Below are 144,179 nucleotides of genomic sequence, written 5' to 3'. Positions count from 1 at the left end.
ACGCATTAAGAAGGAAAGAAATTCCACAAATTAACTTTTAACAAGACACACGTGTTAATTGAAATGCATTCCAGGTGACTACCTCATGAAGCTGGTTGAGAGAATGCCAAGAGTGTGCAAAGTTGTCATCAAGGCAAAGGGTGGCTACTTTGAAGAATCTCAAATATAAAAAATATTTGATCTGTTTTACACTTTTCTGGTTACTGCATGATTCCATATGTGTTATTTCATAGTTTTCATGTCTTCACTATTATTCTACAATGTAGAAAATTGTAAAAATCAAGAAAAACCCTTGAATGAGTAGGTGTGTGAAAACGTTTGACTGATACTGTTTATCTTAAATGGTCCCATTTTCATGAATTTGATGGTAAGCTTGACCCCCATTCAAAAACAATACGGGACTTGCACCAGGAAGTAGGCGGGACTTTCATAGGGTATTGGAAGGCTTGGTGAAGCTGTTACCATGCTTCACCTATCCAAAACCTTCAGATATGCAAATGTTTTCAGTCTGACTATAAATCATATTATTGACAGATGTTATGTTGATTGTCTCTGAATGAAAATATTCCGGAAAGAATCGATCTGCATGTTACCCATGTATCAATTGTTCACCACTCTGTCTTTCGATATCTTCAATGCAAGTAGGAGATATCATGTTCACTTGCCAACACCCAATCAGGAAATTAGACCTTGAGTTCAGAGGCATTGTTTATAGCACTTACCACTGTAGAGAACAACTGTTTTCCTGGAGCTGAGCCCTACTCTTGTGATGCACTGTTCTAAAATTTTATTCATCGACAGAGTGGGTAGGGCAATGACTCACTATGCTATGCCTGGTTTTGGTATGGTGCACATAGTAGGCATAACTCTGTAATTTCATAGTCTATGGCCTTGTGTCCCACCTGGGACGAAGTAGAATCAGTAAGTAAAGTAAATTACAGTATACAGTATGATGATGATGATGTAGTGGAGGGGTTGATGGGTAGAGGTAAGATGCCTGCCATGTACCAACTGTATGGACACACAAACCCCCAAAGTTGAAATAACAAAAATACAAAGACTTTTCATGAAATGAAAGATAATTAATCAACTTTTTGAGAGATCACAATAAAGTTCAAGCCTTTAAAAACAAGAACACCTCACTCCCCCTTCATTACACAGGTCAGTTGGATACAGTAGGAGATGGCAAATACTGATGAATGGTTGATGGTCAGAATCTTTTGATTCCATTCATTTTTCCAGAGCTCTGTGTGTGTGTGTGTGTGTGTGTGTGTGTGTGTGTGTGTGTGTGTGTGTGTGTGTGTGTGTGTGTGTGTGTGTGTGTGTGTGTGTGTGTGTGTGTGTATGTGAGAGCGCATTAATTTGTTGATGAGTGTAAATGCATGTTTTGCAACTATTGCAGGCCTCTGTTTCTTTTCTCTTTGTAAACCTGGTTCAGCCTGTTAAGAAGGAGTGGTGTGTACTTCTCTTATTCATGACCTCTCACTCTCTTCGCAAGTTTCGGTTGTCACCAGCCCCGCAAATGTGTATGACATGTCCCTCTCCCTGTGAAAGGGTTCAGGGTGGGGGTTGGGGTGGCACTGAGGAGCAGGTCTAGGTGCAGCCTAACCTGTTCTCCAGCTCAGGTGGTGGACAGAAAAGGCATTTAACTGACAGATCCTCTTAAATTGACAGAACAGCTGAGGTACAGAGGAGACAACATTGCCTGGGCTTTTGGAGGACTCTAAGACGTTGACAAGGTGAGTCCTTTCCATCCTATGCCCTAATCCGAGCCCAGCGAAGCCCCAGCATACAAAGATGAGCTTGAAAAGCCTTTTGTTGCCATTAGAATGTGATATTTAACATTGTCATTCGTGCTGATGGTACAATGGGAACTTTAATCAGTTTAGTGATCTTGTATGTAGAGTACAGAGGCCTAACAGTTGTTCATCATGCTGTGTTGAAACTAGTCATGGATTTATAGTTTCTGCAATTTTATGAAATTCTTTTAGTTTTATATTTTAAATGTTTTGCTAAACAGATTAAATAGTCCCTCGCGAAATTGCCTTTGACTTAAATGTAAATGAGCAGGTGAAGGTAGTAAATAATTTGATTTGTGTGCCCCTACGACTTGATTTGTGTGATATCGACATTTGTGGGTGGATGTAGGATCATATTTCAGTAATGTATTTTGACACATGGGTTATTGTTGTTGGCTGATTGTTAATGAACTTGGCGTCACCCTGAAAGATAGTTTGTCAACATACCTTGCCCAGAACTGTAGATTGATCAATTATTGGTGAAGTTGATTTTGCTAGTGTGGTACTATTCATCAAACATATAGGGCTGGTTTTCCAGACACACATTAAGCCTAGTCCTGGAATAGAATTCTCCATTGAGATTCTCCAGTTGAGCACGCTTTTTAGTCCAAGCTTAATCTATGTCACGGAAACATGTGTATTGTGTCTTTTATAGTACCCTTGTTACTTAATATCTCTGAGGTGTTGCTGTTGCGTTACGTTCTTCATAGTGGTCAGATGAGAATGAAGCCACCATAACATGATGAAATGGTATACAGCATTTCAATCATTGTCTCATAGAACTCCTTTTACATATTTAATGTGTTGCATACCAAGCCAAGCCATTCGTGCTGTATTTTTGATGGCCTATGACGCCACAATTATAAACCCACAACTATTGACTTGCTTCAACTGCCTTATATCTTCTTTTACTTCTAATATTTATCCTCAGAGATTGAAAAATAACTTTTTTCCATTTCATGAAACAGAGAGACCGGTTAAAGTTGTAACCAAACTTATGTGGCTTCATGTTTCACATTTTCACAGAATGCATTTGTGGTGGTGTAATAATGTATTGTTTTGAAGCCAATATCATGACACTCATAATTCCACTTACATTGTTTCTTCTTTCTGACATGTTGCCCACCCAAACCCTCAGTATCACAATGCAGGTGAATGAATACATTCATTGAGAGTAGTGTGTGTGGCAGTGTGCGGCTGTGATAGTAGGTATGGCATGTAAGCTAGCATGTGTCTCAACCAACTGGTTTGCAATACATTCCCCTGAGCATCCTGGCACGGGGCCATGCCTTGGATTCCTGAGGCGTGAGGCTGTTTGTGGGTGTCGCTGTCAGTCTGGCAGCAGTAAATTAAAGGCAGAGAGCTTTGACAAGCTTTAGCGTGGATATTAAGTATTATTGTCATTATTAACATTAAGAACACCTTCCTAATATTGTGTTACACCTCCCTTGCCCTCAGAACAGCATCAATTTGTCAGGGCATGGACTTTACAAGGTGTCGAAAGCGCTCCATAGGGATGCTGGCCCATGTTCACCCCAATGCTTCTTACAGTTGGTTCAAGTTGTCTGGATGTCCTTTGGGTGGTGTACCATTCTTGATACAAAACCCTGTAAGATGAATTGTTTTATTGTTGTTTATATCTGCTTCTTAAACCACATTATTAACTGCACCTCACTACTTTGTTTTTACAGGTTATAGTGAAAAATTTTCTTGATATGCTGCTGTAAATATACTTCAGAAATCATGGTGAGTGAAATACTTTATTTATACAGTTTCCTGACATTTCATAACCTTTCATGCTTCCCATTAAAGAGGCAATCTGCGATTGGTACATCCATTTTTTTTTTTACTTTTAAATTAATTATACCCATTGATTCATGAAGAATCTAACTTAAAAAGCTTCATTAGCTTAGTTCCACTGTCATACCCCATCGGAACCCAAAATATATACACTTATTTTGCTCCATTGTTAGTAAACAATGGAATTGTAAACCAACACTAGCTTCAAAACATGTTAAAACTATACTTTTTATATCATGGTTAGTCAGTCCTTGCATCTATTGCTCTGTCAATGAATTTGAGAGTGGTCTCATTTCTCCAGCCTCACCTCTCAACTTTGTACAAAAACAGTGTTTGAAATGCAGATTTTCCCTTTAAAAGAACAGAAGCATTGAGGAAGTATGTTTTCCTAAAAACGATCTATCTACCAACATCTATCTTGTTGGAAATCAGATCCTAAAACCATGCAAATATTTTGTCTTACCAGAGTCTTTGAATACTGCTCACATGCTAATTTAACTGTTACAAACAGTTGATGCTTAAACTTCATGATAGTGACTACAATTGATTTGATTTAATTGTATTTCACTGTTGACCTCTTAGAATGGGGAAAGTCAGCAAAGTCGTTATTCCGAAAGCTTGGTCCTGGAGGATTCAGACAGAGGAGGAGTTGTCATCACTGGAATCACAGACCCTAGAGTCACTAATAAGAGTGGCTTGAAAGAAGGTAAAATGTCACAGATCAGTTAATTTTTGCAACAAAAAAAAACATTCTTAATTATAAAATGTAAAGCATATGTACGTTTTGTTATTGGTTGTACATATAAGAAAACGACAGAGAAATTTTTTCAACCCTCCATTTTTTCTACTGTTTTAGGCGATGAGATTGTTGCTGCCACCATACATCTTAACCACCTCAATAAAGATGACCTGATGAAAATACTTAAGATCATGGAGCCTTACGAAGACAACATGAGTTTTGTGACAAAGCCGGATCTGAATGCCAGCGTCAGACTCGGCTCATTGGACAGTGGTCTCAAAAGTCCTGGGGATGTACGTTTCAGAATCAAATTTACTTCATGATTTATGTCAGCAGTCATTACACTATGCTCAAGGTTCTTTTTCATTTCTGAACAATTATATGAATAATGTATTATGGATCAATATGGATCAATACCTTTGAATAAAAACTCCACTTTGTACATGACTGCCAACATTGACTACCACTTAATTGCTATTTGTTTGTCTACAGATGCTCAAAGATACCTACAGCAGAATGCAGCGAGCAGTTGAGGCACCATCTACTGAGGTTAATGGCCTCAATGGACAATTAAATGCAGAAGGCTGGTTGAAGAATGAAATCAATGGTCCCACTTTGAATGGGGAATTGCCCAATGTTACATTGGACACACCTGGACCTGATGGAGGTGCAAAGTTCCCCACCATTGGAATATCTGGGCCAGTAATGAAAGGAGCAGATCAGGAGGGCACCCTCACACACCCTAAAGTCAGTCTATCAACACCAGAGTTCAGCACTCCAGATGCTTCACTTGACTTGGAGAAACCTGAGGTTAAGACGAGTGGATTGAAGTACAAGCATCCAAAATTCAAAATGCCTCACTTCAAACTACCACACGTAAAAGCCAAAGCGCCAAAGGGAGATGTGAATGTATCAGCAGATTTAGAAGGCCCTGGTTTCAGTGGAGAGCTAGAGACACGAGACCTGAACCTCTCAGCCCCTGATGTGGAAATCAAACGCCCAGATTTGAATGGGCCAAATGCTGTCTTGAAAGCTCCAGATGTTGACATAGAGGCTCCTTCTGGCAAATTCAAATGGCTTACTCTCACAAAGCCCACGTTTGGATTATCTGGACCAAAAATGAAGGGACATGAAGTGGACATAGATGCTGACCTGTCTGCACCTGACATGAATCTATCCACTCCAAACATTGATGGAGAGATAAGCGCATCAGATGTAGACTTGAGTATACCAAAAGCTGAGGTAGATCTGCAAGCTCCAGATATCGACATTGAGGCTCCCTCAAGTAAATTCAAATGGCCTCATTTAAATAAACACAAATTTGGTCTTCATGGGCCCAAAGTCAACTCCCCTGGTGTGGATGTTAAGGCAGATCTGGAGAAACCAACCGTTGATCTTTCTGTCCCAAAGATTGAGGCTGAGATGAGCAACCCAGATTTAGAATTGAATTTACCCAAAGCAGAACTCAGCGGCCCTGAGGTAGATGTGAAAGCCCCTGTTGTTGATATTCATCCTCCCAATGGGAAACTTAAGTTCCCAACACTCAAAAAGCCCAATTTCAGGCTCTCTGGACCAAATATAAAAGCTCCAGACATTGATGTTGATGCAGATCTGAAGGCACCTGACCTCAGTCTCTCTGTCCCTGAAGTTGAGGCAGGGATTAACATGCCTGATTTGCACACAAATTTTCCAAATGCAAATATCAAAGGCCCTGAAATAGACCTGAACGCATCAGAAGTGGACATTGAGCCCCTTTCAGGGAAATTAAAATGGCTTACTCTAAAAAAAACAAAGTTTGGTCTCTCTGGACCCAAGGTTAAGGGTCTCGAAGAATTGAATCTCGCCACTCCAAACGTTGATGGAGAAATAAATGCACCAGATGTAGATCTTACTTTACCCAAAGCTGACCTTGAAGGCCCAGAGGTAAATGTTGACACTGATGCTCATTCTGGAAAATTCAAGTGGTTCAACCTAAAGAAGCCCACAGCTGATTTGAAAGGTCCAGATGTAGATCTTCAAGCACCAGAGATAGACATTAAGACACCCTCTGGAAAGCAAAGATTTCCAACTTTAAAAATGCCCACAATTAACTGGACTGGACATAAGGTGAAGGGACCAAAGCTTGATGGTGATCTAAAGAGAGCAGATTTGGACCTATCAGCTCCCAAGGTTGATGTGAATTTACCAGGAGCAGATCTCCAAGGCCTTGATCTTAACCTCTCCACACCATCAATTACAGCAGACATTGCTGTTCCAGATGTAGATCTTCAGGCACCAGCAGTCAACATTGAGGCACCCACTGGAAAGAAACAATTTCCAACTTTAAAAATGCCCAAAATTAACTGGTCTGGACATAAGGTGACGGGACCAAACCTTGATATTGATGCTGATCTAAAGAAAGCAGATTTGGACCTCTCAGCTCCGGAGGTTGATGTGAATTTACCAGAAGCAGATCTCCAAGGCTCTGATCTCAACCTCTCAGCACCAGCAATTGAAGGAAACATCGCTGTTCCAGATATCAATGTCAGTTTGCCTGAAGCTGACCTCAAAGGACCAGATGTAGATTTAGACCTTGATGCTCCCTCTGGAAAATTCAAGTTGCCGAAACTAAAATGGCCAAAAATAAGAAAAGTAAAAGGACCGGAACTTGATGTAGATGCTGATCTTAAGACCCCAGAATTAGCTGTTGATGTTAATTCACCTGAAGCAGATCTGAAAGGGCCCTGTCTCAACTTGAAAACAACAGATCTCAACCTTTCAGCACCAGCAATTGAGGAAGACATTGCTGTTCCAGATTTCAATATCAGTTTGCCTGAAGTTGACCCTGATGCTCCTTCTGGAACATTCAAGTTGTCAAAATACAAACTCCCAAAATTCAGTTTAACAGGGCGAAGAGTTAAAGGACCAAACCTTGATGCTGAGCTAAAGGCCCCAAAATTGGATGTCTCTGTTCCTGATGTGGATGTCAGTTTGCCGACTGCTGAACTCCTAACCCCTGTAGTAGAGCTGAAAACACCAGACCTGGACCTTTCTGCTCCAAAGATTGAGGGAACCATCGCTGCTCCAGATTTGAGTGTCAGTTTGCCTGAAGCGGACATCAAAGGTCCAGAGGTAGATCTTGACACCCCAGAAGTTGACCCTGATGCTCCCTCTGGAACATTCATGTTGCCCAAATTCAAACTCCCCAAATCCAGTTTAACAGGACAAAGAGTTAAAGGACCAAACCTTGATGCTGAGCTAAAGGCCCCTAAATTGGATGTCTCTGTTCCTGATGTGGATGTCAATTTACCGACAGCTGACCTCCAAGCCACTGTAGTAGAGCTGAAAACACCAGACCTTTCCGCCCCCAAAATCAAGGGATCTATGGCTGCTCCAGATTTGAGGACCAATTTGCCTGAAGCTGGCATTAAAGGTCGAGCAATAGATCTTAAAGCCCCAGAAGTTGACCTTGATGCCTCATCTGGAATCTTGAAGTTGCCCAAATTCAAACTCCCCAAATCCAGTTTAACAGGACAAAGAGTTAAAGGACCAAACCTTGATGCTGAGCTAAAGGCCCCTAAATTGGATGTCTCTGTTCCTGATGTGGATGTCAATTTACCGACAGCTGACCTCCAAGCCACTGTAGTAGAGCTGAAAACACCAGACCTTTCTGCCCCCACAATCAAGGGATCTATGGCTGCTCCAGATTTGAGGACCAATTTGCCTGAAGCTGGCATTAAAGGTCGAGCGATAGATCTTAAAGCCCCAGAAGTTGACCTTGATGCCCCATCTGGAATCTTGACGTTGCCCAAATTCAAACTCCCCAAATCCAGTTTAACAGGACAAAGAGTTAAAGGACCAAACCTTGATGCTGAGCTAAAGGCCCCTAAATTGGATGTCTCTGTTCCTGATGTGGATGTCAATTTACCGACAGCTGACCTCCAAGCCACTGTAGTAGAGCTGAAAACACCAGATCTCAACCGTTCTGCCCCCAAACTTGATGAAGTGAATGTACCAGAGATTAGAATTAATGTACCCAAAACTGATCTCAAAGGACCTGGACTAGATCTAAAAGCTCCAGATGTAGACATTGATGCCCCTTCAGGCAAATTCAAATTGCCCCATTTTAAGCTCCCCACATTTGGCCTTTCAGGTTCTGAACTGGAGAGACAAAACCTTGACGTTGAGACACCTGACATTAATGTTTCAGTTCCCAGAGTTGAGAGTCGGCTTGAAGCCCCAAAGGTAGATTTAGCATTCCTCAAGCTATCTGATCCTAATGTTAAAAGTGATATCAGTGCTCCAGATGTAAATCTAAGTTTACCAAAAACGGACCTCTCTGGCCCTGAGGTAGAGTTGAATGGTCCTGATCTAAGTCTCTCTACCCCAGGAATTAAAGTAAGTGTCCCAGACATTAAAGGCCCTGAGGTCAAGTTTAAAGCTCCAGATGTTGACATTGAGGCTCCCTCTGAAAAACTGCCACATTTTAAGATGCCAAAGTTTGGTCTCTCGGGACCTAGAATAAAGGGCACAGAATTTAATGCTAGTGCAGATGTAAATACACCTGATGTGGAAGTTTCAGTCCCAAAAATTGAGGGAGAGATTAGTACCCCTGAACTGAGTCTCTCTGCTCCTGGCGTTGAGGCCAGTGCTGACATGCCATATTTGGATGTAAATGTACCAGAAGCTGACCTCAAAGTAGATGTTGAGGGAGACACTCACAAAAGTACATTCAAATGGCCATTCAAGTGGCCAAGCTTTAACTCATCTGGCTCAAAAGGTAAAGATTCTGACATGGACGATGAGGAAGTACATAGTAGGGATGAATCAAAGCGTGATCAGGTGGAGGTGCCAATGTTTACATTTCACAGACTGCCACAGAACAACAAGATTGAGAGTGAATTCCAAGATGCTGCCGAGGCCCTTGGTGAGGACACGCCAAAGCTTGAAGGAGGCCTTGAAACAACTGGCGTAGAGGTCAGTTTGCCTAAAGTGAATGAAGGACCGAAGGTGACATCACCTTCAGGACTTATTAACATCATGGAGCGGTTGAATAGATTTAAAGCAAAAACACCCACAGCTAATGTCTCCTTACCAGAAGTGAAAGGTGAGCTCCGTACCCCTAGCCTTGATGTCAGCTCCACCTCAGACGTAGATAGTTCCACTAAGCTAAAAAGAGGGACTTTCAAAGTTACAAAACCTGAATCTGGGATAGGCCTGGAATACCCTGTAGTGGACTCAGAGGGAAACGATAGCATGTCAATAAGCCTCTCCAATATGCTTGGTCTGAATATCAAAGAGCCCGATGCATATTACTGATAGTTTCCAGTCATGTGAACCTTACACTTGGGATAAACCAACATGATTGTAACTACTTTGTAAATACATCAATTTGTTCATGAGTTGACTCCATTTTAAGGATGTGGTTTGTCTTTATGTATAAACAAAACAGAAACATGTAATTATTTGTTTGTCGATTCTCTGATAACTTAGTTAATCCATATGCTACATCTATATTCAAACAGTTGACAGCAAAATGAAGGAAAATGTGCTCGTTGGCTTGGCTCTATGTGTACTCAGACGTATTTAAATTATGGTAATGTTTCCCAAATGCTGTTCACTTGGAAGTTTACTTATTTTTTTACAAATGCCTCAGTATTGTATCTGTCACAATTCAGACATGTTTCACCTGTAAAGGACACAATCTTTATGGAAGCTGTCATCTTCACATTTTAAGCTAAAACAATTGTTGAACAGTGAAATGTAATTATACTATTAATTCGTTATTTCCTTCTCCAATAAACTACTATAGCAATGTCTATATGACTCAATAATTTATTGGTGATTGACTATAAATTATACTGTAATTGACTACAACAATATGTAACAGTATTATATTACATGGCAGGTTTGAATTCCTGTTTGATTGGATATTCATCACTGAAATTAAAACAAATAAACATGAACCAAGTTGATATAATCATCACACACACAGAAAGCTCAAACTTTCATGGAAGACTTCCTATAGTAAACCTTTTTTTCGTCACTGTATTTTCAATGCTTCCTTACCTGTAGATTTCCAGTCATTGCGCTAACACTAGTCAGCATTGGTTTGCGAAACTACCGCTAACTTCCTTCATACTGCACGCAGAGACATAAAAATGGTTTCCAAGAGTTCATCTGATGCCAGAATCTCACAGTATCCCTTAAATAGTATTTTAATTGACATGATTAAAGTAAATGATGATATGAGGATATGATTATTTTTTAAACGTGTTATTGAGGGAAAGTTAATAAGATTAGCAAGAATATGTAAAACATCTAGCTTTTATTTGCTTCAAGTGGGTTTGGGGAGAGGAATTGGAACCACATTCAGGATAAAGCTTAAGGGCAAATTCCTAATTAGAATTCAAACTGTAGTGAAATTGAAAAACACAATCTCAGCTTCATCAAACTATCCCAAAATAATCAAGACTCATTAACTATAAATACAAACAATACATTATTTGGAGATTATTCCTATTTTTATGAAACTATAAAGACCAAAACGCAACACTGTCATATTTGCCATATGATGTATACTACATTGATTCTTATTATGGTCACTGTTCTAAAAAGTTACAATTGATGAACAATTCACCCTTTTAATCTCGTTCTCTTTTTCCCACCTCACCTTCTTTACGTGCTATGCTGGTTAATACAGCTCTACTTTTTATGTTCTAGCCGCCTCATTATTTTTGTGGGTACACCAACACTTGAACACACAACAATTCAGAGAATGAGGAACCTTTTGAAAAAGAAAAGAATGTGCCGGTTGAGATAATCAGAACTACAGTATTGGTAACAAGTACAAAACGACAATCAGTCCCATTAAGTCCTCAACTCCGCAGGAGTCATAACATGTGATCCAGTTGTCTTTTGCACACCAAATCATCTAAAATCCAGGAACCACTGGTTGTTAAATAAATAGGCTTCTGATAACAAATGGTCCAAGTTCCTGTTGTCATTGCTAATTCAATAAAGTGGATAGCAAAATGTAAAATGTATAATTTGGGTGGTTGGGGATATGTGATTAATGAGCATTTTGCCAACGTGAGGGCCAGTCGTTCTCCATCCAGCGTTGCAGAAGCCGCAGCACATCAATGCGCTGGTAGACCCGGCAAAGTTCGGTGAGCTCAGTGACGGTCTTGTGGTTGTTACGCAGCAGGAACTCTTGTGTGGGGCTGTGGCACATTGAGCCCTGGGTCCGGTGCTCCAGCAGAGTCAGCTCATCATAGCTCATACCCCAACGGCTCGCAAAGTTCTTCCAGTTCTTGACAGTGCAATGATTTGGGTCCAGTTTAAGACGCAGTAAGTCAAGCAAGTCGTTGTCATCCATTAGGTCACTGATCTTTGGAGGTGGAGCTGAGCAGCAGCACTTCTCACATTGGTTTTTCAAGAACTGCAGCTCCTTGGGGAAGTCTAAGGGGTAGGGATTGGGGCAAGGGAGAATGGAATTACCAACAGCCTTGGAAATATACAGTGCACATAAATGATTAGTCTACTATTTTGGTACATGTACTGTATGCAAATGTAATGCATCTGTCTTGAAAGATGTGTTGCTATAATCTATCTACAACATGTGCTTGGAAATGTTGTTCAGGGGTATAGTATATATCATGATAAAATGAAAATTACCTGGTGAAATGGAGCCTGTGCAGATGCACTCTACACCATCTTCCACTGGCTGTACGAGGTTGGGTAAAACAAAACATTACATTCAGTTCTAATTATAGAGAGGAATTAACTACCGATATGATTCAGAATACCTTACAGCAGTGGTTCCCAAACTTTTTATAGTCCTGTACCCCTTCAAACATTCAACCTCCAGCTGTGTACCCCCTCTAGCACCAGGGTCTGCGCACTCTCAAATGTTGTTTTTTGCCATCATACAAATAATAATAATCAATAATTTAGCTCTTTATTTAATGATCTTACATATTAAACCTTATTTGTTCATCAAAAATTGTGACTAACTTACCACAGGTTAATGAGAAGGGTGTGCTTGAAAGGATACACATAACTCTGCAATGTTGGGTTGTATTGGAGAGAGTCCCAGTCTTAAATCATTTTCCACACACACATGCTAGTGAGGGCCGAGAATCCACTCTCACATAGCTCACTCAGGTGCTTCACAATATCACATTTGACATTGTCCGTAAGCTTGAGATCATTTGCACACAAGAAATCATACAATGATGGAAAGACCTGTGTTGTCCTTGTTAATGCAGACAGAGAAGAGCTCCAACTTCTTAATCATAGCCACAATTTTGTCCCGCACATTGAATAGTTGCGGAGAGTCCCTATAATCCTAGATTCAGATCATTCAGGCGAGAAAAAACATCACCCAGATAGGCCAGTCGTGTGAGAAAATGGTCAGTAAAGAAAACTTTAAGCTCGTCTCTCAATTTAAAAAAATGTGTCAATACTTTGCCCCTTGATAACCAGCGCACTTCTGTATGTTGTAAAAGCATTACATGGTCGCAGCCCATATCATTGCATAGTGCAGAAAATACACGAGAGTTCAGGGGCCTTGCTTTAACAAAGTTAACCATTTTCACTGTAGTGTCCAAAACGTCTTTCAAGCGGTCAGGCATTCCCTTGGCAGCAAGAGCCTCTCGGTGGATGCTACAGTGTACCCAAGTTGCGTCGGGAGAAACTGCTTGCACGCACGTTACCACTCCACTATGTCTCCCTGTCATGGCTTTTGCGCCATCAGTACAGATACCAACATGAGCAGCAGCTACGTTTGGCTACATAATGACCGTTAGTTGAATTCCCGCGAGAGAGTAATGGTTAATGTGATTGGATGTTAATTATTTGACTAGGCTACCTGTATTTGACATTGTGTTGTTATTTCGCTGAACACTAGATGGTTTAATTACATTTTTGGCAGTGAAACAAGGCTACTCAGGCGAGAGAAAAAAACTCACCCAAATGTATAGCATTTTCAAACAGCCCATGTATATTTTCCAACAGGGCTATACATTTGGGTGAGTTTTTTTAAATATAAAAAAAAAACATGTGAATCACATTTTTATTTGGAATACCTGCCTTACAGTATTCTAATTGATAGCATTAAAATAACACAACCTTTTTAAACAAACTCACAAACCTTTTCCTATACGGAAACAAGCGATTATTCTCACTCATTAAAACGGTCTTGTGGTTTTGACACCAACCACTAGTTCCAGTTACAAAGGCTCAAACATTACAGGCCAGGTCATGACATTTTCAGATGCTGGCTTAGCGGTTGGAGTTATCTTTAGTAATCTACAGTTTACAGGAGCATCCTGTCAAGGCTCATCACCACATGTTCACGTTAATATGAAACTAACACAAAGAAACTACACTTTATCTCAGTGTAAGTGAGCCCATCACCCACCTGTCTTATTCTGTCTGAGAGAGGTGTGAGGTAGCCAGGTGGCATGGACCTCAGCTGCAGTGTCACTGTATCTGGAAAGGACAGATCGACAGTATAGATGAATATTGTACTTTCTCATCAGTGGCCCCAGAAAGGCACATCAGTTGTGTGAACAGATGTACTGAGCTTAGAGCACCTACCTTGAGGTTCTGTGACTTGGACTGGATAGTTGGACTTCAAGGACTAAGAGACACAAACACACATGTTCAGCTTTGCTACAAAATGACACTGATGGATTCTGATCTTTATAGTGATAGAAATATTTGAAGACAGAGAGATAGCAATTAAAACACATATAAACTGTGGAGAAATATTATACTCGTGTTGGATAGCAAAAAGTGGCTTGTTGCAACTTGCTTCTATATTAGTCCCTGGGCGTAAGAAATCCCAGCATAATGTACTCAACTATGGTTAAATTACTTTACATGGCTATTTTCTGAAAACATGGCTTTTCTCGGTCTACTCAGACTGCAGAGTTAGCATTCATTTTGTTCTATTCTTTTGAAATTAGATTCAATTAAATTCAGATTGTACATTTAACACGTTTGTTTCTGATGATATTAGACGGCCATACCATTTCTGCCATGAAGCTACTAGTATCTGTGTCCTCCACTGGTTCAGAGATGATTCTATCTGTCGAGACAAGACAGGGATATTACATGAAGAGAACAATGCATAAAGGAACATATTGCAGATGTTATATATAATGATGGCTGATGGAAATGATGGAATGCAGTTTCTCAACAAAGCAAATATCAGAATGAAGAGGATACATTAAATCTGAAATTATTGATTGTCCTGGGTCCTGATATAGTGGACATGGACACACATGGATGAGTTGCAGATGTACAAAGCCCTCAATTTTGGCTCTAAAACATACAGCTAAGTCTAACTGACAAAATACAGGAAACGCCAACATAAAGTGTCTTAATAGGACGTTGGGCACCACGAGCCAGAACAGCTTCAATGCACCTTGGCATAGATTCTACAAGTGTCTGGAACTCTATTGGAGGGATGCAACACCATTCTTCTACTAGTAATTCCCTCATTTGGTGTTTTGTTGATGGTGGTGGAAAACGCTGTATCAGGCGCCGCTCCAGAATCTCTCATCAGTGTTCAATTAGGTTAAGAACTGGTGACTGAGACGGCCATGGTTTACATTGTTTTCATGCTCATTAAACCATCCAGTGACCACTTGTGCCCTGTGGATGGGGGCATAGTCATCCTATGGGGGCATAGCCATGGTAGCCAAAATAATGGCCTGCCCAGCATTTTTATACATGACCCTAAGCATGATTAGATGTTAGTTGCTTAATTAACTCAGGAACAACACCTGTGTGGAAGCACCTGCTTTCAATTTACTTTGTATTCCTCATTTGCTCATCTTTACATTATTTTGGCACTTACCTGTACCTCTACAAGGTCATTCAGGCTTCTATCAGTCTGCATCATTGTAAGGCTATTGTATGAGACCTGAGGGCTTCAAATAAAGAGCTGCTCTGACTTTTCTGGCCTTTCTTAGGTTACATTCCATGAAGCTGACACTCACTTCAGCTTAGATGGGAACCTTGGGTTTGTAAACACATTCAAGTGAACTAAAGACCATTTCCTATAGCCACATTAATTAAGTTAGTGACACAGTTGAAACTGTGCCAGGCAAAGATCTCAAAAGAAAATACGTGGGTGGGCTCACTTCCTCGAACAAGAGACAACATTTTCAGGGTTTTCTCACATTGGTGACGTGAGCAAACATATACACACAAACACACACACTGATGCACCGTATCCAATTTTACCACAGCAAATGTTATTATAATGGAGCTGTAAGGTCACTCGCACCAGGGGCCTGTCAGTCTATGTCATTGATTGAACATATCACCAACAAGAAGGTACATTTTGTCAAGATGTCAAATAACTACTAAAACACCCTCACGAGTTTTGATTGAACAAGATTATTTTCACATATTCTAGTCATAAATCACAGTCCAGAAACCATGTTCATTTCTGTGGAGGCTACAAACAACTCAATTGGCACACACTGGTTCAATTAACGTTGAATTAAATTACATTGAATCAACGTGGAATAGACGTTGAATTGACATCTGTGCCACGTGGGAAAAGAGTACATCTTGCAGTATTTTCTCAACTGTTTCCTACATGATTATGATGACAGTGAGACAAGAGAGGACCTGCCAGTTACCTCTCCATATGCCAAGCTCTCAGTAAGATCAATAACAGCAGAACAGTTACAGTGATGTTTTATGCAGTGTCACTGTAATAACCATGTAATTGCTGTTGCATACATAGAAATAGAGTCTCATTCTAGGCCTGCGGTTGCACAGAGTTATGTACAGATCCCTTGGTAATGAATACTCATTCTACCTTGCTCCTTATTAGTGCATGCAATGCTGAGACACATCAGCCCCACATCCCCTACTCATCAACTATAAGCAGAAACCCAGCTCATCTCAGTATTGTTTCTGCTGCACAGGGAATGCAGAGACATGTACCTACTCGCTCAGGAAAAAGTTCAAGAGATGAAATATAAGCCTCATCATAATAACGTTAGATCCCTCGAGGCCATGATTCCACAGAGATGAACCTAGATTTTCTCCTTTTTGACCACCCATGCCTTTGCTGCTAAGATAAGTCAAGGTTTTTTAAACATTTAATCAGATCGTGTAACGGTGCATTTGCTCGGCAGTGACAAAGGCACACAAATGGCTTGAGATGAATGGCGTGCTGACCTGCTAATACCTAACTCAATCCATGCAGTTTCTATATCTAACACAAAGATGGACAAATGCCTCGTTGCCTCGTCTATGCACGGTGGATGATTGAGGGTTGTGTGTGTGTGTGTCTGTGCTGGAAAACTCAAGTTCCACCATGCTCAGCATGAAAAATAAGTTCTGTGATTTGTTGAGTGAGATGAGGCGTACTTTGCTGGCCTAAAGCCCTCGGCTGCTGTAAAAGCTCCGGCTACTGTAAAGGCCTTGGCTGCTATATTAAAATTGACAACGCAATAGTAAGCAATATTAGAGATATTGTTCTTCAAGACATGCTGATGAGGACAATGTTTCAGTATTAAAAAAGCAGACATTTTTATGAAAGAACCAGAGCATTGTGTAGCAGTGGGGTATTATTGTTCTGCTCATTCAAGTGAAAAGGCATCCTCAAGACCCAACAGGTATCTGTTCAAACAGATCACAGAGTAAATGTCATTCATTTGCATGAGCTCAAGGGGTCAGCTCACATTTTCACACCCACCCACACCAAAACAGCCATTTACATTTGCAAATATTATTGATTAACCATTTAAAATCATTATAGATTCACAGTGAAAACCAAACATTTAAAATGTGGGGTTATATTCTTTACAACATTGACATTTAAAAAACACAGTAGCATAGTTTGCCATTTAGGTTTGATTCATCAGGGTGTCCAATGTCTCAAATTTGAGATAGCATAAAACTGTTATGTTTAATCACGTTAGTACAGTTTGGCATAGGCTAGGCCTACCCTACTCACTTTTATCACTGACAAAATGTTATATTTTCCAACTCCCACACATCTTATACATCCACTGAGAGCAGTGGAGGCTCCTCAGATTAGGAAGGGGAGGACCATCTTCCTCAGTGAATTTCATAAAAATACAAATAGTGAAACATTAAAAAAGTTTGCCTTTTTAGATAAAACTATACTAAATATATTCACGTCACCAAATAATTGATTAAAACACTGTTTTGCAATGAAGGTCTAGAGTAGCCTCAACAGCAGCTAGCTTCCATCCTCCTCTGGGTACATTGACTTCAATACAAAACCTAGGAGGCTCATGGTTCTCACCCCCTTCCATAGAATTACACAGTAATTATGACAACTTCCGGATGACGTCCTCCAACCTATCAGAGCTCTTGCAACATGAACTGACATGTCCACCCAATCAAAATATCAGAGAATGAATCTAGTACTGAAAGCATAAGCTACAGCTAGCTAGCACTGCAGTGCATAAAATGTGGTGAGTAGTTGACTCAAAGAGAGAGAAGGACAATTGTTGAACAGTTTTGAACAAATTCATTTCTTCCAAAATTAAGGAGAAGCGAGAGAAAGAGCTACTTAGCTATATTTGGGTGTATATTGTCTTACTTTCACTTAGCTATAGAATGCAGTGAACTGTGTTTGACTGTTATTAGGGGCATATTCATTCCGCCGACTCTGTTCAAAAACATTTCTTAAACGGAACTGGGATAAAAATACCAGAATTTGTCCAATAGAAATTCACATTTGCAACTGTTGGACTAATGATTACTCCCTAGATCAGCTAGATGCAGGCAAGAGTGTGCAAGGCAGTATTGAATGTGTCACTGTCTGTCACCTTGATGCCTCTAAATTCTCTGTTGTAAACTTTCATTCATAGGCTATGTAGTAGCAACCTCATGATGGGTACAGAGAAAATTAAAGTGTCATGTAGAAGCCTAAACCTATCAATCTTACATTGAGCTGGGTGACAGGGTCTATTGACAATCACGGACTACAAAGGGAAAACCACCCACGTCTTGCTTCCGGACATTTGCTTCAAGATGTCCACCATTGTTCCTGTACCCAAGAAAGCAAAGGTAACTGAACTAAATGACTATCGCCCTGTAGCACTCACTTCTGTCATCATGAAGTGCTTTGAGAGGCTAGTTAAGGATATATATCCCCTCTACCTTACCTGGCACCCTAGACCCATTTCAATTTGCTTACCGCCCCAATAGATCCACAGACGATGCAATCGCCATCGAACTGCACACTGCCCTATCCCATCTGGACAAGAGGAATACCTATGTAAGAATGCTGTGACTATAGCTCGGGAACCTGGGTCTGAACCCCGCCCTGTGCAACTGGCACCTGGACTTCCTGACGGGCCGCCCCCAGGTGGTGAAGGTAGGAAACAACACCTCCACTTCGCTGATCCTCAACACACGGGCCCCACAAGTGTGCGTGGTCAGCCCCCTCCTGTACTTTCTGTTCACCTATGACTGCATGGCCATGCACGCCTCCAACTCAATCATCAAGTTTGCAGACAACACAACAGATTACCAACAACGATGAGACAGCCAACAGGGAGGAGGTGAGGGCCCTGGGAGAGTGGCGCTAGGAAAATAACCTCTCACTCAATGTCAACAAAACAAAGGAGCTGATTGTGGATTTCAGGAAACAGCAGAGGGAGCACGCCCCTATCTATATTGACAGGGCCGCAGTGGAGAAGGTGGAAAGCTTAAGGCCAAAAAGATCATCAAGGAAATCAACCACCCGAGCCACGGCCTGTTCACCCCGCTAACATCCAGAAGGCGAGGTCAGTACAGGTGCATCAAAGCTGGGACATAGAGACTGAAAAACAGCTTCTATGTCAAGGCCATTAGACTGTTAAATAGCCATCACAAGCCAGCTTCCACCCAGTTACGCAACCTTGCACCTTAGAGGCTGCTGCCCTATACACATGGACTTGGAATCACTGGCCACTTTAATAATGGAACACTTGTCACTTTAATAAATGTTTAAATAATGTTTACATACTGCTTTAATCATCTCATATGCATATACTGTATTCTATTCTACTGTATTTTAGTTAATGCCATTCCAACATTGCTCAATCTAATATTTATATATTTTTTAACTCCATTATTTTACTTTTAGATTTGTTTGTATTGTTAGATACTACTGCACTGTTGGGGCTAGGAACACAAGCATTTTGCTACACCCGCAATAACATCTGCTAAATATGTGATTTGATTTGAATGGAATATGAATGACAGCCATCCAATATGCTGTAATAGAAATAAGGCCATACTCATAATTATTTTTATCATCCTCCCTCATCTTAAACTGCACCGACCGCCACTGACTGAGAATAAGGTGCAAGTCCCTTACTGTCATCGATACAGGAAGGGGATTTTTATGTTTGGGGAAATGCCAGTTGTGAGAAGAGGTCATTGAAATAGAACCAATAAAATGCAGGTTCTCTGTTATGTCAATACATTCTTACAACTAAGATGTGGAAATATGTATTAATAAAAAAAGTTCTGATAGCCTACATTAAAAAAATAAATAAATCAAAAGGACATTCCAATATTACAGTTAGACTGTCCGTTTGTAAATTAGTAGGTTGTTCAAAAAGCACACAACCCACTGGGCACAGACGTCATTCAACGTATATTTTTTTTAACCCACAGTTCCCCGGTAGGCGGTCATTGTAAATATGAATTTGTCCTTAACTGACTTGCCTAATAAAGTAATATGTTGGGTAAAAAACTACGTTTATGTCTTTATACAAATTAAATCAGTTTTCCACGTTGAATTGTTTGTTGTTGAAATGACGTGAAAACAACGTTGATTCAAACAGTTTTCGCCCAGTGGGAAGATGTGTATTCAAACATGCGTTAATAAGGATGACCTTCATCCATAACCAGTAAGTAGCCTATAGATAACATACAAGAGGGCCATAAACGACATATCTATATCATTTAAACATTTTAAATAAAAGTGCAGACTTACCGAATGGCTCCTTAAACGCCTTCAAGCTATTCATCTTGACACAAATAGACGTACACATAAGAAGAGAAAAGTCCGTTGCACCTAATAGTAAAATGACAACGTCTGATAACAAAAGTGATGCGGAGTGGCGATACCACTTCGGCGACTGAGTACCCGAGACTGAGCTGAGGGGGTGGGAGGTTAAGATGATGTAATGATGATGATGCTCAATAGTAGAAAAAGTTCAGACTTCAATCATATATGCCTCTTCTCTGATCACAAGTGTCTCATGTCGAGCAACTTCCCGTACACAATGGAAGACATGTCATGGAGGCCGACAGACTTGTCTGGAGATTAACCATTTAAGTCCCGCCATTACTACATGACCCAATAACTTTCCTTAGCCTAGGCGATGCTATTGCATACTACATAGCCAAGGAATTATATACAGTCGTGGCCAAAAGTTGAGAATGACACAAATATTAATTTTCACAAAGTTTGCTGCTTCAGTGTCTTTAGAATTTTTTGTCAGATGTTACTATGAAATACTGAAGTATAATTACAAGCATTTCATAAGTGTCAAAGGCTTGAAGTTGATGCAAAGAGTCAATATTTGCAGTGTTGACCCTTCTTTTTCAAGACCTCTGCAATCTGCCCTGGCATGCTGTCAATTAACTTCTGGGCCACATCCTGACTGATGGCAGCCCAGTCATGCATAATCAATGCTTGGACTTTGTCAGAATTTGTGGGTTTTTGTTTGTCCACCCGCAAGTTCTCAATGGGATTAAAGTCTGGGGAGTTTCCTGGCCATGGACCCAAAATATCGATGTTTTGTTCCCCGAGCCACTTAGTTGTCACTTTTGCCTTATGGCAAGGTGCTCCATCATGCTGGAAAAGGCATTGTTTGTCACCAAACTGTTCCTGGATGTTTGGGAGAAGTTGCTCTCGGAGGATGTGTTGGTACCATTCTTTATTCATGGCTGTGTTCTTAGGCAAAATTGTGAGTGAGCCCACTCCCTTGGCTGAGAAGCAACCCCACACATGAATGGTCTCAGGATGCTTTACTATTGGCATGACACAGGACTGATGGTAGCGCTCACCTTGTCTTCCCCGGACAAGCTTTTTTTCCGGATGCACCAAACAATCGGAAAGGGGATTCAGAGAAAATGACTTTACCCCAGTCCTCAGCAGTCCAATCCCTGTACCTTTGGCAGAATATCAGTCTGTCCCTGATGTTTTTCCTGGAGAGAAGTGGCTTCTTTGTTGCCCTTCTTGACACCAGGCCATCCTCCAAAAGTCTTTGCCTCACTGTGCGTGCAGATGCACTCACACCAGCCTGCTGCCATTCCTGAGCAAGCTCTGTACTGGTGGTGCCCCGATCCCGCAGCTGAATCAACTTTAGGAGACGGTCCTGGCGCTTGCTGGACTTTCTTGGGTGCCCTGAAGCCTTCTTCACAACAATTGAACCGCTCTCCTTGAAGTTCTTGATGATCCGATAAATGGTTGATTTAGGTGCAATCTTACTGGCAGCAATATCCTTGCCTGTGAAGCCCTTTTTGTGCAAAGCAATGATGACGACACGTGTTTCGTTGCAGGTAACCATGGTTGGCTGAGGAAGAACAATGATTCCAAGCACCACCCTCCTTTTGAAGCTTCCAGTCTGTTATTCGAACTCAATCAGCATGACAGAGTGATCTCCAGCCTTGTCCTCATCAACACTCACACCTGTGTTAACGAGAGAATCACTGACATGATGTCAGTTGGTCCTTTTGTGGCAGGGCTGAAATGCAGTGGAAATGTTTTTTGGGGATTCAGTTCATTTTCATGGCAAAGAGGGACTTTGCAATTAATTGCAATTCATCTGATCACTCTTCATAACAGTCTGGAGTAATTGCAAATTGCCATCACACAAACTGAGGCAGCAGACTTTGTGAAAATTAATATTGGTGTCATTCTCAAAACCTTTGGTGACGACTGTATACAGTACAAGTCAAAATTTTGACACACCTACTCATTCCCGGGTTTTTCTTTATTTAGACTATTTTCTACATTGTAGAATAATAATGAAGACATCAAAACTATGAAATAACACATATGGAATCATGTAGTAACCAAAAAAAGGGTTAAACAAATCAAAATATATTTTATATTTGAGATTCTTCAAAGTAGCCACCCTTTGCCTTGATGACAGCTTTGCACACTCTTGGCATTCGCTCAACCAGCTTCATGAAGTAGTCACCTGGAATGCATTTCAATCAACAAGTTTGCCTTGTTAAAAGTTAATTTGTGGAATTTCTTTCCTTAATGCGTTTGAGCCAATCAGTTGTGGTGTGACAAGGTATTTATTTTTTATGTTTTTATTTTATTTCACCTTTACAACTGCGACCTGGCCAAGATACAGCAAAGCAGTGCGACAAAAACAACAACACAGAGTTACACATGGGATAAACAAATGTACAGTCAATAACACAATAGAAAAATATATATACAGTGTGTGCAAATGTAGTAAGATTAGGGAGCTAAGGCCATAGTGGCGAAATAATTACAATTTAGCGTTAACACTGGAGTGATATATGTGCAGATGATGATGTACAAGTAGAGATACTGGGGTGCAAAAGAGCAAAAATAAATAACAATATGGGGATGAGGTAGTTGGGTGGGCTATTTACAGATGGGCTGTGTACAGGTGCAGTGATCGGTAAGCTTATGAACACTCCTTCCGAGGCCTCCAATTGCTTTTAAATGCAAGTAAAACTAAGCGCATGCTCTTCAACTTTGCTGCCCGCACCCTCCTGCCCGACTAGCATCACAACTCTGGACGGTTCTGATTTAGAATATGTGGACAACTACAAATACCTAGGTGTCTGGTTAGACTGTTAACTCTCCTTCCAGACTCACATTAAGCATCTCCAATCCAAAATTAAATCTAGAATTGGCTTCCTATTTCGCTAACAAAACCTCCTTCACTCATGCTGCCAAACATACCCTCATAAAACTGACTATCCTACCGATCCTTGACTTCGGCGATGTAATTTACAAAATAGCCTCCAACACCCTACTCAGCAAATTGGATGCAGTCTATCACAGTGTCATCCGTTTTGTCACCAAAGCCACATATACTACCCACCACTGTGATCTGTAGGCTCTCATTGGCTGGCCCTCACTACATATTCGTCGCCAAACCCACTGGCTCCAGGTCATCTATAAGTCTATGGTAGGTAAAGCCCCGCCTTATCTCAGCTCACTGGTCACCATAGCAGCACCCACCCGTAGCACGCGCTCCAGCAGGTATCTCACTGGTCACCCCCAAAGCCCACACATTATGGCTGGGTTAGCGGTAACCAGGTGGAAAGCATGGTCAGCCGTAGAAAAATGCTTATTGAAATTCTCGATTATTGTGGATTTATCGGTGGTGACAGTGTTTCCTTGCCTCAGTGCAGTGGGCAGCTGGGAGGAGGTGCTCTTATTCTCCATGGACTTTACAGTCTCCTAAAACTTTTTGGAATTTGTGCTACAGGATGCAAATTACTGTTTGAAAAAGCTAGCCTTTGCTTTCCTAACTGACTGTGTATATTGGTTCCTAACCTCCCTGAAAGTTGCATATCGCGGGGACTATTTGATGCTAATTCAGTACACCGCAGGATGTTTTTGTGCTGGTCAAGGGCAGTCAAGTCTGGAGTGAACCAAGGGCTATATCTGTTCTTAGTTCTAAATTTTTTGAAAGGGGCATGTGTAACAGTTTAACTTTACGTCCGTCCCCTCGCCCCGGCCAGGGCGCGAACCAGGGACCCTCTGCACACATCAACAACAGTCACCCACGAAGCATCGTTACCCATCGCTCCACAAAAGCCGCGGCCCTTGCAGGGCAAGGGGAAACACTACTTCAATGTCACAGAGCAAGTGACATCACCGATTGAAAGGCTATTAGCGCGCACCACCGCTAACTAGCTAGCCATTTCACATCGGTTACACATGCTTATTTAAGATGGTGAAGAAAGCACTTTTAAAGAATAACCAGGCAACCTTTACTGACGGGATGAGGTCAATATCCTTTCAGGATACCCGGCCAGGTTGATTAGAAAGGCCTGCTTGCTGAAGTGTTTTAGGGAGCGTTTGACAGTGAAGGGTGGTCGTTTGACAGTGGACCCATTACGGACACAGGCAATGAGGCAGTGATTGCTGGGATCCTGGTTAAAGACAGCAGAGGTGTATTTAGAGGGCAGGTTGGTCAGGATGATATCTTTGAGGGTGCCCGTGTTTACAGATTTAGGGTTGTATCTGGTAGGTTCCTTGATAGTTTGTGTGAGATTGAGGGCATCTAGCTTAGATTGTAGGACAGCCGGGGTGTTAAGCATATCCCAGTTTAGGTCACCTAACAGTACCAACTCTGAAGATAAATGGGGGGCAATCAATTCACATGTGGAGTCCAGCGCACAGGTAGGGGTGGTATACAGAAGATAGCCCTATTTGGTAAAAGCCCAAATCCATATTATGGCAAGAACAGCTCAAATAACCAAAGAGAAACAACAGTCCATCATTACTTTAAGATATGAAGGTCTGTTAAAATTTTGAAAGTTTCTTCAAGTGGAGTCGCAAAAACCATCAAGCGCTATAATGAAACTGGCTCTAATGAGGAACGCCACAGGAAAGGAAAACCCAGACTTACCTTTGCTGCAGAAGATAAGTTTAATAGAGTTACCAGCCTCAGAAATTGCAGCCCAAACAAATGCGTCAGAGTTCAAGTCACAGACACATCTCAACATCAACTGTTCAGAGGAGACTACGTGAGTCAGGCCTTCATGGTCGATTTTGCTGCAAAGAAACCACTCCTAAAGGACACCAAAAAGAAGAAGAAACTTCTTTGGGCCAAGTAACACGAGCAATGGACATTAGACTGGTGCAAATCTGTCCTTTGGACGGAGTCAAAATTTGAGATTTTTGGTTCCAATCTTTGTGTCTTTGTGAGACGCAGAGTAGGTGAACGGATGATGTCTACATGTGTGGTTCCCACAGTGAAGCATGAAGGAAGAGGTGTGATGGTGTGGGGGTGCTTTGCTGGTGACACTGATGGGGATTTATTTCGAATTCAAGGCACACTTAACCAGCATGGCTACCACAGCATTCTGCAGCAATACCCCATCCCATCTGGTTTGCGCATAGTTGGACTATCATTTGTTTTTCAACAGGACAATGATCCAACACACCTCCAGGCTGTGTAAGGGCTATTTGACCAAAAAGGAGAGTGATGGAGTACTGCATCAGATGACCTAGGGATGACCTGGCCTCCACAATCACCCAACCTCAACCCAAATGAGATGGTTTGGGATGATTTGGACCGCAGAGTGAAGGAAAAGCAGCCAACAAGTGCTCAGCATATGTGGGAACTCCTTCAAGACAGTTGGAAAAGCATTCCAGGTGAAGCTTGTTGAGAGAATGCCAAGAGTGTGCAAAGCTGTTATCAAGGCAAATGGTGGCTACTTTGAAGAATCTCAAATATATTTTGATTTGTTTTACACTTTTTTGGTTACTATATGATTCCTTATGTGTTATTTCAAGGTTTTGATGTCTTCACTATTATTCTTCAATAAAGAAATAGGAAAAATAAAGAAAAACCCTTGGGTGAGTAGGTGTGTCCAAACTTTTGACTGGTACTGTAGGTCTCATTACATGGTTGTCGAAAATAGCCTAAAAACAGTAATCATGCTTCAGCCAAAGGCAGCCATGCCACTTGGTGTGCAGAGGAGATTGAGCCTAATCTTGATGCATCATGATGCATTTATAAGTTATATTCTTCAAGAATCAATGTATATCAGTAGCTTTAGCTACAGTATTGAAATGTGAACATTGAACAGTAGGAAACATCCCAGAATGAAATATAGCAGCCGATCCAATAGGCTTGATACATTAGTTTCTACTAGAGTCTAGAGTAGACAATGTTGAAATAAATGTTGGTGGTGTCCGCTATGTGGAAAAAACACACACATTGTGCTATGGGAAATAATAAACAGATACTTTCTTTGACACTGCCTTGACTGTTAAAGCAGTGATACAATGTAACAAGGTTGCATTGCATCATTGTATCATTTAATGGCTTACTTGCAATGCACCATTGAGTTTGCACTGCGCAAGAGATTATTCCTTTCTAAAGTGTATTTTGCAGATTCAAATGTAAAGGTGCTGCCATCTGCTGTCATGTATGGGTACGTCATGTATGGGTACGAACACAGGTCCTCTTCGAAATGCAATGCAACACCTGCTTTTAGGCCTATGGATTTATTACGACTTAATTTTTGTCTATAGTCTAGGCCTGAATCAATGCGCAATATTATGTTCTTTACGCATAAATTATTTTGGAGCCTAGCCTGTTTACTGTTTAAAGAAGTGTTGTTTAGGCAAGCAGATGTTCTTGTGGAAATATGAAATATGCCCTAATGTATTTGGCATTATTCTTCACGAGGCATGATTCACTGCGTAAAACTGGTAAGTGACTTTGAAAGAGCCAATCATTTGGCTTCAGTTTTCCTGGGGTGTAATCTTTAATCAAAACAGTTGCTAAGGTTCCATTTTGCAACGAAAACGAGAATTTCTATTGGAGAAATTCAGGTGTGCATCTCCCCGTTTCGTTCCGTTTGGTTTCTTGTGAATACACCCCTGGGCTCGGTGCGTTTTGTAGCCTAACGTACACTTTTGTGAACTCCGTCATTACGCACAACTACGTAAAACGTTCGCCCAATCAGATGAGGAGCTTGAATCCCAGGAAATAATTCGTGTCACGGCAGCAGCACCAGCGGGATCATATCCACATTAAGACTTCCGGTTTTTGAATTTTGCCTTCAAAATAAAAGTCAGCTGTAAAAACGCTAGGCGTATGATACGAAATCTATATATTTTTGCAGCTTTGTATAGTGCATAATGTGAAAAGCCAGCAGCAAGCTGTGCAACACAGTCCCCCTTAAAACGAATAATATTTGGTTTCTAGAGACCCTACTGAGTATTTTGGGTTGGGAAATACTCAGTAGGGTCTCTACTAACCAAATATGAATAATTTTGGAGGGAGACTGTGTTGCACTGCCTGTTGCTGGCATTTCACTCCGCCCCCTCCATAGCCCAACATGCAATACACTCTAATACACGGTGCAAGAGATATGTATTAGTTTGAACAGCAGTAGCAGTGTGTGGGTAAAATCCCTGGGGAAGCCAAGCCAGCAAAATAATGCCATATTACAACCTGTATTGTGATATTTGCATTATTTCCTCAATAACCTGTTAGTTCATATGCCTTGCCACTGTGATAAATAGGCCTAAGGCCGAGACAATAAGAAGACACAGTGGCAGAATAAATTCAACCACACCTTTGTTTCATCACAAAACTGGAGCGCAACATCTTTCTAGTGGAGTCCACAAGGCATATTGCATGTAACATGACTTACAGCATGGTCAATCAAGTTAATGTTTCCGTCATTTTCGGACTACTAAACAAACACCGGAAAGTTACAACAAGTCGCAAAGAAAACAGGAGCTGCTTCCACTATTCCAGCACCGTTTCAACATCATCAAATCACCTATGCTAATAGGTGTCTAATATAATATAACTAAAAGATTACCAAAACAATTTAGTCCAATAAACGTAAGCTAAATACCATGTGGCTGTCTATTGGTACTGATTTGTGTGTGTGTGCATAAGTAGAAAAACATGTTGACTCACCCTACTTGTAGAGAAACACCAATGCCATCCTCCTTTCTTTCATGTTGCCGAAACAATCTATGACTGTCATACAGTACACACTTTTAGTTTTTGTTGTCCTAGGCTACCTGGCTAAAATGCTTGCTCGCTAGCCTAACTTCCTTTCATGAGCAATGATTAGCCAGCTAGTTAACATTAGCTTTCTAGCTACATATTGAACTTCCTTCCTCTCAGCCCAGAGGCACAATGTATACATTTATGGTTGGGTCAGAATCACCGTTATAATCATTGGCCAGTACTGAGAATGAAGTAAAACCACAAGTCCAAATCCCTATCTCCAACAATGGCTAATTTAGGATAGGGCCAATTTTAGCAAGATAGCTCGCCACTGGAGGACAACAACACAACGACATGCAACAATTCAAGTTTTTTTCTGTTAATGACATTTGGCTTTTGATGTAAAGTGATTGGTGTGAAGCCAAATCCAACCTGGCTTCCCTTTACACTTTTTTTGGTGCGCTAGGACCATTCACAGTTGAGTTCATTCAATTTAGCTCAATACTGAATGGCTATTAGTGTATAAATATTTTTTTTGTCAAGGGAGGTCAAATGCTTACCGGCTTCCCTTGCACACAACCCTACGGTGGCAACAATATCATACATACTCTTTTTGACCAGACAACATCAGATAGATGAGCTACACATACATAGACAGAGGGGCGCTGTTTCGCTCTGTCGGATGCTTTCTCCAGTGAGATACATTAAGCCTTTTGCGAATTGAAGGTTAATTATGAAACACAAAGAGACGAAAGATAACTTATTTTATGTTTTTTTTAATTTTTGCTTGGTCAATTTTGGGGGAAATAATATATATATATATATATATATATATATATATATATATATATAATATACAGACCCTACTGAGTACTCCACACCCCACTTTTACATCTGTACCACTGTAGTTGTACGATCTAGTGTCCAGGCACCTTGATCCTGGAACATTGTTTTAAAACACAGATTTAATGCATGCAACTTAAATATGAACACATATTAATCATTGTTAATGTTTAGACAATTATTTTTTTCATACTTCATGAATACATATAGGTTAATGATGCTTTCCTACTATTATGTGGGGACTTTCATTTTGAACATTTCCGAAATTCCGTGACCCGGAAGTACTTTTTTAGTGTTGCTGACGAGCCGCTGATCAGGGAAGAGGCAGATGATATGGCAGCTTTGTGAGCGACCAGGTGGAACTTGCATTGTTAAGACGGTTAAACGTCGGAATATGAAAACATTTTAACGCGGAAACAGGGAGAGGGGACACTGCTCGAAATGATTTACTTGATAGTCATTTCCGCATTATCTGGAGCACTCATTACATTGGTATTACAGTTCTTACTGCTTTACCGGAGAAGCCCCGAGCCTATAGCCAGGACAGTCCAATATGTCAAAGCAGTGCCTGATCCCGCATTGAAGGATTACTTTAATAACCAACATGCAGAATCAGGCCAGCAGCAACAAGACAACACATCATCCGCTGCACCCAAACAGCAAGAGGCCATCACTCCCAGGCATCAGGAAGCGGCTGCCACCAGCAGTAGCCCTAAACAACAACCGTCACCGCCTTGTCAAAGTGAGCCCCTCCACACCTCCAAACCGGAGACGTGCAATTTTCTAAATGCTATCTTTTTGTTCCTATTCAGAGAACTCCGCGACACTCCCGTCGTTAGGCACTGGCTGACCAAAAAGTTCAAGGTGGAGTTCGAGGAGCTATTACAAACCAAGACAGCTGGTCGGCTGTTGGAGGGACTCAGTCTCAGGGATATCTCCCTTGGTAATTCTTTGCCCGTGTTTAAAACGGCCAAACTTATGAAGCCAGTGAGTTTAAATGAAGACGGCATGCCCGAGGAACTCAATTTCGAGGTGGACCTTGAATATAATGGCGGGTTCCATCTAGCAATTGATGTAGACCTTGTTTTTGGGAAGTCAGCATACCTGTTCGTAAAAATGACGCGTGTGGTTGGAAGACTGAAGCTGCAGTTCACTCGCATGCCTTTTACGCACTGGTCCTTCGCGTTCCTTGAGGACCCACTGATAGACTTCGAGGTGAAGTCACAGTTCGAGGGAAGGCCCTTGCCCCAGCTCACCTCAATCATTGTCAACCAGCTGAAAAGAATCATCAAGAAGAAACACACCTTGCCAAATTACAAAATCAGGTAAAACTTGCACCTAGTCTACCACTTTTATATTTATTTAGGTCAATGCAAGTCAGTAGGCCTACCAAGAGATGGTCAGAGATGTGTATCATCAACATTTCAAGCTGATTTAAGGACAAGGGAAAGTGGCCCAACTAACAGCCCAACTATTATTTTGATAGCTTCCAAGATCTGTAAGATGCACATTTGGACTCCAAATGGGTCAAAACACATAGCCATATAGCCTTCTATTTGGCTAAATTGAAGGCTCTGCTTAGGCCTTCTATCCCAATGCAACCTTGTAGATATTTTTTTTAGGTTGAAATTGTCCACCACGTTATTGAACAGCCTGGCCTCAGACTAGATGTAACAGAGTATATCTGTGAAACTGAAATGAGTATGATATGTTTTGTTTGGTATGGTTACATAAAACCGAAGGTTACTTAGCCAAAATGAAAGGACTGAGTTTGTTTGGGGGGCGTGCAACGTGTGTCCAGCATCCCAAAGGTTTTGTTTGAGTCACATCATGGACAACTTTAGCATTGTAGATAATTAGCAACTTTGTTAAGTCCAGGTTGCAGCGAAAGGTTAAATGATGACAAACATGCAGTCTTTAATTTTTTTCAACTGTCAGGGTATAGGCCTACCGACTGTCAGTAGGCAGTGTGGTAGTATACAGTGTTGAGACATGGGACGGCACCTGTTGCAAAGGAAGCCATTGAGGGACATCATAGTTGCAAACCTAAGAAATGATAAAGGATAGTGTTGATCCTTCTGAGACAGAGGAGTGCCCCCTGTCACTACATTGAGAACATTTTGAAATGACCACAACCTGGTGTGAAATAGTCACAGTTAAACACTTTGCCAACACTAAAACTGAAAGACAGAAAGCTTTCTAGTACTTACCTGTTAGTAACATGAATGCATGTCCAGCATCTTGTCACCTCATTTCTTTTAGACTCTGTCACATTAGTCAGGTACCCTTTTGCAGACGGATTATTTGCTGGAAGTGTTCACCATCACTTTTGTATTTGGTTGCACTCGCTCAAGGCAAAAAACACCAATGTAGATTTAACTAGGCCTGAAAGTATACTTCTTTTCTATGGACGTATTAACACAGACCTGATGTCACACAGCCTAGATTTAACAATTTAACTAATAATATATTTCCTTGCTAATATGTTACTGTAGTACATTCTAACTTCTCAGTTATAAGAGCAACTTAATGTTAAAGACATGCTCTCGAACTTTGGTGACTACTAAGTATATTTAAACCTCCCGCTTTGGGCTGGATGTGTCAATGTGTAGTTCATAAATGCATAATCTATTAGCAGAAATACTGCTAATACCTCAATTATCCCCGAAATCCCTAGTTTGAAAGCGACTGTTTTTCTGGAAGCTGTGCTGTGCCATTTTGCCTACATTTTCCCCCACGTTGGCCGGCCCCCTAGCAATTCGAGTTCTAACCAATGAGCTTCAGCACCTTGCCATTTGAGTGACAGTTGGCAAGATGCACATATTGCAGAGCGAGAGAGCAATGATGTGATGCACATACTGTATCTGCACATATGTATGCAATTTTTGGTGAGTGCTACTTTAAGAACTACTGGTTAAAAAGTATACAAAAGTACCAGAAAATCTCTAAGTGTTAGCTTTCAACATGACTAATCCTGAATGTTAAATGAATCTAGGCTATTTCTAGATGTGGAAAACAAATCTATTGAATTATGCTGAAAGGGTAAGCCTTACACGGAACCCAAACCGGTTGCGCGCGTGCGCCATCGTGCATACATTTATTTTGCCCCCCCACACCAAACGCGATCAAGACACGCAGGTTAAAATATCAAAACAAACTCTCAACCAATGACATTAATTTGGGGACAGGTTGAAAAGCATTAAACATGTATGGCAATTCAGCTAGTTAGCTTGCGCTTGCTAGCTAACGTTAATTTGTCCTATTTAGCTAGCTTGCTGTTGCTAGCTAATTCGTCCTGGGATATAAACATTGAGTTGTTATTTTACCTGAAATGCACAAGGACCTCTACTCCGACAATTACTCCACACATAAAACGGCCAACCGAATCGTTTCTAGTCATCTCTCCTCCTTCCAGGCTTTTTCATCGTTTAACTTATGTGGTGATCGCATCTAAACATTTCATTGTATTACCACGACTACCGGCAAAACAGTTAGTCTTTCAATCACCCACGTGGGTATAACCAATGAGGAGATGGCACGTGGGTACCTGCTTCTATAAACCAATGAGGAGATGGGAGAGGCAGGACTTGCAGCGAGATCTGCGTCAGAAATAGGAATGAGTTCTATTTTAGCCCTTGGCGTCGCAGACGCTCGTTGGCGTGCGTGAGCAGTGTGTGTGCAATAATTCAATAACATGGATTTCTAAATTTATTTTGCGACGCTCGCACACGCGACGTGTCCGGTCTGGTCCGCATGTTAGCCTATCACCTACAGAAGTTGCTATCGTTGAGGTTCTTGTTAGTGCTTCTTTTGACCCAGTCAGCTTGTCACAAATGTTGTGACAGCACTTACTGGGCTCAGCATTTGTGGCCTCAATTACATGGCACATGCAGGTGGTTCGTCTGTGTTATGTCTGGAAGGGTCATGCTGGTGTGCTGGAACTGCAGCGATAGCCACATTGGAACGCCAAAACTTCTCTATACAGCCTTCTGTACAGCATAATTACTCCTGTCATATTCCTTTGCTTTGATTGTTAGAATAGCACAATTCCAGCTAAATGTTATATTGTTACATGTTCTAGCCTTTGAAGTGAAATGCACTTCAAACTAGAGGTCGACCGATTAATCGGAATGGCCAATTTTTGGACACCGATTTGGCCGATTAAAAAAAAAAAATATATATATATATATATATATATATATATATATATATATATATATATATATATATATATATATATATATATATATATATATATAAATAAATAAATAAATAAATAAAAGTTTTATTTTTATTATTATATATTTTTTTTACACCTTTATTTAACTAGGCAAGTCAGTTAAGAACAAATTCTTATTTTCAATGACGGCCTAGGAACGGTGGGTTAACTGCCTTGTTCAGGGGCAGAACAACAGATTTTAACCTTGTTAGCTCGGGGATTCAATCTTGCAACCTTACAGTTAACTAGTCCAACGCTCTAACCACCTGCCTCTCATTGCACTCCACGCGGAGCCTGCCTGTTACGCGAATGCAGTAGAAGCCAAGGTAAGTTGCTAGCTAGCATTAAACTTATCTTATAAAAAACAATCAATCAATCATAATCACTAGTTAACTACACATGGTTGATGATATTACTTGTTTATCTAACGTGTCCTGCATTGCATATAATCGATGCGGTGCGCATTCGCGGAAAAAGGACTGTCGTTGCTCAAACGTGTACCTAACCATAAAAAGCAATGCCTTTCTTAAAATCAATACACAGAAGTAAATATTTTTAAACCTGCATATTTAGCTAAAAGAAATCCAGGTTAGCAGGCAATATTAACCAGGTGAAATTGTGTCACTTCTCTTGCGTTCATTGCACGCAGAGTCAGGGTATATGCAACGGTTTGGGCCGCCTGGCTCTTTGCGAACTAATTTGCCATAATTTTACGTAATTATGACATAACATTGAAGGTTGTACAATGTAACAGCAATATTTAGACTTAGGGATGCCACCCGTTAGATAAAATAAGGAACGGTTCTGTATTTCACTGAAATAATAAATGTTTTGTTTTCAAAATGATAGTTTCCGGATTCGACCATATTAATGACCAAAGGCTCGTATCTCTGTGTGTTATGTTATAATTAAGTCTATGATTTGATATTTGATAGAGCAGTCTGACTGAGCAATGGTAGGCAGCAGCAGGCTCGTAAGTATTCATTCAAACAGCACTTTCGTGCGTTTTGCCAGCAGCTCTTCACTGTGCTTCAAGCATTGCGCTGTTTATGACTTCAAGCCTATCAACTCCCGAGATTAGGCTGGTGTAACCGATGTGAAATGGCTAGCTAGCTATCGGGGTGCTCGCTAATAGCGTTTCAAACGTCACTCGCTCTGAGACTTGGAGTAGTTGTTCCCCTTGCTCTGCAAGGGCCGCGGCTTTCGTGGAGCGATGGGTAACAATGCTTCGAGGGTGGCTGTTGTCGATGTGTTCCTGGTTCGAGCCCAGGTAGGAGCGAGGAGAGGGACGGAAGCTATACTGTTACACTGGCAATACTAAAGTGCCTATAAGAATATCCAATAGTCAAAGGTATATGGAATACAAATGGTATAGAGAGAAATAGTCCTATAAATACTATATTAACTACAACCTAAAACCTCTTACCTTGGAATATTGATGTCTCATGTTAAAAGGTACCACCAGCTTTCATATGTTCTCATGTTCTGAACAAGGAACTTAAACGTTAGCTTTCTTACATGGCACATATTGCACTTTTACTTTCTTCTCCAACACTTTGTTTTTGCATTATTTAAACCAAATTGAACATGTTTCATTATTTATTTGAGGCTAAATTGATTTTATTGATGTATTATATTAAGTTAAAAGAAGTGTTCATTCAGTATTGTTGTAATTGTCATTATTACAAATACATTTTAAGAAATCGTCCGATGAATCGGTATAGGCTTTTTTTGGTCCTCCAATAATTGGTATCGGTATCGGCGTTGAAAAATCATAATCGGTCGACCTTTACTTCAAACATCCTGGGTTGGTTGTTTGCAGGTGTGTTTGTCATTCGCTACAACGCAGCATGCAAAAATCACCTTTTTTGTTTGCTAATATTGTTTTTAGCGTTCTGTGATTTATTCCAAGATGTGGGGAAAAGTTGTTTTCTTTTTAGAAGGTGTAGTTGTGATTATTGGGCTGTGAAATAAGCAACTAATATGTTCTGGTCCATGACATACATCTGTATAATTGTAATATAGAGATATACAGTACCAGTTAGACGTTTGGACACACCTACTCATTCAAGGGTTTTTAGCTTTATTTTTACTATTTTCTACATTGTAGAATAATAGTGAATGCATTAAAACTATGAAATAACACACATGAAATCATGTAGGAACCAAGAAAGTGTTAAACAAATCAAAATATATATGATATATTTTCTTCAAATAGCCTCCCTTTGCCTTGATGACAGCTTTGCACACTCTTGGCATTCTCTCAACCAATTTCACCTGGAATGCTTTTCCAGCAGTCTTCAAGGAGTTCCACATATGCTGAGCACTTGTTGGCTGCTTTTCTTCACTCTGCGGTCCAACTCATCCCAAGCATCTCAATTGGGTTGAGATCGTGTGATTGTGGAGGCCAGGTCATCTGATGCAGCACTCCATCACTCTCCTTTTTGGTCAAATAGCCCTTACACAGCCTGGAGGTGTGTTTTGGGTCATTGTCTTGTTGAAAAATAAATTATAGTCCCACTAAGCACAAACCAGATAGGATGGCGTATCGCTGTGCCATGCTGGTTAAGTGTGCCTTGAATTCTAAATAAATCACCAACAGTGTCACCAGCAAAGCACCATCACACCTCCTCCATGCTTCTCTGTGGGAACCACATATGCAGAGATCATCAGATCACATACTAGGCGTCTCACAAAGACAGTGGTTGGAACTTAACATCTCCAATTTAGACTTATCAGACCAAAGGACAGATTTCCACCAGTCTAATGTCCGTTGCTCATGTCTCTTGGCCCAAGCAAGTCTCTTCTTATTATTGGTGTCCTTTGGTAGTGGTTTCTTTGCAGCAATTCGACCATGAAGGCCTGTTTCACACAGTCTCCTCTGAACAGATGACGTGAATTCTGTGAAGCATTTATTTGGGCTGCAATTTCTGAGGCTGGTAACTCTATTGAACTTATCCTCTGCAGCAGAGGTAACTCTGGGTGTTCCTTTCTTGTGGTGGTCCTCATGAGAGCCAGTTTCATCATAGCGCTTGATGGTTTTTGCGACTGCACTTGAAGAAACTTTCAAATTTTCCAGATTGACTGACCTTCATGTCTTAAAGTAAGGATGGACTGTCATTTCTCTTTGCTTATTTGATCTGTTCCTGCCATAATATTTGATATAGTAATGCTGCAAATGGTCCATACAAAACCAGCATTTGTCATTGATTTAGGTTAAATGTATATAATTAGGTGGGTTTAATCAGGTGATTATTGTTGTTAAAATGCCAGACTGTGAGAAGGCACATTGTTTCACTTGAAAATCAATGAAACGCTGTCTTGTGCCTGACAAAATGAACAGACTTTCCTTTTGTCCACCATATTTACTATGTGGGCTGCAGAGCAGGCAAACAATGGTTTGGTTGTTTTGTGAGAACAACAACTAAATGTAACTATTTTATGTCCCTATGTGCAGCCACAGGCCTCTACTGACATGGCATAGCCACTTCTTGTGAAAGATCTGGTTTGGATCATGTGTGGGAGCTAAATGTTAAATGTAGGCTAAATGCAACAATCTGGAGGATTGACCTAAAATGGTGCATGTTTGTGAGGTGCCCATGATAATGACTCTGTCTGAGTGAGAGTTGTGAGGCGATGTCATCTAAAACAGCCTTTGAGGATGGAGCAGTGGACATTAGGATTATCTGAATGTCACAGATGGCAGGACTCTGGAGGGGAGGGGGGGGGCTGGAGGTAATCCAGGCATAACAACACCCATCTTGAGTCAGGACAAAAGCAATATGGATACTGTACTGAAACAGTGGGGAATGAGATACTACAGCAATCCTCTGTAGCATAGAATAAAGCTTTATCTCTGCAGTAAGTTTCAGAGAGGGTAACATTCTTTGTGTTCCAGATTTACGGTGAGAGTTGACAGAGTTATGATTACCTCCCTCTCTACTCTACAAACCGGACAGGTTTGTGAGTCTTGACAGTGAGTCTGTCTGGTTTCTGAATGGAATGTTCAGGCGGTAGGTATTCTTAGCATAATAGATGGGGGTGGTGAACAGATCATTGCTGAATTTTCTGGCTACGCCCTCAAATCGTATTAAGCCTTTTGAGATTTTTTGGGGGTCAGAGAATTTAAACCTGTAAGAGAAGAATTCTCAGACACTGGACCAGTGTTAAACTTGAGCACATCATTAACCACATTCCAGGTCTGCAAAGTAGGGGGCCAATCACTTGGCATATTAGATCACAGTCAAATGCACTGAGCCATTCACCCCTGTCCCCATCCTTATCTGGACAGGACATACTAGATTGGCATCATTTCTTCGTAAGCTTGGGCTTACCGTGTGCCATTCCTTTGTCATTTTCATGACTTTGGATGGTTGTTGGACTGGCTTGTCATCAATATGATTCTAATATCCTGTGTGAAATTCTGAATTTATAACATTTGATTTGTCCTGGACAATCAGTAATGTGTACCAATATGTAATGAACCCATTACCCCCCCCCCCCCATCCCTCCCTCATCCACTGTCAGCTGGGTTATTTCTTATGGGCAATTCCATTATAACAGAGTGATGCTCAGATCCACTTTAAAATGAATGCCAAGCCAAAACCATTGACTGCAAAGTTTAACAAACCATACACCTATATTCAGAAGTCTAGTTTTGACAATTTCCACAGAATATTTTACTGAAACACATTTACTTGAGGAACAGTGCAGATGCAAAGTTTGATAACAATGTTTTTTGTGACCATGTGCTCTGCCATTTCCTGGTTGCTAAAATTTTAGTTTGTGACAAAAAAATTAAGTATAGTGTAGAGAATCATTGTACCATCTAAACAGCTGTTATTGATGTGTCATTGAGAAATGACACATCAATAACTCACATTTCTATGTGAATTTGGTCGTGTCGACCAAAAGGTTTCAGCTATGTCATGACACCTTGAGTTTGAAAATATCAATTTTGGTTATTGAACTACAGTAAGTGAAGTGTATCAGCACCTGTTAACAGACTGACTGTAACAGCATGACATGGGTCCTTGGTCTGTACTTTACAGAAATGCATAATTAATGTCCTTCTTTTCATGGTGATGTAGAAAAATGTAATATCCTCCTTCTACGCTGAACAAAAAAAATCTAAATGCCACATGTAAAGTGTTGGTTTCATGAGCTGCGGCGTTTGCACGCAGCGGTAGCGTGCGGAGGTTGCTTGTGTGGCGCGCAGCAAGGAAACAAAACATGAAGAGGATTACATTTCCTGAGGAAAACAGTCCTAATGTTGGAAACAAGCAGCCTTATGTTGTCACCCAGAATCACTTTTGTATTCCAAGCTATATAACTATTTTACATACTGTAGGTTTTTTAAAGGACCAAAGAGTTTTAAGTCTGCTTTGTATTTTCATTTTTGCCATGGAACATCAGGTATCGTAGTATCGTGATACTGCTATCGTGACAACCCTGCTTCATACCCTTCATTGATTGAGCTGTCATTGTTGTTTAGCTGTACTGTTGGATCCCAGAGAAGGAGAAAATAGGTTAATAAGACAATGAAGCTGGAAGTAATACTACAGCCTCTAGCCAGAAAGCCACCATTTTGGTGCAATAATGCACTTCATACAGTTGCATATCGGGATATTATTTTGGACGATGTGTCATTTTGACAATATCACAATATTATTTTTGTGCTAGTTGGCTGTACCTGTGCTAAAACCCCAGTATTTTCCCTTCATAGCTTGTTCTACATCTTTTTAAATAGGGAGACCATTTTTCTTTTTCAGCACTTATATTTCCTTGACGGATCAAAACAAATTTTCTCATGGCTCTCTCTTGTCTCTCTGCAGCAGACATATGGTGAGCAATATGTTTGGAACATTGAAATAAAATCACACTATCAAATCACAATATTTTGAGAATCGCAATACATATACTGTAGTATCGGCACCTAAGTATTGTGATATCGTTTCGTGAGGTCCATGGTGTGGGAGGGCAAAGTCCATCTCTTAAATCTCCCCTTACAGTATGTCCAACCTCTTTCAATAGAACGACATATTGCATGCTCTTGCATTAGTGTGTGTTAATGACTGATGGTCAGGGTTCTAATCAATAATACTTTTGAAAGCTTTGATTGCTAATGTGTTGAAAAGGAGCCCTGTAGTTATACACAAAGTCCACTGCAGTACATGTTCATGACATCCTGATAGAGAATAACTTCTTTGCTTGAAATTTGGAGCAAAGCTTCTTTGTTGTTTTTTGGGGGGGCCTGGCCAAATGCTTTACTTTCTAAAGTGACATGATAACTCACTGTCTATTAAATATGGATCTGCACAACCCGTTTCAACTCCAAGGTTCTCAAGATTTCTGTCTGTAATGTAACATCTTAGGATCTTACTGTTGCTTGGGCACTGAGCATAAGCAATGGGGATACTAGAATTTACTCGTAGCTGAGGGAAGGAGATACAGCAGGAAAAAGTACATTTTGTCTGAGAGTACAGTAATAACTTAAGAAGCATGCATGTAATTATTCAGTTCAATTTCTAGTTAAGTTGCAGCAAATGCTATTCTACACTCTTAAACACATGCTACAAGCTTATGATTGCACACACGTGCTCCCTGATTTTGTTAGGGCATTGGGGTGTTGAACAGTGTCCATTTTTATAACATAAATAATTGAGGTTACCCCATTTTCCAGACATGCTTCTTCTCATATTGAGACTTGATACTTTTACAGAAAATGCAGCTTAAGTAGAGTAGGGATTTTTTTGTCTGCTTTGCTGTGTAATATAGTTTACATACATTATTTAGGAGAATCACAATGCGTTTGGCTATTCCATCAGAGTTCTGCGTTTTACTGCATATAAACTCTGCGTATCATGCCCTCTCACGTTCATCCCTCATGGTCATTTTAGGATTATTGCCTGGAACTTTGGCCTGGCTACGTTTTGTGCCACTCCCCCCAAAATAGACTTTAATGCTCACCGATACATCAGGACAATTTAAGCTTTTGAGTTTGCAGATCTTTCGTAGGCAACCCAGGCAGTTGGTACATAATCGCAAATTAAATCTGCTGACACGGAACACCTGGGTTGTCTCGATCAGGTTTTGGGGATGGCTTACCAAAGCCCGGCCTGGTTTGACATCAGGATTTGTGGTATCTAAATCAGACAGTTAATCTGTGGTTTCATAGCAGGAAGAGGCCATATTCTCATGTAGCCTTTTAAATGCTTTGAGCCCAACAGAGCTATTTGTTACTGTTTTATTACTGCCATCAGCATTTATTTAGACTGCCCTTTCCATTTTCATTTTGATGTTACATGTTTATTGGTTTGTACAAATATTCATATTTTGAGAGTTACTGTATTTTAGCTTGTAAGCACTTGAATGAATAAGATACCAATACTATTGCATCCAGTTGTTCCTTACCAATATAGGAGCCTACAAGTACATTCCTCTTGTCGTTGTGTGTGCACAAATCGTTTTCACAGAAAACAAATCTACGCCTTGGCTAATCTTTAAAGCTTTCTGATTTAAAGAATCAAGTTTACTTACTGAAAGGAATGTCTGGCCGGAACATTGTTCAGAAAGCTTTTGACTTCTCATTAGCTGAGCAATTAACAAAAATGTTGGTTCTTTTTAGTTTTTTAAATGGGTAAATTATTTGAATTCCATTTTTTTTAAATTTATGTGAGCTCAATGCGCACGTTGCACAGTTTCTCATGAGATAAATCAGATTCAGCCTGAACTGTGCGAGTATGGAGTTGTAGTTTCCAACAGGCCAAAATTCTATATAGTGTAGAGTGGAAAACGTGATAATTAACTACAATGGCCATAATCCATTTACATGTACATTTAAGTCATTTAGCAGACGCTCTTATCCAGAGCGACTTACAAGTACATACATTCATAGTTTTTTTTTGTTTTTTTGTTGTACTTTTTTGTATAATCCATTGCGCACCTACTTGTCAGGTCTGTTTGTTTTTATGCTTGCTACAGAAGAGACCGCAGAATGTATGCTTAATTTACTTTGAAGAACTACAAAATAGTGGCTTTGTCAGACAGCATATGCAGCAGCTCTATAGAGATGAGATGACTTGGGACAGAATGATAGTCATCAAATTAAACAAATGTAATAAAGTATACACAACTGAAATATTTTATTCAAGTGAAGTCATGTGAATAAATGATGGTTAATAAGTGATAAGCAGTAATGGGAAGTCACTACCATCATGGGACTTTTATTAATAGTTTTTTTCTGTGTTAGTGTTCAACCCACATAATGCCTAGTGCTTTTTAGTGTTTACAAAAAATGATTGAATCAAAAAGTGTGATTTATTTTTTAATAATCTAAAGGAATCTCAACTGACTTTAAAAATACTAATCGCTCAGCACTACTGAGCTGCCATAACGGACTGGGTCTATGGGAGACGCCAAGCACAGAATACAAGGAATATTTGGCCAAACTTATTCAAGGACTGTATTGTGTCCATCTCAGAACGAGATATTCACTTCTACTGTAACCCCCATGGTTGTTGTGGTTGAGACTTGCTTTCGTCCTACTTAATTATTAAAGGCTCTAAAGCCCAACCACTAGAAACAAGGCAAGCTTTAGATCCCTCGATACAAGAAACAATTATTGATAATATTTTAATAAGAGACTAGGCCTATAGCAACAATCATGTTTGGTTTACATTGTAATATGCATGTTTTCTTTTCAGCAATTAGGTGGTGTTAGCTTTTGTGACAGGGTACGGTATTTGTGACGGCCTAATCTAATGGATAATTGTAAAGAAACTAAATGCAAGATGCAGGTAGGCCAAAGGGATAGGGATGTGCCCTATGCATTTTTAATATAGGCTTTTTGATGAGGCTAATGGTGTCTGTGGAACGTGATAGGCCACGTCTGCCCGCTTGTACTTGCACCGAGACAAAATGCAAACTTGTTTTCCAATTAAGATGACTTTGTTGTGGAATGGTGCTGTCAAGCCCTCATGCCTAATAATCTGCTATGTTCTCCTAATCATTGCCCATCTAATGTTACTGAGCTGAGCTGCCTCTTCCACTCTGACCTGCACTGTCTGTGCAATCGAGGGAATGTTAACTGTGATTTAAGAATGTAGACCTGTGTGGCCTATGTGCGATAAGTGGTTTTGGAACTGGGTTCATTCATGACCACGGAGGCGCACTACAGTGTCAACTGCTGATGTGAACATTTGGTTGTACAACGTACAGTATAATTAGCCAATCACCAAACATCTGACGGGCTTTGATTTGAAAGTATACTGTCCATTTAGGGAGTTAGTCTACCTTTTGTAGATCATAGCCTGCTACTCATCATATTTAAGGACTAATGAAGTGTTGTTTAGCCATTCTCACATGCTAAGACATTGTTCATCTTGGAGTTTAGCAGGAGATGAATGTTGCCGGTTTAAAAAACAGGCTGCCCTGGAGTTAGCCAGCGAAGTCCTTCAGAATGTCTCCCCTGTCACATTCTTCTCCTCCTCTTCTGGATTTCTATTTTCTCCCTGTGGAAATGTATTGGAGACAGTGTGCTGACAACCACAAAGGAGCCTAAAGGAACTGAGCCCTGAACAATGGTTCTGCTTTTGTTCAGTACCCAAAGAACATGGAGGGTACAGCCAGGGCTGGGATGCTGCAAGCTGAATGTGGTAGTGGTACCATTCTCTTCCATCTTGTTGTTTGACCTCTCTGGACAACCTGTTGAAGCATGACAGAGAAGCTGCTATGTATGTCAACATAGAGAATAAATAGGAATTCAAGATGCTGGATTTGAAAAACGCTAGGAAAAAAATAATCAAAGTGGTAGCTATTGTAGAGGCATCCATATAAAACACTTCATCTTGAACACAAATATAATCTTTGGATGTAGATTAGGCTCATAACTAGAATTTATATATATTTTATTTCTATGGTTAGGCTATCTGTCACATATCTAGCATTTTATTAATGAACAGTTACACAAAATCCTCTCTGGTATAGAATGCCAGAGGCTTCAGGCTAGACATGGCACGAGGGGCCAAAAATAGTAGAGGCAGGCGTGTAGTCCAAAACAACATGATGTTCATAATTACAATGAGGATTTTCATTACTGTTTAATCATTGGCCTTAATTTTGCTTTTAGCCAATGACCACACCCAATAGAGGAAGTCACAGTGCTGGGACCAAATGTTTTGGAGGACATCATGTTGTATGAGTGGGTCAGTGTGTGAACTAGGGTGAGACAGAGAGATGGAGAGCCAAGCTGTGTGTGTCACCCCACACTGGTTGAGGTCAGTCCTCCTGCTGTGGAGCGAGAGCAGGAAACACCCAGGATCTGTTAGGAAATCCCTGCCCTGCTGGGATCAGATTATCAATCTGCCCACATGCCCAATGGAACCGTGGGCCTCCAGTAGATGCTCCTGTAGCATCTCCTCCATTTCGCATCCACAGTGCCATCAAAGTATTCACACCCCTTGACATTTTCTACATTACAGCCTGCATTTAAAATGCATTAAATATAGATTTGTTGTCACTGGCCTACTCACAATACCCCGCAATTTTTACAAATGTTAGGCTGAAATGTCTTGAGTCACTAAGAATTCAACCCCTTTGTTATGGCAAGCCTAAATAAACATAAACACAAGTCACACAAGTTGCATGCACTCACTCTGTGTGCAATAATGGTGTTTAGCATGATTTTTTTAATGACTACCTCATAGGGCTGGGTGATATGGCCAAATATTATATATATATATATATATATACAGTGGGGAGAACAAGTATTTGATACACTGCTGATTTTGCAGGTTTTCCTACTACAAAGCATGGAGAGGTCTGTCATTTTTATCATAGGTACACTTCAACTGTGAGAGACGGAATCTAAAACAAAAATCCAGAAAATCACATTATGATTTTTAAGTAATTAATTTGCATTTTATTGCATGACAAGTATTTGATAACCTACCAACCAGTAAGAATTCCGGCTCTCACAGACCTGTTTGTTTTTCTTTAAGAAGCCCTCCTGTTCTCCACTCATTACCTGTATTAACTGCACCTGTTTGAACTCGTTACCTGTATAAAAGACACCTGTCCACACACTCAATCAAACAGACTCCAACCTCTCCACAAGGCCAAGACCATAGAGCTGTGCAAGGACATCAGGGATAAAATTGTAGACATGCACAAGGCTGGGATGGGCTACAGGACAATAGGCAAGCAGCTTGGTGAGAAGGCAACAACTGTTGGCGCAATTATTAGAAAATGGAAGAAGTTCAAGATGACGGTCAATCACCCTCGGTCTGGGGCTCCATGCAAGATCTCAACTCGTGGGGCATCAATGATCATGAGGAAGGTGAGGGATCAGCCCAGAACTACACGGCAGGACCTGGTCAATGACCTGAAGAGAGCTGGGACCACAGTCTCAAAGAAAACCATTAGTAACACACTACGCCGTCATGGATTAAAATCCTGCAGCGCACGCAAGGTCCCCCTGCTCAAGCCAGCGCATGTCCAGGCCCGTCTGAAGTTTGCCAATGACCATCTGGATGATCCAGAGGAGGAATGGGAGAAGGTCATGTGGTCTGATGAGACAAAAATAGAGCTCTTTGGTCTGAACTCCACTCGCTGTGTTTGGAGGAAGAAGAAGGATGAGTACAACCCCAAGAACACCATCCCAACCGTGAAGCATGGAGGTGGAAACATCATTCTTTGGGGATTCTTTTCTGCAAAGGGGACAGGACGACTGCACCGTATTGAGGGGAGGATGGATGGGGCCATGTATCGCGAGATCTTGGCCAACAACCTCCTTCCCTCAGTAAGAGCATTGAAGATGGGTCGTGGCTGGGTCTTCCAGCATGACAACGACCCGAAACACACAGCCAGGGCAACTAAGGAGTGGCTCCGTAAGCAGCATCTCAAGGTCCTGGAGTGGCCTAGCCAGTCTCCAGACCTGAACCCAATAGAAAATCTTTGGAGGGAGCTGAAAGTCCGTATTGCCCAGCGACAGCCCCGAAACCTGAAGGATCTGGAGAAGGTCTGTATGGAGGAGTGGGCCAAAATCCCTGCTGCAGTGTGTGCAAACCTGGTCAAGAACTACAGGAAACGTATGATCGCTGTAATTGCAAACAAAGGTTTCTGTACCAAATATTAAGTTCTGCTTTTCTGATGTATCAAATACTTATGTCATGCAATAAAATGCAAATTAATTACTTAAAAATCATACAATGTGATTTTCTGGATTTTTGTTTCTCACAGTTGAAGTGTACCTATGATAAAAATTACAGACCTCTCCATGCTTTGTAAGTAGGAAAACCTGCAAAATCGGCAGTGTATCAAATACTTGTTCTCCCCACTGTATATACTGTATTTTTCTAATTTTTTATTAATAAAAGCTCTAAATTTGCTTCATGAGTAGTGCGTGACCCTAGGGTAGCAACACATATATTCTAAATTATTTCAATGGGTCCTTCTCCATTCTGATTGTTTTATACTGTTCAATTCAACTTCAACCTAAAATAATTTCCATCAATTTCTGCATTTCCTGCACTCATTTGAGATCATTTCCACACTGCCACGATATGGGCAAAAATACTAGGCCTTATTTTTAACCAAATGTTGCAATTTAGATCAAAACAGTTGGGTGACCTTTTGGAATCATGGAAATAAAATGTTTATTATAATTCTATAGTTAGAATATAAATAATAGGGGGCACTTTGTTTGTTTGACATGACAACGAATGAAAAAAATGACATGGACGAGTTATTGTGACAAGGTACGAACCAAAGTGATGGTGAGTGTTTCCTAGGGGACCCTATAATCTTTGGCTACATTAAATCTTTATTCACATAGCTAACATGCTTCGCCTATCCCTGTTTGATTTAGAAGGTACTGTTGCACAAACAACATGCTGATATAAGCCTCCGCCTGATACCAGTACTGGTATCAGGCTGTATTAGCTAGCTACGTTTGCTCTGACTAAGTACTTTTATTAGCTAGTTAGCTAGCCGTCGATATAAAACTAGCGATTAACATTAGTGTCTAACACGATTTAGCTTAACTTGCTAAGAAAATACAAACTAGCTGTTTGCAGATGTAAGAAACACAAACTAATATTGTAATTATAGAACGCTTGTGGATTTATACTAAGATCATAGTGCAAACAACATCGTTGTCATCAAACTTGTTGCATGTGCTGCAGACTGAAAGTGTCTCGTGGTCAAGCAACAACAAATGTGCTACTTCAGTGACGGGGTGGGACTAGGTCTGTGTGGAAAGCTGCGTGGAGAGAGTGGAGAGGGATGACTCAAGTAGCGGAGTAAACTATAAAAATGGACGTTACACACGGCGTATCACATTTTAACAAACTAAACATTCAAATACCATTATAGAAGGTAGTAAAAACCCAAACCGGTCCGTGCATAAATACCGGTATATAGTAAAATACGGTATACTGCCTAGCGCTACTACCTCATTCGAGCTGTGAATTTGTAACAGATTCAACCATGAAGACCAACGAGATTTTCCAATGCCTCGCAAAGGACACCTATTGGTATATTAAAAAGCATACATTGAATATCCCTTTGATCACGGTGAAGTTATTAATTACACTTTGGATGGTGTATAAATATACCCAGTCTCTACAAAGATACAGGCGGCATTCCTAACTCAGTTGCTGGAAGGAAAGAAACCCCCTCAGGGATTTCACCATGAGGCCAATGGCGACTTTAAGACAGTTGCAGAGTTGAATGGCTGGTATAGGAGAACTGAGGATGGATCAACAATATTGTAGTGGCTCCACAATACTAACCGAACTGACACAGTGAAAAGAAGGAAGCCTGTGCAGAATAAAAAATATTCCAAAACATGCAAAACAAGTGTGGCAAAGTAATTCACTTTTTGTCCTGAATAAGTGTTATGTTTGGGGCTAATACAAAACATTACTGAGTACCACACTCCATATTTTCAAGCATAGTTGTGGCTTTATGTTATAGGTATGCTAATCGTTAAGGACTGGTGAGTTTTTCAGGATAAAAAAGAAACGGAATGGAGCTTAACACAGGCAAAATCGGAGAAGAGAACCTGGTTGTCTGCTTTCCACCAGACACTGGGAAATGAATTCACCTTTCAGCAGGACAATAACCTAAAACAGAAGGCCACATTTTACACTGTAGTTGCATATCAAGAAGACAGTGATTGTTCCTGAGTGGCCGAGTTACAGTTTTGACTTAAACCTACTTGAAAATCTATGGCAAGACCTGAAAATGGTTGCCTAGCAATGATCAATGACCAATTTGACAGCTTGGAGAATTCTGAAAAGAATAATGGGCAAATGTTGCAGAATCCAGTTGTGGAAAACTCTTTAGGCCAGATTCCAGTTTAGTAAAATACGCCTTTCCAATGCACTTCTCAGTAGTTGGTATTCAAAAGTACCTTTAAAAAATATATATTGTCGTGGATTTTTAATTAAATAGGGTTTTCAGTACATTTATCTTAAGACGTCCCTTTCAATTTATTTATTTATTTCATCTTTATTTAACCAGGTAGGCAAGTTGAGAACAAGTTCTCATTTACAACTGCGACCTGGCCAAGATAAAGCAAAGCAGTTCGACACATATAACAACACAGAGTTATACATGGAGTAAAACAAACACAGTCAATAATACAGTAGAAAAATAAGTCTATATACAATGTGAGCAAATGAGGTGAGATAAGGGAGGTAAAGGCAATAAATAGGCCATGATGGCGAAGTAAATACAATATAGCAAGTAAAACACTGGAATGGTAGATTTGACAGATGAGTGTGCAAAGTAGAAATACTGGGGTGCAAAGGAGCAAAATAAATAAATACAGTAGGGAAGAGGTAGTTGTTTTGGCTATTTTATAGATGGGCTATGTACAGGTGCAGTGATCTGTGAGCTGCTCTGACAGCTGGTGCTTAAAGCTAGTGAGGGAGGTAAGTGTTTCCAGTTTCAGAGATTTTTGTAGTTCGTTCCAGTCATTGGCAGCAGAGAACTGGAAGGAGAGGCGACCAAAGGAGGAATTGGCTTTGGGGGTGACAAGTGAGATATACCTGCTGGAACGCATGCTACGGGTGGGTGCTGCTATGGTGACCAGCGAGCAGAGATAAGGCGGGACTTTACCTAGCAGGGTCTTGTAGATGACCTGGAGCCAGTGGGTTTTGCGACGAGTATGAAGCGAGGGCCAGCCAACGAGAGCGTACAGGTCGCAGTGGTGGGTAGTATATGGAGCTTTGGTGACAAAACGGATGGCACTGTGATAGACTGCATCCAATTTGTTGAGTAGGGTGTTGGAGGCTATTTTGTAAATGACTTCACCGAAGTCGAGGATCGGTAGGATGGTCAGTTTTACAAGGGTATGTTTAGCAGCATGAGTGAAGGATGCTTTGTTGCGAAATAGGAAGCCAATTCTAGATTTGATTTTGGATTGGAGATGCTTAATGTGAGTCTGGAAGGAGAGTTTACAGTCTAACCAGACACAGGTATTTGTAGTTGTCCACATATTCTAAGTCAGAACCGTCCAGAGTAGTGATGCTGGACGGGCGGGCAGGTGCAGGCAGCGATCGGTTGAAGAGCATGCATTTAGTTTTACTTGTATTTAAGAGCAGTTGGAGGCCACGGAAGGAGAGTTGTATGGCATTGAAGCTCATCTGGAGGGTTGTTAACAGTGTCCAAAGAAGGGCCAGAAGTATACAGAATAGTGTCGTCTGCGTAGAGGTGGATCAGAGACCACCCATCAATACGGTGTACCTTTGCTTGAATTTTGTCTACAGACTCAATAGAACATATCGACAGAACCGTTTCAGAATATTAGGGATCAATAAAAGTAAGCTATCTGTCAGCACCAATTGGCAGATTTTAAAAAGGTTAGGAAAGTATTTATGAATCATAAACAGGTTTGGAGAGCCTTTACGCACTAAAGAAAAAACGGTGGTTTGATTCATTCTGAAAATTGCCAAATTCAGTTCTTTAACCCATGGTGATGTTGGAAGATTAGTGTACATAGAATTCTAACAGGGAGGCTAGTGTACACTAGTAGGCTATACCCTCGTCTATTGCCTGCACTAACCATGGAACTGTGTGATGACACAGCCAAGTATTGCACTATGCTGCGGGTTCAAACTGTTACGGCTGGTCTGCACTCTGCTTCATAATGATTTAATTGGCCTACGTCTTTTTTTAATAAAATCAACTGTTAGTAATGATCCTTAGCAATAACCACCTGGCCGTGATTGCGTTTACAGGGGAAGCAAATTAAGGTAAACGAAACAATGTAATTAAATGGAATGATAATGTAGGCTATACCAGCTGAAGGGAACTAACAGTAAATTGGCAGTTGAATATGTGTGGTTATTAGGCCTACTGACGGTCGATACTGATAGTGGCGAAAATTTTACATGATTCAAATAAGAAAGAGAAAGTCGGGGTAGCCTATAATTAAGAGATTTGAGAATGCCCATCCCTGCAAGTTAAAAGGCCATACAATTTAAATGATGCATTGTGGCACAGCATTTCATAAACCTTACTGTTTCACATTTGTCCCCAGCGATTTATAAGCTAAAATATACACTTTAAACAAAAGTATGTGGACACCCCTTCAAATGAGTGGATTCGGCTATTTAAGCTACACTCATTGCTGACAGGTGTATAAAATCGAGCACACAGCCATGCAATCTCCATAGACAAACATTGGCAGTAGAATGGTCTTACTGAAGAGCCCAGTGACTTTCAATGTGGCAGCGTCATTGGATGCCACCTTTCAGTTCGTCACAATTCCTGCCTTGCTAGAGCTGCCATCGGTCACCTGTAAGTGCTGTTATTGTGAGGTGGAAATGTCTAGCAGCAACAACGTCTCAGCTGCGAAGTGGTAGGCCACACAAGCTCACAGAACAAGACCGCCGAGTGCTAAAGCGCGTTAAAATTGTGTCCTCAGTTGCAACACCCACTACTGAGTTCCGAACTGCCTCTGGAAGCAACATCAGCACAAGAACTGTTCTTCGGGAGCTTCATGAAATGGGTTTCCATAGTCGAGCAGCTGCACACAAGCCTAAGATCACCATGCGCAATTCCAAGCGTCGGCTGGAGTGGTGTAAAGCTCGCCGCCATGGGACTCTGGAGCAGTGGAAACTCGTTCTCTGGAGTGATGAATCACGCTTTACCATCTGGCAATCCGACGGATGAATCTGGGTTTGGCAGATGCCAGGAGAACACTACCTTCCCGAATGCATAGTGCCAACTGTGGTGGTGGAGGAGGAATAATGGTCTGGGGCGGTTTTTCATGGTTCGGGCTAGGCCCATAGGTGAAGGGAAATCTTTATTATTATTTTTTTTTTAACCCCCTTTTTCTCCCCAATTTCGTGGTATCCAATTGTTAGTAGTTACTGTCTTGTCTCATCGCTACAACTCCCGTACGGGCTCGGGAGAGACGAAGGTCGAGAGCCATGCGTCCTCCGAAACACAACCCAACCAAGCCGCAGTGCTTCTTAACACAGTGCGCATCCAACCCGGAAGCCAGCCGCACCAATGTGTCGGAGGAAACACCATACACCTAGCGACCTGGTCAGCGTCCACTGCGCCCGGCCCGCCACAGGAGTCGCTAGTGCGCAATGAGACAAGGATATCCCTACCGGCCAAACCCTTCCTAACCTGGACGACGCTAGGCCAATTGTGCGTCGCCCCATGGACCTCCCGGTCGCGGCCGGCTGCGACAGAGCCTGAGCTCGAACCCAGAGTCTCTGGTGGCACAGCTAGCACTGCGATGCAGTGCCTTAGACCACTGCGCCACCCGGGAGGCCGGTGAAGAGAAATCTTACCTCTACGGCATACAATGACATTCTAGACGATTCTGTGCTTCCAACTTTCTGGCAACAGTTTGGGGAAGGCCCTTTCCTGTTTCAGCATGACAATGCCACGTGCACAAAGTGAGGTCCATACAGAAATGGTTTGATGACATTGGTGTGGAAGAACTTGACTGGCCTGCACAGAGCCCTGACCTCAACCCCATCGAACACCTTTGGGATTAATTGGAACGCTGACTGCGAGCCAGGCTTGAACGCCCAATGTCAGTGCCCAACCTCACTAATGCTCTTGTACCTCAAGTCCCCGCAGCAATGTTTCAATATCTAGTGGAAAGCTTTGCCAGAAGAGTGGAGGCTGTTCTAGCAGCAAAGGGGGGACCAACTCCATATTAATGTCCAATATTTTTGGAATGAGATGTTCAATGAGCAGGTGTCCACATACTTTTGGCCATGTAGTGCATACTTCCATAAAATTTCCGACTGGTACCGGGGAACAACATACTTTTGGTCATGTAGTTTATCTAAAGCATGTGTCATTTATATTTACAATTCCCTTATTCAAACAGTTAATGGAGAATGGTGTTATTTCTATCGAAAAAGAAAAAGAAAGAACATGCTTTTCCCACTTGGAACCGGTAGGTTCACTAGACCTTATTCATGGTTTCCTTGTGTGTAAGGTGGTGGAGTTATTAGGGAATTAAGTCAAGGTCAGAATACAGCGAATTTGTAGACACACCCAAAAGTAATAGCAGGTCAATAGAATGCCATTCTCATGCTTAAGTTCAAGGTCATAATATGCATAGAGAGAAAAGTGCATTAAAAGGGAATTGTGTCCCATTTACATGGCTTAATTGGGCCCTTAATCTGAATCGAGCCCTTAGAGACTTACCCAGAAAGACTCACAGCTGTATTCGCTGCCAAAGGTGCTTTTACAAGGCATTGACTCCGCCGTGTGAATACTTATGCAAGTGATATTTCTGAATTAAATTTTCAATAATTTGCCAACATTTCTAAATCATATTTTCACTTTGTTCGTTATGGGGTATTGTGTGTAGATGGGTGAGAAATTGATTTAATCCATTTTGAATTCAGGCTGTAACACAACAAATGTGGAATAAGTCAATGGGTATGCATACTTTCTGAAGACACTATCTCTTCTCCATCTCTCCCCCACTTTTCCTCTCATCTCACCATCCTCCTCCTCATCATCCATCCCTCTTTACTTTTTCAACTCAGCCTACTTTGTGCCTATGCTGATGTGTAGGTGTCGTGATGAAGCAGTCAATAGCAGCTTTAGCATACATTTTAGTCAGTTGGTTATCTCCTTATCACTGAGCCCGTGTTCAGTCACTCAAGTGAAACAATCCAGAGGATGATGACAAAGCAGAGACGCTAACCGGTTCTGTGTCTGTTAAACTATTGCTGTGGGCTAACAGCACATAATCTGAAACGTAGACAGTAGCGAGTTAGCACCGGATGTCCTCAGGGCTTTGCTTCTCAACTTCTCCAGCAGTATGGTGGTTAGAAAAGCAGAACTAAGAAGTGTTTTAAGCAATGCTTAATCGCTGAATCAAATTGCTGATACAGTAGTGTTTGGGATTTGAGGGAAGTGATCACAAGTGCTCTGTTATTTTCTTCCCCCAGTGGAAAAGCCATAGGCCTATGCATAGATTGTCAAACACTGCTCAATGAAGTGTTGAATCCCTCTGTCGTTATGTTCACACTGAAATCACTAGCAGTATACAACAAATGGACAACCATTTTCTAATTTAATCATTGTCTGTTATGTGTTTTTTTACAGATACAAACCCTTTTTCCCGTTCCAAGTGCAACCTCCTATCGGGTCTTCCGCCTGTGACTTGGACCTCTCCGTTCAGGACTCAGGATTGGTGGAGGGACGGCTTAGGGTCACCCTTGTTGAATGTAGCAGGTAGGATGTCTCATGCCCTGTTTACATCGTGACATATTTCATTTCGCCTTACGTCATCTTGACGGAATCTTGCCCCACTACATAACGGACAAGAGTAGTGTTTGTAACGCAAGATGTTGGAGACCCTGTCTGTTGTCAAAGATAGCATTTATTTTATTCAAACCAGGATAAATATTGTTTTAAGTGATAATAAAACATGTTTTGTTTAGTTACTTTTTCTTCAACTTGTTTCTCTAATTTTATAGCAAGTCAAGCTTGCCTGCACTGCAGCTAGCTAGCTAGATGCTAGGCTAGGTTGAAGATACCATTGTAGCTTGCGACGTCCACCTAATAATTATCATCAAAAACAAACGTCATTACCATCACAATCAACTTAAACAGGAAGCAACTGTCATATAATATAATTGGCTCACAGCTAATGTGTATTATTTAACATGACTACTAAATTTGTGCTCACTTATAGGAATGGGTCATTGTTTACAAGTTGCTAGCTATCCCATAAAGCCCTCAATATTTTAATCTTCTGTAGTTTGGCAACTTCCTGTTCTACGACGGACTCTGGCTGGACTTTAGACGATGCAATGTTTGAACATATTTAAAGTATGCGGCGTCTGTCTCGCAACGGAGCCTTCAACCGCAAGGTGGAGTGCTTATGGGTAATGTGAACCAGGATTCTGTCTTGGGAACACGGGGAGGGGGGATATTTCCCAATGCATCACAGCAATACCTTGCTTTTTCAGAGATGATATGAGAATATAATTATACACACACTGAGCCAACAGTGTTACGGTCCTAAGAGGCCTATTGAGACTAAGAGCAGGCTATTGATCATTATTAGTAGTTCTACAGTACTTGCAGTTTGTCTGCAGTCTCCACAGCTTTTCTGCACAGGGATACAATATACTGTGTGTAACTTATACAGTTGCGGACAATTAGTGCCTTTGGAAAGTATTCAGACCCATTGACTATTTCGACATTTTGTTACGTTACAGCCTTATTCTAAAATGTATTAAATAAAAAAGTCCTCAGCAATTTGGAAAGGCACACCTGTCTATATAAGGTCCCACAGTTGACAGTGCATGTCAGAGCAAAAACCAAGCCAAGAGGTCGAATGAATTGTCTGTAGAGCTCCGTGACAGGATTGTGTCGGCACAGATCTGGGGAAGGGTACCAAAAAATGTCTGCAGCATTGAAGGTCCCCATGAACACAGTGGCATCCATCATTCTTAAATCGAATTCTAATTCTTCTATGTATGAGTGGTGCCCTCTACCAACTGCTGCTTTCAGATCTCGCCGTAGGTTTTGGATGTGATTCCGATACCGACCCTTCGCTGGCCACTCCAGAACAGTCCAGCGTTTCTTCTTGACCCATTCCTGGGTGCGTTTTGATGCGTGTTTGGGGCCTGGTCCTGCTGGAAGATCCACAGCCTTCAATGGAAACCCAGTTTTTGGACACACGGTTGAACTTTAAAACACCTTGAAAATCTGCTGATTTCATGATGCCTTGCACGTGTTCAAGGCCTCTAGTACCAGAGGCAGAAAAGCAACCCCACTGTATTATCAAACCTCGCCATGTTTGATTGTAGAGAAGGTGTTCTTTTCATTGAATGCTTAATTTGGTTTTCGGTATTCACAGCGCTGATCTGAGCTAGCTCTACATTTGTTTCAATGGTCCACAGCAGTTTCCCCAGGATTTAAGCTTGTTTTAGGTGGTGTTTTGATATGTTCAATGAGGCTTTCTTGTGTCTCTTTCAGTAGTGGGGTCTTCCTATGTTTACCAACGACCACATGAAACGTTCAAAGAAAATCATACCCTCCCTAAAATCAAACATGGGGAGGGTCAGTAATGCTGTGCTAAGCTGCCTCTGGTAATGGGGGCGTTGAACGTGTGCAAGACATCATGAAAACAGCAGATTGTCAAGGTGTTTTGGAGTGCAATGTTCAACCTTGTGTCCAAAAACTGGATCTCTGTTAAAGGTCGTGGGTTTTCTAGCTGGACAACAACCCCAAACACACATCAAAAGCACCTTGGAATGGTTCAAGAACAAGCGCTGGACTGTTCTGGAGTTGCCAGCAAAGTCCAGATCTGAATCACATCTATAACCTATGGTGGGAGATGAAAACAGCAGTTGGAGGGCACTCAAACATTGATAAATTAGAGCAGTTGAAAAGTGTGCCAACTTGCCAGTAGAAATGTGCAGAAAGCTCATTGATGGCTACAATAAGCATTTGTTGGCAGTTCTCTTAGCCAATGGCTCTGCAACCAAGTACTAGCTTCAGGGTGGCAATAATTTTGTTCAAGCCATTTTGTCTTAAGTTTACAATTTTCATTTAGAAAATAAAGTTAACATAAATAGAATGTAATATAACTGGTAACGTAGTGTCTGTCAACAGACTGGAATGCGACGACTAATGAAGAACTTCGGTCCGGGGCGCAGATTGTTCAGCACTGATCATTTGGAAAAATCTAGATTTTTCAGGTGTTCGCATCTTTCAAATTTTGGAAAGACTGTCTCGTATGTTGCAAAGAGAGGGGGGTGGAGCTACCGCTCTGTGTCTGCCTCTCGTTCGTTCTAGTATATTTTCTAACATGTCTCCCTTAGAATTGAATCAAGCATCTTACGCAATATTTTAGTTCTGGGTTTCTGAGATTACATCTGCGTTAAAAGGGGCTAAAACAGTCTGGACTATATCTAGACCTTGCATTTTTCACCACTATGTGCTAGGTGTCCAATCCTGCTCTTGGTAAAGGCTCTGGCCACACCCATGAAGGAAATACATCACGAATAAACTTAATCAGCAAGGCTACACATTTACCAGGTAATTTAGTTACCTTCTGCTCAAAGTAGCCTAATCCATTTGGGTAACAATGCCTTGCACAGTTAAAAAGCAGGGTGTTTGTATTTAGGTAGGTCATGTATCTCTTCTCTAGTCTCCCCTACCTTCCTAAAACACAGCCACATCTCCTCTGGGCCAATGACAACTTAAACATGTCAGCTCTGGGCCTGAGAAGTGTCTCCTCCACCCTGTCCTGATGGCGGTGTAAGTCTTTGTTGTGTTGTGTTGCTTGGGTCTAGTAGTGGAGTGGCCGCAAGACTGTAGGACACCAGAAAAGCTCCTCATTAATAATACACAGTCCTTGCCCATTATGAGGCCAGGCCCAAGCTATGGCTGGCTGGCACTTCTATCCTTACAGCTGCTGCAAATGGATACCCTCTTACCTCACTGGGCGCAGCCAGATATGTCTGACAATGACGCCCATCCACTTCAATTTACACAGGCTCTACCGTGCCTAATATTGCGTTTGTCCCTGTAGGATTCCATTGGGATGGAGCCAAATGAAACCGAACTGCGAGATAGTCTTTGTTTTTCTGAATAGGCAATGCATTTTTAAGAGGAGGAATAAAAGGTTGTTGATAATCAGAGGAGCATCATAATATTCTAAATAGACCTGAAATGATCAGTGAATTGGTTCAGATGAATATTTTATAGATTGTAAATAGCAACAAGACCATTTTAAACTGCCTGTCATGTTCTTTATTTTTATGTTCTCTTAGTTTTGATTGGTTACTTTCTGTCTGTTGGTTGCTGCCAACTGACAGTGAAAAACCTCTTAATGTAATGATAGCATGCTTGCTTTCTCTTGCCTACCATGCATCCACCATATACTGTATACAGTTGAAGTCAGAAGTTTACATACACCTTAGCCAAATACATTTAAAATCCGTTTTTTCACAATTCCTGACATTTAATCCTAGTGAAAATTCCCTGTCTTAGGTCAGTTAGGATCACCACTTTATTTTAAGAATGTGAAATGTCAGAATAATAGTGGAGGGAATGATTTATTTCAGCCTTTATTTCTTTCATCACATTCCCAGTGGGTCAGAAGTTTACATACAATCCAATCCCTCCTGCAGCAAAGCACCCCCACAACATGATGCTGCCACCCCCGTGCTTCACGGTTGGGATGGTGTTCTTCGGCTTGCAAGCCTCCCCCTTTTTCCTCCAAACATAACGATGGTCATTATGGCCAAACAGTTCTATTTTTGTTTCATCAGACCAGAGGACATTTCTCCAAAAAGTATGATCTTTGTCCCCATGTGCAGTTGCAAACCATAGTCTGGCTTTTTTTTTTGTGGTTTTGGTGCAGTGGCTTCTTCCTTGCTGAGCGGCCTTTCAGGTTATGTCGATATAGGACTCGTTTTACTGTGGAAAAATATGCTTTTGTGCCTGTTTCCTCCAGCATCTTCACAAGGTCTTTTGCTGTTGTTCTGGGATTGATTTGCACTTTTCGCACCAAAGTACGCTAATCTCTAGGAGACAGAATGCGTCTCCTTCCTGAGCGGTATTTTTTATTTTTTTAAACCTTTTTATTTAACTAGGCAAGTCAGTTAATTACAAATTCTTATTTTCAATGACGGCCTAGGAACAGTGGGTTAACTGCCTTGTTCAGGGGCAGAACGACAGATTTTTACCTTGTCCGCTCGGGGATTCGTTCTTGCAACCTTTCGGTTACTAGTCCAACGCTCTAACCACGAGGATACCTGACGCACAAATTTATGACGGCTGCGTGGTCCCATAGTGTTTATACTTGCGTACTATTGTTTGTACAAATCAACGTAGTACCTTCAGGCGTTTGGAAATTGCTCCCAAGGATGATTCAGACTTGTGTCTACAATTTTTCTTTCTGAGGTCTTGGATGATTTCTTTTGATTTCCCAATGATGTCAAGCAAAGAGGCACTGAGTTTGAAGGTAGGCCTTGAAATACATCCTAAGGTACACCTCCAATTGACTCAAATTATGTCAATTAGCCTATCAGAAGCTTCTAAAGCCATGACATCATTTTCTGGAATTTTCCAAGCTGTTTAAAGGCACAGTCAACTATGTAAACTTCTGACCCACTGGAATTGTGATACAGTGAAATAATCTGTCTGTAAACAATTGTTGGAAAAATTACTTGTGTCATGCACAATGTAGATGTCCTAACCGAATTGCCAAAACTATAGTTTGTTAATAAGAAATTTGTGGAGTGGTTGAAAAACGAGTTTTAATGACTCCAACCTAAGTGTATGTAAACTTCCGACTTCAACTGTACAGTCGTGGCCAAAAGTTTTGAGAATGACACAAATATTAATTTTCAGTCTGCTGCCTCACTTTGTATGATTGCAATTTGCATATACTCCAGAATGTTATGAAGAGTGATCAGATGAATTGCAATTAATTGCAAAGTCCCTCTGTGCCATCCAAATGAACTGAATCCCCAAAAAACATTTCCACTGCATTTCAGCCCTGCCACAAAAGGACCAGCTGACATCATGTCAGTGATTCTCTCGTTAACACAGATGTGAGTGTTGACGAGGACAAGGCTGGAGATCACTCTGTCATGCTGATTGAGTTCGAATAACAGACTGGAAGCTTCAAAAGGAGGGTGGTGCTTGGAATCATTGTTCTTCCTCTGTCAACCATGGTTACCTGCAAGGAAACACGTGCCGTCATCATTGCTTTGCACAAAAAGGGCTTCACAGGCAAGGATATTGCTGCCAGTAAGATTGCACCTAAATCAACCATTTATCGGATCATCAAGAACTTCAAGGAGAGCGGTTCAATTGTTGTGAAGAAGACTTCAGGGCGCCCAAGAAAGTCCAACAAGCGCCAGGACCGTCTCCTAAAGTTGATTCAGCTGCGGGATCGGGGCACCACCAGTACAGCACTTGCTCAGGAATGGCAGCAGGCAGGTGTGAGTGCATCTGCACGCACAGCACAGTGAGGAGAAGACTTTTGGAGGATGGCTTGATGTCAAGAAGGGCAGCAAAGAAGCCACTTCTCTCCAGGAAAAACATCAGGGACAGACTGATATTCTGCAAAAGGTACAGGGATTGGACTGCTGAGGACTGGGGTAAAGTCATTTTCTCTTAATCCCCTTTCCGATTGTTTTTGGCATCCGGAAAAAAGCTTGTCCGGAGAAGACAAGGTGAGCGCTACCATCAGTCCTGTGTCATGCCAACAGTAAAGCATCCTGAGACCATTCATGTGTGGGGTTGCTTCTCAGCCAAGGGAGTGGGCTCACTCACAATTTTGCCTGAGAACACAGCCATGAATAAAGAATGGTACCAACACATCCTCCGAGAGCAACTTCTCCCAACCATCCAGGAAAAGTTTGGTGACAAACAATGCCTTTTCCAGCATGATGGAGCACCTTACCATAAGGCAAAAGTGACAACTAAGTGACTCGGGGAACAAAACATTGATATTTTGGGTCCATGGCCAGGAAACTCCCCAGACCTTAATCCCACTGAGAACTTGTGGTCAATCCTCAAGAGGCGGGTGGACAAACAAAACCCCACAAATTCTGACAAACTCCAAGCATTGATTATGCAAGAATGGGCTGCCATCAGTCAGGATGTGGCCCAGAAGTTAATTGACAGCATGCTATTTGTCAATAAAAGCCTTTGACACTTATGAAATGCTTGTAATTATACTTCAGTATTCCATAGTAACATTTGACAAAAATATCTAAAGACACTGAGGCAGCAGACTTTGTGAAAATTAATATTTGTGTCATTCTCAAAACTTTTGGCCACGACTTTATATAATACATGAATTTGAAAACATTATTGTGTTTTGGTAACTTATTTAAAGCCAGGCACTGGCTAGTGAACCAGTTAAGACACTGGTCAAGACAGAAGGGTGTCCAAAGTTTAAGTGGCCAGATTTGACCTCAATTTTTAAAGGAGTTTGACAAAATTATAATTAGTCAGTGACTGGCAGGATTAGGTTGTCAAGTCTGTGTAAAATGTATTGTCTGTTACCAGCAGATGGAGACACAGTCAGCATATTGTTCATCCAGAATCCAGTATGTCATCTGCACATCCTGTTTACAGATAGAGCTCAATTGAGTTAATGGGACAAGAACATACATATCCAGTGGTGTAATTGAGGCAAATAAAAATAGTTACTACTGTTTCTTTTTGAAACACTTGTCAATTGTGTTTTTATGACTTTAAAATAAGTTGAAACTATCATTTTCAATTAGGTCTACCTACTGTATATTGTAGAAAGTAATCCTGCAATATAAATAGTTTAACACTTCAAATGCGCATCTACTACTGCTTTCCCTTAGTATTTTACTATTTTTTGGTGTATTTTCATCACTTCACAAAAGGGCAGCAATAGCCTTGACAGTGTTTGCTTCAGTATCCTTGTACCATTGGTCAGGGGTCTCTGATGCATCCTAGTAGTACCTGAAAACACTTGTCCCAGCCCAAATAATTTGGTTCGTCTACAGTGGCATCAAGGTCTTTCAAGTGTGTACGTCTGTATTTTAAATATATTGTTACATATTGTTACATAGGCAATGCACTACACATAGGGAGACGGAGAGAGTCAGCAACGATGTACTGTCTAAAATTAGCTTTTTCTTCTCTAATTTCTCCCTCAGGCTTTTTATCCTGGGCTCGTACGACAGAGAGACCTACGTGCACTGCACCTTTGAGCTGAGCAGCCACGAGTGGAAAGAGAAAACACGCAGCTCCATCAAAACGGTGGGCTTCTTTAAGATACTGTCCCCCCCCCATGTAAAACACCAGTCATCTTTCTTAAAGACCACCCAAGCGTAATGCCTATTTGTCAGACAAAGAGCCAGAGGGCTACTGACACATGTTTGATCTGCCATGTTCAACTAGGGGAGCTAGGGAATCATAGTTTTTTCCTTAAGAAGAACAACAAGCAGTATCGTATTGGTGCTCCATGTTATTTTTGTGTTCCTAATCAATTGTCACAATATGACAATAGTGTTTAACTTCTTATAGATGAGTTACATTTGTGACACATTAATTGGCTGGTACAAAACACCTAATGGTGACATTTACCGGTTTCACTGATGGTATATTTTTATTCAAAGATATTAACATGATCGAGACCATAGTCATTAGAGAAGAAGCATGGAATACTTGATCTATTGATTCAAAACTTTTATTGTCCCCCATCTGAAGTCAATTTCCCCCAGTGACATTTTGAAAGCAACAAAAATAATCGAGCCTTAGAGCAAACCTTTTCTAATTGCAGCAATTCAGAGATATTAACATTATAACATGGGACTTGTTCGGAAGTGACTAATGACTGTTTGAGACGAAAATGGCAAGTCTAATTACTGACCATCACTCACACATAATGTTATTATGTTGTAGCAGCTTCCATCCTATCCAGCAGAGGGCAATGCCACTATAACATTTGTTCCTCGCTACATCACTTGCAAAAAATAAAGGGACATTTTCAGTAAAATAGTTCATATCAGTAATCCTCATTTACTGTATGTGCTCTCAGTAAGCCATGCGTTCTAGCATGCCACGATCTGTAAGTTACAGTTGTGTGTGTGATATTTGTGTTGAAGAGAGAAAGACCATCTCAAATAATTTTCAACAGGCTTTCATTGGAAAGTGAGACCCAGTTTTATCTCTACCATCACATTTTCTCATATAAAGCTTGGTTGGGTGTAATAGCCCAACTCCCCCTGAGACACCTTTGGAAAGTGGAGTCACGGCCAGGTTCTGTCATTATCAACGGCGACCCTGGAGCAATTAAGTGCCTAGATCAAGGGCACATCGACAGATTTTTCACCTTGTCGGCTCTGGGATTCAAACTGCCGACCTTTCGGTTACTGGCCCAATGCTCTAACCGCTAGGCTACCTGCCTGCAATAAAAGCTATGACTCTCAGACATGCTACAACACAATTTCTTCAACATTCCTTCCAATGTACAACCCATCAACTGTAGCCGCTGAGGTAAGTGTTCAACTTGACCAATATGGCTGTCACCCGGGGTGTCCCTCTAATGACATCCTCTTCAGACAGAGTGCTGTAGCTAGCTCTCCATTAATATGCAACCTAGAGATGCAGATGCAAGGTGGCATTTGGGCCGTTGTATCAGCCTCTTGCAGCTTGTGTCCCAAGCAGGACCATGCTAAGGATTAAAGGCGATACCATCTTAAAAAAGGTCACTCTCCTTTTCTCTCTCTGCATATTCCTTTGCGTTTTTATTCCAAGAATGATCGCTGGAGATGAGGCCCAACTATCCTCTGAACAAGGCTCTCTGTGTGGCACATGTATGTTAATGCACTGAACAAAAATATAAACACAACATTTAAATTGTTGGTCCCATGTTTCATGAGCTGAAATAGAAGATCCCAGAAATTTTCCATATACACAAAAAGCTTATTTTGCGCCAAAATTAGTTTACATCCCTGTTAGTGAGCATTTGTCCTTTGCCAAGATAATCCATCCGTCTGACAGGTGTGGCATATCAAGAAGCTGATTAAACAGCATGAACATTACACAGGTGCACCTTGTGTTGTGTACAATAAAAGGCCACTCCAAAATGTGCAGTTGTCACACAACACAATGTCACAGATGTCTCAAGTTTTGAGGGAGCATGCAATTGGCTTGCTGACTGCAGGAATGTCCACCAGACCTGTTGCCAGAGAATTAAATGTTCATTTATCTACCATAAGCCACCTCGGACGTACTGCCAAATTCTCTAAAAACGACAAACTGGCCTCACAACCGCAGATCATGTGTTACAACGCCAGCCCAAGATCTCCACATCCGGTTTCTTCACCTACGGGATCGTCTGAGACCAGCCACCCAGACAGCTGATGAAACTGTGAATTTCAGCGCAAACTGTCAGAAACCATCTCAGGGAAGCTCATCTGCGTGCTCGTCCTCACAAGGGTCTTGACCTGACTGCAGTTTGGCATCATAACCGACTTAAGTGGGAAAATGCTCACCTTCGATGGTCGCTTGCACAGATGAATTCCGGTTTCAACTGTACCGGGCAAATTGCAGACAGCGTGTATGGCGTCGTGTGGGCGAGCGGTTTGCTGAAATCAACGTTGTGAACAGAGCGCCCCATGGTGGCGGGTGGGGTCATGGTATGTGCAGGCATATGCTACGGACAGTGAACACAATTGCATTTTGGCAATGGCAATTCGAATGCACAGAGATATACCGTGATGAGATCCTGAGGCCCATTGTTGTGCCATTCATCCCCCACCATCACCTCATATTTCAGCATGGTAATGCACGGCCCCATGTTGCAACGATCTGTACATAATTCCTGGAAGTTGAAAATGTCCCAGTTCTTCCAAGGCCGTTATACTCACCAAACTGGCTCTAACCAGAATAGAAAGAGTGGGAGGCCCCGGTGAACAACTGAGCAAGAGAACAAGTACATTAGTGTCTAGTTTGAGAAACAGACGCCTCACAAGTCCTCAACTGGCAACTTCATTAAATAGTACCCACAAAACACCAGTCTCAATGTCAACAGTGAAGAGGCGACTGAGATGCAGTGCCGTAGACCACTGCGTCCGTGTGTGTTAACTATTTAACTGTACTAGAATGCTTTTTAAAGGCTGCAAAATTCAATTAAATACAGTGGGGCAAAAAAGTATTTAGTCAGCCACCAATTGTGCAAGTTCTCCCACTTAAAAAGATGAGAGGCCTGTAATTTTCATCATAGGTACACTTCAACTATGACAGACAAAATCCAGAAAATCACATTGTAGGATTTTTTATGAATTTATTTGCAAATTATGGTGGAAAATAAGTATTTGGTCAATAACAAAAGTTTCTCAATACTTTGTTATATACCCTTTGTTGGCAATGACAGAGGTCAAACGTTTTCTGTAAGTCTTCACAAGGTTTTCACACACTGTTGCTGGTATTTTGGCCCATTCCTCCATGCAGATCTCCTCTAGAGCAGTGATGTTTTGGGGCTGTTGCTGGGCAACACGGACTTTCAACTCCCTCCAAAGATTTTCTATGGGGTTGAGATCTGGAGACTGGCTAGGCCACTCCAGGACCTTGAAATGCTTCTTACGAAGCAACTCCTTCATTGCCCGGGCGGTGTGTTTGGGATCATTGTCATGCTGAAAGACCCAGCCACGTTTCATCTTCAATGCCCTTGCTGATGGAAGGAGGTTTTCACTCAAAATCTCACGATACATGGCCCCATTCATTCTTTCCTTTACACGGATCAGTCGTCCTGGTCCCTTTGCAGAAAAACAGCCCCAAAGCATGATGTTTCCACCCCCATGCTTCACAGTAGGTATGGTGTTCTTTGGATGCAACTCAGCATTCTTTGTCCTCCAAACACGACGAGTTGAGTTTTTACCAAAAAGTTCTATTTTGGTTTCATCTGACCATATGACATTCTCCCAATCTTCTTCTGGATCATCCAAATGCTCTCTAGCAAACTTCAGACGGGCCTGGACATGTACTGGCTTAAGCAGGGGGACACGTCTGGCACTGCAGGATTTGAGTCCCTGGCGGCGTAGTGTGTTACTGATGGTAGGCTTTGTTACTTTGGTCCCAGCTCTCTGCAGGTCATTCACTAGGTACCCCCGTGTGGTTCTGGGATTTTTGCTCACCGTTCTTGTGATCATTTTGACCCCACGGGGTGAGATCTTGCGTGGAGCCCCAGATCGAGGGAGATTATCAGTGGTCTTGTATGTCTTCCATTTCCTAATAATTGCTCCCACAGTTGATTTCTTCAAACCAAGCTGCTTACCTATTGCAGATTCAGTCTTCCCAGCCTGGTGCAGGTCTACAATTTTGTTTCTGGTGTCCTTTGACAGCTCTTTGGTCTTGGCCATAGTGGAGTTTGGAGTGTGACTGTTTGAGGTTGTGGACAGGTGTCTTTTATACTGATAACAAGTTCAAACAGGTGCCATTAATACAGGTAACGAGTGGAGGACAGAGGAGCCTCTTAAAGAAGAAGTTACAGGTCTGTGAGAGCCAGAAATCTTGCTTGTTTGTAAGTGACCAAATACTTATTTTCCACCATAATTTGCAAATAAATTCATTAAAAATCCTACAATGTGATTTTCTGGATTTCTTTTTCTCATTTTGTCTGTCATAGTTGAAGTGTACCTATGATGAAAATTACAGGCCTCATCTTTTTAAGTGGGGGAACTTGCACAATTGGTGGCTGACTAAATACTTTTTTGCCCCACTGTATATATTTTTTTTTGGCAAGGAAAATATTGGATATCGGTATATCCCAAAATGATCCTATCGGTGCATCACTATAAAACATGGCACAAACATTATAGGGCACAGACAACAGCACAAAGGGCAAGAAGGTAGAGACAACAATACATCCCGCAAAGCAGCCACAACTGTCAGTAAGAGTGTCCATGTTTGAGTCTTTGAATGAAGAGATTGAGAATAAACTGTCCAGTTTGAGTGAGTGAGTGCAGCTCGTTCCATTCTCTAGCTGCAGCGAACTGAAAAACATGAACAATGTCTACACTGCATTTCTGATCAATTTGATGTTATGTTAATGGCCAATTTTTTTTTTTTCAAAAACAAGGACATTTCTAAGTGACCCCAATCTTTTGAACGGTAGTGTGATACATTTATTTTACAGAGACAGTATATTTTACATGAGTTATCTTTAGTTTGTTTTTAGTCTCTTCCTTCAGCTACCCTCAACCCCTCCATCTATCTCTGAAGACCATCCAGTTTTGATTTCTATTTGCCATATATTTTTCAACAGTGTTGTGATGTTTCACAAGTTCAGTACCTTTTTATTCTCAGCATTTTTACAGATTTTACATTTTGCTAAAATTATTATTATATTATTGATCGATTGACTATGAATTTTTAAATCACCCAGCCTTATTCTAAAATGGACCAATGTTTTTTTTCTTCTCAATCTACACACAATACCCCATAATGACAAAGCAAAAGCAGGTTGCTAGATTTATTTTTGCCGGTTATAAAAAATATAAACAAACTCAGCAACAACAAAAAAACGTCCTCTCACTGTCAATTGCGTTTATTTTCAGCAAACTTAACATGTAAATATTTGTATGAACATAAGATTCAACAACTGAGACATCAACTGAACAAGTTCCACAGACATGTGACTAACAAAAATTGAATAATGTGTCCCTCAACAAAGGGGGGTCAAAATCAAAAGTAACAGTTAGTATCTGGTGTGGCCGCCAGCTGCATTAAGTACTGCAGTGCATCTCCTCCTCATGGACTGCACCAGATTTGCCAGTTCTTGCTGTGAGATGTTACCCCACTCTTCCACCAAGGCACCTGCAAGTTCCCAGACATTTCTGGGGGGAATGGCCCTAGCCCTCACCCTCCGATCCAACAAGTCCCAGACATGCTCAATGGGATTGAGATCCGGGCTCTTCGCTGGCCATGGCAGATCACTGACATTCCTGTCTTGCAGGACATCACACACAGAATGAGCAGTATGGAGGATGAGCCTGCAGGAGGGTACCACATGAGGGAGGAGGATGTCTTCCCTGTAACGCACAGCGTTGAGATTGCCTGCAATGACAACAAGCTCAGTCCGATGATGCTGTGACACCACCCCAGATCATGACGGACCCTTCAAATCGATCCCGCTCCAGAGTACAGGCCTCTGTGTAACGCTCAATCCTTTGACGATAAACGCGAATCCGATCATCACCCCTGGTGAGACAAAACTGCGACTCGTCAGTGAAGAGCACTTTTTGCCAGTCCTGTCTGGTCCAGCGACGGTGGGTTTGTGCCCATAGGCGATGGTTGTTGCCGGTGATGTCTGGTGAGGACCTGCCTTAAAACAGGCCTAGAAGCCCTCAGTCCAGCCTCTCTCAACCTATTGCGGACTGTCTGAGCACTGATGGAGGGATTGTGCATTCCTGGTGTAACTCGAGCAGTTGTTGTTGCCATCCTGTACCTGTCCCGCAGGTGTGATGTTCGGATGTACCGATCCTTTGCAGGTGTTGTTAGACGTGGTCTGCCACTGCAAGGACGATCAGCTGTCCGTCCTGTCTCCCTGTAGCGCTGTCTTAGGCGGCTCACGGTACGGACATTGCAATTTATTTGCCCTGGCCACATCTGCAGTCCTCATGCCTCCTTGCAGCATGCCTAAGGCACGTTCATGCAGATGAGCAGGGACCCTGGGCATCTTTCTTTTGTTTTTTTTCAGAGTCAGTAGAAAGGCCTCTTTAGTGTCCTACGTTTTCATAACTGTGACCTTAATTGTCTACCGTCTGTAAGCTGTTGGTGTCTTAACGACCGTTCCACGGGTGCATGTTCATTGTTTATGATTCATTGAACAAGCATGGGAAACAGTGTTTAAACCCTTTACAATGAAGATCTGTGAAGTTTTTTGGATTTTTACTAATTATCTTTGAAAGACAGGGTCCTGAAAAAGGGACGTTTTTGCTGAGTTTATATCACATTTATATAAGTATTCTGACCATTTACTCAGTACTTTTTTGAATCACCTTTGGCAGTGATTACAGCTTCGAGTCTTCTTGGGTATGATGCTACAAGCTTGGCACACCTGTATTTGGGGAATTTCTCCCATTCTCTGCAGATTTTACATTTACATTTAAGTCATTTAGCAGACGCTCTTATCCAGAGCGACTTACACATTGGAAAGTTCATACATATTCATCCTGGTCCCCCCGTGGGGAATGAACCCACAACCCTGGCGTTGCAAGCGCCATGCTCTACCAACTGAGCCACACGGGACCACAGATCTTCTCAAGCTCTGTCAGGTAGGATGGGGAGCGTTGCTGCACAGCTTTTTTCAGGTCTCTCCAGAGAGGTTCGATCGAGTTCAAGTCTGGGTCTGGCTGTGCCACTCAAGAACATTCAGACTTGTCCTGAAGTCACTCCTGCGTTGTCTTGGTTGTGTGCTTAGGGTCGTTGTCCTGTTGGAAGGTAAACCTTCGCCCCAGTCTGAGGTACTGAGCGCTCTGGAGCAGGTTTTCATCAAGGATCTCTCTGTACTTTGCTCCGTTCATCTTTGCCTCGATCCTGACTAGTCTCCCAGTCCCTGCCGCTGAAAAACATCCCCATTGCATGATGCTGCCACCACTGCTTCACTGTAGGTTGCCTCCAGACGTGATGATTGGCATTCAGGCCAAATAGTTCAATCTTGGTTTTGTCAAACCAGAGAATCTTGTTTCTCATGGTCTGAGAGTCTTTAGGTGCCTTTTGACAACTCCCAAGCGTGCTGTCATGTGCCTTTTACTGAGGAGTGGCTTCCGTCTGGCCACTACAATAAAGGCCTGATTGGTTGAGTGCTGCAGAGATGGTTGTCCTTCTGGAAGGTTCTCCCATCTCCACAGAGGAACACTAGAGCTCTGTCAGAATGACCATTGGGTTCTTGATCACCACCCTGACCAAGGTCCTTCTTCGATAGCTCAGTTGGGACAGGCGGCCAGATCTAGGAGGAGTCTTGGTGGTTCTGAACAACTTCCATTTAAGAATGATGGATGCCACTGTGTTCTTGGGGACCTTCACAACTGCAGACATTTTTTGGTACTCTTCCCTAGTTCTGTGCCTCGACACAATCCTGTCTCTGAGCTCTACGGACAAATCCTTGGACCTCATAGCTTGGTTTTTGCCCTGACATGCCCTGTCAACTGTGGGACCTTATATAGGCAGGTGTGTGCCTTTCCAAATCATGTCCAATCAATTGAGTTTACCACAGGTGGTCTCCAATCAAGTCATAGAAACCTCTCAAGGATGATCAATGGAAACAGGATGCACCTGAGCTCAATTTTGAGTCCCATAGCAAAGGGTCTGAATTATATAAATAAGGTATTTCAGTTTTAAATTTTAATACATTCGCAAAAAATTCTAAACCAGGTTTCACTTTGTCATTATGGGATATTGTGTGTAGATTGCTGAGTTTTTCAAAATCCATTTTAGATTAGGGCTGTAATGTAGGAAAATGTGGAAAAAGTCAAAGTATATGGCACAGCTGTACATTTTTTGGTGCTTAAATGAGACTGGTATACTTTTTTATTTAACCAATTGTGGTCTTTAATGCAATGCCAACAGACAATTTTCTTACTTTGTTCCCCATTTTTGCGGTAATCCACCAAATGTTTATTGAACGAAAATAGTATTTTGTCATATTGAGTAGTGTTGTGTGGTCACAGTTGTATATCAGAGTATAGTTTGATTTAATATTACAATATTACTGGTAAGTTACTGTGATCCAGGATAAGGTTTTTAAGTGGAATTTAATTTTAAACCTAGAATAGTTAAACAATTACTGAGCTTTCTGCTTCCCTTTTACCCTCACCTTGACCATACTTAGCCTACATTGCGTAATAACATTGGCTTTCCTTTCGTAATACTGATATTAGAAGCCTTTTCCATCCTGTTGTAGACTAGAGGGGTGCTCCCTTCCTTTACCCTCCTTCCTGACATCCCATAATACCCAGGCCAACCCCTGTAGTGTCCTCACGATCCTTCACCTAGTTCAATATGTAAAGTCCACTCAAACACCTGTGTGTAAGGGTGAGGGGACTTTGCGGGCTGTGGAGTAGATTTAGCCCTTTTCCATTGCCGAGCTGGGCTGGGTTTATTAGTGACAGGAGGCCTGTGGTGCGGGCTGCTCCACCAGGCGTGTTTGCACATCTGCCTCACTGATTCCATCATCAGCCATCATTTGGCCCTGAGTGCTGATGCTTCCTGACAGCCTAACAGGGGGGAAGACAACAGTGTACCAGCCACAGTGTTTATCTGTATGTCTTTTGTATATATATTATACATGTGTGCTTAAACTTTACATATGTATTTACATTTGTGTGGGTGTGTCTTTAGTACCCTAATAATGTTAAAGCTGAAATACGCGTAAGGGTAATGGCGCCACTGTTCACCCCCAGCACATTTTTTTGTTTTGTTGATTAAACAGAGCGGAGCATCCAGCATTGTGTTTTTTTTTTAAATTATCGGAGCAGGAAAAAAGTGTTTGGTATTTGAAGTAACTTCTTTGTTGTAGTATCACAAATGGACATGGCAGTTTCACCATTAAGGATTCCTGCTTTAATGGTAAATAATTGCTTGATTGATTTAAACAAGATTTCATTTTAGATGGTTGTCCTGAAGGTGTGTGCTTAGATTAGAAAGTGATTGACTGAATGGCTATTTCTAAGAACTGATGTCTAGTTCTCCTCAGTGACAAAGGTGTCCTGGTTCAGTGCTGCGCGTGGGGTCTTTCACATATAAACCCCCCCCCCCCAAAAGCTAATATTTTCCCATACATTAAGGGAAAGGCACTGCTCTGTTGATAGGATCACCTCACCACAATGGTTAAGACACTGAGAAAGAACACAGCGTTTTTTTACCGCTAATACCATTTTATTTGTCGCGTACACAGATTAGAAGATGTTAAAGCAAGTGCAGCGAAATGCTTATGTTTCTAGCTCCAACAGTGCAGTATAGTTACCTAAAGCACTTTTGTACATCGCGCTGTAACGTACAATTGACCTTATTTTAGCGCCCAAAAACATAATACTTCCAGGTCAACTGTAATATGAATACCATTGTAAAGCGCAATTTCTCCCCTTTTTCCAGCAAAATCAATGACGAGACCTTCATACTGCCCGTCTGCATGATTGAAGAAGGCAATGAGCTCTGTCGGGTTTTTTTTTTTAAATGGCGGTTGGGGAACGAAACCTACTGCGTGATAGGGAAAGGATAGGGAAAGCTGTGGGGAAACTGCTTTTTTCACCCGATCTGTCCAACTTATCGCCTCTAAAATGTTAATAAACACTATAAAGAGTTTATATAATGTGTCATTATTTGAAGGTTTGTGTTGAATTTGAATCTGGTTTGTAGGGCGGCGCTACATTTATCTTCAGAAGTAAACAGTGGCTATTGAGAGTCATGATGGCTTGCAGTGATGCATTCAGTTGTACAATTGACTAGGTATCCCCCCTTACCCTGTCCCTTTCTTGTTTTTAATGTGCGAGAGAAGCGCTACACCTGGTGGAGAGAGGCTGTACGACACAGAATGAGTTGCATTATGCATGCTGTACGTCACGTTATGACATGTCACAATTTAACGTACAGCGTTGTTTGAATGCCGCGGTTGCGCAAATTTGTACGGAATGGGGTTAGTCAACAGTAAGTGTCTAACAGTACAATACTAATACACAAATAACCCCCCCCCCCAAAAAGAAATTAATATTAGAACTAGCAATGTCAGTCCAGAATATAAATATGTGGTGTGTATAGAACAGTATGGACAATACAGAAGTAGTACAAGTTATGTACAACAGTAGTTAAATAGGATGAGCTATGTTGAGATTACAGTATGTGTATATATTAAGTGAGTAATCAATTAGCTTAGTTTCTCAAAGATCTAATCACATTTGCACAAAATGTTGCAGGAATGCTAATCTTATCTGTTTCTAACTACAGAAATGATTTCAGAACAATAAACATTGTAAACATTATTAAAGTGACCAGTGTTCGATAACTTTATGTACATAGGTTAGCAGTCTCTAAGGTGCAGGGCATTGTACCAGGTGGGGGCTGGCTAATGATGACTGTTGCAGCAGTCTAATGGCCTGGAGATAGAAGCTGTTTTTCAGACTCTTGGCCCCTGCTTTGATAAACTGTACTGTCTCCTCCTGCTAGATTGTAGCAAGGTGAACAAGCTGTTGCTCGGGTGGCTGAGGTCCTTGATGATCATCTTGGCCTTCCTGTGTACCGGGTGCTGTAGATGTCCTGGAGGGCCGGCAGTGTGCCCCCGATGATGCATTGGGCTGACCGCAACACCCTCTGGAGAGTCCTGCGGTTGCGGGCGATGACCAAATGCTCTCAATAGTGCATCTGTAAAAGTTTGTGAGGGTCTTAGGGGCCAAGCCAAATTTCTTCAGTCTCCTGAAGGTGCTGTTGCGACTTCTTTACCACGGTGTTGATGTGGAGGGACCATTTCAGGTCCTGAGTGATGTGCACGCCGAGGAACTTGAAGCTTTTGACCCTCAACACTGCGTCCCTGTCGATGTGGATAGGGGCGTGCTCTCTCTGCTGACTCCTGTAGTCCACGTTCACCTACTTTGTTTTGTTGAGGGAGAGGTTATTTTCCTGGCACCACTCCGCCAGGGCTCTCACCTCCTCCCTGTAGGCTGTCTCATCGTTGTTGGTAATCAGACCAACTACTGTTGTGTCGTAAGCAAACTTGATGATTGAGTTGGAGATGTGTGTGGCCACTGGGGCTTTCCCCGACAAAAATAAAATACAAATCTTGGTCGACCGAAAGTCGTGTTTTTTAATAATGTGTTTTAATAATATTAAATATATATGCATTGAGCGTGTCTGATGCTATAAGTTCACTGTTTGATGAAATAAGACACAAATTACTTGAGGGAGTCAGAGATCAAGTTAACCAGAAGTGTTTTTTTTTTTTTTTTTTTTTTTAACTTAACCTGTCCCGACCATCCTCCTCCCACTCCTACTAGCTTTCGTAGATTTTGCCATCATTTGCTTGCTGTTTGAGGTGAAGAAAATAATACTTTGAGAAGCTCCACAGCTCATTAGTGGTGGTGCATTAAGCCAATCAGAAATACTATCAGATCCCCAAATGGGCAAATTTTTCTGCCTACATTTGCGTGCAGGCCAGGTATCCTATAGGACCACTTCTATGCGCAACCAGTTGTGCGTCCTTACTCAACGTTGACAGGAGCGCTCCAAACAAAACAGTGACTAAGTTGACAACCCGTAAATAGAATGAAATAAACAAACTTGTTTCTCCACTCTGACAATGAGAACGTTAAGACTGGAATAATAATGTATTGATTGCATTAACAGACATTACCAAACATTGTAGATGAGAAATTATAGGAATTAACGGTAAATGTAATACTGGTGATCTATGTAATGGGGAATTGATAGACACTAACAATCAAACACAAACAATTCACACAATGAGGTGATGAAACAATGAATGTGCACAAATTGATGGGAGAGAGCACATTCTGGAGAGAGATGTGTAGCCACACTCCCCTTCTTGGACTGTGCCATCCCCACGGCCTAACAATGGATTAGAACACTGAGATGGGTGCGAAAAAGACGGGTGCCTCGTGAGCCATTAAAAAAAAATATATATCTACGTACATAATGCAAATTAATTACTTAAAAATCATACAATGTGATTTTCTGGATTTTTGTTTTAGATTCCGTCTCTCACAGTTGAAGTGTACCTATGATAAAAAATTACAGACCTCTACATGCTTTGTAAGTAGGAAAACCTGCAAAATCGGCAGTGTATCAAATACTTGTTCTCCCCACTGTACGTACATACATACATACATACATACATACAGTACCAGTCAAAAGTTTGGACACATACTCATTCAAGGGGTTTTATTTATTATATTATTATAGAATAATAGTGAAGACATCAAAACTATGAAATAACACATATGGAATCATGTAGTAACCAAAAAAGTGTTAAACAAATCAAAATATATTTTATATTTGAGATTCTTCAAAGTAGCCACCCTTTGCATTGATGACAGCTTTGCACACTCTTGGCATTCTCTCAATCAGCTTCACCTGGAATGCTTTTCCAACAGTCTTGAAGGTGTTCCCACATATGCTGAACACTTGTTGGCTCCTTTTCCTTCACTCTGCAGTCCAACTCATCCCAAACCATCTCATTTGGGTTGAGGTCAGGTGATTTGTAGAGGCCAGGTCATCTGATGCAGCACTCCGTCACTCTCCTCCTTGGTCAAATAGCCCTTACACAGCCTGGAGGTGTGTTGGGTCATTGTCCTGTTGAAAAACAAATGATAGTCCCACTAAGCACAAACCAGATAGGATGGCGTATCACTGCAGAATGCTGTGGTAGCCATGCTGGTTAAGTGTGCCTTGAATTCTAAATAAATCACAGATCGTGTGACCCGCAAAGCACCATCACACCTCCTCCATGCTTCACGGTGGGAACCACATATGGGGAGATCATCTGTACACCTACTGGGCGTCTCACAAAGACACGGCAGATGGAACCAAAAATCTCAAATTTGGACTCATCAGATCAAAGGACAGATTTCCACTAATGTCCGTTGCTCATGTCTCTTGGCCCAAGCAAGTCTCTTCTTATTATTGGTGTCCTTTCAGTAGTGGTTTCTTTGCAGCAATTTGACCATGAAGGCCTGATTCACAGTCTTCTCTGAACAGTTGACGTTGAGATGTCTGTTACTTGAACTCTGTGAAGCATTTATTTCTGAGGCAGATAACTCTAATAAACTTATCCTCTGCAGCAGAGGTAACTGGTTCTTCCTTTTATGTGGCGGTCCTCATGAGAGCCAGTTTCATCATAGCGCTTGATGGTTTTTGCAACTGCGCTTGAAGAAACGTTCGAAGTTCTTGAAATGTTCTGGATTGACTGACCTTATTGTCTTTAAAGTAATGATTGACTCTTTGCTTTTTTTGATGGTATTTTTCCAAATAGGGCTATCTTCTGTATACTACCCCTACCTTGTCACAACACAACTGATTGGCTCAAACGCATTAAGAAGGAAAGAAATTCCACAAATGAACTTTTAACCAGGCACACCTATTAATTGAAATGCATTCCAGGTGACTACCTCAAGAAGCTGGTTGAGAGAATGCCAAGAGAGTGCAAAGCTGTCATCAAGGCAAAGGGTGGCTACTTTGAAGAATCTCAAAGTTTAACACTTTTTTTCTTTCTTACTACATGATTCCATATGTGTTATTTCATAGATTTGATGTCTAAACTATTCTTCTACAATGTAGAAAATAGTGAAATAAAGAACAATCCTGGAACGAGTAGGTGTGTGCAAACTTTTGACTGGTACTGTATGTGTATGTAAACTCAGCAAAAAAAAGAAACGTCCTCTCACTGTCAACTGCGTTTATTTTCAGCAAAATTAACGTGTAGATATTTGTATGAAAATAACAAGATTAAACAACAGACATGTGACTTACGTAAATTAAAGAATGTGGCCCTGAACAAAGGGGGGTCAAAAGTAACAGTCAGTATCTGGTGTAGCCACCAGCTGCATTAAGTACTGCAGTGCATCTCCTCCTCATGGACTGCACCAGATTTTCCAGTTCTTGCTGTGAGATGTTACCCCACTCTTCCACCAAGGCACCTGCAAGTTCCCGGACATTTCTGGGGGAATGGCCCTAGCCCTCACCCTCCGAACAAACAGGTCCCAGACGTGCTCAATGGGATTGAGATCCGAGCTCTTCGCTGGCCATTGCAGAACACTGACATTCCTGTCTTGCAGGAAATCACACACAGAACGAGCAGTATGACTGGTGGCATTGTCATGCTGGAGGGTCATGTCAGGATGAGCCTGCAGGAAGGGTACCACATGAGGGAGGAGGATGTCTTCCCTGTAACGCACAGCGTTGAGATTGCCTGCAATGACAACAAGCTCAGTCCGATGATGCTGTGACACACCGCCCCAGACCATGACGGATCCTCCACCTCCAAATCGATCCCGCTCCAGAGTACAGGCCTCGGTGTAACGCTCATTCCTTCGACGACAAACGCGAATCTGACCATCACCCCTGGTGAGGCAAAACCGCGACTCGTCAGTGAAGAGCACTTTTTGCCAGTCCTGTCTGGTCCAGCGACGGTGGGTTTGTGGCCATAGGCGACGTTGTTGCCGGTGATGTCTAGTGAGGACCTGCCTCAGTCCAGCCTCTCTCAGCCTATTGCGGACAGTCTGATCACTGATGGAGTGATTGTGCGTTCCTGGTGTAACTCTGGCAGTCGTTGTTGCCATCCTGTACCTGTCCCGCAGGTGTGATGTTCAGATGTATCAATCCTGTGCAGGTGTTGTTACACGTGGTCTGCCACTGCGAGGACGATCAGCTGTCCGTCCTGTCTCCCTGTAGCGCTGTTTTAGGCGTCTCACAGTACGGACAATTTATTGCCCTGGTCACATCTGCAGTCCTCATGCCTCCTTGCAGCATGCCTAAGGCACGTTCACGCAGATGAGCAGTGACCCGTGGCATCTTTCTTTTGGTATTTTTCAGAGTCAGTAGAAAGGCCTCTTTAGTGTCCTAAGTTTTCATAACTGTGACCTTAATTGTCTACCGTCTAAGCTGTTAGTGTCTTAACGACCGTTCCACAGGTGCATGTTCATTAATTGTTTATGGTTCTTTGAACAAGCATGGGAAACAGTGTTTTAAACCCTTTACAATGAAGATCTGTGAAGTTATTCAAATTTGTACTAATTATCTTTGAAAGACAGTGTCCTGAAAAAGGGACATTTGTGTGTGTGTGTGTGTAATCTACTGCTCAATAAAAATAAACTATTTCGACCAACAGCCTATCGACCTAATAATTGGGGTCAACTCTAGTAGCCACGTAGTCATGGGTGAACAAGGAGTACAGGAGAAGCTGAGTACGCACCCCTGTAGGGCCCCCATGTTGAGGATCAGCGTGGCAGAGTGTTGTTGCCTACCTTCACCACCTGGGGTTGGCCCGTCAGGAAGTCTAGGACCCAGTTGAACAGGGAGGGGTTCAGACTCGGACCCATTCAGAGAGCGAATACCTGTGGCTATCCCGAGGTTCATGGTGGCTCAGTGGCTGGATATAGGAGCAATCTCTGAGTATATTCACTGTCTTCAGCAGACTGAGCTTCTCCTCTAGTGAGTCTGTCTGTACACAGTCAGGAGTAGTGCTGTGCACACCGCCTGTTCAGAGGAGCTCCCCACAGATTGATGTGTCAGAAGCAGGACTAGACTACATGTGCTCACTGGGCATCCCTCAACGCTGTGACCTAGAGAGCTTACTTCTTTTTATTTATTTGATCTTTTTCTTTCTGTGTTTTCGGTCCCTCCCACTCCTGTCTTTTCACTAATTATTAAAGCGAGATCCCCTAATTTTTCACTGCAAGACCTGCCATTTTTGTACATCATGTATTGTCAAAGGATCCTCTCATTTTGCCAATTCACCTGGAACAACTTCCCCAGTTCATCTCTGCAGTCTGGCCTTCAGCATCTCACCAGCGCTGGTATGTAGAGATAGAAGGGGCACTTCCTGTGCCCATTGGGGTGATCAGAGATGCTCTGACGCAGCTCTCCACTCACCTCTGTTTGATGTTCCATTTCAGTGTTTGTGTGTCTTTAATCCACACTGCGCCTGGCTCTCCCTGACGGCTGATGAAAGGCTGTCCATAGACTCCTCTTTCTCGTGTGCGCACGCTCTCTCTCTCGCTCTCTCTTCCACCTCACCTGCCCCTGCTCATTCTGCCCTGCGAAGATGAGGCTCATTCAGGCCCATGGGCTGATGGGCTCCAGACAACCCTAAACTCCACCATACCGGTGTGGTATACACAGTGCACTGACTGGCTCCCTTATTGTGTGACAGAGCTATAAAGCTCCTGTCTCGAGGGAAATGTTTGATATACATGGCGAGGATGTAAAAAAAGTACATGATTTCAGGTATTTTAAATTCTTTCATCTTGTAGGTGTAGCCATTCAATTCCCTGATGTATCCTCCTTTCAGTGATAATATACACTGTGGCCAGTTTATTAGGTGTACCCGTCTAATACCGGGTCGGACCCCCTTTTGCCTCCAGAACCTTCTTAATTCTTGAGGTCATGGAAACGTTGCTCAGTTGGTATCAAGGGACCTAACGTGTGCCAGGAAAACATTCCCCACACCATTACACCACCACCGCCATCGTGTGGTTACGCTAAATCCTGACTGCCATCAGCATGACGCAACAGGAACTGTGATTCGTCGGACCAGCCAATGTTTTTCCACTCCTCAATTGTCCAGTGTTGGTGATCATGTGCCCACTGGAGCTGCTTGTTCTTGTTGTTAGCTGATAGGAGTAGAACCCGGTGTGGTCGTCTGCTGCAATAACCCATCCATGACAAGGTCCGACGAGTTGTGGGTTCAGAAATGCCGTTCTGCACACCACTTGTCCTGTGCCGTTATTTGCCTGTTTATGGCCTGCCTGTTAGCTTGTACAATTCTTTCCATTCTCTTTCGACCTCTCATCAACGAGCTGTTTTCGCCCACAGGACTGCCGCTGACTGGACTTTTTTAGTTTGATGCACTATTCACGGTAAACTAGACACTGTCATTTGTGAAAAGCCCAGGAGGCCGAACGTTTCTGAGGTACTGGGACCGGTGCGCCTGGCACCGACGATCATACCACGCTCAAAGTAGCTTAGGTCACTCGTTTTGCCCATTCTAACGTTCAATCAAACCGTAACTGAATGCTTTGATGCCCGTCTGCACACTACCAGTCAAAAGTTTTAGAACACCTACTCGTTCAAGGGTTTTGTTTATTTTTACTATTTTCTACATTGTAGAATAATAGTGAAGACGACATCAAAACTATGAAATAACACATATGGAATCATGTAGTAACCAAAAGTGTTAAACAAATCAAAATATATTTTATATTTGAGATTCTTCAAATAGCCACCCTTTGCCTTGATGACAGCTTTGCACACTCTTGGCATTCTCTCAATCAGCTGAACCTGGAATGCTTTTCCAACAGTCTTGAAAGAGTTCCCACATATGCTGAGCACGTGTTGGCTGCTTTTCCTTTCCTTTTTCCTTGTTGGCTGCTTTTCCTTCTGCGGTCCGACTCATCCCAAACCATCTCAATTTGGTTGAGTTCGGGGGAGTGTGGAGGCCAGGTCATCTGATGCATCACTCCATCTTGGTAAAATAGCCCGTACACAGCCTGGAGGTGTGTTGGGTCATTGTCCTGTTGAAAAACAAATAATAATCCCACTAAGCCCAAACCAGATGGGATGGCGTATTGCTGCAGAATGCTGTGGTAGCCATACTGGTTAAGTGTGCCTTGAATTCTAAATAAATCGCTGACATTGTCACCAGCAAAGCACCCCCACACAGTGACACCTCCACCTCCATGTTTTACGGTGGAAAATACACATGTGTACATCCTCCGTTCACCCACATCGTGTCTCACAAAGACACGGCGGTTGGATCTAAAAATCTCAGATTTGGACTCCAGACCAAAGGACAAATTTCCACCAGTCTAATGTCCATTGCTTGTGTCTCTTGGCCCAAGCAAGTCTCTTCTTATTGGTGTCCTTTGGTAGTGGTTTCTTTGCAGCAATTCGACCATGAAGGCCTGATTCACACAGTCTCCTCTGAACAGTTGATGTTGAGATGTATCTGTTACTTGAACTCTGAAGCGTTTATTTGGGCTGCAATTTCTGAGGCTGGTAACTCTGAACTAATCCTCTGCAGCAGAGGTAACTGGGTGTTCCTTTCATGTGGCGGTCCTCATGAGAGCCAGTTTCATCATAGCGCTTGATGGTTTTTGCAACTTCATCAATAAGTGCATCGATGACGTCGTCCCCACAGTGATCGTACATACCCCAATCAGAAGCCATGGATTACAGGCAGCATTCGCACTAAGATACAGGCTAGAGCTGCCACTTTCAAGGTGCGGGACTCTAACCCGGAAGCTTATAAGAAATCCCGCTATGCCCTCCGACGAACCATCAGACAGGCAAAGCATCAATACAGGACTAAGATTGAGTCATACTACACCGGCTCTGACGCTCGTCGGATGTGGCAGGGCTTGCAAACCATTACAAACTACAAAGGAAAACACAGCTGAGAGCTGCCCAGGTGCCCAGGCTCACATCAACACCATCCCAGAAACCCTAGACCCGCTCCAATTTGCATACCGCCCCAACAGATGATATAATCTTTATTGCACTCCACACTGCCCTTTCCCACCTGGACAAAAGGAACACCTATGTGAGAATGCTTTTCATTGACTACAGCTTAGCGTTCAACTCCATAGTGCCCTCTAAGCTCATCAATAAGCTAAGGACCCTGGGACTAAACACCTTCCTTTGCAACTGGATCCTGGACTTCCTGCCAGGCCGCCCCCAGGTGGTAAGGGTAGGTAACAACACATCCGCTACGCTGATCCTCAACACAGGGGCCCCTCATGGGTGCGTGCTCAGCCCCCTCCTGTACTCCCTGTTCACTCATGACTGCATGGCCAGGAACGACTCCAACACCGTCATTAAATACCATCACCACAGTGGCCTGATCACCAACAACAACGAGACAGCCTATAGGGGGGAGGTCAGAGACCTGGCCGTGTGGTGCCAGGACAACAACCTCTCCCTCAATGTGATCAAGACAAAGGAGATGATTGTGGACTACAGGAAACAGAGGGCCGAGCACGCCCCTATTCTCATCGATGGGGCTCCAGTAGAGCAGTTTGAGAGCTTCAATTTCCTAGATGTCCACATCACCAACAAACTAACATGGTCTAAGCACACCAAGACAGTAGTGAAGCGGGCACAACATAACCTATTCCCCCTCCGGAGACTGAAAAGATTTGGCATGTGTCCTCAGATCCTCAAAAGGTTCTACAGCTGCACCATCGAGAGCATCCTGACTGGTTGCATCACTGCCTGGTATGGCAACTGCTTGGCTTCCGACCGCAAGGTCCTACAGAGGGTAGTGCGTACGGCCCACTACATCACTGGGGCCAAGCTTCCTGCCATCCAGGGCCTCTATATCAGTCAGAGGAAGGCCCTTAAAATTGTCAAAGACTCCAGCCACCCTAGTCATAGACTGTTTTCTCTGCTAACGCACGTCAGGCGGTATCGGAGCGCCAAGTCTAGGTTCAGAAGGCTTCTAAACAGCTTCTACCCCCAAGCCCTAAGACTCCTGAACATCTAGTCAATTGGTTACCCAGACTATTTGCATTGCCCCCCCCCCCTCCACACCACCGCCACTCTCTGTTGTCATCTATGCATAGTCACTTAAATAACTCTACCTACATGTACATACTTCCTCAACTAACCGGTGCCCCCACACATTGACTCTGTACCGGCACCCCCCTGTATATGTTTTTTTTTTTTTTTACTGCTGCTCTTTAATACCTTGTTACTTTTATTCTTATCCGTATTTTTTTTAAACTGCACTGTTAGGGGCTCGTAAGTAAGCATTTCACTGTAAGGTCTACACCTGTTGTTTTCGGCACATGTGACTAATCACATTTGATTTGATTTGAAGAAACTTTCAAAGTTCTTGAAATGTTCCGGGTTTACTGACCTTCATGTCTTAAAGTATTGATGGACTGTCGTTTCCTTATTTGACGTATTCTTGCCATAATATGAATTTTTACCAAATAGTGCTATCTTCTATCACAAATGAACTTTTAAGAAGGCACACATGTTAATTGAAATGCATTCCAGGTGACAACCTCAAGAAGCTGGTTGAGAGAATGCGAAAAGTGTGCAAAGCTGTCATCAAGGCAAAGGGTGGCTACTTTGAAGAATCTAAACCATCAAATATATTTTGATTTGTTTAACTTTTTTTTTTTTTCTACATGATTCTACATTGTGTTATTTCATAGTTTTGATGTCTTCACTATTATTCTACAATGTATAAAATAGTAAAAATAAAGAAAAACCCTTGAATGAGTAACTTTTGACTGGTTACTTTTCGCATGCCACGGCCATTTGACTCACTCTCTGTAGGAGCAAACCATTTTCGTGAACGTGGTCGTGTACCAAAAAAACTGACCACTGAGTGTAGGTAACCTTTCAGTGGACAAAATGCCTTTTGACAAATACTAATGGTTAGGAAATGCATGTGGAAAACATATTGACATGATTCAATGCTCTCAAAAGCTGGTAAAATACTTTGTTTCACAACCCAGTGGGGTTGATGATCTAGCCATTTTGGAGACTGCTGTCACCTCAATCTGTTTACATAGCAAACAAATTGGCTGCCACAGTGTGTGACAGTTATCAACCCCTTCCTCCTACTGTAGGTGTGGCCGATTTTTTTTTTAAATGGCCGCCTCTAATCCTCTTTACAGCTGTGTGTCTGCAAGGTGGTAACATATTAAAGAAACGGGCACCAGATCTCGTCGGCTGGTTGTTATCATTACATTTACAATCAATTCACATCGGAAGGGGGCTTGCAGCAGTGAAGGCGGAATTGACGGGTGATAGTGTGCATGACGAACCTTGCCCCAACCGCATTACTGACTTCCTGTCAATTGTGCTCAGAATGCCTTTATCTGATGTCTTGGACAGCGTTGCTCATTAGAGCGCAAATGACCTTACGTTATTTGCTGCTGTATGTCAGAATTGTCCCAGGATGTTTTATTAGTTCTGGTATAATGATATTTGTTGTTGGAATTGGCTTTGGTTTACGGCTTTATTTTAACAAACCTTACGTAATAGTAAATCTAAGTGTAGGCGGTTGCACTATAGGTTCATGGGTGTCAGAAATCACAATTGTTGGCGCACTTGTTGGCGCGAAAGGGCTGGGTTTTGATGAATTAACAAGCTGTGATTGTGTCGAGGCTTGGCCCCTCACTGGCCAATCAGAACGTGCTCCATGGCGAAATATGTGGTTGCTTCAGGTTGTGTATTTATGGTCTGTTATGTATTGCCTTGGAATCAACTTCAATTCCAATGTTAGTCTAAAATAGTTTCTTAAATGACTTACAGAAATGAAATAACAAAAGGTAGACCTATCCCATCTTTGCTAAATAGGTTAACTTGATCCAATTTTCAGTAATTGCATGGCTTCAATGGCATTCACACTGATATAGGGGCTAGGCCCAATCTAAATTGCATTTTGGCATGGACATGCCAAGCATTGTCAATAAGCAAGATTCAATTAATTATTGATGAGGCCTAAAAAAATTATAATAAACGAAACAACTTGTTTTAAATAGTATGTCACACTTCAAGGCACCGTCATTTTCCCTGTGGGCATGTAATATTCAATCAACGCAGACTATGGAGGGTTTGACGCACATCCAAAACGAGACCTGCATAGCTAAAATAATGTGGTCCTGCCTACAATGCATAGATGAAAAGGGAACGTCAGCTCAGTTTTACTCCTCTCAAACTTGATATTTTAATAAAGCTTTGGTGATTTAAGATTTGTTTCCAAGTGGTCACAGAAGCCAAACCCTTTATCGATTGTCTTGACTACTTTGCAATTGCATTGGGCAGGCAAAAAATGCCTTCATTGAGAGGAGGGGAGGCTATGCTTGGTTTTTAATCAAATAAAACTAAAACAACAGGGGTACCGCTAAAACCAGCTTTTGGTTGGTTTCAAATATCCCTGTTAGCACTGCCTGAAATTATCACTTTGGATAATGGCGGCTGAGGGTTTGGCTGCCGTTTTACGTGCTCCTAACCAACTGTGCTATTTTGTTCGTTTTTTTGCATAGTTTGTAACTTATTTTTTTACATGAAGTTGCTGCGACCTTCGCTGTTGCAACACAGCATTCCTAACCTAGCCCACAATGTCTGCTGTGTAGTTCGAGCAGTCAGCAAGTCGAGAAGTCATTTGAAAGAGTAAGAAAATTTCAGCGAGACAACTCAAAGGCGAACTCCATTAAAGCCAAGATAATGGAATTCATTGCCCTTGACAATCAACCGTTCTGTCGTGGGTGATGTTGGCTTTCGCCGACTGGTAGAGCACCGGTACACACTACCAATTGTGCAATTTTTCAGATGTTGCCCTACCGGAGTTACACAGTAATGGCGTCACTACTATTCGCTTGGGTGCTTAGAGCGTTGGGCCAGTAACCGAAAGTTTTCTAGAGCGAATCCCCAAGCTGACAAAGTAAAAATCTGTCATTCTGCACCTGAACAAGGCAGTTAACCCACTTTTCCTAGGCAGTCGTTGTAAATAAGAAATTGTTCTTAACTGACATGCCTAGTTAAATAAAAAAATAAAAAAGTAAAATAGCTTCCCGACATACATACTATGGAAAGCCGTTTAGGTCTTTGTGTGTCAAAAAAGATGCAGTAGCACTGTCAAAGCTGTACAAGAAAGTCTGCAAACAAATACCGGCACGAACGATGTGTTTACAATACCGCGTTGGTAATAAAGCATAATTTGTTCGACCGCAACTTCTGGGGGTAGCTAGCTTTAGCTTGGTACCTAGCTAGCACCAATACAACCAGCCTGAAAACAATGACCAGTAGAAACTGCAGTCATTTTCATTATGCTTAGCAATGATTTAGGAATCCTTAAGTAAGTATTAGCTAGGTTGCCACTTGTTGTTCGCCTATAGAATTAAACTTCAGTATATGAAAATTCATAGCTAGCCAGCTACTTAACCCTGTTGCCCAAAGCTAATGTTATAAGCAGCCAGCTAGCTTCTTCTGGCTAGTGAGGCTCGACCGGACCGGGTTATGTGTTGGGAAGCTAGGCACAATAAGGATTAGGAACAATAGTGGATTTTGAGGTTTGCTTTCAAACTAAAAGTATGTCATTGATAGTGATGCAAATGAATACAAAGAGTAGAATTATGCCATACTTTTATATTGAAGACTAACCGCAAAGTCCACTATTGTGGCTAATCCTTATTGTGGCTAGCTTCACATTGATGGGTCTGACAACCATTAATCAAATAAGAACTGTCTTATAAATTAGGGTTATTTTCGATGACGACACCTAGCTATATAGTTAGCTAGCTATTGATAGCTACTGAAACAGATTGTTGTTTTGCTGTTTTTGGGGAAGAACAATATTTGCATCCTTGAGCTAGCTAGCTTTTTTTATGACCAGCGCTGTAGGTGCCCGAGACAACTTTACCAGCATCATAGCATACGTATCGAGGAATTGTTGTGACATATGAAATACGAGTGATAGTGTAATCAATGAACGCGTAAAATTATGTGACGTGCAGTCATTTTCAGGTCCTGATTGGTCAACAAGCTTATTTCACACGTCAAATAGCACTATTTGACGTGTATCTTTTTTGACATGCAGAGACCCAAACGGCGTTCCATAGAAATCCTGGTTGAGAATGAAACGACTGAACAAATGAACAACCAAACAGCACAGCAAGTAAGTGAAAGAAATAGGTTTTGATTATGTTTTACTGGTAATGGGAACATACGTAAATGCCAACAAAACAACTTTTTAGTGTGTGTTTGTGTGTGTAACCTTTATTTAACTAGGCAAGTCAGTTGAGAACAAATTCTTATTTACAATGACTGCCTACCCCGACCAAACCCGGACGACGCTGGGCCAATTGTGCTCTGCACTATGGGACTCCCAATCACGGCCGGATGTGATACAGCCTGGATTCGAACCAGGGACTGTAGTGAAGCCTCTTGCACAGATGTAGTGCCTTAGACCGGTGCATCCAGGTGTGTGTGTGTTAACTATTTAACTGTACTAGGCTGCAAAAATTGTAAATATCGGTTATCGGTATAATTTTTTTGGGCAAGGAAAATATTGGATATAGGTGTCGGCCAAAAAATGTAATATCGGTGCATCACTCCCGAAAATAGCTTCTGGACATCAGAAGAGCAATTACTCACTTCGAACCGGAAGAAGATTTTTTATTTAATGAGTCCAACTCGAAGGATATACTGCTTCCCAGAGACCAGGCCCAAATCCCTGTCATTAGTGTGAAGAAAAGATGGAGATACATGGAGAAGGTCGGGGTGCCTTGTGAGAATTCGTAGCTGTCTATTTAACACCACAAACCAATGCGGGTACTAAGAATGCACTCAACGAGCTGTATAAGTCCATAAGCAAACAAGAAAATACTCATCCAGAAGCGGCGCTCTTAGTGGCCGGGGACTTTAATGCAGGCAAACTTAAATCCTTTTTTACCTCATTTCTACCAGCATTGTCACATGTGCAACCAGAGGGGGGGAAAAAACTCTCGGCCAGCTTTACTCCATACACAGTGATGCATACAAAGCTCTCCCTCACCTTCCATTTGGCAAATCTGACCGTAATTCTATCCTCCTGATTCCTGCTTACAAGCAAAACTAAAGCAGCAAGTACCAGAAACTTGCTCAATAAGGAAGTAATCAGATGATGCTACGCTACAGGACTGTTTTGCTAGCACAGACTGGAATATGTTCCAGGATTCATCCAATGGCATTGAGGAGTATACCACCTCAGTCACCGGCTTCATCAATAAGTGCATCGATGACGTCATCCCCATAGTGACTGTATGTACATATCCCAACCAGAAGCCATGGATTACAGGCAACATCCGAACCGAGCTAAAGGATAGAGCTGCCGCTTTCAAGGAGCAGGGCACTAATCCGGAAGTTTATAAGAAATCCCGTTATGCACTCAGACAAACTATCAAACTGGCAAAGTGTCAATACAGGACTAAGATTGAATCCTACTACATCGGCTCTGATGCTCGTCGGATGTGGCAGGGCTTGCAAACTATTACGGACTATAAACGGAAACCTAGCCGCGAGCTACCCAGTGACGCGAGGCAAGCAACACTGAAGCATGCATGAGAGCACCAGCTATTCCGGACAACTGTGTGATCACGCACTCCGTAGCCGATGTGAGCAAGACCTTTTAACTTCTTGACGCACGGATCCCTTTAGCGGGTTCATTTTCGTAAACAACCGCTGAATTGCAGAGCGCCAAATTAAAAAACAATATTTATAATCATGAAATCACAAGGGAAATATACCAGAACACAGCTTAGCTTGTTGTTAATCCACCTATCGTGTCAGATTTAAAGTATGCTTTACAGCGAAAGCAATCCAAGCATTTGTGAGTTTATCAATCACTAGACAAAACAGTAAGAACAGCTAGCCGCAAATTAGCTTGGTCACGAAAGTCAGAAAAGCAATAAAATTAATCGCTTACCTTTTGATCTTCGGATGTTTGCACTCACGAGACTCCCAGTTACACAATAAATGTTATTTTTGTTCGATAAAGATTATTTTTATAACCAAAAACCTCCATTTGGTTTGCGCGTTATGTTCAGAAAACCACAGGCTCGTGCCGGTCCTGAAGGGCAGACGAAAATTCCAAAAAGTATCCGTAATGTTCGTAGAAACATGTCAAACGTTTTTTATAATCAATCCACAGGTTGTTTTAAACATACATAATCGATAATATTTCAACCGGAGGGTAAACTATTCAATACTACAGAGAAAGAGAATGTCGAGCTACAACTCTCGGGCGCATGAACTAATCAAAGGACATCTGACGCGTTATGATAAATCTCGCTAATTTTTCAAAATAAAAGCTTGAAACTATGTCTAAAGCCTGGTCACAGCCTGAGGAAGCCATTGGAAAAGGAATCTGATTGATACCCCTTTAAATGGAGGATGGACAAGCAATGGAACAGGGATTTTTCCAAATAAAAACACTTCCGGGTTGGATTTCCTCAGGTTTTCGCCTGCAAAATCAGTTCTGTTATACTCACAGACAATATTTTGACAGTTTTGGAAACTTTAGAGTTTTCTATCCTAATCTGTCAATTATATGCATATTCTAGCATCTGGGCCTGAGAAATAGTCAGTTTACCTTGGGAACGTTATTTTTCCAAACATAAAAATAGTGCCCCCTAGCTGAAAGAGGTTAAACAGGTCAACATTCACAAGGTCGCAGGGCCAGACGGAGTATCAGGACATGTTCTCAGAGCAAGTGTCTTTACTGATATTTTCAACCTCTCCCTGACCAAGTCTGTAATACCTACATGTTTCAAGCAGACCACCATAGACCCTGTGCCCAAGAATGTGAAGGTAACCTGCCTAAATGACTACTGCCCCGTAGCACTCACGTCGATAGCCATGAAGTGCTTTGAAAGGCTGGTCATTGCTCACATCAACACCATCATCCCGGAAACCCTAGACCCACACCAATTCTCATACCGCCTGAAACAGGTCCACAGATGAAGCAATTTCAATCGTGCTCAGCACTGCCCTTTCCCACCTGGACAAAAGGAACACCTATATGAGAATGCTATTCATTGACTACAGCTCAGCGTTCAACACCATAGTGCCCACAAAGCTCATCACTAAGCTAAGGACCCTGGGACTAAGCACCTCCTTCTGCAACTGGACTTTCTGACGGGCCGCCCTCAGGTGGTAAGGGTAGGTAACATCAAATACGCCACGCTGATCCTCAACACCGGGGCCCCTCAGGGGTGCGTGCTTAGTTCCCTCCTGTACTCCCTGTTCACCCACGACTTTGTGGCCAAGCATGAATCTAACACTAACATTAAGTTTGTTTTGACGACACAACAGTGGTATGCCTGATCACCGACAACGATGAAACAGCCTATAGGGAGGAGGTCAGAGACCTGGCAGTGTGGTGCCAGGACAACAACCTCTCCCTCAATGTGATCAAGACAAAGGAGCTGTTCGTGGACTACAGGAAAAGGAGGGCCAAACAGGCCCCCATTAATATTGACAGGGCTGTAGTGGAGCAGGTCGAGCGTTTCAAATTCCTAGGTGTCCACATCACCAACAAACTATCATGGTCCAAACACACCAAGACAGTCGTGAAGAGGGCACAACAATACCTTTTCCCCCTCAGGAGTCTAAAAAGATTTGGCATGGGTCCCCAAATCCTCAAAAAGTTATACAGCTGCACCATCGAGAGCATATTGACCGGTTGCATCACCGCCTAGTATGGCAACTGCTCGGCATCTGACCGTAAGGCGCTACAGAGGGTAGTGCATACAGCCCAGTACATCACTGGGGCTAATCTTCCTGCCATCCAGGACCTATATGCTAGGCGGTGTCAGAGGAAGGCCCAAGAAATGATCAGACTCCATCCACCCTTATCAAAGAATATTCTCTCTGCTACCTCACGGCAAGTGGTACTTGAGCACCAAGTCTAGGTACAAAAGGCTCTTTAACAGCTTCTACCCCCAAGCCATAAGACTCCTGAACAATTAATCAATTGACCACCCAGTCTATTATCTATGCATAGTCACTTTACCCCTACCTACATTTACAAATGACCTCGACTAACCTGTACCTCCGCACATTGACTCGGCACCGGTACCCCCTGTCTATATCCTCGTTATTGTTTTGTAATTTTGTTACTTTTTATTTTATTTTTTGCTTTAGTTTAATTAGTAAATATTTTCTTAACTCTATTTCTTGAACTGCATTGTTTAAGGGCTTTTCACGGTAAGGTCTACCTGTTGTATTCAGCGCATGTGACAAATACGATTTGATTTGATCGTTTGACACTAGTGACGCCTTAACGCCAGCCGAAAATAAAGCCCTTAGGTTCAAAGCAGATGAATCTTAGGCTATACAGTAGATCACACAGGTTGGCAAACTGCTCAGATGAACTGAAGGAGACCTTTAGTTTTATGATCGGCTTATATTCCATCTGACAATGTCCATGTTTTGTCTTCTGTTTAACTTTATTCAGTTTGAAATAAATTGATGGTAATTGTCATTTCTTAGAATTTATTCTGCTGCAGTTCGTATTTCCTCTGTTCAAAACTCTGATAGTACACACGAAGTGTAGTACAAGTACAGCCCCAAAACAGAAGTCTAATGAAATGGCAAATGGAGAGACTGGTGCTGGAGGAGGTGCTGTGGGCTGGTTGGCAGGAGATGTTCTAAAACACTGTGGTTAGCCAGACTAATACTGTGGCTGGACCAAACTAATACACTGTGTTGCTGTTTACCTGCGGGCTCCAATCAGCTCCAAAAGCAAGCTGAGGAAATGCAAGGGGTTAATCAGGTAAGTCAGCCCTGAGAAGTTCCAGAGAGCTGAGTGGCACCTGGCGATCCTAGCTGCACGTTGGAGCTCAAAGGACAAAGAATTAAATACCAACGTGATAAGGAAAATAAAAAAAGTGCGTCATGCCATCCCTCTCTCTCTTTGCTGTTTGAAAGGAAATTGCTGATATGAGAGGTGGTGGTTTTATTTCCATTTTGGAAAACTGTTCAAGCATGATGCTGATGAGAGATAATTCTTTGGGCGTGAAGGACAATGGACATGCTATAAACGGACCTGAGTGGACTACGTGTGGGTGAAGAACCTACAAGGGAGGCTGTATATGCAAGTGCAAATTAGGAAGGGGGGGTGGACGAGCACCTTTTTTTGTGTTCGCTTCCGTCTCCATAACAACTCCTTTGTCCCCTTGCTTTTGAAGCCGGCCTGCTATCATAAGCCACAGTAGCAACATGAAAATTCAAAGAACCTCTTGATGACAAACACAAGCATAAATTTGACCGGAAGCTTTGTCGAGCTTTGTCAAAGATTAGAAAAAGGAAATAAAATAATTGTTTGCACTTTATATAGGTTCTTTCCACCTACTGTAGGTGCTCAAAGTGCTTAACATAGTAAGGGGAGAAACTCAATTCTTCCACCACCAATGTGTAGCAGCCACTTGGGTGATGCACGGCAACCATTTTGTGCCAGAACACTCACCACACATCTGCTGTCATGGTGGAGAGTGGTATATGCCAATCAGAGGGATGATTAGGTGGCTATGATTGAAAGGGGCCAGGTTGGGAAATTGGTCTGGACACCCGGGTTAACACCCCTACTCTTACGATAAGTGCAAAGGGATTTTTTATGACCACAAAGAGTCAGGACACCCGTTAACGTCTCATCTGAAAGACAGCACCCTACGCAGGTCAATGTCCCCTTCACTTCCCTCCAGTCTAAGGAGATTGGTATCTCCTTAGAACAGAGGCAAGCGTGCTGAAACCTATTACTTTGTGGATCACTTGGTGGATTTTCAGATTGTGCTTCTCAGATTGTGCTTCTCATCTGTAACTGTCACTTTATGCTCTCATTTCATATGTTGCTTACCCTCAGCTATTTTTTCTTTGAAGGTGTTGGAATCAGCTAAACCTTGAACATTGCGATATTATATAAATGATAGATCAGAAGCATAGAATATAAGGAGTGAGATCTGTAGAAAGACAGAGTGGTTGTGGAATGTACTGGGTGGAAGGGAGGAGATCAAAGGATTGCTATTGGGGAAGCAGATGGACATCTGTGGATTAGGCGAAGGAGGGGTTGAGGTCAGCAGGTCAGGTCAGATCCTCTGAATGGAGTAATAAGGGTTTACTACCCTTTTCCTGTGGAACTATAAGATGTATGGATGTGAGAACGAGGAGTGTCTTAAGTGGGATATATATACCTGTGATGGTGAAATGTTTGGCTGTCTGAATACAGCTGTGATGACCCTTTGGGAAGAATAAACTTGGTTAAGCTTCTCTAGTGTCCGTGAGTTATTTACTCTCAAAAATAAGAACTTAACAAAGGTAATTAATCCTGAATAGGTTGCATCATTTAAAAAAAAATTTTTTTTTAAACCTTTGAATCATTGATATCAGGACCATTCATGCTTTCCTACTTTAATTTCAGTGTTTACCGATATTACAACATTGATTGGTTCAATGAATTCTGATGTTGAAATTGTAAGTGGGCTGGTGGAGATGGGGTAATACTGATTTTGAGTTTTATTGAGTTTTCACAAAAGAGAAAAGGGCAACCATGACAGGCAACAATAATTATGTCAATTACGTGTTTGCTTTCTCCTTCAATTAAAAGTCCAGCTTGCATTGCTTCGTATCCCAAACAGATTATTTATGAAACATCCATTATAATACACAATAATCTATTAAACAGGCAGCCATAACCAGCCATATAAAAACAATCACACACTCTCAATCTCTCACACATTCTATTCTATATAGCAAAAAAACAGCCCAATCCAGCCAAACCATATGGAGACCTTTCAAATGGTTGGCGTCAACATGTTTTATTTACTGGTTATTCATTTATGAGCCCTCAAATTTGCAACTGTGATTTCCAAGTGTTTTTCTAAAGGAGCTAATCAACTTGAACAGTGCTCATGTGGAGCCCATAGCCAGTGGCCATCCAAGGCTCCTCCGATGGTGCCACTAATTGGACATGGCAGCGAATTGCTGCCTGCCTGCCTCGCAGGGACTTGTACCCTATAACCATACACAAATCGATCTGACATGTGGTATTAGATTAGATTACTGGGCAGCCTAGTGACCGGGAAAAGGATTTGTTTGCCCCAACCAGCATCCGGCAGATGCTCTGCTCACGTGCAACCCCTTGGACCACCCGAGCGGCGCATCGATGAAGCTGGTTTAGCTACGGCTGTGGCACTACTTGGCCTATACACAGTATTATAAGGAAAATTGGAGGCAGTAGGAAAAGAAGGGGCTGGTATCGTTAACATGTTTTGCCTTTTTGTCAGAATAGTGAGATCACTGCAAGCATTTGTTTTGGATGTTTTGCCTAACCTTTTTCCTCCTAATGTCATGATATTGCTGTGTTATAGTTTAGCATCTAACATGGTGTCTGTCTACACATGGACCTTCATTTAAGGAGTAGGGAGTGCTGCAATTGAACATCTATGTTGCTGCTTATCTAACATTGCTCTGTCATTGAATTGCACATGATTTTGTTAGGCTACATAATAACAAAGAATACACAGACACATAGTATCTACAAACTATTGAATACATTTCTCAGTACTGGCCAAGTCTTTGAGATTTGAATAAATACTATAACGTGATGAATCAAAGAAAATGTCTGACTGTATTCTTACACAAGCGTAGGATGGGGCTACAGATTAATGTGTATTTAAAGCAGTGATAACTGCTTAATAGTCATATTAACCTTTAATTTGTTCTCCAAGGCAGCACAGATATGAGAGGTTTGTTGAAATAGACAGTAAATTGTGCTATTTACATCTGGGCCATTCACTGTTGTTACACTGCCTGTTTGTTTTCTCCTCAGTGAGAAGGAACCAAGAGCTGTCTGTTCTCTTAGTCAATGTTAACTAGATTACTCCGTCGCTTCAGCTCAGGTTTGAGATAAATCTTCCACATAAAATAATAAAACAATGTAATTTGAGGGTAAAAGGCCACAAAAAAATTACTTTAAAAAGAAATGTTCCGTAGAAAGGAGGTTTTTTTTGTGTTTTTTTTGCCACCCATTGTTTTTCATTAGTTGAATTTCAGGTCTGTTTTTGTTCAACACCATTATTTATATCCGCAGTCTATTCAATTTCTTACAGTGGAGGATCTTCAGAGGAGGAAGGGGAGGACCATCCTCAGTGAAATTCATAAAAATAAAAAGTGAAACCATAAAAAAAGTTATCCTTTTTATAATAATTTAACTATACTAAATATTCATGTCAACAAATAATTGATTAAAACACACTGTAGCACCATGGTGTTGCCGGAGGACAGCTCGTTTCCGTCCTCTGAGTACAATGACTTCAATACAAAACCTATTAGGCTCATGGTTCTCACCCCCTTCCAAATGCTTAATTATGACTTTCGGAGGACGTCCTCAAACCTATCAGAGCTCTTGCAGCATGAACTGATATGTTGTCCACCCAATCAAAGTATCAGAATGAATCTAGTACTTCAAGCATAAGCTACAGCTAGTTAGCACTGCAGTGTATAACATGTGGTGAGTAGTTGACTAAGAGAAAGACAATAGTTGAACTGGTTTGAACAAAAGCGTTTCTTAAATTATGGAGAAGCAAGAGACAGTTATATTTTGTATTTTGTTCACTTAGCTAGCGAATGCAGCTAGCTCGTTTAGCCTACTCAAACAGAGCAGGATGCTATGTTAGCTAGCTGACTATGGTTATCCAACACTGGAACTCTTCCAAGTCGAGGTAAGCTTTTGGTTTTATTAATTTATTGTCACTGGGGCCTGCCGGTTTAACTGCTAAACTGATTGCTGACTATACTGTACTGCATGATTGTAGCAGGTTTACTAACGCGTTACTACTAGTAGCTATGTTGACTATGACATTAGCTAACATGGTGACAACAATGTAGGCTGCCTGTAGCGGTTAGTGGTTATGATGTGAAGGTTTGGCTTGGAAAGTAGTTTTTTTTGCCTGGTCAGACTGCTGATGTGTTGTGCACTGAAGTCCACAAGCGAAGGGAAAAGGTGAGAGGAGGAGAGCGCGTCGGTGCGAGAAGGAATTATACAACGGCCAGCCAAAATGATCATGCTGTTTGTAAGTGGCTGCTATCAATGTGAACTGTGTTTGCATGTGATCAGGGGTGTATTCATGCAGCCAATTCTGTTGTAAAACGTTTCTTAAATGGAAGCAAATGGCGAAACAGGGGAATAACATAACTGAATTTGTAGTAGCCTAACTCTATCTATGTTACATTGAGCTGGTTGAATGTAATATAAATGACCGTCATCAAATATGTTGTAATAGAAATAAGGCCAGTATCATACTTTTTTTTATCGTCCTCTCATCTTAAACGTCACTGACCACCACTGATTTCTTAATAATCAGAAACTTGTTTACTGACACACAAATTATTTTTATGAATACTTGGATACTAACATCAAGCTGAAAATATATTTTAAGAGGTTATGCTGGTTTCTCTTATGTTAGTTGAATGAAGCATCAGTGAACATTAATCAAATCAAAATCAAATCAAATCAAGTTTATTTTATATAGCCCTTCGTACATCAGCTAATATCTCGAAGTGCTGTACAGAAACCCAGCCTAAAACCCCAAACAGCAAGCAATGCAGGTGTAGAAGCACGGTGGCTAGGAAAAACTCCCTAGAAAGGCCAAAACCTAGGAAGAAACCTAGAGAGGAACCAGGCTATGAGGGGTGGCCAGTCCTCCTCTGGCTGTGCCGGGTGGAGATTATAACAGAACATGGCCAAGATGTTCAAAATGTTCATAAGTGACAAGCATGGTCAAATAATAATCAGGAATAAATGTCAGTTGGCTTTTCATAGCCGATCATTAAGAGTTGAAAACAGCAGGTCTGGGACAGGTAGGGGTTCCATAACCGCAGGCAGAACAGTTGAAACTGGAACAGCAGCAAGGCCAGGTGGACTGGGGACAGCAAGGAGTCATCATGCCCGGTAGTCCTGATGTATGGTCCTAGGGCTCAGGTTCTCCGAGAGAGAGAAAGCAAGAGAGAAGGAGAGAATTAGAGAGAGCATACTTAAATGCACACAGGACACTGGATAAGACAGGAGAAGTACTCCAGATATAACCAACTGACCCTAGCCCCCCGACACATAAACTACTGCAGCATAAATATTAGACCGTAACACTGAAGGAGAGCTGTGGGACCGGGACCTCACATTCTTCAAATGAAAGGTTCACCCATTTTGATTGTTGTATTGTTTTTGTGCATCTCTGTGCGATGTTCTATCAATTCCCAGGGTAATTTCATGTGTTCATGTGTATCTGAGCTATTGGTGTTCAAGTAGGCAGAAATCTGTCCGGTATGACGTGTGATAAAGTCTCTCTCACTACACTGGAAGTTAATAGGAATATGACTTTTAGATCGCAAAAACATCTATAATACATGTCAGATTATTCCTACCTCAAAAAATGTATTATTTAACAGAGGGTCCACCACATTTCTCCTATTTGTCTGCCTCTTCAATCCAGGGTGCATTGCATTGTGCCATTGCGAATTCACTCTGTGGCACATCGATCTGCAGGTTAAAAATGGTGCGATTGTGGACTACTAAATTGATAGTGCGGTTTGTTTAGGTGATTTTTACAGCTAACTAGCTACTTCACATGCTGATATTAACTTTGGTATTATTGTGTATAGCTACGTTTGCAGCCGACCCATGGAGCATTGCATTGTGGGTTTTGTAGTCGACTTGAGCTGCAACAGATTTCCACAATGATTTTCACATGTTGATACATACCCACCTTATAACGACAAAATGAAACATGTGTTCACACAACATTGTTCTCACATATTAGTGTTATTTAACACTAAGTTATAGGAATTAGTGGTTTTGGGTGGATTTTTCCTTTTAATGAGCACCTGGGAGATAGCACTGGTCTTATTACTAAATTCATTAGGGGTTCTCTATCTTGTCCGCCATGTGTGAGTGTTGTGCACATATCACGTGGGAGGGGAGAGGGCACTATTTGCACTTCACAAAAACTCTGCTCTCGTATGCAAATGATCCAGGGGGTGGAGGAGGAGGCAGATTGGACAGCGGCATCGCTCGAGCAACAGGTGTATACACAAGGATACTGTGTTTATCAGCACAATGGCTTCAATGACTGTCCCTCAACACCTACACACACGCTCTGCAGTAAACCATCCATGTACCTCAACCGTTGATGTCACTTGGCATATTTGCTCAAATCTTGGCATCTGCTACATGGGTAATTTGTTTCTCACCGATTGTAGTTTGATTGCCTGTCATTACAATTGCAGTGCACAATTTCACGTATTCAAACATTTTGTTCAACGGCAATTGGTTCGCTTAGCAGAGCATACAATTGTGTTTGTGGGTGCATTGTGGTTTTTAGTGTGATGCGTCCTGTAGTGTACATGGGACCCTATGAACAGTAACTGAACAAATGATGCAGTAGAGTTGTATTAGTCATAAATGGTGTTGACTCACCAAACTTACTACCTTTACAGAAAAATATATGATCACCACTCCGTATAGCTTAGTGCAGGGTGAACATTTTTCAGAATGAATACTTGAAGTACTGTAACTTAGAGATACAAGCATAGATGTATTCTACCATGTATTTTGCTGCTGCCCCTCGACTTCGTCATCTAACTGCAAAGCTGTCACTGCATTTACATGTCACTCAAGGCAAAATGGTAACATCTTGTACTCCCAGCTCGAGGGGACAGTTATGGTGATGAGCGAATATTCTTCCTCAGGGAGGTGTGTGGCCTCTTCAGCTAATGACAGATAGGCCATCTGTGGGCCAGACCTTCTGATCTATAGGGACTGTGTACAGCAGCAGTGTAAATTGATGTGGAGCGGGCACTGCACGCCACGGCCCTGGCGAGAGGCAGCAGCCGTTTACCTGCTTCCTGGCGTTATTGGCCTGGCTAAATCTTACGCAGCTCCCACCGTCTCCTCTGTAATTGCCCTTTAGTCGGCGTTCATCCTTGCAAGTCACCCATAATTGCCGCTCAATGACGCCTCTCTGTGAGCGTTTTAGGATGATGTAGCCCTCTCTGTACTTTTGGGGAAAACGGTTGCATTGACACAGGATGTCTCTCTCAGGGTGTTGCTGTAGAACAGTCATAAGAGAGAGTATTCACTCTGCTTTCTTCTTTTGTTTAGTCTTACTAGCTACTCTGTAGTTCTAGTGAGCGCCTTCAAGAGGTGACAGGCCTATCAGATGAATAGGATGTGTAGGAAATCTGTTTAAGGCATACAGATGAGCATCAAGCCTAACCCTCCTGCTGAGCTTTAGCACAAAGTATTGATACTGTGAAACACTCACTACTGGTGCAGTTCCATGAAAACCATTTTTGTTTTAATGCTTTTTAGGTTTGTGTCTGACTGAATGGCTAATTCAGAGATCAGTATTTCTTCAGGATGGATGCTGAAACACGAGGGTCCAGCTGATGGTTTTCACTCAATTGAATTTGCTTAGTGACTATAGCAGTGTATAGCAGGCCATTCGATCTGATGTTCAATTGTCTTTTGTCTGTCGCAGCCTTGTGTGTGATTTGCGATTGACATGCATCATAACCAGCGACTGAAGTGGAGTGCAATGCTTTCAGAGGCAGACATCCTCAGATGAAAGCCTCAGGTTTAGATCACACAGCGTTTCCTCTCCTGGCACAAAGAAGATATTAGCCTCAGTAATAGCGGCAGCACCCTTGATATTCACTCCTGCCCAACTACTTGTTGAGTTTGAATTGCTTTATTTATTTGTCTGTAAGTGGTTTCAGACCCTCTTCTGAATCTCACTGGCCTCTTCCATTAGAAAGGGGGGAAAATGTGTTTTCTTTGGCAAGATTGTCCCCCATATTTAACTTACCTACATACAATATATGTATTGTTTCCTGCTCAATTATGACAAGACCATGCTGTCAACTCTGATGGAAGAGTTTTGACACATATGAAAAATTGGCTTTGTGTGAGAGAGTATATGCCAGCAGCCAAATGGCTAATATCAGAACCCAGAATCAAATATTGCTTGTGCGGGCCAGCTATTCACGAGACACTACCAAATGGCTACTCAAAGATACACAGTGTTCTTCATCATTGCACAATGTAGCCTAACATGGCAATAGCTTGACGATTTAAAGGCTCTTGTGCACATTTTGTCTTTACAGCTGCTGTACATCGTTGGGTGAACTTAGTGTTTTATTTGCTTTGCAGCCCTCATCGTTTCCCCACTAACACCTGTTGGCTTTTAAATGTAATTAGGGCATTCTAGGAAAGGGGTGCAATGTGGCCAGATCCGGTTAAGCCTCGAGGCAGGGACCTGCATTAAATTAATTAGGAAAGTTTCAAATGAAAAGGCAGGTTCCTTGGTCTACAGGATTTAGAGACAGGTAATAGGACTGACTGAACAACTGCTGTCCACACCATATTCCTGTCAGTTGCCACCAGTGGGACAAGGCCTACAGGCTATTTCTATGGTTCACACTCTATTTGTTATTTTTCTGTAGTACTGGAAGTCTTTTTAAACCAAGTGTGAACATAGTCAAGATAATCAGCAATACTGTATGATTGCACAATCGTTTGATTTCTAAATGTTTGTGCAACAGTAAAATATTTTTTGTCGTAAAAATATATATATATTTTTTTCTGATACCTGAAACATTTTTAATGGAAGTGGAGACCATTATGAGCTGTTCTTGCCTACCGTGTCACATTGTGATAGACCCACATGTAGCTTAGGTTCTGGACTGATCTCTTTATCTCCAAATTTCACCTGAAGGTTCTTTGAAATCATCCGTCAGCTTCAAATGAATCAACTACCCTCGGCTTGTCAACTCGTATAGATCATCTGCTTCTTCATCCCCGCCCCTAACTCGATCAGTGCCCTCCTCGAGAATTAGAACAAATGACAGCTGGGAAATTACAGTCGTTTGTCTCCGTCTCTCTGGGTTCTCTGAGTCCCCTCTGTCTCCCAGACCACTTCCCCTCCTACCTATCCCATCTTCTTCCTCTCCTCCCTCAACCATCAATCTCTCATCACATTTGACCTCGCATTCAAGATCTGACAGACATCAACTTCCTCCACAATTCTATAGTTGTGTTGGTGTGTATGCCATTTTGATAGTTGGAATCGTCCCATGATGACATGGTATTATGAGAATCTGCATAGAAGAGGGGGGGACTCTACATTAGAAGCACTGCACTATAGCAGCACGTTGTCATGTTGCATTGGTCCAGGGAGATACAAAGCAGGATGCCCCGACATCACAACAGGTGCATGGTGGGATACGTGACTTGTGCTCAATGTGCTGTGACAGTGATTGAGGCATCTGGTAAACTCCAGGGGTGAAATTGGCCCGTAATTGCAGACCTTCCTTTCCCTCCGAATTAGCATGCAGTGTTTTACCTTCATCTAACCCGGAGTGTGGAGGCAGACTTCTTGTTCTGAGACAGTCTTCTCTCTTTATATACCATTTAGTCCTCTGCTATAAATGGAGGCCCTCACAAGAAGCTGCGTGTTTACTTAATGTCTAGAAAGGAACTTCTTCAATTAGGTCTAATATTGTTGTATATTTGTATGCTGTAAGGGTATGCTGCCGTTAACATTCTTCAATTTAACGGTTTTGTGATGGTTTAAGACAGAGTAGCCTAAAGGATAAGGCTTACTGCATTTTCTTCACTGTTCTGAAATCGATAGCAAACTTAAAGTGATGCTAAGTTGAAAGTTCTAATGTATGTTCGTTTCTCTCTGTCGTGTGTGTGTGTGTGTGTGTTTCAGACGGAGGTGATCAAAGGACCCTTTGGCAATGTGGGTATGACGTTCAGGCACGTCCCTGCCTGTGAGGGTGACGCAGTCCATGTCAGCATCGAGACGGTCACTCCCAACTCTCCTGCTGCCCTGGCAGACCTGCAGAGGGGCGATCGACTCATCGCCATTGGAGGTAAGACCCTAAAGCCATGCAACCTAAATAAACCTGACTAGCATGATCTGGCAACCCTGAGAGTGTTTGAAGTGACTTAAGATCAGTAGCATACAATAACACTGGAATGCATGTTGTTTTGGTATATACATATGACTTTAACATGTTATTTTTCTTCCGGGCAGGTGTCAAAGTGACATCCTCTGTCCAAGTGCCCAAACTGCTGAAGCAGGCAGGGGACAGGGTGCTGGTCCTGTACGAGAGGCCTGTGCGTCACCAGAGTCCCACCGTGGGCCTGGGTGCCCTCCAGGAGGGGCTGGGCCAGCTAGAGGAGCCCAGCTTCATCCCTCCGCCGGGGGGCTATGAGGAGGACCCGGCCCCCATCACCACACTCGCCGACATAGCCGACAGCAAAGACATGGACTGTGAGTTTGAAGACTTGACTGTGGACCCCAAGCCTAACCCCCTTAGCAGTAGCGCGGAGGCCAAGGAGGATTTCCTGTCCGTAAACCAAAGCCCCAAAAGGACTGTGACCAATCTGGCCTCAAAACCCCTCGGCAGCATATCACCCATCCTCAACCGCAAAATGAACCTGGCAGGGCTTCAGTCGCCGGTCAGATCCCCACCCACACCAAAGCCCTCGCCACACAAGAGCAGTGAGCCAGGAGAGGGGCCACAGCGCCCCACTGGCCCCCCTCCACCCCCACCCACTCGCCCGCCGGTGCCCCCTAGACCCCACATTAAATTAACGTCCGCCTCTTCTGAAACACAAAGTCTGCTGGAGGGGAGCGAAGCTACCAACGGGGCTGAGAAAACTCCAGAAAAGACTCAAACACACTCCACAGGAAGCAATGGTGACAAAGGCAGTGCTGTGACGACTCCTGTGAAACAGCCCGAACCAAAGCCAGCAGTCAAATCACCCGAACCCTGCGAAGAGTCGCCAGCGCCCCCCTCCACTCCCAGCAAGCAGGACCTGGCCAAAGACAAGGTTTCTGAGAGCTCCATCAACACCCGAGACAGCATGGAGGATCACTCAATGTGGGAGTCCTCAGAGACCATGTTCCGCAACCGGACGGCTCACTGGGGCCATGCCTCTGTGGTGTTAGAGGTGGAAAGCAACCATAAGTACCTTAACGTGGCACTGTGGTGCAAAGACCCCTTCAAGCTGGGCAGCCTGCTGTGTCTGGGCCACGTCAGCCTGACACTGGAGCACGTGGCCCTGGAGTGTCTGTCCACGTCCTCATCTGAGTACCAGAGCACCTTCAGGCTGGAAGCCCCAGAGCCCAGGGCCAGCGTCAGCCGCACCGCCCTGCGCAGCCTCAGCACCCACAAGGGCTTCAACGAGAAGCTGTGCTACGGAGACATCATCCTCAACTTCAGCTACCTGGCTGATGGAGAGTCCGAGACGTGCGGTGGGCTGGCGGAGCGGGAGAAGAAGGCCAGCATGCAGGACGAAGAGCTGAGGGAGAGGGAGAGGGAGCAGCCTTCCTCTATTCCCAGTGATGACCTGGCCTACAGCACCATGCAGCTGGTGGAGGTGCGCCACAACTTCCAGGACACCCAGTTCCAGAACCCCACCTGGTGCGAGTACTGCAAGAAGAAGGTGTGGACCAAGGCTGCCTCCCAGTGCATGATCTGTTCCTACGTCTGCCACAAGAAGTGCCAGGAGAAGTGCCTGGCCGAGCACCCTCTCTGCGTGGCCGCCACAGACCGACGCAGTGCCGACCCGGAGGCTAAGTCCACCATCAACCGCGCCACCACAGGCCTCAGCCGCCACATCATCAACACCGGCTCCCGTCTGCTCAACCTGCGCCAGGTGCCCAAGAGCCGGCTGGCAGAGCAAGCGGCTGATGTTGTGCCCGACGTGGTGCACACCCCCGACATCTCAGACAACGAGAGCAGCGATACAGAAACCTACGCTGGGGCTAGCCCCTCCAAGCATGCAGCCGGCAGCACCACCAAGCTGGTAAGGAGGGAGGGAGGACTTGATGACAGTGTATTCATCGCGGTGAAGGAGATCGGCCGGGACCTGTACCGGGGCCTTCCCACCGACGAGCGTTCGCAGAAACTGGAGCTGATGCTGGACAAGCTGCAGCAGGAGATTGACCAGGAGCTGGAGCACAACAACGCCCTGATGCAGGAGGAGAGGGAGACTGGGGACGCCCGGAGGAAGGCTCTGATCACGGCCGCCCTGACCAAGTCTGGGGAGAGGCTCCAGGCTCTCACCCTGCTCATGATCCACTACCGGGCAGGCATCGAGGATCTGGAGTCTGTGGATAGTGCCGGCACCTCCCCCTCGGAGCCGCATGGCCTCCAGGCCAAGGGCGGGGCCTTGGAGGAGGCAATACTGGGGACAGAGGTTTATGACAGTGACATATGCAGCCCAATGGAGGCTCAGCTGCTGGATGACATCACAGAGGAGCAGATTTGTGTGGAGGCGCTCCACTAGAGAGGACGAGGCATGGGCTTGAGACTTACAACAAAATGATTGGAATCCTTTTCTTTGGGGGTGGTGGGGTTTAGGTTACCTTCTGAAGATTAGCTGAAGTGGTCTGGTGAGGGTGCAATTGTTGATTTGTAAACCAATCAGTCATGCGATTCATTCTTGGTTTTTGTCCTAGTTTTCCAAAAGTCATACTTTTAAAGGGAAGCTGGAAAGCTAGATTGTGATCTGCTTCAATTGGCATTAAGAACCGTCTTCCAAGTCAATATGTAAGTGCTTGGATTCAATAAAAGTTGAAAACATACTGTACATTACTATTTCGTACTATTTTAGCTTTTGTTGACGTTAATTCATTTGTTTTCCTTACAAGGCACCTTGAAACAAAACATATTTTCCTATTGCTTGAAAATATGAGCTTAAATGTTTGTGTTCAATGTTTTAAATAGAACTGTTCGGTATTTTATTACTGCAAGTTACAGCAACCGCTTTTCAAATTTGGCATAAGATTACAATCAAAATGTGGTCACCATAGCAGGAGCTATGCAAATTGCAAATGGTTCTGTTTTTATCTAAATTGTCTTTGGGCAAGGAAATAAATATTAGTGTAAAATATATATATATATATATACATACTCACTCACTCAACCATATGGAAATGTGTTTTGTTTCAGATTATGTACTTTTCATGTCACTTATATCTTTTGTTTGAGTACTTTTAATTAATGCATAATCAAGTTTTTGAGGTCACCCATGACTTTTCTCTTCTTTTTTAGTTTATGGAGGTTCTGGAACTACAAGCTCATGTGATAATTCAATGAAATGGGCAATAATGTGGGGAAGATAGTGGTCTATCCCTGTCATCCTCGGTTTAGTGTATGTCACCGAGGCCAAACATGTTTGACTATGTATATGACCCATTGTTTAACCAGCATATTAACTGTACATGTTATTTCTTTTTGGAACTTTTTTTCTGGGGGGAGGGATATAGTGATGTAATAGTTGTTTCTAATTTAGAAAATTACGTTTTTTGATTAAGCACCTGTTTTGTTGTCTCGCCCCCCCATCCGAATTGTTTACTTGGATTGTTTATATGGATATAATAACCCTGAACTAAAACTCAACTCAAATATGGTGGTGGTGGTTTTATCCGATCATGTTACTTGAGACGATATGCTTGCTGTTCAAATTCTTATTGATAGATGCAAAGTATTTATGTATTTATGGCAGAAAATAATTGTATTTTGTTAATTTCATTCTGAGTGTTGTTGTGTAAGATACAGGAACACGTGGATTTCTTTTTGTTTTGTTGTATGTTTATCTGTCTTTGTGGTTTGGTGACGGGTGTCGGGTCTGATTTTGATAAATGCTCAGAGCAGTTAGGCTGTGATTGTGTAAAGTTATTGGCCTTTGAAAGTTGTTCTCAATTATGGACCAATGTATGTCCATTTCTATGTATATACAGTCCAGCACAAACCCTCTACAGAAATGCAACCACTGTTGTACCCCAATACAGTGATGTCATCATGACAGGCCACAAACAAACTCCATATAAACCTATTACAACTGTTGTAAGGCACAGAAGGAAAAGCGCTGGTTTTAGGATAAGGAAAGCGTAATTCTCTTAAGGGACCCAAAGCCTCTGGATAGGATCACTACGAGGATCACTACGGGTGTGTCCGAATACTCATAGCTATACTCCTAAATAGTAGGCTGTTTGAGTATGCGAAAAAATACCGTTTTATAGTAGGTGAAATTTTGAAAATCTAGTATACTTTAAATCCCCGGATGTCATACTCATTTCAGCTTTTTTATCTAGTAGAATTCGCTGCACACTAATTGAGGAAGATAATTGTCTTTTCACACCCACGTTAGTTCGAGAACAACTGATAATCAGTTGTTCTCGAACTAACGTGGGTGTGAAAAGATAAGGGGCACGCTCTACAAAAATGATTAAATGGCGGGGAACAAGCGCGAATGCGCATTCGATGACGCCTTCTCAGTATGGATGAGTAGTATGTTGATATTTGTTGCTGACTGCATACATTTGTACTCAACAGTATGTAGTACGAGTAGTACACAGTATGCAGTTTAAGTAGTAGGCAAGCCAGATTTCAACACAGCCTATGACTTCTATTCTATTCTTACCAGGCTCATTGAAATCACAGTGCGTTTCTGTGGCTGTGCTGCCATTGCTTCAGCATAGGACCAGAGATGGTGAAGTGGCCCTTTGGGTCAGACAGGAGATGGGTGAAGGGGAAAGAAAGCTAAACTAAATTCTGTGCAATAGACGTGATGCTCTTGTAGAAGCTGGCTTGGCTGCTACCTGTTGATCTCTCTTCAATTGTTGTATATTCAGATTGTCGTGCAATATTTTTGTAGGAAATGAAGACAAAAGTGATAATCAGGAAAGGATTCTTCAGTTTTCTATTTCTCGTTGTTTCTCTCCATAGAAAGCCGTATCTGACCGTTAGGTAACTTGGGACCCCTGGGCTGGAATTGAGCTCATGAGAAGAGTAAACAAAAACACATTTTGGGCTGTCATGCTACTTCTGCTACTGCTGCTGTTGTAACTCTGTACTCTCTAAACCCATTCCTACGCTCCTGATCTGTCTCTCCATACGATTCACAGTATACTAACTAACATAGTGTCATGGCTTTCTGCTGTTGAATTTTTTTTTTGTAAGAGGGATGTTGTACACGGTTCTAGAGATGGATCATGTGATGAAGCGCTATTGTACATGGCCTCAATAAAAAAGCTCACCTGAAGTCCATTTGAGTTCCTGTGTGTTCCTACTCTAAATACTCTTTGAATTAAGCAATACTGAACTCATTCTGAAGGTACTGTAAGACTTTAAGGTATTTTCTCAGTCAGTTTAACATTACGTTGGTCTGATGGCCTTTCTCTCACACTGGCCTGTTCTGTAGACACAGGGAAAGATAACACAAGACCGATGGCTGTCTTTTAACTGTTAAGGTTCCTTGGTTGAATGGGAAATCATTGTTTATATTTGACAGTTCCTTGGTGAAATGGGAAATCATTGTTTGAGCATCTGGTAAGTAATTGGAGCCCAGTGGTGAGATGGACATGATGATTAGGGTGTGTTGTCTCAAACATGGGGAACTGGTGACACCACCCCTATCCTCATAGTCTGCTCCCCCAACATCCTCATGTCTCCCACTACTGCTTCAAAGACATCAAGAATAGGTGTCATTTCTCCTCAGTCAACAACAATTAATCATACAAAAAAAAACATGTATCAAACTTAGGTTGGTTGAATGTACTGCTTAAAAAAAAAAATGGACATCCAATGTTAACATATTCCATCCAAACACTTTTTCAGAGTATACAACATTTATTTTTGTTTCCCATCCCCACTGAGTATCAACATATATTACACAATCAGCACACTTTACAAGTAAACAACCAGTCCAGATTATAAAATGTCAACATTAGTTTTTTTGTACCAGTTAGTAAGTATTTGATATACACACAAACCAATGACATACATGTCAGAAGGCACACACACCAACATGAGCACACACACACACATTTTGTGCATGTGTGCAATACATTTCGCATCTAAACAAATGACAAAATATATATTAATCTCCACAATATATAATCAATTATGTAATCTACATGACCTGACAATGTATTGCAAAATAACGACAACCTCTCAGAATAGTAGCCATCTTGACATAAGAATATTTTCATTAAGGGTGTGGTGAATTTAAATATACATTTGAGAAAATAATGCAACTAATATTAAAGTTATCAGGTAATTATCTCTGTCAACTCCACCACAGACAATTTTGCTTATATCATTAATATACAATGAAACTCATTTGAGTGTCCATTCAAACAGACCTGCAATCCAGCAAACCCAGAGTTCGGCAAATAACAGTCCATATACTTCAAAATGCAATCTTATTTGACATTTTGAATATGGGCCATGGTGCTTTTCTGTGGCAAGGGCATTAAAGTATTTTCAAAGATTTTTACAGATTTCCAGGATATCTAGATGTCAGATTTGCTTGAAGAACCAAATAATGGTTTGTAATAAATGCACTTTACCAAACAATTACATATATATTTGACAGTTATTAGCCGTGCTTTGTATGCCTGGCTTTTTCTGTTAGATCACCGGGATTTTGACAAAAAGCAGAATAGTGGATGAGTCCATTTTCATTTTCTGCTTCAAGACAAATAGGAGAGGAGAGGGGGTGGGGTAAAGGGGAGGGCCCCTTCATGGCCCTGTGTTGTGGATTAATACTGGTGACTGACTGCACACACAATTCATTAATGATATGTGCAGGCCAGGGCCCAGTCAGCCAATCAAATCCTCAGACTTAAGTGTGTATGTATACTTATTGATGACCCTTGTTAAATCCACTTCAATCAGTTTATATGAAGGGAAGGAGACAGGTTAAATAAGGATTATTTTTAAAATCCTTGAGACATTGATTGTGTAAGTGTACCATTCAGTGGGTGAATGGGCAAGACAAAAGATTTAAGTGCCTTTGAATGGAGTATGGTAGTAGGTGCCAGGCGCACTGGTTTGTGTCAAGAACTGCAACACTGCTGGGTTTTTCACGCTCACCAGTTTCCATTGTGTATCAAGGATGGCCCACCACCCAAAGGACATCCAGCCAACTTGACACAACTGTGGGAAGCATTGGAGTCAACATGGGCCAGCATCCCTGTGGAAAACTTGACACCTTGTAGAGTCCATTCCCCAACAAAATTGAGGCTATTCTGAGGGCAAAAAGGGGGGGGGTGCAACTCAATATTATGAAGGTGTTCCTAATGTTTGGTATACTCAGTGTATGTGCATGCACTGCTGGACAATAATAAACTCTTATTTCATTTTGGAAACAATGTATGCTGTGCTTTCTGTATTGTGTGTTAAGCAGCTAGAAAAAGGGTCTACTTTTTGATGACCTGGAAGTGATCAATAAATTCACAAATAATAAAGTTAATGCTCTCAAGGGATTAGCTTAACTAAGATTAAAATTGGTAAAGATTGGGACCTAAAATTGAACCTTAGTGCTTGAAAATACATTGAGTTTCTACTTATTTTAGGGATTAACACTACTGGGAAAGTGTACTTAAAACACAATAATAATCAGTGCATTTATCTTTGATAAAACTTTGAGAGTGTTTTCTTACTAACAGACAACATGACAAAACAGACTGATCACCTCAATATTCTCTCTCTGCTAAACCAACATTAACATACTAGAACTGTCCTTGGAGTTAAATGGTGTGGATATCTAGACTCTGATAAAGTGCTTATGGAATTTCTCCTCTCCTTAAGGTGATGTTTAATCAGAGACAACTAAGTAATGCTGTGTCTGTATATGTTTACTTTTCACCACCGTATATTTTATGGCTTGTAATATCAATAGGGAAAGTTAAAAAAATCTTAGTTGCACATCATCTACCTAAACATTGTATTGACACAAACACACTAAGAAAAGCCTATAAGATATATGTTTCCAATTGTCTGTAAATGGAGCTGAGAGTAAACAGAAAGATACAATTCTATTATCTGTATTCAAAAATCACTCAGATATAAGTCTTACTTTTCCACACATTCAAATGGCTTTCCAAAATGTACAAATAAAAAAAGCAAAATATGTTTTCTATGAGCTGAGGTATTATTTACAGTGAACATGTTTCATTAACCATTTTTTTTAGGTGGAAGGTGAAACTGAGGATGATATTGGAGTGATGCTGTGTTTTTTATGTGGTATACCATGCAAATAGCCATAAGCAGTCAACCCAGGACAGCACTGGATTCTGGGGATGTAACTTTCTATGACTTCAAAGGTTTCAGTTCAGGTATTTCCTCAATTCGAATGTCAATGTAAAAACATGTTTGTAGAATCAATGAAAAAAAGGCCAATTTCAAGGTCAAATGTAACCCATACATTGTGATTTGCCTTGTCCAAAGAAGTTAACAAATTCTCATTCCAAATGTATTGAGTAACTTGTATAGACTATGTAATACTTTATATCTAAATAATTTACCATCTCATCATAATACAATTATAATCAACAAATAGAATGACAAACACTAAAGCAGTGTTCTCATAGTGCCTTGTTCGAGATGTTGAATCTGATCCAACGTCAGTTTCTACACAGATAGAAGTAACTCTCTAAGTACCATTTTTTCCATATTTCTGTATTAGATATGTTGGTGAAGACTGTTAATGGCCAAAAGGTGAATTATTAAGACAGGTTTGTACTCCTTGCTAACCTACAGTACACAATTTGGTGATCTATAAGATCCCCCTCGGCTGAACTATCCAGTAAATATGACTCACAACGTTCTACTATTACGGCCTATGAAAACGCTGTTTTGACAAGTGTTCCACTTCCGTTGGATAAGGCTGTTGGCTAAAAATAAACCCAAGCAACGTGCTTGTGACCACAGGGGGATAAGAACAACTTTGGTTTGCTCCAGTCGTACGATCACAATGACATAGAACAGTGAAGACCGACCGCACTTGGGACATTCACATCAAAACAGCTTTGCTGTTTTTTTTTTGTATTTTCAATTTTTATCTGTTTTTGTACAACAAAATAGATCCTCTGGAAGGTAACATACCTGTCTGGTGTCCATTACTACTCATCATACTCTGTCTCCATCTCTTCGTACTCTGTGTTCCCTTGTGTTGAGTATGAGCGGGTCTTCATTGCGCAGTTGGAGTCCATCAAGATGGCCTGAGAAGAAAAAAATTGTCTAGAGTCAGAGTACAACCCAAAAAATGGACCATAAATGGAAAAAGAGAATAAAATGGTCACCAATCATTTGTTATCAAGGATAGAAGTATCAGAGGCGAAAGATGTCTCGTTTGAAAACAAAGCGCTTTGTACTGTGGTTGCATCGTATACAGTCATGTAGCTTTGATGGAAGACAACTACCTAGGCCAATTTATTAGTCTGCCTCGAGAGGCATAATTCTTTGAACCTTTGTCACAATATCTAGTTACAGAGACACCCATGTGCAGTTTATAAAAGCTTTTCAAACTATGTAGATTCACCACCACCATCTACCCCCAAAATGTGCAACCAAAGGGGAAACTACCCTGAGTGTACAAAACATTAAAAACATCTTCCTAATATTGATTTGCACCACCCCCTTCTGCCCTCAGAACAGCCTCAATTTGTCGGGCCAAGGTGTTGAAAGAGTTCCACAGGGATGCTGGCCCATGTTGACTCCAGTGCTTCCCACAGTTGTGTCAAGTTGGCTGGATGTCCTTTGGGTGGTGGACTATCCTTGATACACACAGGAAACTGTTGAGTGTGAAAAACACAATCCATATCTCAATTGTCTCAAGACTTAAAAATCCTTCTTTAACCTTTCCCCTCCCCTTCATCTACACTGCCTGAAGTGGATTTAACAGGTGACATCAATAAGGGATCATAGCTTTCACCTGGTCACTTTATGTCATGGAAAGAGTAGGTGTTCATAATGTTTTGTAGACTCAGTGTATATTGTTCAAACACTCTAACCAAGCTCAATACCCTGCTATCTGTTCATGTATGTGGAGTTTCTAAGACAGCAAACTGTAAACATACACACAATCTATCCCTCCACCATGTCCACAATCTATCCACCTATCCCTCCATCATGTCCACAATCTATCCACCTATCCCTCCACCATGTCCACAATCTATCCACCTATCCCTCCACCATGTGTACAATCTATCCACCTATCCCTCCACCATGTCCACAATCTATCCACCTATCCCTCCACCATGTGTACAATCTATCCACCTATCCCTCCACCATGTGTACAATCTATCCACCTATCCCTCCACCATGTCCACAATCTATCCACCTATCCCTCCACCATGTGTACAATCTATCCACCTATCCCTCCACCATGTCCACAATCTATCCACCTATCCCTCCACAATGTGCACAAATAAGCTATCCTCTTCTACCTGCCCATACATACTGTAGCTTACTCATACTCTAAACCAGGGGTCTCCAACCTTTTCTAGTATGAGAGCTACTTTAGAAAAATAAAACATAGAGAGCTAGTAATTTATTTCTATTTTCCTCTCTTCTCATGTCCCCTGCAACTCTTCCCCGGGGTTCCTATAAGAGAATGTAGTGCACTATGTTTTATGTCAATATCCCTGGTAAAATAATGGTTAATAAACAACTCTAAGGGGGGCCCTTTAAAATCATAGATTTTTTAAAAATATTTTCCCAAATAATTTTTTCTCAGTAAAAATGTTCCTGGTTTTCCATTTTTTTTGTTTTTCACATTCAAAATTACAATTGTTCCTGGAGAAACAATAAAATTGGATGTTCTGAGTCCATGTCTGGGTCTGGAAGAAAACTAGTAAATTTGGATTTTGTCATTCCCCTTTCATTGCGCATCTGGCCTTTTCAAACCCCAGCGTCCATCCGTAAATCTAATTTGCATAATCAAATAATCCCCATAAAATTCCATCCGTTCTAAACTAGAGATATCTGAGTTTTGGCATTGGATGCGTCTCAGTCTACTCCATCAGCCTATGTAACACTTGTGCATCTGCAGAGAAATGTGACAGAGCTAGAGCGGTGTTTGTCATATCATGAGACATCACAAAATCCTTTGTAGCGTTTTGCTCTACTACCCCCGCAAGCATCTCGGGACTCGTCTGAAGTCGTTACAGCCGATCTGCCAATTTCTGTCTGTAGCGTCCGAACACTTTGGGCTAGACACTAATAATACCCCCCTGCGTAAAGGTGAGACTCTTACAAACACGTACATGTTTTGCTCTAGGACACCCACAGGCCTCACAAGACTCGTCTGAAGGTCACCCGGGACTAGTCGTAAAAATGTATGGAAGACACCTGCTCATCGAACATCTCCTTCCAATATTATGGGCATTAATATGAAGTTGGCCACCCCTTTGCTGCTATAACAGCTTCCACTCTTCTGGGAAGGCTTTCCACTAGATGTTAGAACATTGCTGCGGGGGTTTGCTTCTATTCAGCCACAAGAGAATTAGTGAGGTCGGGCACTGATGTTGGGCGATTAGGCCTGGCTCACAGTCGGCGTCCCAATTCATCCCAAACGTGCTTGATGGGGTTGAGGTAAGGGCACTGATGTTGGGCGATTAGGCCTGGCTCACAGTCGGCGTCCCAATTCATCCCAAACGTGCTTGATGGGGTTGAGGTCAGGGCACTGATGTTGGGCGATTAGGCCTGGCTCACAGTCGGCGTCCCAATTCATCCCAAACGTGCTTGATGGGGTTGAGGTCAGGGCACTGATGTTGGGCGATTAGGCCTGGCTCACAGTCGGCGTCCCAATTCATCCCAAACGTGCTTGATGGGGTTGAGGTCAGGGCTCTGTGCAGGCCAGTCGCGTTTTTACACACCGATCTCCACAAACCATTTGTGTATGGACCTCGCTTTGTGCACGAGGGCATTGTCATGCTGAAACAGGAAGGTGCCTTCCCCAAACTGTTGCCACAAAATTGGCAGCACAGCACTGTGATGCTGTACCACTAAGATGTTCCTTCACTGAACTAAGTGGACTAGCCCGAACCATGAAAAACTGTCCCAGACCATTTTCCCACTAAACTTTACTGGTATCTGCCAAACCCAGATTTGTCTGTCAGATGGTGAAGCGTGATTCATCACTCCAGAGAACGCGTTTCCACTGTTCCAGAGTCCGATTGTGGCGAGCTTTACACCACTCCAGCTGACGCTTTGCATTGTGCATGGTGATCTTAGGCTTGTGTGCGGCTGCTTGGCCATGGAAACCCATTTCATGAAGCTCCCGATGAACAGTTATTGTGCTGACGTTGCTTCAAGAGGCAGTTTGGAACTCTGTACTAAGTGTTGCAACTGAGGACAGACGATTTTTACGTGCTACGCGCTTCAGCACTCGGTGGTCTTGTTCTGTGAGCTGTTCTGTGAGCTTGTGTGGCCTACCACTTCCCGGCTGAGCTGTTGCTCCTAGACGTTTCCACTTCACAATAACAGCACTTACAGTTGTCCGAGGCAGCTCTTGCAGGGCAGAAACTTGACGAACTGACTTGTTGGAAAAGTGGCGCGTTGAAAGTCACTGAGCTCTTCAGTACGGGCCATTCTACTGCCAATGTGTGTCTATGGAGATAGCATGGCTTATTGCATGGCTGCTGTGTGCTCATTTTTAAACACCTGTCAGCAACAGGTGTGGCTGAAATAGCTGAATTCACTAATTTGAAGGTGTGTCCACATACTTTTGGCCTTGTAGTGTATATGGAGTCTGTAGGTGACAAAAATAAGGGGTTAAAAAAAAAAATGTTTTTATATCCTGATCTTTTTTTATATCTGTCAGATATAGGATAGACTCTTCATGTTGTTCCATGTAGATCAAACCCCAGGCTGTAGTGACGCTGCCACACTGTGATGCAGTGCCTTAGACCACTGCGCCACTCGGGAGGCCTCAAATCATTTCCCCATATATTTTTGTAATACTTCAACGGTTCTTAGAATTCTAAATCAAATAGAAAAATGATCCTTGGTATGACCTTCTTAAAACAATTCCATACAGCTTAGTAGTACCCCCTACCCTCCTTACACTCTTATGGTTTAATTGAGCATCTGTGAGGAATGTTCTGTCTAATGTGCCGGTCTAGAGATGGTTCTGTACTGCTGCTGCCGACTTCATGGCAAAGTTTGCAAATAACAAATAATATATACAAATTATATACTTACTCATGATTTACTTCTGCCAGGTAAGCCTACTTTGCATTTAATTCAGAAGGTTTTCTGTCCACCCACAATTGGGTTATCACATCAACTGGCTACACACAGAGGAGTGATAGACAAACGCGCGCACCCCACAGACAAACAGGGGCAATATTGCTGGAAATTAATTGGCAGATAATGTGTTAGGCTTGGCTTTTTAAGCCATAGTGGCTAACCAGGTGTGGGATGATGTCAATGTTGTGTTGATTAGATAGTCGCTGGGAGATACTTGTGAGATTTGTTTATGACAGTTTGCGGTGGAACACGTGAAAATTGCATGTACTTTCAGAATTGTTTGGCGAGCTACTCATAGGTGGGCTGTGAGCTACTGGTAGCTCGCGATCGACCTGCTGGAGACCCCCGCTCTAAACCAATTCAGTCTGGAGAACCAAAAGCAGGTGGAAGCTGGGGTGGGGGTGGCCAACAGCAGTAGAATGCATTACACAGCAATGGTGAGACTTGAACAGGCCAACTTAAATAGACAGCCAAATCTAAGAAGGCATGTGTCTCTTGATCAAAACTCTGTCTCGAGTTCCTCTCTCTCTGCTTCTCCTGGTAGTATTGCATGTAAAAGACGGCAGTAGTTTGAGCCTGTGGGTATGGTAGTTCTCTCTGCATCAGACGCAGCTTTACAAGTAATTCACATTCAAATGCATACCTCTGCTGATGTGTGTGTAGTAGGTTTGCGTGTGTGTGTGCGTGCTTATGTGTGTGCATGTGTGTCTTTGTGTACATGTGTGTGCGCTTGTGCGTGTGTACGAGGTGTTCAGTGTCTCACCATTTTCTCTTCCCTCCCAGGAGGACTCCTGAGGAAGTAGCAGAGGGGAGCGAAGAGGATGTCCACGATGCCGATGATGGTCATGAGCCAGGAGAACCCAATGCTCTTCGCTATGGCACCCCCAGCGGACGGACCTTCATCAGCAAAGGAAGGCTAATGAGCTTATAGAGGAGTTTAATATAGAGGCCTTTTTCCCCCCATTTTGACATATCATGATAACTATCCCCATGACGGCAAATTTGCGAACTCTTACTATGCCACACCTTAAAAACATACATAAGAACGCACGGTACAAAATCAGAGAATATAAACATATGGACTACAACACTTGGCAGTTTAAAATCATTACTCTAAATACTGTATGTGTACTTAAGTGGGTCCTGTGGGTGGGATGGGGAGGGGGTTGGGGGGGATAAATGTGTATTTGAGTTATGTCTTTTGGTTTGTGCTTTTTTTGTTTGTCTTGTCAACCCCAAAATTAAAACCTGAACACAAAAAAATGATAATAAGTGTTTGATAGAAATGTTTAAAAGACTATGCTACTTGACTGGGTTATTTTCAAGCATCTGAGTTACCTAAAGCAAAGCCCATGCAGAATGCCACATCAGCAATGGCGTACACAGTGCCATAGACTGACACATGTCTCAGGTCCACTAAATAGCCCATGATTGGCATCATAGAGGAATCCACCATGCCTGACAAGAGACAAGACATTGAGAATACAGTAGTATCTGTTACAAACCAGATGCTAATTTCATAATTTCATAATAACCAGATGCTAATTTCATAAAAACAAATTGACTTACCAATTGCAAAACCAACACCGAAATTCGGAAGTATTAGTCCATAGATGTCCTTAGCAAAAGGAACCTATGACACAGGACATAGTCAAGGTAAAGAGTGGAACAGGGGTTTTATTGATCAAATGTTTACAGTGTTATCCAGAATACCATTCTTTATGTGGGACTCGAAGATATTTGTTCTCCCACACACGAACACAACTGCATAAGGCACTACAATGAAAATGGAATTGTCTGTTTCCAGAGAATGAGCTGTTTGCTGGTTGACTTCTGAGCGAACTCCCCTTCCCTAGACTCAGAATGTGATTTGGAGACTAATGAGATATAGTAGGACATTAAGACAATGGGACTGTTCCAATATTTTGAAAATGTATCATTACTTCCCCCTTTCTTCTATGTAATTCCTGATCTGACATTGGTAAAACCCTAGCTTCACCTATACCCATTTTATTGCACAAACAATCTTTAGATGGACACCCTAATACTGACGATGCCATGCCAAACAGGTAAGGTAAGCACTGTGTTGAGCTGGATGCTAAATTCTAGCTGAGGAAGATGTGTCTAGCACTCACACAGAGGATGCTAACCCCCACGAGGACCATCCCGATGAGAGAGCACAGCCATCTGGGAAAGGAAGAAAGAGCAGTTCAGCGTCTGCCAATGACAACAGTCAACGTCCCTCTCCCCTCCCTCCACCGTTGTATTGTACCGCAAGGCCACACAATCTGATTTCTTAGAATATTAAACGAATAGAGGAAGTAAATGGATCACAATCTGTTTTCTTTGAGTCAGGATTAGGACATTTTAAGAAACAAATAGGAGTTCCTTATTTCAACTTTCTAAAATAATACTGCTATGGCTACAGGCAACATTTGAGTCCTGAAATACATTTATTTTCATAAAGTGTGAGTTAAAATTAAAATGATTCATATGTGACAGATCACACACTTGATCAACTGCGGAAAACAAACAAACATTAGCCAAGAGGTCATAAACTCATTGTCACACTGAGACTTCAATAAACAGCAAATACCCAACCTGCCAGAGAAATCTCATTCAGAGTTGCTCAATAGTACAGGAAACAGATACCAACGCGGGAGAAGATAAGGAGACGGAAAAACTGGAGTAATTTCCCTCCCTACCTCCCCATCTTGTGTGCGAGGACGCCAAAGATGTTGGTTCCAATAAGGTAAGAGATGCTGGCTGGCACGAAGGCAATGCCTAGCAGAGAGAAAGAGAGAGAGAGGGAGAGAGAGAGAGAGAGAGAGAGAGAGAGAGAGAGAGAGAGAGAGAAAGAGAGAGCAAGATTGAGAGAGAGAGAGAGAGAGAGAGAGAGAGAGAGAGAGAGAGAGAGAGAGAGAGAGAGAGAGAGGGAGAGAGAGGGAGAGGGAGAGGGCAGGGTACAGAGAGAGAGAGAACAGGGTAAAGAGAGAGTGCAGGGTACAGAGAGGAGAGAGAGAGAGAGAGAGAGAGAGAGAGAGAGAGAGAGAGAGAGAGAGAGAGAGAGTGAGAGAGAGAGAGGAGAAAGAGAGAGCAGGTTGGAGAGAGAGAGCAGGGTAACGAGAGAGAGAGAGAGAGAGAGAGAGAGAGAGAGAGAGGAGAGAGAGCAGGGTAGAGAGAGGAGCAAGAGAGAGAGAGCGCAAGGTATAGAGAGAGACAGAGAGAGGAGAGAGAGAGGCCCAGATAAGCAGCCACATTATCAGCCTTCATCATAGGTCTCCAGCACATCTCCTAGAAACAGTAATGAACACTCCCGCTCTACACTCGCCCTCAAATGACACCCTAATATCCTGCCCTGTCCCCCCATCTTCCTCCAGCCCCTCTCTCATCCCCCTTTATCTGTGCAAGTCCTCACAGGCAACGCCACTAATAAAATAAGTAATAATGACGGAAAAGAAAAAGAGTGATTTGGTTTCAATGGGAGGTTCAATGAGATTTTCAATGTTCACCTACATACTGTTTGAAGTTATTGCAAGTCTACAGTTATAATCCAAACCTTGAGTTGAAATGAGGACCTTTATTCTAAGTACATTCAGAGGACAGAATGGTTTCATGAGCAGCATTGTCAATAGGGGAAACAGGGTTGTCAAGAGGGACAAAAAGGAAAATAAATGTAAAAATACCTAGCTGCCATTTTCTTGGACACATGGTCTCCATCATCCAAATAGGCAACGCTGGTTCTAACATGGCGATGGCCATGTTTGCAAAACAAATGGATCCTGGAAAAGAGAATGTGATTGAGGATAAGTGGACCCTGGGCCTATTATTCTCCATCTTCACACGTTTTGTGTGTCCCTATCACCCCCCCCCCCCCCCCCCCCCCCCCACCGCCCACTCCCCACCCCCCGTTCCTGCAGCCTCAGACATAATACCAAGTATTAGTCCACCCTGGCCAAAGGACCTGGTAATTGAAGTGGTGGGGAGGCTCACTGACACATAAATGCATTTCCCCCCAGTACTTCAGTATCACACATACTCCAACACACACAAGCAAGTGTGCAAGCAAGCACGCACACACACATACAGTCACACACCACACACATGCACGCACGTGCACATGCATGCACAAGCACACATGCACCAATGCACGTGTGAATGCACACACGAATGCAGGGACGCTCGCACTCACTCACTCACTCTATTCTAATGGAGAGATGACCCCATCTAACATGCAGCGCTCGCTCCCTCTCAACACTCTCCCTGGCAATAATACTGTGTTTTCCTGGCTCAGGGCACAAATTCAACCACTGAAATAGAATTTGATGGAACATCTGAATCAATTCTTCTTCCACCTCTTTGCTCCCACCTCTTTGCTCCCACCTCTTTGCTCCCACCTCTTTGCTTAGTGTGACTGAAATGGGAAATGGCACAGCAGGTGCTTCAGAATGAAGTAATAATATTACAGTATTAATAAGTGACGCGTTCTTACCTGCAGCAATGAGTATGTATGGATCTTTCATAAGACTCCATAGTGAAGACCCTTTCTGGCTCTGTAGACAGAAAATGGACATGAAATGTAGAGCTAAACAGAGAGCCATGAGTTTCATGTCAAAACTGATTCATACAAAAAAGGCAGCCAAAATATGATCTAGGGTACGTAATTACTACAGTGCTTTTACATCATTCCACAATGATGTTTGGTTACTATCTGTGCTTATGTCTAACTGGAACACAATTGTCCCTCTCTATTCTGAGGATCCCTGTTCTTACAGTAGCGAATAGAAAATGTCCACACATAGCCAATGAGTTTACAAAAGACTGGCACAGTGTTGACAACAACCTGTTATCAGTCCCTCTGACACCGTCTCTAAGCTTAATGACAGATATGTACTAATTGTGAGGATTATGTCATGACCCAGACCCATTCTACTTCCCCTTTTTAATATTCTTCAAGGCATCAATTTCAAACATGAAACTATTTCAAACATAAACAACCTTCCCCTATCATCCACAACTAAACAACGTCTAAGCGCCATTGGTCTGACAATCACAGCCACCATCTAGCGCTCTGATTCAGTCTCTGCCTTCTTGGTATTCGTGGTGACTGATACACATCAGCCCCATAGACCAAAGTCATAGTGGCTGTGATAGGAATCTCTATCACAGGCACAGATCTCCTCTAACTGGAATGGTAACCCATCATACCAGAGACCCACAAATGTAGTGGTTTAAATTCAGACTGTTTTTTTGGTTGTTTTTACTCAGACACCCGCGACCCATTTAAAACCTCCCGTCGCGGTTAGCGACCCCCACTTGAGAATCGCTGGTGTAAAGCACTTTAATCATCTGGAAAAACACTGTTCGAATCCAATCCCGATCAAATCACATATAATACACTATTGATATCACAGTGATCTGGTGATTGTGAACACATTCCAACACAGTTCCAATGAATTTACATCAATAATCCTAAAAAGAGCTGTCAAATCTCACCTCTGGTTCCACCTTTGAGGGCTGGAGAATGAACAGTTGCAGTGCTGTTGGGAGACAGAGTCTGAACTTAGTTAGCATCCCTAACAGGTAACTTCTGATTGGAGAAAACAGAATGTCTGCTTCATGATGGAGAGAAACATGGCCACATTACCTCCATCCAGCACAGCCAGAACAGCCAGAATGAGGAAAGGCGCCGTTTTCCCCACAAACTCATACATGACACTGCCAAATGGTGGGCCCACTGGGTGGAAGAAAGTAAAGATGGTCAATGGTTTTGGCCAAACGTAGCCTGTTACTGTAGTCTACAAAGAGCTCAAATGCATCATGAATTGTGTACATACCCAGCACACCCATGGCGAGACCACCGAGGGCTATCCCAATGGCATTTCCCCTCTCCTCATCATCTGTGTACACACTGGCAAGCATCCCCATCCCTAGAAGAAGAACAGGACATGCAGCTACCCACTGGGCACAGACATCTAGTTTTGATTTACATTTGGTTGAGTTGTCAACTAATGTGAATTCAACATGAAATCAACAAAAAATGTCACAATGTCATTGGATTTAGATTTTTTTAAATTAAAAAAAATAATATTTACTTTGATGACTTTTTGCTAATCCAATCAATTTTCCACGTTGATTCATTGTCATCACATAGATTTTTACCCGGTGGGTAAGCTCTTAGATACACAGATACATTTGACTTGGCTAAATGTATATGTTTGGTTAAAGCAGTCGGGGTATTTTATTTCTTTATAGCACACTGTATTGAAACACTGCTCTTCGTTTATCCCAGAGCTGTTCGAACAAAACAAACCAAAACCTCTGTGATTGTTTGAATAGACATTTGACAGCGCTATATTAGGAGTATTTGTCCCTCTACCACAGCACCTTTCAATAACTCCACTAGAGCTGTGATAAATGATTGTTCAACTTGAGAGACATAAAGATGCATAACAAGGTAGGCCCACAGTAATGAAAATGTGAAGTTTCTGGAGAAACTGTATGTTCTTGCACATCTGTCTCAAAGTAAAGCTAATCCTGAAAGCATCCATAAATGTCAAGGGTAATGCCAAGGACCTTACCAGCCACAGAGGAGCAGGAGGAGCCCACACCCTGCAGGGATCTGGCCAGAAACAGCAGAGTGTAGCTCGATGAGAAGGCGAACACTTAACAACAACGACGACAATAGAAATTCAGACAAAAGAAAACATCAATCATGAAAAAACATTGAAACACTGTGTGAGATCTGAAAACAGGTGTGGATGTGACGGGTGTGGATGTGGGTAATACTTACTGATGGTTGACAGGAACATAATACAGAACCCGGCAAACATGGGGATCTGGTATCCTATTCTGTAAGCACATAGAGACATCCCTTCTCAATACTGTTCAATGTAATACAATACAATATAAAACAAGACACCAATAACTACATCTCGTCTAACACTAGGCAGTCTAGTTGCAGCAGTCGGGCAGAAATACTCTTTGGCCCTGTACACACTCAGGTTGTACAACTGATGTACAATGCGTTTGCCACAATGGTTGTGATACAACTGATATTTGTGTGATACACAACTGAGAGTTGGTCTCCACAGAAATGTTTACACAACCATTATGTGGTGTCAATGCGTTGTAATTATTTTTGTGCAGAAAAACTCTGTTGTATCACAATGAATTGCACATCAGTTGTTATACAACTTGAGTGTGTACTGCGGGCCTTGTTCCATGTAACTGACATGCATGACTTGCCTTGTGTTGTCCTTATCCAAGCCGAAGGTGACTAAGGGGAAATAATAGGATTCTATTGTTTGCTTCAATTACAGCATATTGTGGTGCCCAGTTGAGACGGTAAGTACTAGCCTTGATGCATTTGCCAATACTGAGCAGTGAGCACTGCTAGAGCTCACATCTTGACTGATTCCATACTTTACCCATGGGCGCATTCCATAAGAAAATCACTCACAGTAATGTCTCTGACACCTTGGTCTTTCAGAACGTGTGCTGACATACAGGTATGTCTATAAAATACTTGTTCTAGAGTATAATCGATATTGAGCAATTTTAGAACACAGTAAGTAGTTCAAAACAATAACTACAAGTGCTTGTAAAGCCCTACAAGCAGGGATCCTTACTGAATGCATGCTACGTGCATGCAGGGAAGCATAAATCCAACACAAATCACTAAACAGGAATTTAGCTACATGGGAGCAGGATGGATTAGATCTAACTACATAACATTTGGTCTCAAAATAGCAATATAATGTAATATAATGTATATAAATGTTATCATTTTTTGATTTTCCTCCCTGTCACTTGAAACGAGTCTGTTACTGATCTTTCTTTCCATGAATACTGTGATTTTACTTAGATAAATACATAAATATGATTAAATAATGACCTTTGACTGAGTACCCAAACTCAGGGTAAGCTTAGTCACCATTCAGCTCTGGGCTAGCAGGAAGCCACTGTGACCTGGCAGGCACCCACACTGCATGTGGCTATGAACTGAACTGGGAAGATACACACACTGGTCCAGCTTGCCTGCCTGCTGTCATCTCATTTTAGTGTAATTCAAAACTACTTGTTTTAATTATTAGTCATATCAAGTCATAACTGTATGAAACAACCACTTTATACTCCCGAGTGGCGCAGCGGTCTAAGGCACTGCATTTCAGTGCTAGAGGTGTCACTACAGACCCTGGTTTGATCCCGGGCTGTATCACAACCGGCTGTGATCGGGAGTCCCGTAGGGTGGCGTACAATTGGCCCAGCATCGTCCGGGTTAGGCGAGGGTTAAGCCATCATTGTAAAATAAGAATTTGTTCTTAACTGACTTGCCTAGTTAAATAAAGGTTAAATAAAAATAAATGAGTGCCAGCAGTGAATCATTTTAAATGCTAAAACTTTTACATTTTTGTCATTTAGCAGACGCTCTTATCCAGAGCAACTTACAGGAGTAATTAGGGTTAAGTGACTTGCTCTAGGGCACACTGATGGATTTTTCACCTAGCCAGCTTTGGGATTCAAACTACCAACCGCTTACTGGCCCAATGCACTTAACTGCTAGGCTACCTGCCGCCGCTCTTCATACACAAGGGAAACATAAATAGACATGTCTTATGAAACCTGAATTATATGACTATACAGCTAAGCTAGTTGCCATGCAAACCAGTTCACAGCTGGCATTCAATTTAAAATAATCTAGAAATAAGCATAAAACTATTGTATTTGAAAAAGAGTGAGTAACAGAAAACACACCAGTGTGGACATGGGGAAATGTGACGGTTAGAAGCTTTCATTCACCCACCTGTTGGTGAGAGGGCCAATGAAGGGGTTGGTGATGAGCTGTACAGTGGCCTTGGAGGCAAACAGTAGTCCCACTTTCACATTCTCATTGAGCAGCTGATCGTCTGCTTTGGGGCAGTCGGGCTGTGTGGAGTTGTGGGGTGTGAGAGCCGAGGTGGAAGAAGAGACCCCCTGCGTCTGACCCAAGGGTATGGGTGTGGAGTCCATTGGGCCCCCGCTGGTTACCCTGACAGAGTTGTCATAGAGGGACACGATGGTCTGGAAGGTTCCAGAAGGGGTGTGTGGGGAGGCCGTAGTGTGATTCTTGGCCATGTTGGCTGCTGCATCATCAATTGTGTATAGGTAGCTTGGGATGATGGGGACTACCAAGAAGAAAGGATCAGAAAAAGAGATGGGGGAAAAAGGTTCACTACATTTGTTTCAAAGGTTAAGAATAGATTGATTGGATTTCACTAATTTAGCTATAAATATGGCAGATAACACAATAATTGGCCCCATGAAGAGGGTTTTAGCCTATTACTTTCATATTATTATGTTATTATCATGTTTTTATCATATTGTAACGATATGATTATTAGGAGGTCATGACCGCCCCAATATTTGAAACAGGACAATTTGACCCCCCAATAATATACCATGATCAGTTTAATTGTTTGGAGAAAAAAATCCCCAATCTAAAGCGCCTGGCTTTATGTGGTTTTGCACCAGAGTGCCCGCAGAGGCAGTCTACCAGTTTGTGGTAAAACGGGAAAAAAGTTGAGCACGGCTTGTAAGGAGAACGGAGAAACAAGCAATTTATCCTCTCTTTCCCTTTTCATCGGTCTGTGATGTATTACTTTGGTCTGCAGTAACTGTTCAGCAGCCTGCACTACCCGCTCTCTCTCTTTCTCTTTGTATACATGTTTCGAAAGTTTAAAATGAGTAAGACTTCATGAACATTTCATAGATGTATTCCTATGTTGTTGTGTAAATAGCAAACTAATGGTGATGAGATAATAGTGTGTAAAAATAGTTTTATACAAGTTATACGGATGCATGCAATGTTAGGTTGGCTATTGTAGCTAGGCTAACGTACGCTAAATTAGCTAAGCTAGCACCAAAGCTAGCACAGTATCTGGATCTTTTCAACTGCAGTTTCAGATGAGCAGCACTCAGTGAGTCAGTGTTCACCTTTGTGAAAAAGTAGATAGTGCCTTTAATGGAGGTGCCAACACCAAAGAGGATAAAAGTGCTGTACATTAGTTTATTTTTGGGAGTGCAAAAGACTATGTAAATGAATAAATGGCTACATAGCTAGCTAGCTAACTACACTGTACAATTCCTAATAGACTGGTGCCCAAGTGCTATAACAAATGTGGTTGCCCACATTCTGATTTAATTTGGTTGTCATGGCAGGGGTCAGAGACAGGTAGTATAGAGAGAGGGAGAGAGAGAGCACCAGATTGAACCATGTTGATGTCTGTCATATCCACCTGGAAAAGCTGGATACCATAGATAGGAAAACAATATGCCATAATTGTATTGCGTGCAGTGACATGCATAAAAAGGTATTTGGTGCATTTAAGTGAATTGAGACTAAAGATCTGACCCCTCTCTGTACCACTATACGCCCACCTTTGTATAAGGTTGCAACCGGTTATTGACTGTTTTTGAATGTGTGTTTTTTACTTGATGGTGAATGACAATGTTGCTATGTATTTTTGAAGTCTATTGCTTGAGCATGAGGCCATACTGATTGGGATATTTTGAAGTCTATTTCTTGAGCATGATGGCATACTCATTTATTTATTTTGAAGTCTATTGCTATAGCATTTTATTCCTTATTGAGGAGTTATATTTTGACTGTCACTGAATTATTGTATGAAATAATATTGCAATAAAATTGTGTAACCAAGTGAGAAGTTTCTGTACTCAGATTGCCTCGACTCCTTTTAAGTTAATTCAGTATTGGAAATTAGTTATTCAAGACCACGTACTAGCCAACCATGGTGAAGGGTACACAAATAGATGAATGGGTTTTGACATTTAAATGTAGTTAAAGAAGGGTTTTGGTGGTGACTTTCTGAACTGTTAAGAGTAACAACACAGTTAAAAGTAATATTGGTATTTCAGTTGTGATTGATGTATATTGACCAAATTATCAGGACATTTTTGGATGTATTTTCCCTTAGAAATTGACCAGAAACAACCATTTCACAGCTTTCTTTTATATCTTGAGGGGCATTCCCCCAGACCCACCTTGAGGGGTATTGCCACCGGAACCCATTGACTCAATATGCAACACAAAGTTATGCCCTTGCTGTATATAGATTTGCCTCCAATCACATATAGGCATATACGGCTAGCTACTCTAGAGTAATTTCTGACTGACATATTCTGACATTCTTCCAACGCGCACCTGTATCCAGTGTTCAATGGACATGTCCGGGAGACATAACCAGCGCTGAGGGTGTAATCTCGCGCGAAATAACAGCATTTACGCACACATCAATGTCATCTATAATCTATCGGATACGACTGGGAGATTCATTGGAAATGGCAGTTTTGATGCTTTCAGGTAAATCAAGTGAACTGGGGACCTTGGGACCAAAAACATATCTGTAGCGGGTCCACCATCCCGGTCCACCAGATTTTATTTAATAATTACTCTTTACTTGGCAACGTGAAAGGCAATATACATTATGTTAAATTATGAACAATTAATCTCCTTGTGAAGCTTTACACTATAGGCTACAGCGTTTGAAAATGCCTAAGGTTGTAAGCAATTTGACGCAATCTGATAACATGACTAATCATAATGGACAGATTAAACGTTTAGGGAACAACATTGTTGCACATTGGCCGCCTACTAATATGTTATTATGGGTATAATAGCATTTTAATTCATAATCTGTTTGATTTATGAAATATTTGATGCCTTCATTCTTACTCATTGTCATAGCTAATATTGGATATCGGATGACAAACCAATCAATGTCTATTTTATTTGAATTCAATTAAATGATATGACCAGGTCTATGCAAAGTTAAGAACTGAAGTAGCTAGTGTCTAATTTCGTATATTATTACAAAGCTTCAGGCAAGGCTAAATTATGAGCAAATCATAGGCTTTAGACTAGCCTAGTTTATTTCTTTTTTTTTATTGGAAAGCAATAGCCAGGACGCTGACATGAATAACTTTTGTTCCACACCAAAAATAATAATTGAACTACTCGAAACAAAGAGGAGAATACTACCTTCTTAAAATGGAAATAACAAAACATTGCATGGTTCAAAATAATATCTGTTATGTTTCCACATTGTTTATAGGTTATTTAGGCTAGCAACGGACTCGAATTGGTTTCAGAAATGCATTTTTATGTGAACTTCAATGGGTGAAATAACAGTTGACGCAACAGGTAAGCAGTGTGAAAATACTTTATCCAAAGTTGCACCTACCGACCACCGTTAGAAGCATATTATCCAGCAGCAAGGCGATGAAAACGATGACCAGGATCAACTTCCTCGATTGTCTTTCCTCTCTCATCCATGACAATAAATTAAATTCTCTCAGTGTGTCTAATCTTCCCATTTTTAGAGTCCACAAAGGAGCAAGTGAAAAAAATATTCGCTCTGAAAAGAACAAACGTTATGGACACCAGAGAGTGACAGTCTGGAAACAAAAAATGTAGGCTACTATAGTATATAAGCCTAATTGCAAATTGCGCACGTTAAAATGTCAATTAATAAATGTTAATTTTGTATAAATTGTAGAGATTTCACACAAGGCAATGTAAAATGCCCTTATACAGAGTGGAGTAGACTAATATAAATCGCTTATGTGCCAGTGGAATAAAGTAGAAATTGGGACATCTGCTTCAAGAGATAGTGACCTGAAATGTGTTAAAAGTGCCATAATGGTTGAAATCTTACCTTAGATGCACATTAGCAAAAATCCCTTTGCGGCGGCAAATCCGAAAGGAACGATAGATGCGGGGCGTTTTAGTTACTTGAATGCTCCTTGACGTCATGCAACCTTTATCATGAACATCCTCACATACAGCATCACAGTGAGGGATACGCACAAGCAAATAACATTGAAGACTAAGTCGAAAACGTGAGACAATGTGGTAGTCGGGGTTTTGATGATGTGCATACTATGAAATTAACAAAATTGCATGTTACTTAAAGTTTTAAGTTACTTACACTTCTGAGGGATATCATTATCATTTTGAAACCAACTACAGTTTATCAGAGTAACAGTATGATACTGACAATCTAGCATTTTGTTGACTATGTAAATCAAATACGGTTCATTCATTATCATACATAAGCAATAGCCTATATGGGTGCAGTAGGTGTGTGTGTGTGTGTGTGCGTGTTTGTGTGTGTGTATGTGTGTGTGTGTGTGTGTGTGTGTGCTTGCTAGCACGCGAGCAATGTGGAACACGCTTAAAATATATTTCGCATGGGGCTGCGAACCAAAAGCTGGAGCAAGAACACACACACTTGTAACTTCCCATGTTTCAATACAGCGACAGCATCTCTACAATGTTATATAGATGCCACCGATATGGAACCCGTGAGAGCTAGGTAAAACTAGCTTCCATTTGGCAACAGTCAACCGTCACAAAACCTGTCAGGCCAACCGTCAACCCTCACAAAGCCTGTCAGACCCCATTTTTACACGGGGTTTGACCACTCCTGCCTCATCAAAATCCCTTTTTATCAACCATGTGACTTGACCTCCTGAGCGTTCGCTCTCTGCGTTTATCAGAGACCCTTATCTTCCTATCTTTTTATGCAAGATCAGTGCAGAATCATCTCTCAATAACTAAACTCTGTCTATTTTGAAAAGGACTCATTATGAATGCTTTTGAGCACGTCATTGCAGTAAAGGGTGGCAATGGTACCACCTTGTGTTTTATGATGTCTGTTGCATCTTCATGAGACAACGCAAAACGAACACTAGCAGGCCGATGTGTTGCCATAAACGGGGAACAACCTATCTTTGCATTTCCACCTCTGTGGAGGTATAAAGATACGGCTGTAATCTGTCTAGACTTCACGCGACTGAAAGTGTAATTGCATTGAATTTTTTGGCCCTGGATTTATCCACCACTTTCATCCAGTTAAACTGAAGCAAATCTTAACCATATTGACATATTCAAACTCCTACCAGTTTCATCCACATCTAAAGGATCACCCAAGTCAGGATGTTGTCCAAGAAGGCTTGTATTATAAAGATTTAAAAAATGACCATCACGTTTCACCCACTCAATTACATAATCCTACAACCATTGTAGCCTATTTTCCCCCTTGACTGACCTATGAGATCTCCAGCTCATTGAGTAACCATAGCCTCCTGCCCCTTCGATTACATAGCCAACACACGTTTACCAAGAACACCTTTTCTCAACCATAAGTGAATTTGTACCTTTGTTTTTTTGTGATTTATTAGTATGTTGTTGCTGTAGGAGTAGATCCAACTATTTTATCTATTGGTTACCTCAACATGTAATGACACAGCTTTCCTGAAATGTAGTAGGCCTATGTTGTTGCTACTGGGGTTTTATGTGAAGTGGTATGTTGGTTGTGGTCTCCTGTGATTGGCCATTGACAACAAACCTCCCTTTACATTGTTCCTCAGGTTGAGTTATGGGCCCTTTTTCAGACCACTCTCTACCTTTTTTCTTTCTGTTCTCTGAGAATGTGCTGCCATACTAAAAGGATATAAGCATATCATATTTTTCTCTTTGGAATATACTGTGTGAGTAATGTCTCACGATGTCTCATGTAATTTCTTTCATAAAATATTTAGACACCACACATTGACCTGAACATGGTTTAATGGTGATGTGAAAGCAGGATATACAGGTTGCTAGACAGCATAAGCTTATGCATGCAGGGTGATTAACAACAAACATGTATTTCTCATATTTCTCCACTATATTTGCATGTTAGGAGTTACTGCTGGCACATAAAAAGCACACAGCCAAAGACTACCTTAATAACAGACACCTTAGCTCAATGAACACAGAAGGCAATTTGAAAAAAACGTATTGGTAGTACTTCATTTTACCGTACACACATTACCAAGTATTTATACATGATACATACACAACAATAACCATTTGGTACCAGGTACTATAGCTACTAATTGTGTTGAATTATTTTAAGTAAGCACCAGAAAGTATACATTGATAATAAATACAAGGTAAATAAATAACAGTGGTACAGTACTGTAAAAATAAACTGCTACCATATTATTTCCTATAGAGGAGGCACTGAAAAATGCAGGTGAAAGCTTTAATGTGCACAAATCTCACAACTTGAACAAAGACTCATAAACAATTCTAACCAATGCAAGAGTCATTGCAGCTTCAGTCAAATCTACCAACAGTTGATTGGGATGTCCCCATCCTAAATCAAAAGGTAGAGTTTTGGAACAACAGGTTGAACTGTAGACAACATGTATACATACCATAGATAGTATAAGTAACTTGTTGGATAAATATATCCAGACATAGAGTGCATATCTATATTCGGGCAACAGACATGTAAGATAAATCTCACATATATAAAGTCACACAATTTTGCTTAAGCTTTGGTCACATGCACATTTTCATTTGCTCAAGCTAATGATGAGGGGTCAGCTCAAGGGTTAGCTTTGCACCCCACTGAGCTAGACACGGTTCCCAAGTCAGCCGTACAGAACTTCGTGCTTAGTGCTTTTTGGACCCACAATGGCAGGGCCTCATAACCCTAGAACTCTTGAGCCGCCCGGTGGAGGCCGAAACTCTTTTTCTCAGTCGCTCCCCAACTCCTCAAACCTCTCTACCATCCCCCCGCTGATGCAGCGCATGCACTGGCGGTAGCAGCTGACGATGCGTGACTGGCCCAGCTTGAAGGCCATGGACATGATGGCCATGCCCATGATGATGAAGACAAAAGTGAGCATGAAGTACTTGGGGTGGTTGGGCACGATGTCACCGAAGCCGATGGTGGTGAGGGTGATGAAGCAAAAGTAGTAGGCGTCAAAGGTGTTGAACTCTGTCTCCCACAGGGGCAGGATGAGGCCTCCAAACAGGATGTAGGCAAACACCACCACCAGGATGAGGAGCAGCGGCACGTTCAGCTTGTCCATATTGTCCCCGATGCCTGTGAAGTCCCAGATGGCAAAGCCCTTGGGCAAGGGGGGCATGCGGTCCAGCTCAGGGCAGGAAAGGCTCCGCACCAGTGGGCCCTGCCTGTTGAAGTTCTCCCGTGCAATGATGCGGTTGAAGATCTCTGTGTTGTTTCGCAGCTGGACGGACTTGCGCTTCACAGACTGCTGGCTGTGGAGGACCTGTCGGATGTCCATGGGCTCCCGGACCACCACCTCTTGGCTGAAGGTATAGGTCCCGTCCTGGAAGCCCCCCTGGCCCCCGTGCCCTGGCTTCTCTGTGTCATGGGAGGGGGACCAGCGGCCGTATTGGGGCAACCTGCAGAAAAGACTGTGCAGGTGGCAGTAGGCCCTGGAGAGGAGCATGGCCAGGAGGTCTCCCACATCTGTGATAACCAGGAGCATGAGGGGGATACCCACCATGGCATACAGGATACAGACCACTTTACCAGGCAGGGTCACCGGATAGATCGCTCCATAACCTGAGACAAGAAGAGCAGCAGGGTATGGGATCATACAGGTAGCTTACTTATTTCCCTCTCATATCCAAATATCCCCTTTATCGACGACAATAATTTTGTGTCTAACCTCAAATTATATTGTAAAAATGTCCGCTCCTAACATACAAAAAAAGATGTGTAGAAGATTGAAAGAATATAGTTTGTCAAACATGGATTTAGATCTATTGCTGCCATCTGTCGGTCATTTCTAATACTGGATTTGCTGATGCTTCTCTCTAAGGGCATTCAGGGACAGATAACTAACTGTATGCTCAGGCAGGGGCATCATACACCCATTATTTTATAAGGGGCACGAAGTATGTGAGGATGGAGGGGGGAGGAAGTTTAGAGCCATAATAATTATGTCTAATTCTAGAGTGCATTCGGAAAGTATTCAGACCCCTTCACTTTTTGTTACATTACAGCCTGATTCTAAAATGGATATAATTATTTTTTCTCTCATCAATCCACACACAATACCTCATAAAGACAAAGCAAAAACAGGTTTTTAGAAATGTTTGCAAAAAAACGGAAATACTTTATTTACATGAGTATTTGCAATAAGGCTCGAAATTGAGCTCGGTGCTTCCCGTTTCCATTGATCATCCTTGAGATGTTTTTAGAACTTGATTGGAGTCCACCTGTGGTAAATTCAATTGATTGGACATGATTTGGAAAGGCACACATCTGTCTATATAAGGTCCCACAGTTGACAGTGCATGTCCGAGCAAAAACCAGACCATGAGGTCGAAGGAACTGTCCGTAGAGCTCCGAGACAGGATTGTGTCGAGGCACAGATCTGGGGAAGGGTACTAAAAAATGTCAGCAGCATTGAAGGTCCCCAAGATCACAGTGGCCTCCATCATTCTTAAGTGGAAGAAGTTTGGAACCGCCAAGACTCTTCCAAGAGTTTGTTTAAATTATTTCATAATGGTCGCATCGCCGTTTTAAATGCGCTGTGAATTGTTATAAAACCACTTATCTATCACATGAATCATTCTATTAGGTATTTGTTGTGGAATTGTTAGATATTACTTGTTAGATATTGCTGCACTGTCGGAACTAGAAGCACAAGCATTTCGCTACACTCGCAATAAAATCTGCTAACCATGTGTATGTGACCAATAACAATTGATTTGATTTAATTCTGGCTGCATGTGTACCTCTCCCCGCCTCTAACTGGGGCTCACGTTGGCAAAAACAATTCTCCGATATGATTGAGTTTATTGTGATAAATTCTAGAAGGAATTATAAAAGCAATCATTTTGCAGTTCTCACTGGAAAGTATGTTGTTAATAATTTTCTAAAGGTAATGAAATAATGGATATTATGATTGGGCACTAGTCAGCCTATCAATAGCCTTTTTGTTGCCTTACCTTTCTCTTACTGACAGTTCGAGTTGAGATGCGTTTGGAATTGGAAAGTTTACGAGGTGAACTCATTTATTCTTTTTTTAATATTCTGTCTGCAGTGACTTTTGTCTGGGCTGCTTCAAATGGGTTACACTGGAGTTTGTTTTAATAACATTACTTTATTCCAACTAGAAAATGTCTTATGAAATCATGCATTCATTGCACAATATAATGCATAAGATGGTGGTTTTGAAGATGTGAAATTTTAACATTGTGGGACTGCAGGCAGGAGCTGGATGAGATCTGGCAGGAGCAGGTCGGTGTTGGCAAAAAAAACCTGTGGGGGCGGGCACGGTACTAAAAAATCTGTTCTCCGCAGACCTCTACTACAGAGGACCACGATGTGGGTAGTGGACAAACATTGACATCTATTTGGCCAAAACAGACGTCTATAATGTGCTATACTGTACTCTAACCTACTCTACTATTCTCGACTGTACTCTACCGTACTGTGCTCTACTGTACTGTATCCTACTCTACTCTACTCTACTGTACTCTACTGTACTCTACTGTACTCTACAGACCAAGACCACTAGATCAAGAGTTCATGGGCCCTTTCTTCAATTGTTAGAAACGCAAGAAGAGTAAACTCGAGCACAGAACAGTAGAGTACAGTAGAGAACAGTACAGTAGGATACATTATAACAGAGCACAGTAACTTGTCATGGTCTCAACTCACTGGGTCTGGGTCTGAATCTTGGGACCAATGTCCTGGTATGAATCTTGGTCTTGGCTCCTAGATATTACCTTAGTCTTTGGTTTACGAACTATACACAACCCAATTTGAAATAGACAATGCTCTCTGATCATTGGCTGATCACTCCCAACCCATAGGAATCCCCACCCAGTTGACTACTTTTAAATGGCGGAAGCCCTCAATGGCAATGTCTATATCAAAACAAGTTATTTCCATATATAGTATAGCGGTATAGTCTTTTGACCATACAGACATACACTACCGTTCAAAGGTTTGGGGTCACTTAGAAATGTCCTTGTTTTTGAAAAAAACATCAAATTGATCAGGAATACAGTATAGACATTGTTAATGTTGTAAATGACTATTGTAGCTGGAAACGGTAGATTTTTTATGGAATATCTACATAGGCGTACAGAGGCCTATTATCAGCAACCATCACTCCTGTGTTCCAATGTCACGTTGTGTAAGCTAGTGCAAGTTTATCATTTTAAAAGGCTAATTGATCATTAGAAAACCCTTTTGCAATTATGTTAGCACAGCTGAAAATGGTCATGCTGACTACAGAAGCAATACAACTGGCCTTCTTTAGACTAGTTGAGTATCTGGAGCATCAGATTTGTGGGTTCGTTACAGGCTCAAAATGGCCAGAAACAAAGACTTTCTTCTGAAACTCAGTTTATTCTTGTTCTGAGAAATGAAGGCTATTCCATGTGAGAAATTGCCAAGAAACTGAAGATCTCATACAACGCTGTGTACTACTCCCTTCACAGAACAGCGCAAACTAGCTCTAAACAGAATAGAAAGAGGAGTGGGAGTACCCGGTGCACAACTGAGCAAGAGGACAAGTACATTAGAGTGTCTAGTTTGAGAGTCCTCAACTGGCAGCTTCATTAAATAGTACCCGCAAAACACCAGTCTCAACGTCAACAGTGAAGAGGCGACTCCGGGATGCTGGCCTTCTAGGCAGAGTTCCTCTGTCCAGTGTCTGTGTTCTTTTGCCCATCTTAATATTTAATTTTTATTGGCCAGTCTGAGATATGGCTTTTTCTTTGCAACTCTGCCTAGAAGGCTAGCATCCCGGAGTCGCCTCTTCACTGTTGACGTTGAGACTGGTATTTTGCGGGTACTATTTAATGAAGCTGCCAGTTGAGGATTGTGAGGTGTCAAACTAGACACTGTAATAATAGTATGGAAATAATGTATTTTATTTTGTAAAGTGGTTTCTTGCATCAAACAACACAACAACATTTTCAGTCACCTACTTGTCTGAAGGACAAACAGGTGAATGTCAAGCCCTGCATGCTTTTTTCAAAAGTCTCATGGAATGTAGGCCTACATTGAACACCACACATTGGCTGCAACTGAAGGCTGAATGATAGAACAGCTCAAATGTTATAGGATGCATTTTCTCCATTGTTTTTTATGGTAGGCCACTCTGGTAGGCCTACATTATGATCAAATAGCAAGAGTAGCCTACTTGGCCACTGTTAAAACTGTAACATAAAGGTGGTACAGCCTCAGTGTTCACAGTAAATGCGCGCTGGAAGTTGCACAGGATTCTCAGAATGTTCAAGTTTCCGCTCAGCAGACCTGAAATTTGCTCAGTGCCTTAGTGGCATTTTGCCTTAGTTAAACCAAGGGGCCAGGGTGCCGGTCTAGAAGCACAGCTTCGACTGCTCCTACAGTTCTTCTTCGGTACTGCAGTTTAACTGATGCTTGGCCCAGAAAGACAATTTTCATACATGGCTACATAGAGAAGTCAGATTAGAAAATTCCTATTAAGACACTTTAGTCATCACCTTTGTGAATTATTCTAATAATTGTCGCTGAGGCCAATACATTTTTTCACAGCCGAAGATATTAAAATTGTACATTCATTCAATGTCTGCCATGTTCTATGTCACGTATACTCCCTCTCCGGCCTCTAGGTCATCAGGCTGCTGATTATCACCATCGTTTCGCGCACCTGTGCCTCTTGACAATCACCTGGATTCCATCACCTCCTTGATTATCTTCCCTATATCTGTCACTCTCCTTGGTTCTTTCCTCAGGTGCTATTGACTCTGTTTTCATGTCGGTGTGTTGTTTGTGTTTCTTATTTACTGTTTCATTTATTTATTAAAACACTCTTTAAAACTTGCTTCCCGACTCTCATGCGCGCTCGTTATAGAATAACACCTCACCCAAGGGAAGCATCAGGGAGTGTTTTTTTAATTACATTTTTTGTGTCAGAGTAATGACGTCGGGTCCGGGAACTGCTACAAGCTCTCATGCCTCAACCAGATTTCCAGGATTCCCTGCCTCAGCCGGCTCGTCGGGCTCCCCTGCCTCAGCCGGCTCGTCGGGCTCCCCTGCCTCAGCCGGCTCGTCGGGCTCCCCTGCCTTAGCCGGATCGCCGGGCTCCCCTGCCTCAGCCGGCTCGTCGGGCTCCCCTGCCTCAGCCGGCTCGTCGGGCTCCCCTGCCTCAGCCGGCTCGTCGGGCTTTCATGCCTTAGCCGGATCGCCAGGCTCCCCTGCCTCAGCCGGCTAGTCGGGCTTTCATGCCTCCGCCGGATCGACAGGCTCCCGTGCTTCCACCGGCTTGTCAGGTTCTCATGCCTCAACTGGATCCCCAGGCTCCCCTGCCTCAACCGATCTGTCAGGTTCCCGTGCCCCAGCTGACTCGACAGGTTCCCGTGCCTCAGCTGGCGTGACAGTTTCTGGCGCATCAGCAGGGGTGACCGGTACGCTCCTGATCCCCGGGTCCGTCCCCTTTGATGGCATCCTGCAGCTGGAGCCGCGCGTCGGGGAGGGGGTACTGTCACTCCCTCTCCGACCTCTAGGTCATCAGGCTGCTGATTATCCCGCACACCTGTCACCATCGTCTCGCGCACCTGCGTTTCTTGACAATCACCTGGACTCCATCACCTCCTTGATTATTTTCCTTATATCTGTCACTCCCCTTGGTTCTTTCCTCAGGTGCTATTGACTCTGTTTTCATGCCGGTGCGTTTGTGTTTCGTGTTCATTGTTCCTTTTATTTATTAAAACACTCACTCCCTGAACTTGCTTCCCGACTCTCAGCCCGCTCGTTATATTTTTGGATTACGTGAGGATGTCTTCACTGCTTCCTGTGCACACTGAGTGCTAGTTGTGCATGTGATGTTGGTCGGTATAAACCGGATGCAACCCAGATATAGACGGTCCATGAATTAGCATATGTGAACGTGAGTAGATTACCTTGAAAACAAAGGTCTTGGATGCAGTCTCCAGTTCTTACTATACCTCAATGAGCTAAACATGAGCACAATTCCTGCCTGCATTTTAAGCCCCGCATACCCAAACTCGTGATTTGTTGGGAGAGTTGTGTGTCTGAAAAGGACCCTACCCTGATTTTTTTTTCTCCCTTTCGGAATTGTCAGAGAGAAGCCGACATCCTCCCCAGACCTTGTGCCGTTGCCTAACTTACGATACTCCAAGGTCTGGGATATCCAAGACTATTGAGAGAGTGTCCCTGGTAATGATGGTTACATGATGTAACAGTGAAGCTTCATAAGAGTGACTATAGACACAAGTCATAGCATTAACAACAAATGTATAATAACAATATGTCATACAAGCTCAATCATTTACAATTTGACGACAAAGGGATAAAGAGGAAAAATAGTTGAGATTGTTATGCTGGTGAATGAGGACCCAAAAGCGACTTAACAGAAACAGAGTCTTTATTCCAGTCTTAAACAAAAACGATACTCCTGGATATTATCTTAGGTAAATACAAAACAGGAAAACTGAAATCCTCTCGTCAGTAGAGAGGAACGACTGGAGACGCGACCACAGACTGCAGGTCGCTTCGGGAAGGCACAGGCCGTAGCTGACATAGACACCTGCTCACACGCAGCATCTGAAGAAGGCAAAAACACGACAGGGCGGAACAAGGACACAGAACAGCAAACATCAAACAAGGATCCGACAAGGACAGAAGCGGAAAACAGAGGGAGAAATAGGGACTCTAATCAGAGGGCAAAATAGGGGACAGGTGTGAAAGAGTAAATGAGGTAGTTAGGAGAATGAGGAACAGCTGGGAGCAGGAACGGAACGATAGAGAGAGAGAGCGAGAGAGGGAGAGAGGGAGGGGGAGAGAGAGGGATAGAAAGAGGGAAAGAACCTAATAAGACCAGCAGAGGGAAACGAATAGAAGGGAAGCACAGGGACAAGACATGATAATCAATGACAAAACATGACAGAGATAAGATCCATTGTGGTTTTCTAGTAGTGACATGAGGACATATTGTGGTGATCTTGGAAATTGGAACCTAGAAAGCAATAATTATCAATAATGTGGAAAGAAGTCCGTCTTGAGACCTCTAATCTGCTTCTGGTGATGTGAAATGCATTTGGGTCTTCGAGGGACTTTCTTCAGTAATTTGTGGCCTTCCTGTTTGCCGACCAAGCTATTAGCCATTAACCCCAACATAAATGGACCATGATAGCTATCATATATCAGACCTTAACAGACTTCCTAATGTATTTTATGAACATAAAGTGGAACATTAACAAAAAAATAGAGTGCAGAGATGTCATTCAAAATGGGATTCTGATGTAATATTACTTGGTTTGGAGTGTTTTGGAGTGTTTTCTAACATGTTTTAGCAACATTTGCATAATGCCTTGTAGTCAATGGCAAGTGATGACAATTGTCTATGTAATGAAACAAAATATGGGGATCAACTACAATCACAGAAAGAGTGAAAAGAAGCCTACATGTAAAAACGTGTGAACTTCCCCTGCAGGTACTACCACAACATTAGAAAAAAAAATGGAATATAGCAACCTCTCCCATTTCACTTTCCGATATATGATCGGTAAATGTTTGGTTCAATACAGCATGGCTCACTAGAAAATCATCCTGTTGAATGGTCTATGGCTTGCCAACTGTATAGAGGATGGCCCTAAAATTGTCAAAAACTCCAGCTACCCAAGTTATAGACTGTTCTCTCTGCTCCCACATGGCAAATGGTACTGATGTACCAAGTCTGGAACCAGCAGGACCGTGAACAGCGTCTACCCCCAAGCCATAAGACTGATAAATATTTAGTTAAATAATTAACCAAATAGCTACCCGGACTATCTGCATAGAACCTTTTTGACTCATCACATACACTGCTGCTACTGTTTACTATCTGTCACTTTATTCCTAGTTAAATCAAAATCAAATCAAATCAACATTTATTTGTCACGTGCGCCGAATACAAATGCTTACTTACAGGCTCTAACCAATAGTGCAAAAAAGGTATTAGGTGAACAATAGGTAGGTAAAGAAATAAAACAACAGTAAAAAGACAGGCTATATACAGTAGCGAGGCTATAAAAGTAGCAAGGCTACATACAGACACCGGTTAGTCAGGCTGATTGAGATAGTATGTACATGTAAATATGGTTAAAGTGACTATTCATATATGATGAACAGAGAGTAGCAGTAGCGTAAAAGAGGGGTTGTTATATGCACATACTGTATCTACATGTACCTCATTTACCTCGTACCCCTGCACATCGACCCATGTATATAGCCAAGTTATCGTTATTGTCCTCACACTCCCTCAAGATGGTAGTAGTTGTATAGTCAATGACCACATATATCATTGACTGTTCATATTATGTATATAGGCACATCTTAAGACACAAATACTCTTGTATTAATCTTATGGGCACAGACTCTGATTTCAATTATTTATATGACATCACCATCTTAAGGTGCAATCAAAGCAGCGGTTTTGTCCCTGGTGGTGATCATCGCAATCAGAGAGGGTCTGAGCCCAGCGTGAACCTGCACCACAGGGACTGACACATGAAAAGAGCACAGAACATGGCAACCCCCCCCCCCCCCCCATTCTTTGCTGCAGCTGTCTGCAGATGAGAACCACAAGGTGCTTGCAAGAATGAATGCAGAGCACAGTCAACAGTTTTTTTTTTGTCTGTAAGTTTTATAAAGTGTAAGAGTAACATAATAACATAGTTACATCCCTAACACAGTCTTCTGCCATTTAACTCATTTGGTTTTGAATACTGCCATTATAGCTCATTCCTGTTGTCCCCGGAAAGGCTAATTTATTTGACATTAATGCAGTCATTTTAAACTCAATTTAAAAAATGGTTTCCTCTGGAAAAATAATTGTATGGGAGGTGGTCAAGAAACCAAATTTGTTTAATTTAGGGAACGCGGTAAACTACTCTATGTATATCGACATTGCATGTGCTACTAGATACAAGTATGTCAATGTCAACCATTGTTTTAACAATTCATTTGACAAAGGATAAGGGTTAGATGGATATGAATTCGTACTACAGTCCAGACTTTAAAAAAAATATGTTTACACATCGATCTGTTAATACTACTGATAACTTTGTCCATGAAATGCTCTGATGTAACATGCACAAATGTGTAATGTGTATTCCACAGTATTTCCATTTAATGACAAACTATTTATCAGTGAGGTATGGTAGGAGTCAAATCAGCTATGGTAGGAATTACAGATAGACAAATCCCCAAAATATCAAATTTTCAATCCCTGTTGGCCAAACCCGTTGTTTCATGGTTGACTGCTGTTTGATGGAGAGCGGATCCACTCTCGTTTACAGCCTTTTAACATCAGTTCACTCAGTGAGCATGGCACACAGCACACTAAGACCAAAGTTCATCAAGCCTGAGGCAAACAACATGATTTAATGTGGTGGACATTTCAGTGACTAAAGAGATGAGAGACAGTGTCTTATTTGTAAAAAGATTGTAATGATATTGTACTAATACATCATGCCTGGTGTTCCATATCCATTGATATTTATTTCAGGTGGGCTTCATTTTGACAGGAAAGCCATTGTTGCATAGAGGCAATCTATATCAGTGGTGCCCATGCATAACAATCCATAACCAGGCATAACAATTGAGAGTATCTATCTATATTGTCCTAATGAGGCTATACATTTACAAAGAGAATCAAATGAGCCCAAGAAATTAGGAAATGGTCTGCCGCACCAGCACAATTATATTTCAGTATACTGTAGGCCTAATGTGCTGTCTTAATTAGGCCTATTTTGTGTTTGTTTTGCATGTCTTTTAACTTAAGACGAAACTTAACTTAAAAGTTGGTAATTTAGATGACTTACCCACGGTTGTGAATACAGTACAACAGAAGAACAGGGATCCATAGAATGTCCATCGCTCTGGACGTTGAAGCCATATGGACTTGAACCCCCCGTTGATTTCATTCTCTAGTTCTTTCACCGAATGTTGTTCTTGAGAAGAATTGCTGGACAAATTACCTGTAAATAAAATCGAATTATTTGAATGAAGTTAGCCGTAAACATTTTTGAACACATTTACAACACATAAAAAAAATGTAATGTAAAAATCCTATTTTCACCCCATCTATAAAGACGGTAGCCCTATATTATAACAATAATAATAATAAACATAGATCTAGCTTTCTGGCCTTTTTATGCTGAGTTTCTGTATAGCACTTCGTGACATCGGCTGATGTAAAAAGGGCTTTATAAATACATTTGATTGATTGATTGATTGATTTACTTTACCTGGATAATTCTGAATTCTGCGCAACAGTTTACCCAAAAACTCATGATATTCCCCTTCTGCTTGGTACCCACTCCCTCCCTCAATGCACCAGAATAGCACCGCTCCCAAGGCGGCATATCCGACGAGTAAAAGTATGAGAAAAACGTGAGGAAACAGCTTCCATAGCTTTGAAGCACACTTTTTGGAATTCTCTATCGAACTTCGTGTTTTACCCACTGCCAACGACATCTTGCAGTCTCTGAAGAGCTATTGGAACGTGATGCCAAATTCTCTCTCCATGGCAAGGCTGTCAAGACCGTCCGACGGCGAGAAGCGCAGAATGATATGTGCCCGCCATCCCCCCGCATTAAGCTAACACCAAATCGAAGTCCCCCAGGAGACAAGTGCTATTGACTTCATCTCTCAGGTAGGCTATTTTGAAACTCCACAAAAGAGGACATTTATTCGTTTTGTACTTGATTCCACATTAAAGCCTCCTAAACTGGATAATGCAATTGCCATTTTAATCAGTAAACACAATTTGATCTTGCCCTTCGACTTTTTGAGCATTGAGCAACAGGTGTTGATGCCATCAATATTTAGCTAGCCCCATATGAATGCCGCTGTTGTTTCAGAAGAACAACTGGAGCTTGTCAAATTCCATCCAGTAAAACAGACAATTCCCTACAAGGCACAGCGACAAAACTGCCTTAAAAACATCCTACAAACATTACAACAAACTTCTGCTGCCATGAATCACAATGGAAATCATTGGGTGAATTATGACCATTGCCTAAAACATTGGCTAAATAGGCCTACTGCTTTACTTAGTTGTCATATTACGTGTTTAGGCGTAGGATCTTAATTTGAACCAGTTTGCTACAGCAGGAAAATTAATTATTATGTGGATTATAATTAATGAAAATGTTTGTAGGGTTGATACCAGATGAGGCTGGTGGGAGTAAATCAGTGGAATTGTACAAGCACATCAAACACATTGAAACAATGTGTTTGACTCCATTTCATTGATTCCATTCCAGCCACTACAATCAGCCTGTATAGCTCCTCCCACCAGCCTCTGGTTGATACATTTTGTTTAAGGGAAAATTAAGTCTGAAATTTAAAAGCGGAAATTGCAAACTTCAGAAGCCTTTTTAAACCCCAGATACACTACACGTTTTACATTTCCTGCAACGCAGATATGTTCTGCAACAGAGTGATCAAATTAAGTTCCTACATCTGTATAAAGAGCCTTCTGTGAAGCAAGAAATATACTCTAAATGTTTGTATTTAGCTTTCAATTGATCCTGTCCTGTTTAATACAACAAATCACGATAAAAGGTGCACAGTGTCAGATGGTCCATTCAAAGTCTTTTGAGACTGTTGCCAAGATCCGAAAGGACTGCATGGATGGGTGTGTGTTTTAAGGTCTCAAGCAAGGTGCTTCATCATGTGAGCATGGTTCACCGAAACACAAGTAACGAAACTAACCTACCAGAAGGTTGTCCAATTTTGTGAGACAGGCAATGAAGAACCTTCTATGGGTAGAAACCTTTGTTGCTGCCCTATGCGGGGATGAGTGAGTGAGTATGAGGTAGGAGCCAACAAAGGGTTTATTCTCAGACTAGTTTTTTCTTATTCTTCATATCACGTTGTATATTGTAGGAGACAGGCGCAGGAATACGAAATAGGGGGATTTTATTTCTCTACCCAAAATAGAGTACGTCATGAACATGACAGGGACGAAGCCCAAAACAAACACGTGTACACAGTTGAAGTATGAAATGTACATACCCTTAGGTTGGAGTCATTAAAACTCCTTTTTTAACCACTCCACAAATTTCTTGTTAACAAACTATAGTTTTGGCAAGTCGGTAAGGACATCTACTTTGTGCATAACACAAGTAATTTTTCCAACAATTGTTTACAGACAGATTTTTTCACTTATAATTAACTGAATCACAATTCCAATGGGTCAGAAGTTTACATACACTAAGTTGACTGTGCCTTTAAACAGCTTGGAAAATTCCAGAAAATTATGTCATGGCTTTAGAAGCTTCTGGTAGGCTAATTGACATAATTTGAGTCAATTGGAGGTGTACCTGTGGATGTATTTCAAGGCCTACTTTCAAACTCAGTGCCTCTTTGCTTGACATCATGGGAAAATCTAAATAAATCAGCCAAGACCTCAGAAAAAAAACTGTAGACCTCCACCAGTCTAGTTCATCCTCGCGAGCAATTTTCAAACGCCTGAAGGTACCACGTTCATCTGTAAAAACAATAGTACGCAAGTGTAAACACCATGGGACCACGCAGCCGTCATTCCGCTCAGGAAGGAGACACGTTCTGTCTCCTAGAGAGGAACGTACTTTGGTGTGAAAAGTGCAAAAGTATTTATATCCACAGTAAAACGAGTCCTATACTATATCGACATAACCTGAAAGGCCACTCAGCAAGGAAGAAGCTACTGCTCCAAAACCGCCATAAAAAAACTGACTATGGTTTGCAACTGCACATCGGGTCAAAGATCGTACTTTTTAGAGAAATGTCCTCTGGTCTGATAAAACAAAAATAGAACTGTTTAGCCATAATGACCATCGTTATGTTCAGAGGAAAAAGGGGGAGACTTGCAAGCCGAAGAACACCATCCCAACCGTGAAGCACGGGGTGGCAGCATCATGTTGTGAGGGTGCTTTGCTTCAGGAGGGACTGGTGCACTTCACAAAATAGATGGCATCATGAGGATGGAAAATTATGTGGATATATTGAAGCAACATCTCAAGACATCAGTCGGGAAGTTAAAGCTTGATCGCAAATGGGTCTTCCAAATGGACAATGACCCCAAGCATACTTCCAAAGTTGTGGCAAAATGGCTTAAGGACAACAAAGTCAAGGTACTGGAGTGGATATCACAAAGCCCTGACCTCAATCCTATAGAAAATTTGTGGGCAGAACTGAAAAAGCATGTGCGAGCAAGGAGGCCTACGAACCTTACTCAGTTACACCAGCTCTGTCAGGAGGAATGGGCCAAAATTCACCCAATTTATTGTGGGAAGCTTGTGGTAGGCTACCCGTAACATTTGACCCAAGTTAACCAATTTAAAGGCAATGCTACCAAATACTAATTGAGTGTATGTAAACTTCTGATCCACTGGGAATGTGATGAAAGAAATAAAAGCTTAAATAAATCATTCTCTCTACTATTATTCTGACATTTCACATTCTTAAAATAAAGTGTTGATCCTAACTGACCTAAGACAGGGAATTTTTAATAGGATTAAATGTCAGGAATTGTGAAAAACTGAGTTTAAATGTATTTGGCTAAGGTGTATGTAAACTTCACACTTCAACTGTATATAACACGAGGCTGTAACCCAAACCAAGCGCGAGGTGGAAACCTCTAATAAATACACGGGATGAGACCTGTAATAACAATACACGTGACGAGACCCGTAGTAACAATACACGGTATCAAGAAATCCGATACAACAGAGCACAGGTACTCACAAGACCAACGGACGTGGAACAATAATCAACAAGGACATTGGGGAACAGAGGGCACATATATACACATACTAATCAGGGGGAATGGGAAACAGGTGTGCATAATGAGACATGACAGTCTAGGGTTGGTGGTAATGATCTAGTTCAGTGACGCCTAGAAGGCCGGTGACGTAGGCCTCAGGAGCTGGTGAACGGAATGAGCAGCAGTTCCGGGGGAATCCGCGACAGTGACCCCCCCCCCCCCCCCCCCCCCCCCCCCCCTCCGACGTGCTGCACTAGCAGCGGGACAACACTGGCCTCGGGGACGACCACAGGGACACGGTGCGGGTTGGTCAGGACGCCAACGGTGAAAATCCCTGGTCAGTGAAGCGCCCAGGATGTCCACCGCATGAACCCAACACCGCTCCTCTGGGCCCTTACCCCCCCCCAGTCGATGAGGTACTGGAGATGCCCCGCCCAACACCTTGAATCCAGGACTTCACGGACCAAGTACGTCGGACCTCCCTCGATGTCTAGAGGAGGAGGCCAGGCGTCACTGGGTCCAGCCTCAGCAAGGGGACCAGGGTCCACTGGCCTGAGGAGAGACACATGAAAAGTCAGGTTAATGTGGTAATCAGCAGGGAGTTGCAAACGGTACGTTACCTCATTAACCCTCCTCAGGACTTTAAACGTCCCAACAAACCGCGGGCTCAGCATCCGGCAGGGCAGGCGGAGGTGCAGGTTCCCGGGTGGAGAGCCAGACCCGGTCGCCTGGAGAGAAAACAGGTGCCTCACTGCGGTGACGGTCGGCCTGTTCCTTGTGCCGACGCACGGCCCGCTGCAGACGTGTGCGCAGCTTGAGGACGGTACCCGGAGGTGAGACTGACCATGACCCCCAGGTGTTCCATGAACGCCTTCCATACGCGTGAGGTGAACTGAGGGCCACGGTCTGACACAATGTCGTCCAGGATCCCGTAGTAGCAGAAGACGTGCGTACAAAGAGCCTCCGCGGTTTGCATAGCCGACGGAAGCCCAGGCAGAGGAAGGAGGTGACAAGCTTTGTAAAACCTGTCCACAATGACGAGAACGGTGGTGTTCCCCTGGGAGGGGGAAGGTCAGTGACAAAGTCCACCCAGAGGTGAGACCAGGGTCGTTGTGGACCGGCAGGGGAAGGAGCTTTCCATAAGGGAGGTGTCTGGGTGTCTTAGACTGGGCACAGATGGAGCAGGAAGAGACGTAAACCCAGATGTCCCTAGCCAAGGTGGGCCACCAGTATTTCTCAGTCAGGCAGGCGATGGTACGGCCTATCCCAGGATGACCCGACACAGGCGCCATGTGCGCCCAGGTAAGGAAGCGGTCCCGCACACACGTGGGCACGTAGGCGCGGTTCTCCGGGCACTGTGCAGGTGCAGGTTCCGTACGCAGGGCCTGCCGTATGTCGGCGTCCACGTCCCACACCACTGGCGCGATGATACGGAACTGAGGGATATTCGGGGTCTCCTCTCCCTGCCTCTCCTCTGTGTCAAAAAGGCGAGACAGGACGTCCGCCTTCACATTCTTCGAGCCTGGCCTATAGGAAAGCGGGAATTGAAACCTGGCAAAGAATAGAGCCCACCTGGCCTGTCTCGGGTTTAGCCTCTTCGCTGTCCTGATGTACTACAGACTGCAGTGGTCCATCCACACCAGGAAAGGGTGTTTGGACCCCTCCAACCAGTGCCTCCACGCCTTCAGAGCCTTCTTGACCCCCAAGAGTTCCCGGTCCCCTACGTCGTAGTTCCTTTGGGCGGGGCTCAGATGCTTGGAGTAGAAGGTGCAGGGCCGCAGCTTTGGAAGGGTTCCGATGCGCTGGGACAGCACTGCCCTATCTCCTACTTCGGAGGCATCCACCTCGACGATGAAGGGGAGTGAGGAGTCGGGATGTGCCAGCATGGGAGAAGTGGTGAAGCGTGCCTTCAGCGTCTCGAACGCCCTCTCCGCCTCCGCCGTCCAATGAAGCCGCTGGGGACCTCCTCTCAGCAGGGAGGTAAGAGGCGCGACCACCGTGCTGAAGCCCCAGATGAACATAATTGGCGAACCCCAGGAATCGCTGGACTGCTTTCACGGAGTTGGGGATGGGCCATGACCTGACTGCGCTGATAC

At 42.2% G+C, this 144,179-nt stretch overlaps 4 protein-coding genes across 4 annotated transcripts; 1 reads left to right on the top strand and 3 right to left on the bottom strand.

Moving 5' to 3' along the window:
* Positions 1-11,192: 11,192 nt before the first annotated feature.
* On the bottom strand, positions 11,193-20,348 carry edaradd (EDAR-associated death domain). Its single transcript, XM_038960165.1, has 6 exons — positions 20,315-20,348; positions 14,355-14,413; positions 13,921-13,963; positions 13,742-13,812; positions 11,995-12,043; positions 11,193-11,778 (listed from the first exon to the last, which is right to left on the bottom strand). Exons 1-6 carry the CDS (start codon positions 20,346-20,348, stop codon positions 11,390-11,392), a joined length of 645 nt encoding a protein of 214 aa, XP_038816093.1. The 3' UTR covers positions 11,193-11,389.
* An 8,851-nt stretch (positions 20,349-29,199) lies between these two features.
* LOC120017615 (PDZ domain-containing protein 8-like) lies at positions 29,200-102,980 on the top strand. Its single transcript, XM_038960499.1, has 5 exons — positions 29,200-30,202; positions 52,699-52,827; positions 60,267-60,369; positions 99,105-99,267; positions 99,432-102,980. Exons 1-5 carry the CDS (start codon positions 29,319-29,321, stop codon positions 101,693-101,695), a joined length of 3,543 nt encoding a protein of 1,180 aa, XP_038816427.1. The 5' UTR covers positions 29,200-29,318; the 3' UTR covers positions 101,696-102,980.
* A 5,340-nt stretch (positions 102,981-108,320) lies between these two features.
* Positions 108,321-124,827, bottom strand: LOC120017418 (synaptic vesicular amine transporter-like). The gene is made up of 15 exons (XM_038960164.1): positions 124,695-124,827; positions 121,259-121,619; positions 119,246-119,304; positions 119,034-119,117; positions 118,290-118,382; positions 118,100-118,189; positions 117,949-117,992; positions 116,945-117,005; positions 116,139-116,234; positions 115,158-115,236; positions 114,588-114,639; positions 114,022-114,085; positions 113,791-113,910; positions 113,216-113,349; positions 108,321-108,419 (listed from the first exon to the last, which is right to left on the bottom strand). The coding sequence occupies exons 1-15, from the start codon at positions 124,825-124,827 to the stop codon at positions 108,321-108,323; spliced, it is 1,569 nt and encodes a 522-aa protein (XP_038816092.1).
* Positions 124,828-128,043: 3,216 nt separating this feature from the next.
* On the bottom strand, positions 128,044-138,806 carry LOC120017417 (potassium channel subfamily K member 18-like). The gene is made up of 3 exons (XM_038960163.1): positions 138,578-138,806; positions 138,152-138,307; positions 128,044-128,882 (listed from the first exon to the last, which is right to left on the bottom strand). The coding sequence occupies exons 1-3, from the start codon at positions 138,804-138,806 to the stop codon at positions 128,044-128,046; spliced, it is 1,224 nt and encodes a 407-aa protein (XP_038816091.1).
* Positions 138,807-144,179: the final 5,373 nt, after the last annotated feature.

This window comes from Salvelinus namaycush, chromosome 22 (assembly GCF_016432855.1).
Source record: "Salvelinus namaycush isolate Seneca chromosome 22, SaNama_1.0, whole genome shotgun sequence".
NCBI lineage: Eukaryota > Metazoa > Chordata > Actinopteri > Salmoniformes > Salmonidae > Salvelinus > Salvelinus namaycush.
This window is presented reverse-complemented; position numbering and strand designations above follow the sequence as displayed.

Coding starts and splice junctions, on each gene's coding strand:
- edaradd (XM_038960165.1), bottom strand. CDS start 20,348: ATGAATAGCTTGAAGGCGTTTAAGGAGCCATTCG. Junction 13,813..13,920: donor CCAAGTCACAGAACCTCAAG/GTAGGTGCTCTA, acceptor TGTCCTTTCCAG/ATACAGTGACACTGCAGCTG. Junction 11,779..11,994: donor CACAGGCTCCATTTCACCAG/GTAATTTTCATT, acceptor CCTACCCCTTAG/ACTTCCCCAAGGAGCTGCAG.
- LOC120017615 (XM_038960499.1), top strand. CDS start 29,319: ATGATTTACTTGATAGTCATTTCCGCATTATCTGGAGCACTCATTACA. Junction 60,370..99,104: donor CACGCAGCTCCATCAAAACG/GTGGGCTTCTTT, acceptor TGTGTGTTTCAG/ACGGAGGTGATCAAAGGACC. Junction 99,268..99,431: donor TCGACTCATCGCCATTGGAG/GTAAGACCCTAA, acceptor TCTTCCGGGCAG/GTGTCAAAGTGACATCCTCT.
- LOC120017418 (XM_038960164.1), bottom strand. CDS start 124,827: ATGGGAAGATTAGACACACTGAGAGAATTTAATTTATTGTCATGGATG. Junction 114,640..115,157: donor CTCGCACACAAGATGGGGAG/GTAGGGAGGGAA, acceptor TTCCTTTCCCAG/ATGGCTGTGCTCTCTCATCG. Junction 114,086..114,587: donor TGGGGGTTAGCATCCTCTGT/GTGAGTGCTAGA, acceptor CCTGTGTCATAG/GTTCCTTTTGCTAAGGACAT.
- LOC120017417 (XM_038960163.1), bottom strand. CDS start 138,806: ATGTCGTTGGCAGTGGGTAAAACACGAAGTTCGATAGAGAATTCCAAA. Junction 138,308..138,577: donor CAGAATTCAGAATTATCCAG/GTAAAGTAAATC, acceptor TTTTATTTACAG/GTAATTTGTCCAGCAATTCT. Junction 128,883..138,151: donor TACTGTATTCACAACCGTGG/GTAAGTCATCTA, acceptor TTCTTGTCTCAG/GTTATGGAGCGATCTATCCG.